Source organism: Alnus glutinosa, chromosome 9 (assembly GCF_958979055.1).
Source record: "Alnus glutinosa chromosome 9, dhAlnGlut1.1, whole genome shotgun sequence".
Lineage (NCBI taxonomy): Eukaryota > Viridiplantae > Streptophyta > Magnoliopsida > Fagales > Betulaceae > Alnus > Alnus glutinosa.
The window spans coordinates 23,007,247-23,148,557 of record NC_084894.1 but is presented as its reverse complement, the minus strand read 5'-3'; the positions used below and the strand labels follow the sequence as shown (position 1 = coordinate 23,148,557).

General features: G+C 35.8%; 14 protein-coding genes across 25 annotated transcripts; 5 read left to right on the top strand and 9 right to left on the bottom strand.

The window, feature by feature from the left end:
• Positions 1-6,941: 6,941 nt before the first annotated feature.
• LOC133877930 (serine/threonine-protein kinase PCRK1) lies at positions 6,942-10,500 on the top strand. 2 transcript variants are annotated; one of them, XM_062316383.1, is made up of 4 exons: positions 6,942-7,518; positions 8,493-8,753; positions 9,157-9,279; positions 9,505-10,500. In XM_062316383.1, exons 1-4 carry the CDS (start codon positions 7,141-7,143, stop codon positions 10,069-10,071), a joined length of 1,329 nt encoding a protein of 442 aa, XP_062172367.1. In that variant the 5' UTR covers positions 6,942-7,140; the 3' UTR covers positions 10,072-10,500. The 2 variants fall into 2 exon arrangements, with proteins under 2 accessions (XP_062172367.1, XP_062172368.1); XM_062316384.1 differs by having other exon boundaries at positions 7,506-7,555; positions 8,486-8,753.
• A 3,245-nt stretch (positions 10,501-13,745) lies between these two features.
• LOC133877064 (probable serine/threonine-protein kinase PBL10) lies at positions 13,746-17,655 on the bottom strand. The gene is made up of 7 exons (XM_062315300.1): positions 17,401-17,655; positions 17,076-17,249; positions 15,932-16,257; positions 15,503-15,638; positions 15,269-15,411; positions 15,029-15,152; positions 13,746-14,817 (listed from the first exon to the last, which is right to left on the bottom strand). The coding sequence occupies exons 2-7, from the start codon at positions 17,125-17,127 to the stop codon at positions 14,381-14,383; spliced, it is 1,218 nt and encodes a 405-aa protein (XP_062171284.1). The 5' UTR covers positions 17,128-17,249; positions 17,401-17,655; the 3' UTR covers positions 13,746-14,380.
• A 22,646-nt stretch (positions 17,656-40,301) lies between these two features.
• LOC133878504 (triosephosphate isomerase, cytosolic) lies at positions 40,302-45,357 on the bottom strand. The gene is made up of 9 exons (XM_062317058.1): positions 45,184-45,357; positions 44,905-44,980; positions 44,689-44,812; positions 43,277-43,361; positions 42,985-43,117; positions 42,569-42,663; positions 41,793-41,871; positions 40,720-40,802; positions 40,302-40,625 (listed from the first exon to the last, which is right to left on the bottom strand). Exons 1-9 carry the CDS (start codon positions 45,220-45,222, stop codon positions 40,578-40,580), a joined length of 762 nt encoding a protein of 253 aa, XP_062173042.1. The 5' UTR covers positions 45,223-45,357; the 3' UTR covers positions 40,302-40,577.
• A 12,349-nt stretch (positions 45,358-57,706) lies between these two features.
• On the bottom strand, positions 57,707-61,847 carry LOC133877057 (methyl-CpG-binding domain-containing protein 5-like). Of its 3 annotated transcripts, none has more exons than XR_009901647.1 (4): positions 61,337-61,847; positions 58,931-59,053; positions 58,523-58,815; positions 57,707-58,256 (listed from the first exon to the last, which is right to left on the bottom strand). XR_009901647.1 is itself a non-coding variant. In XM_062315293.1 (4 exons), exons 1-3 carry the CDS (start codon positions 61,796-61,798, stop codon positions 58,585-58,587), a joined length of 816 nt encoding a protein of 271 aa, XP_062171277.1. In that variant the 5' UTR covers positions 61,799-61,846; the 3' UTR covers positions 57,707-58,269; positions 58,549-58,584. The 3 variants fall into 3 exon arrangements, 1 of the variants encoding a protein (XP_062171277.1); XR_009901646.1 differs by having other exon boundaries at positions 57,707-58,269; positions 61,337-61,845; XM_062315293.1 differs by having other exon boundaries at positions 57,707-58,269; positions 58,549-58,815; positions 61,337-61,846.
• Positions 61,848-67,284: 5,437 nt separating this feature from the next.
• Positions 67,285-69,767, top strand: LOC133877761 (glucan endo-1,3-beta-glucosidase). Of its 3 annotated transcripts, none has more exons than XM_062316162.1 (4): positions 67,285-68,394; positions 69,043-69,053; positions 69,093-69,427; positions 69,529-69,767. In XM_062316162.1, the coding sequence occupies exons 1-4, from the start codon at positions 67,357-67,359 to the stop codon at positions 69,684-69,686; spliced, it is 1,542 nt and encodes a 513-aa protein (XP_062172146.1). In that variant the 5' UTR covers positions 67,285-67,356; the 3' UTR covers positions 69,687-69,767. The 3 variants fall into 3 exon arrangements, with proteins under 3 accessions (XP_062172146.1, XP_062172147.1, XP_062172145.1); XM_062316163.1 differs by having other exon boundaries at positions 69,043-69,122; positions 69,162-69,427; XM_062316161.1 differs by having other exon boundaries at positions 69,043-69,427.
• A 2,875-nt stretch (positions 69,768-72,642) lies between these two features.
• Positions 72,643-76,496, top strand: LOC133877362 (CAX-interacting protein 4-like). 2 transcript variants are annotated; one of them, XR_009901733.1, is made up of 4 exons: positions 72,643-72,802; positions 73,840-74,838; positions 76,050-76,080; positions 76,159-76,496. XR_009901733.1 is itself a non-coding variant. In XM_062315635.1 (3 exons), the coding sequence occupies exon 2, from the start codon at positions 73,862-73,864 to the stop codon at positions 74,810-74,812; it is 951 nt and encodes a 316-aa protein (XP_062171619.1). In that variant the 5' UTR covers positions 72,643-72,802; positions 73,840-73,861; the 3' UTR covers positions 74,813-74,838; positions 76,159-76,496. The 2 variants fall into 2 exon arrangements, 1 of the variants encoding a protein (XP_062171619.1); XM_062315635.1 differs by lacking the exon at positions 76,050-76,080.
• A 303-nt stretch (positions 76,497-76,799) lies between these two features.
• LOC133877363 (mitochondrial import inner membrane translocase subunit Tim9) lies at positions 76,800-81,406 on the bottom strand. The gene is made up of 2 exons (XM_062315636.1): positions 81,228-81,406; positions 76,800-77,261 (listed from the first exon to the last, which is right to left on the bottom strand). Exons 1-2 carry the CDS (start codon positions 81,320-81,322, stop codon positions 77,075-77,077), a joined length of 282 nt encoding a protein of 93 aa, XP_062171620.1. The 5' UTR covers positions 81,323-81,406; the 3' UTR covers positions 76,800-77,074.
• A 1,377-nt stretch (positions 81,407-82,783) lies between these two features.
• LOC133878213 (pentatricopeptide repeat-containing protein At4g11690) lies at positions 82,784-85,296 on the bottom strand. Of its 2 annotated transcripts, XM_062316743.1 has the most exons (3): positions 84,899-85,296; positions 84,462-84,702; positions 82,784-84,389 (listed from the first exon to the last, which is right to left on the bottom strand). In XM_062316743.1, exons 2-3 carry the CDS (start codon positions 84,658-84,660, stop codon positions 82,960-82,962), a joined length of 1,629 nt encoding a protein of 542 aa, XP_062172727.1. In that variant the 5' UTR covers positions 84,661-84,702; positions 84,899-85,296; the 3' UTR covers positions 82,784-82,959. The 2 variants fall into 2 exon arrangements, with proteins under 2 accessions (XP_062172727.1, XP_062172726.1); XM_062316742.1 differs by having other exon boundaries at positions 82,784-84,702; positions 84,899-85,295.
• Positions 85,297-85,306: 10 nt separating this feature from the next.
• Positions 85,307-88,402, top strand: LOC133878214 (outer envelope pore protein 16, chloroplastic-like). The gene is made up of 6 exons (XM_062316744.1): positions 85,307-85,549; positions 85,680-85,731; positions 86,831-86,862; positions 87,178-87,211; positions 87,336-87,403; positions 88,021-88,402. Exons 1-6 carry the CDS (start codon positions 85,436-85,438, stop codon positions 88,171-88,173), a joined length of 453 nt encoding a protein of 150 aa, XP_062172728.1. The 5' UTR covers positions 85,307-85,435; the 3' UTR covers positions 88,174-88,402.
• A 179-nt stretch (positions 88,403-88,581) lies between these two features.
• Positions 88,582-95,391, bottom strand: LOC133876856 (uncharacterized). Its single transcript, XM_062315097.1, has 6 exons — positions 95,237-95,391; positions 94,740-94,823; positions 94,555-94,633; positions 89,406-89,506; positions 89,198-89,278; positions 88,582-89,072 (listed from the first exon to the last, which is right to left on the bottom strand). The coding sequence occupies exons 1-6, from the start codon at positions 95,290-95,292 to the stop codon at positions 88,979-88,981; spliced, it is 495 nt and encodes a 164-aa protein (XP_062171081.1). The 5' UTR covers positions 95,293-95,391; the 3' UTR covers positions 88,582-88,978.
• A 6,240-nt stretch (positions 95,392-101,631) lies between these two features.
• LOC133878619 (probable GTP-binding protein OBGM, mitochondrial) lies at positions 101,632-105,521 on the bottom strand. Of its 5 annotated transcripts, none has more exons than XM_062317187.1 (6): positions 105,359-105,521; positions 104,128-104,290; positions 103,841-103,949; positions 103,451-103,533; positions 103,296-103,358; positions 101,632-103,183 (listed from the first exon to the last, which is right to left on the bottom strand). In XM_062317187.1, exons 2-6 carry the CDS (start codon positions 104,257-104,259, stop codon positions 101,957-101,959), a joined length of 1,614 nt encoding a protein of 537 aa, XP_062173171.1. In that variant the 5' UTR covers positions 104,260-104,290; positions 105,359-105,521; the 3' UTR covers positions 101,632-101,956. The 5 variants fall into 5 exon arrangements, with proteins under 5 accessions (XP_062173171.1, XP_062173170.1, XP_062173168.1 ...); XM_062317186.1 differs by having other exon boundaries at positions 104,128-104,389; positions 105,359-105,520; XM_062317184.1 differs by having other exon boundaries at positions 104,128-104,364; positions 105,359-105,520.
• A 778-nt stretch (positions 105,522-106,299) lies between these two features.
• On the bottom strand, positions 106,300-110,318 carry LOC133878092 (protein TRM32-like). The gene is made up of 5 exons (XM_062316589.1): positions 110,092-110,318; positions 109,016-109,259; positions 108,831-108,913; positions 107,198-108,632; positions 106,300-107,000 (listed from the first exon to the last, which is right to left on the bottom strand). Exons 2-5 carry the CDS (start codon positions 109,173-109,175, stop codon positions 106,411-106,413), a joined length of 2,268 nt encoding a protein of 755 aa, XP_062172573.1. The 5' UTR covers positions 109,176-109,259; positions 110,092-110,318; the 3' UTR covers positions 106,300-106,410.
• Positions 110,319-120,116: 9,798 nt separating this feature from the next.
• On the bottom strand, positions 120,117-121,719 carry LOC133878455 (fasciclin-like arabinogalactan protein 4). Its single transcript, XM_062317013.1, has one exon. It carries the CDS (start codon positions 121,583-121,585, stop codon positions 120,302-120,304), a length of 1,284 nt encoding a protein of 427 aa, XP_062172997.1. The 5' UTR covers positions 121,586-121,719; the 3' UTR covers positions 120,117-120,301.
• A 13,439-nt stretch (positions 121,720-135,158) lies between these two features.
• Positions 135,159-138,922, top strand: LOC133877399 (probable protein phosphatase 2C 4). Its single transcript, XM_062315683.1, has 4 exons — positions 135,159-137,050; positions 137,162-137,275; positions 138,160-138,424; positions 138,533-138,922. The coding sequence occupies exons 1-4, from the start codon at positions 135,356-135,358 to the stop codon at positions 138,646-138,648; spliced, it is 2,190 nt and encodes a 729-aa protein (XP_062171667.1). The 5' UTR covers positions 135,159-135,355; the 3' UTR covers positions 138,649-138,922.
• The last annotated feature ends 2,389 nt before the right edge of the window (positions 138,923-141,311 follow it).

The window sequence follows — 141,311 nt, the reverse complement described above, 5'->3', positions numbered from 1 at the left end:
ACATGGTTTAGGTCATCCATTTGACTGACATGGCATTCTTCTATCGGCACTTAAGACTGACCTTGTATTCCGGTATTACTGAATAATTTCCCATTTAACTCTCCATGTTTGATAATGTTCTCCAAGTAAAATTAAAATGCAATTAATTTATTTTCTTCTTTTCGGTCGGTTGTATTACTATAGATTTCAATTCTACTGTGGGCCGAGAAGCATTGCCCAGAAGGACCGCGTTTGGGCTTCAAAACTTCAAAGGAAGATCAAGTGGAAGGATTTGGGCCAGAGCTAGTGCCAGGCTTCACCTCTCAGCGCTTAAACAAAAAAACCTGGGATCCCAACCAGATAACAGATATGGCCAATCACTTCACAATTCTTAATCCTAGCCTCTCACTTTCTTTTTTTCTTTTTTCATTTTTTTTTAATATATATATATACACACACATAAAAATTAGGCTCAGTAAAAGGATGAGGTGTTGGATGCCTCGTAGATAAAAAAAAGAAAGAAAAAAGAAAGAAAAAAATAACATCACGTATGATGAAGTGCAGGAGAGGTGTAAAAAAACCAAAGGAGAATCATTTCTTTTTCTATTATTTATTTTTGCTATCCTTGTACCTTTACTATGTTTCTTTGGGTTTTGTGGGCCGGTATTCGTCTCTCTATGCTTTTGTGGTTTGATTTTGTTATGAAGACTTGTGCTACAGGAGACAGTACTCTCTCTTTATCGGTTCTTGTTTTGGATTTTGACAGTGCATTCCCTGCTTCTGCTTCCGCTTCCTTCCGACGGTGGTTGTTGTAGCATCCTAGTGAGGGGTGCATATAGGTGTGGACATCTTGGGGTTGGTGTACCTTTAAATATTTTTTGAAGGACATCTTGATGTTCATGACCCTTTTTGGGCTTCTTTTGTTTATGCAACTGCTTTTTTTTTTTTGCCCCTCTAAGAGGACCGGGGCACAAGTTTAGCTTATTTTTTATTATTTGGTTGTACATATGCCCCGTTATTTTTTGTTTTGAATCTCTTGTCGGGTCCGTCCACCAATTTTTCGGTGTTTTATCCTTTTTGAACTTTTTTTTCCAATTTGATTAAAAAAAAAAGTATCTCTGATGAAGATCTGTTAGTTATCTTCTAAATTGTTTGATGTATATTAGTCAAAAAAAGATTTGATATTGAAATTTTGTTTAGTTGTGTTAACGTGTTAAAGACTTTTTTAAACGACGTGGCCAATGCCCACTATCTTGCAAAGTGCTCGAGCAAGAATACCACCACGAGACGACGACGTCTTCATTGTCAATTCCGTCGTGATGTCTAATTGATTGACATATATCAGTCGATTCCATTATTTAGAGAAATGGCATCTTCCCGCGAACATCATCCTCTCCGTTTGCAATGGGAAAAATTCTCTCCATTTAAAAAAGAAAATTATATTCCTACTTTATAACTAATGAAGAGTTCCAAATTCCTGTCCTTTGCCTCACTATCTGATTAAATAGACTTGTCTCGTTTCTTAACGCTTTTTAAAATGTTTTTTTTTTTTTTTCCTGTGTGATGTAAAATAAAATATTTTTAAATATCTTAGATTCTTAAGAGTGACCTTTTTTTTTCTTTTTTTTTTTTTTTTTGGAACAACTATAAAGTGGTAGGTACCTAACAACAAAGTCCAAACGAAAAACGCAATAGAAGAATAGAAACAAACAGCACACAATGATATCATTCGCGATCCCAAAAGAACCATAAACAATATAGGCATTTTCAAGGGTCGCACCAAGCGGTAAGAAATGACAAAAAAAAAAAAAATCAATGAAGAGTCTCGAGCGGTTAGGACAATAATCATCGTTAAGTAATTGTTGCAGGAACTGAGAAAAATATATTGCAGAAAACCAGACAGGAGCCGTTGAAGGACGTATCCTCTACTAGATTAAGTAAACCATATGATTATATGTTGAGTTTGTGTTTGTGTAAAAGGAAAAAGATCATGTGTCGAGAATCAATAGGTATGATGGGTACGTAGAGTAGACGTATACTAAAAATCATGAAATATCTTAGCAACAACTTCCAAAAGGGATATAAAGGAGCTTCCGGCGATCCATGGCCACTAAAACCAAGACTTTTCACGGGATTGTATCATTTGGTAAGCAAGGTATGATCGATCCAAATTAAAAATGTTGGTAATTACCGTAATTATTAGATGAACATGCCATTTCTTTTTTGGGGTGCACAAACCATGTGATATTTGACTCATTCCATCATGGTCGTTGGATGGCGGGCTTCTTAAGAAAGATTTGACGGGGTTAGGACCTTGAGCTTCGACTTCAAGTCTGGCTTTTGAACTAGTAGGAAGTTTTCTTCCTAATTGAATGAAAATATGGCGTGGACATAAATATTGACTATACATAGGCCCATTCAAACCACCTTTATATAATTAAAAAGTAATCATAGGGCTACAAGCCCATCTAGAAGCAAGGAACGGGCATGCCTACCTACAAATTAGGTAACACATTTTTTTCCTATTTGTTTCTCTTAGTTCTGTTTTTCTTTTCAAATATTTCACTGAACTTAAGCATTGGAGGCTTCCCAATGAACCCCTGAGGATCGGCGGTTTTCAGTAACTTTTTTCGTTATTTTGCAAGAGTCATGTCGTTAATCCGATCGTCCAAAATGTTGTATCAACAGAGAAAATTCTCTCAATCCAATTTATTAAACTAACATCTATTCTTAGATAATGTGATTCTCACATATATTTTTTGATAGAATTAATAAAGCATGTTAAAAATGCGTGTAAGAATCATGTGTTTTAATAACACATATTAATTTAATAAACGGATTGAAAAAAAAATTATCGGATTCAATTTGGACAAAAACTTTGTGCCTTAAGTTTGAACTATTAGCCTTCATGTTGAGAATGGATTAAAATGTCCACATCACTTGTTTTACGTATCTCCTGGCAATGTGGCTGCTGTGTTCTTGTTTACTTCATTGGAGTGGTTTGCAAACCTAGAATGATTTTCGTCGTAAAATAATTTTGACGAAATCATTTTTTAAAAAAATGATTTTCTTAAAAATATTTTTCGGTGTTTGGCTTGCACGAAAAAATTACAAAATGCAAAAATCAGAGTTTCGCAAATGCTGCCGGAATCTGGCAACGTTCGGTCACCGTTGTCCGATTCCGGCACCGGCAGGATACCGGCGACCGGATGTTGTCCGGCTCCAGCCCGGTTGGATTCTGATGATCAACAATTGCTAAATTCTGACAATCAGATATCAAACGTGCGTGTAAGAACAAAGAGTTTAATTTCAGAAAACGATTTACGATTTTTTTTTCGAAAATTAAAGAAGCTTTTACGGTCAAACTGAATACGATTTTCGTTGACCATTATTTTCGCCCCTACCAAACACCGTAAAATGCCGAAATCATTTTTTAGAAATCATTTTATGCCGAAACAAACGGAGCATAAGCCAGGGCAGAATCCCCTCTCCCAAGCCATAAGCTAGTTTTTCAAAAATTTAATAAGTTCTTTAAAAAAAAATATTTTTTAAGAGGAAGATCGTTAAAAATTAATTTCCTCCTCCCCCACCCTTTTTTTTTCTTTTTTCTTTTTTAGTTTTGCCCCAAACTAAAATTCTTGGTTCTGCCCCGTCCCAAGCTCCAATTGGTCCCATATCCATATATATATATATATATATATATTTAAAAAAATCTTATAACATGAATCGAACCCCCTTTTGTTGTTGGCGGGCAAAACTTTTTAGTCTTCATTAAGTTTTTTTTTTTTTTTTTTTCCAAAACTTAAAATTCTAATTCCAACCCGAAAGGTAGGGAGGAAAACTAGTGCATAGATCCATGAATTATAGGTTGAAGTTACTTGACGGAGAAGATGATGCTACTGATGTGGACATGTATTTTGAGATTAACCAATATGGAGACTTGCTTGTAGTTGAAGAGTACATGATGCATCTACTTGTAGCAGCCGGCAATTCTTTTTGGTAAGGTTGTTGTTGTCTTCGCCTATAATGATAATGATTTGCATTGAGTTGTGTATTTTTTGAACTCCCTTTCATGCCCACTTCTCCTCTCTCTTCCAATTAGGAAACTTCTAGTTGTATGATTACTTGTAAATGTGAATCACAAGCTCCCAAAACATTTTCATTAGTTTGTGATTTTGAATTACAAGCCTCTCCACCAAGGAAAATAATTAGATTTTTTTACAATTTTTACTATAATTTCCTTACTCATTTAGGTTTCTGTAATTCTGTCCATGTTAGTATCGTGTGAGACAAAATGGATAACAAAATTAACCAATAAAACGTAGTAAGTGTTACGTTAATTTGTAAAAAACTTATAATAAAAAATATAATACCCTTCAACACTCTCCTTGAAATACTCGTTTGTGTGTATATACACACTCCTACAAAGTCAATTTTGGGTTTTTAAACCAAAGCCTACCTCGTGGGCTGCTTCTTTTTTTTTTTTTTTTTTTTTTTTTTTTTTTTTATATATATATATATATATATATATATATATATATAAAGAATCAAGAAATGCAAGAATACGAAACAAATTGTAAAGAGCTACTAATAATAATTTAAAGGGAGAAAGAGAAAATAGAATAAACACAGATATTAGAGGGTTTGGCCTATGGCCTACATCCACACGTCAAAGCCTTTTATTGGCTATATCTTTTATTGATTCATTTGATTGTATACAAGACTCTATTTATACTTTATTTATAGAGAAATAATATGAACGTTACAAGTTTCTCATACTTTTATATTAACAACAATAAATTAATTTTTTCATCTTGTAATTATAGTATCTTGAGCGCTTGTAACTCTTTTCTCTTGAGTTCTTATAACTTTTTTTTTTTTTTTTCCTAATTGAACAAAGAAAAAGGGTTACAAGAAATGATCATTCCAACTTCTAATCCAAAAGGAAGAAGAAGTGGGCAATCCTATTAATAAAAAATGGGTGAGCTCCTTAACATTAGACCCAAACCAAACAGAAATAGTGTTGAAATATATACAAAATGTAGAAAATGAGACAAATAAATGACCCGATCATTTCAAAGGGTTGCACAAGGTGGTTTCAAAAGTGAAAGGAAAACAGATTAGGACAAGCCCAACTGCATCCCCACTTGAGACCTGCAACAACCACCTAAAGATGGCAACAATTGTAAAAACGCTGTTAAAGTTCAAAAAAAGGACTGCAGACAAGAGATAACCCAATACAATTTCAAATACAGAAGTTTTCTGTGAAGGAAAACAAAATCCCAACCAACATAAAAAGAAAAAAGAAAAAGAAAAAAAAGAAACACAATAAATAAAACAACAATTGAAAACCGGCTACGAGAATACAAATGAAGCATCTTTATAGAATTCATATGACAAATTTTCTCTTCATTTAGCTAAAAAATTACATTTATATATATATATATTTTAGTTATATATCTTTTTCTTTCAAGCATCTACATCCTACTCTCTATTTTATCCATACACTTTCACTATTTTAGCTACTCGACTGTAAGTAATTTTTCATCTAAATTTGAATCCTCGTTAGCTAAAATAAACCTTTCGATTAACCAAATATGAATGCTCTTGCATCTTCGGTTAAAATATTGCACTCACATGCGAAGAAAACCTAGCCAATAGGGTCAATTGCTCCATTTGCTTTTCTATACACATGATTGATTTTAGTCCACAGTTTAGAAATATCTTGGACCAGAATCCCCTTAAGACTCTTTCCATTTAAATATTATATACGTTATTAAATATAATAAAATAAAATCTAAACCAATAAATAAATCATTTTCATTTTACTTAAATAAAGATGATCCTATTCCGACTTAAAGGGACGGAGACGAATCACCTCAAAACGTCCATTAAACAGTGACCCAATCCCACAAATGTACATATCAATTTAATCTATATGATAGATATGTGATCTCCTATTATTTTCTTTGGATTACGATTTATCATAAATAATAACAAATTCCAATTCTGGCTTACATCAGTCTGTATTTCCCACCCCATTAAATTAAATAAAAAATTGCAACTACAGCAAGATGCAAACCAAAAGAAAAGAAAAACTAATATTTCATGCTTTAGCCTATTTTCAAATAACTTATTCTGTTTTCCATTTTAATAATTAACTCTATGCATTTTTTATTTTTTTTAAATCCTTGTATAATTCTAATAATTATTCCGAAGAAAAAAAAATATAAGAAAGCAAAAAATAAACACTTTATTTGATAACACTTTTTTCTTCTTCTTTTTATTTTTTTAAAATAAAAACATTAACAAACGGTCCAAAATATAAAATACTTAAAATTGCTTTTATCTCACATCAAAATAATTTTTCAAACAAAAAATAAAAAATATTAACAAATTGAGGAAAAAAAAAAAAACCAACAAGTAAGAAAAAAAGTGGCACCCAAGTGGCTGAGAGTGCTGGTCACTAATTCAAACCCAGTAGATATACTATTATTTTTTTAAAAAAATAAAAATTCTAAATAAGTTTTTTCTTCCTTACTTTCTTTATGTTTTGCTTTTTCGTTGAATTTTTAAGACATAATTAAAATTACGCAAAAGTTCTGTACCAAGAAAAGAAAAGAAAATCCCTTTTCTTTTTCTTTTTTTATTTTTTTATTTTTTTTATAGATAAAGAAAATCCCTCTTATTAAACCCTTCAACTACCCGGGGGCCCGTCAACGGTGTCTTTTCTGCAATCTTTACACGTACTCCCACCCACTCCCTCCAGTCTGCAGAGTCACACTCTGCACTTCCCTCGTGATCCCCTGACCCTGCAACACGACAAATGGGCCTTATTGGGCTTTCCACTCCCAAAACAACCGCAACACGATAAACCGAAAAACCTTTTTTTTTTTTTTTTTTTTTTTCTAAAAAAAAAAAAAAACCAGAAGAAAAACTATATTAAGACCGTTCTCCGTCGATCGGTACACTACAAGTAGCCGCCTAATTTTCAAATATTAATTCCACATTCTTGAATGAATCTATTCGCTGCCTCACCAGTCACCACTCAGCAGCCCCTCTCTCTCTCTCTCTCCCTCCCCCTTTGACTCCTTCTAGTCCAATGCTTTATAAACAAATCTCTCTAATCTCTGCGGTTCGTAAAGTTCGACAGTTCAAGCAATGAAGTGCTTCCACTTCAACAACGGGGAGAGGAGGGACGACGAGGACGGCGGCGTCGTTACGAGGGCCGCGTCGAAGGTCTCGTGGACGCGCTCGCTGAGCGTGGCGTCCACGGCGAGCACGGCGGTCGACATCTCGGACGCGAGGGACTTGTCGGACCCGGGCGGGTTCTTTGAGTTCCTGACTCGGCGACGCGCCAACGATCTGCGCGTGTTCACCTTCGCCGAGCTCAAATCCGCCAGCAGAGGGTTCAGCAGGGCGTTGCTGATCGGGGAGGGAGGGTTCGGGTGCGTCTACAGAGGGGTCGTTAGGGTTTGTGAGGGTCCCGATTCGAAAATGGAGGTTGCTATCAAGCAGTTGAATCGTCATGGTTTCCAGGCATGCCCTTTCCTTTTTTCCACACGGTGTTTGGAATGTATGTGAATGCTTTTGTTAATATGTTAGAAATTTAGTTTTGCTTCATTCTTAAATTTTGGAAATCTTGTGCGTGTTTTGCTTAATTGAGAATATTAGTCAACAATGCTTCATAATTCATTGCTAGGTGGGGTTGGCTACACCCACTCTTATATGCTTGTTACTGTGTTCGCTCATGGGCCATGACTTTTTGGTTGCGTGCGCCCCACAATGCTAAATTCAAGAATTTGGTGCTTATTGGGTAAAGATATGATCCGCCTCGTGTGAGCGTATGGTTATAACACTTTTTCTTTTTTTTGATAAGATTATAGCACTTTTTCATGTTGAAGAAACAGTGTGATTTGTTAGATTTTTAGAGTAGAAGCCATTGTCTCAATACCCATGATCTAGGTTTACTGTATTTGGGCAGGTGCTGCTTGCTAACGGAAATCATTATATAATTAAGAATATATATATATTTTTAAAGGAGAAATACTAAAAACTACATTTTTATCTCGCTTTGTCGATGTGACACTGTCAATTAGTCCTTGGATTAGTCCTTGGATTAGCCCTTGATAAATAAGTAAAATAAAAAATAAAAATCAAAGAACTGATTTACAATGTCACATCAGCTAAATGGGATAAAAGTGAGATGAATAGCGTTACTCTTTTTGTAAGGATGATTATATCTAGAGTAATGCAATATACTGCACTCCCATTTCACTGGGTTGATCTGGTAGTACCCATCAACTCTTGATTTTTTATTTTTTTTATTTAACAAGGATTGGTGGGCATTGCCACATTGGATTGGGATGAGATGTGGGACTCATGGGAATAGTATGTAGCATTTCTCTTATATCTATGTTTCAAGGTTGAGCTTTTGGACACTCGTTTTAAGTTATGCTTTATTCTCTAAGGACATCTTATGGGACTTTTATCTTTTGCATTCTAGTGTTCAGGGGCATAAGGAATGGATTAACGAGGTGAACTTTTTGGGAGTGGTCAAGCACCCAAATCTTGTCAAGTTAGTGGGATATTGTGCAGAAGATGATGAAAGAGGGATGCAGCGACTTCTAGTCTACGAACTCATGCGTAATAAAAGCTTGGAGGACCATTTATTGGCTCGAGTACCTTCGCCTCTCTCATGGATGACCAGACTAAAAATTGGGCAGGATGCAGCCCGTGGTTTGGCTTACCTTCATGAGGAAATGGATTTTCAGGTACACTATTATTGTATACTTCAGAACATTGCAGTCATGGTTTATAAGCGTCAACAAGCAGGGGCTCTTGTTGTTTTCTTGTACCTCATTCACTTGTGCCCACAAATTGCTTTTTATGTCTAGAGTGATTGCATGAAAGCGCCCTTATTCTTCAACAAAAAATGGAGTAAAAATCTTAAATTAACCAGATTATCTGCATGTTTTTGTTGCAATTTATTTCTACCACAATTTCCTGCTATGATACGCATTCTTTTTTCAAAGAAATGAAAAGGTGGAAGATGCCTACAAATATATCTTCTACGGGTTTTTGCATAGGCTGCAGCCTGATTTTGTGGCAACTAGGTTACTTTACTCAAATGCATGAGGGGTCAATATGATTTTGATCTGTATCTAATTGATGCAGCTAATATTTCGAGATTTCAAAACGTCAAATATTCTGCTTGACGAGGACTTCAATGCAAAGCTCTCAGATTTTGGACTGGCTAGACAGGGACCTGCTGAAGGACTCGGCCATGTTTCAACATCAGTAAGTGGTTGGGTGCAATTACAATGGATTATCTTTTTCCTGTCCTCAGAACTTCTATAAATTAAGGTGGTTATGATAAAGTATGGAGCCTGTGCGGATTTGCTGACTGCCACTATTTCACTCAAGATATACTTTTAAATTGAACGTCTCTGACTTGAATGATGAGCTTTAACTCTTGCCTGATATGTGGAACATATATCTTACTTGTTATTTTTCAATAAAAAGGTTGTAGGGACAGTAGGTTACGCTGCTCCAGAGTATGTTCAGACTGGCAGGCTTACTGCTAAGAGCGATGTTTGGAGCTTCGGTGTGGTACTCTATGAACTTATCACGGGGAGACGAGCGGTGGAAAGAAACCTACCCCGAAGTGAGCAGAAACTGTTGGAATGGGTGAGACCCTATGTATCAGATTCGAAGAAATTTCACATTATTGTAGACCCTCGACTTGAAGGAGAGAATTGCATTAAATCGGCTCAGAAACTTGCATCCCTGGCAAACAAATGTCTAATGAAGCAGCCGAAATGCCGGCCTAAAATGAGTGAGGTGGTTGAGATGCTGGGAAACATCATTGCTGAGGCGTCAACTCATCAAGATGAAGATGCCCCTCAGCCTGTCATCGAAACCGAAGTTAAGGAAGAAATCACAGGGGAGACTGAGCCTGAGGCCACCAAGCAGGGGAACAATTATCGAAAGAAGGTTTTTGATATCAGAGAAATGGTCAGCTTGAGAAACAAATCATTTGGCAAGTTAGATTGGAGAAATTGGACGCCTGGACTTGTGAGAACTTGGTGACGGATAAGCCAGCTTCACCCCCACCCTACTTTTCTGGGATGGACGATGGATGTAGATATATACATGTGATTCCTGGAAACATATACCCTTTCTCTCTCTCTCTCTCCGTGCTTTGTATTTTGGAGTGTAGTTGTAAATATTGCATGCCAAGGAAGCTGCATTTATGAGGCATGCTTTCACATATCCCTTGAAATGAAATGACTCATTTCATGTTCAAGATTATATTTCACATATCTAATGGTGAATATGTTACTGTATTATTTACAATGATGTGACATTATGTACACTATTAGATACAACAAAATAAAATCTTGACCATAAAATGATTTCTTTCCGAAGAGGATGGTATTCCGAGCTTTAAGTTCATTAGATCATACCTGTTTAGAGGTAGCATTAATGAATATGATGGCTATCTATAGTCTTCCTATACGCTTTGTGATTGTGTTCTTTGCCAGATTTTCCATTTATTCTGTGTATTTGGATGTGGTGGTGTGTAGAAAATGAGTGAGCTCTAAAGCCCAAGCATGGGCCCAGAGTCGAAGTAAAGCTAGTGTTCTTTTGGGGGAGGTTGCTGAACGATAGAACGGAAACCCAAACCTTATATAGTGGGGTCTAGTTTGGACTTATCAATGGCTTTCGAGTTTCAACCGCATCCTTTCCACCAAATGGCATCTTTATTTTGGGATTGGAACTTTTCAAAAGTCACAGCAAACAAAAATTGGACAATAACTTGGTGAAATATCGGGGGAAAAAAAAAAAAAGGTCTTTTGGTTTTTAATCCGTTTAAAAATTACTTTTTTGGTTAAAAAAAAAAAAAAAAAAATCACTCCCCCCGTTTAATACATTTAAAAATCACTCTCCGTCACTGTGTGTCAAAATTGCCAGGGGCGTTTCTACCCATTAAAAACATAATAAAATGAACAATTTATACCCATTAAAATTCAAAATATATCCAGCAAAAAAGAAAAAAAGGTGGGTGGAGGCCATGGCTTACCAGGGAGTGATTTTCAAACATGTTAAAACTCAGGGAGTGCTTTTTTTTTTGGAAACCTATGGAGTAATTTTAAATAGATAACAAAATCCACATATTTAGGTCAGATATAATAATTAAAGTCTTAATAACTCTATCGATTAAAACCAGGTCATATAGGCCCAACTTGAGGCCCATCTTTAGATTTACTTCCCAAATCGGCAACTCTCGCCCTAGCTTTGGGGTAAGTGGGAAGTAATGGGAAGAGATCCCACTACTACAGGCTAGCCGGGCTAGAGGAGAGATATGTAGATCAGCTTGCCAACAATTTTATGGAAAAGTTTAAGCGGAGGAAGGGTTTCCTTAGAGGGAATACTTATGATTTAACAAATAACAAGTACTTAATGAAAGTTATAATAGAAAAAGTCCAACTCTCTATTTTAACTACTATTTATCCTATATTCTCTCCAACAGATTCACTATTCAACTCTCTACTTGCATTTAAATATTATTTCTCATTCTTTTTTTATTATTTTTTTTGCCGACACTCAATGAAATAAGAAATATTGAATTTTCACATATTCTTTGAGCTACATTACACTCAATACATAAAACAATTTCCATTCACTTTCCAGCAAGCTTGCTGGCCTAACTCTATAGCTAGTGCAGATTTTCCAGTTTGGTTTCGTATCTTACATTCTGAATTTCTAGTAATTTAATGAATTCACAACCACTCAAGTGCAGATTTTAATAAATTCGCAACCACTTCTGTTTACAAGTGCAGATTTTCCAACAAGCAATTTCAGCAGAATTTCCAGCAACTTAATATAGCAATTTATAGCAGAATTCTTCAATATATAGCAGAATTTCCAGAATTCTTCAATGAGATTCAGTACACGAGATCCAAGAACAAAAGAGAACAAAAACAAACCATCATTCTAGATGAATTAAAAGATTGGATGAATTAAAAGCCTTTATAACCCAAACAAAGAGTTGATGCACTCCAGAAAAGACTGGATTCCACATTTTAGACAGGGACAAAACTCCCCTGAAAAGAATACCCAAAAGAGTAGATTATACAATCTGCAAAATACCACAACAGCAAACAGAAAAAACAAACTACAATCGCAATACACAATCTGCTATTAACACGGGTGGATTGCGTACAAAACAACTCGAGAATTAAAGCCCATTTCCTCGTGCTCTGAGACTCCTTAAAACTCCGGTTGAACAAAACTGAGGTTCAATTTGGTACCAGGGGTGGATTGCGTACAAAACAACCAAAAAAATGGCAAACTAAACAAAACAGGGAACAATGCGTTTACCAGCCGCTCAGCTCCGTCGCTCAATCTGTCTCGTCTGCTCCGTTGCTCTCTCTCACTTAGCCCTCCGCTCAGCTCCGTTGCTCTCAAAGCGGCTTCGCTCTCTCTCGCTCAGCCCCGTCGCCCAACTCTCTCGCTCTGCTCTCTCCCTGTGAAGCTCAAGCATTTTCATTCGGGAATGATATTCTAGATTTTATCTCAGAAATTGATTAGTTTATTATGATGATGGGAGAGAAATCGATTATTTTATTATGTAACTGGTGAACAGTGAATAGCCAGTGTTGGCTTTTCACTGTTTCCATGTTAAGAAAAAAAGCTAGAGTGGCTATTCTGTTGGATGAGAGAAAAAGCTTATAATAGTCAAATTTGACCATTTTGGTTAAAATAGCAAGCCTGTTGGAGATGCTCTTAGAGAGTTTGATTGACTTTCGCTCAAAGGTTGCTCAAGCGAGACAGTTGGGTTGATCAAAAGGATGAGATGTTGCTCCATGGAAATTCCCGAAAGCTTTGATAGATATTTCAATCAATCGAAGTGATGAAGTCTGGTCAATAGAATTTTCAAAAAGGTTCAATCGGTAGTTCAATTGATCGATCGAAAAATGCGATCCTTTGTTCGATCGATCGAACTTTTAAGAAAGGCATTTTCGTACTTTTTTCATTGTTACAACCTACTTCTCTATTAAGCTTAGTAAGGATGGAATGGCGACTATAAGTTGTATTTTCTCAGTTTTTTCAAAAAGAGACTCAAAGAGTATTTTCTTTACTTTTCGTGCAATTTCTTTATTTATTTTTTATTTTTTATTTTTGGAATTTATAGAAGAATTGTGAGTTATTGTACTTGTAGATTTATCTTCTCACTATGACACGCTGCATCAAGGAGCTTGCGCCTTAGATTTCTAAAACAAAATTTGGGAGAGAAAAAACTCACGAATATTTCTAAAATTTTCATAATTTTATAAAATCCAAAGATGCGGCTAGGGTAGTATTATTTGTTGTAAATTTTTTCAATATTACATAATATTTAAAATTGAATTAAATTTGGCAATGCCAACATTTGATTACATTTTCTTTTTGTGTAATTTATCAAATCCATAAACTTAAGTATTTGTTATATTTTAAAAGTACATAAAAAAAAAAAAAAAAAAAATTTGAACTATTCATAGAAGCAATAATTCTTAATCTCTAACAATTTTGATGTTTGGTGAACATAAAAATTATATGGTAAATGTATAATCCAATAAATAGAAAAGTTATTAAGCAGTATAATAATACTAACAAAAATCACACCTAGTGTAACCCCCCCCCCCCCCCCCCCCTATCTCTCTCTCTCTCTCTCTCTCTCTCACTTGGGTGGTGCTGGTTTCCAAAAGTAGACAGCCATCTTTTCAGGAAACATATTAATTAATTGAAAATGTGCTTTACAAAAGTCAAAAGCTCAAAAGTTTCATAGACTGAGAACATTGCTTATGAATCCACGTGTGCCTCCCTCAAGTTCAGCTCCTGTCTGCTCAGACTTTTCTGGTGAACTTCATCAATCTACACCAACTTATTTCTCTTCTTAGATTGCCTTTCTTTTTCTTATTTCTAGTTGTTGCTCAGAATAGAATAACAACTTCATAATCACAAAGAAACAATCTTCAATGGCTGGATTTTTTTCTCTTTTCCTTCTTTTGGAAAGAACACATATAGAGACGTTACAGCAAACTAATACATGTAAATGACAGACAGACCAACCTAACAGTAAAACAAAAGGAAGATATTCCACCCCAGGCTGAAAGAAAAAGGACAGCTATCTGTAGTCATCATACAACTGCACTTGCATCCCTATTTTCCAAGCTGTTTCCAAATGTTACAAGCATATCTGCAAGACATACATCATTGTGGCATTCCTCATGTTAGAAGCTCACCAGGAAATTGTCAAGTGATGTTGATCTTTTGAACACAGTAGCCAAAATATGATCTGTACAGTTATTAGCAGAACAAGAAGCAGCTTTTCTCAAGTTCTGCTATTGCATTTTCAAGCATAAAGAGGAGAAGCGGAGGGCCGAGGGTAAGCAGCAGGTTTCCTTTCCTGGTGAGTATCATCTGCGCTTCGTCTTCGAGTCCTGGGTCCGTTACTCAAATTTTTCTCCGTACCACCAGTCTCCCTTGATTCCTGGAGCTGCTCCAATGCTGTTACAACCTCATCCATTGTCGGCCTGAACTTGGCTTCCACGGATAGGCATCGCAATGAAAGGGTCGCTGCCTTAGAGGCAACATCCATTGTATATTGGCCTTCAAGACGGTTGTCTAGGATTCGGAAGATCTTACGTTTGTTTGCAAGGTTGGGTTTAGCCCATTCTACCAGATTGTGCTCTCCAGACGGTCGATTCTTATCAACTGCTCTCCGGCCCGACAACATTTCTAGTAGGACAACCCCAAAACTATAGACATCACTTCTGGTAGTAAGATGACCTACCGTTGGCAAAGTGCAGATATTATCAGAAGAGAATAAATAAACTCAATGAAAATTAGAGGACTCATAATTCAAGAGTACATAACCAAAGCACATGGCAAACACTCTAAATAGAATGGTCGTCTGCTACAAACAATGCTAGTGTCTAAAAGAATAATCAGGGAAACTGGATAGATTGAGAACCTGAAAAGTGATGCATATGAATTATACCTGTGGCTAGATACTCGGGAGCTGCATATCCGTATGTCCCCATAACCCTGGTAGAGACATGACTTTTATCACCTGTCGGCCCATCCTTGGCCAACCCAAAATCAGAGAGCTTTGCATTGTAGCTCTGTGACCACATCAGAAAAGAAGTTTTTAAAAAAGAGCTAGCAAAAAGGTAAAATGATCCATCACAAGAGCCCATATCATAGGACGTAAAGAAGACCTACTTCACGAGCCACATACCGAATCAAGCAGAATATTAGAAGTCTTGAAGTCACGATATATCACTTTTGTTTCAGCACTATGAAGAAAGGCAAGCCCCTTTGCAGCACCAAGGGCAACCTTCAGACGGAGTTTCCAAGAAAGAGGCTGGAAATAAGAACCCCCTGGTGCAGCCACAACTAATTTTGTCAATTACATAACATAATCAGACCTATTTAATTCAATTGCTTGAAGATATGTTATAGAAGAACTCACTCCTGAATAAATGATTTTCCAAGCTGCCTCGGGGCATGAACTCATACACCAGTAGTCGATGTTCATCCTCTAAGCAATAGCCAATCAATTTCACAAGATGAGGATGATAAAGCTGTCCCAGATAATTAACTTCCGCCTGTAGGATCAGAGATATCACAAGTAAATATGTGCACTTCAAATTAGGCATGTTGTGAACCAAAAATATAAAATGAAAAACTGAAAATATTCACTGGTTGGCATGGAAAGTATGGAAGTTGCATCCTACAAGACCACTTGTGGACATCTAAAGGAAGCGGCATATGAATTCTTATGAAGTCCAACTCTATCTGATCTAAAAGTTCGCGGCATTGTTTATTTAAACATCAGTAACGACAATGAGCCAATTCTCTATTTGTGCAGAAGATTACAAGGAAGGTAAAACTCACTCACCAACCACTCCCTGTGACCTTGAAAACTTTCTTGATTAAGCCTTTTCACAGCTATAACCATGCCAGTCCCAGGCTTGGCAGCAGCAAATGTATGCTCATCAATCCACCCCTTAAAAACTGAGCCGAAACCACCTTCTCCTAACACACTATCAGGACGGAAATTCCTGGTGGCCATTTTCAGTTCAGCATAACTAAAGCTCTTCACATTGGAGGACTGCAAGATCTCACCCTCACTTCGAGGAGTCAAAGGCGTTGAAACTGATGAGACCTTGCTACTCGTACTGCTAAAATCATTTCCATCTGTGCTAACATATTTCGAATTTGCCCCTGCACAAGTAAATGCATAATCTCTACATGAATTAATTGCCACGGCATATTACATGATAAATTTTCCATGTTTTACCGAACTCATTTCCCTAATTTCTAGGTTGATATCAGGGACAAAAATTTATAAAGACCGGAATCTTATGACCTGACAAAAACTTCACTATGACTTCACCACATTTGATAACCTCCTTATCGTTGCTCAGTACAAAAACTAAATTAGAGGAGCAAAATAAAACTGCTAGACATGCACAGCAAGCACCTTTTTGTTGCACCTGTTTGATTGCCAAGAAATCTAAGAAAAGGGGTATTAAAAAAACGCAAAACGTAAAATCTCAATTCCCTTTCCTTGCGTGCGAATTATTAGCAACAAAACACAGCAAAGTGAAAAGAGAACAACCACTAACGTGTCGAGGATATCCAGATTCGCAGGATACTTGTCAACATACAATCCAAATGAGGTAATTTTCTCAACTACACCTACCCAGGAAGAGGAATAAGCAAATTGTCAAACATATGAACAATTCCCCAGTGGAAACAGAATTCCCAAATATAGGACAAATCCATCTCGCCTAACCAGAACCTTAATCTTATCCCTCTTCCCTTGTTCTCCAAATTTTTATTTTTTTAAAAAAACATAATAATTTTGAACCATTCATACCATAAAATTAAATTCGAGGGGAAAAATCCATATATCATATAAAAAACAAAACACCGAAATTTTCTGTACGATCAGTTTAAACTCGACGGCCGCATCTACAAAATGAAATAACTACACCATTATATTGGTCATTTAAAAAAGAAACGAAAAATCTGAGTACCTGTGTTACATGGGCTCTCAGCTTTAATTCGGGCACTCAAGCAAACCCCCATCAAAGCAAATTAAGCTTTTGATTTTACTTCCTACAGATCACAAAAATTTGACACTCAGCTGCAAAGAACCAAACTTTGAACGGTAGAACCAAGCAGATCTGGGTTGCGAATGTAAACACAGGCTTTTCTACGAGAATATAAGAAAGTTAGGTCTCATCCAGAGAAAAATAAACGTCTCCAATCGATTGCTTTTAACTGCAAGTTCAATTTGTAATAGAAAAAAGAAAACAAAAACCCATGAATAACAAAAACATAAAGAATTCAAAAACCCACCTCCTTTTCAGCGAAGCCAAGGTCGATTTTTACACGCTGTGCGAGAGAGAGGTGGGTTTTCGATTTGAGTAATATTCTGGTGGCTGAGAAGCTCAGACAGAGCTTTCCCAAAGAAGAACAAGTTGACAAAGCTGAAGGAAGCTATGCTAAGCTTTGACTGCTATTATAATTAGAGAAAAGAGAGAGAGAGAGAGAGAGAGAGAGTTGGAAGGTGCCGGTGAATTGCATTAATGGTGGACTGGTCCCGCTCTCTAGCTTAGCGTTTTTATACTTTCTCTAGCTTTCCCGTCTCTCTATCTCTCTTCCGAGTCAAGTCAGAGCAGATAAGGCAGCACAGAGCTGCTATCATTCTTAGCCGTTCGATTCTATGAAGATGGCTAGCTTGTCTACTGGTGGTGGCTTCGGCAAATGGACCCGCTTGGCTTACCAGCTTTCAGACCAACCCAGTGGCCTCTTCTTCTTTTGGTAAACGCTAAGAAACTTCGCGTCTATGACAAAAAACGACCGTTTGTTAATTTTTTTTTGTTTTTTTTTTTGAGGATGTCAAGCATTCATTCTCACGTGCTCATTACTCTTTTACTGATAATGATAATTGAGCGTAAGAATAAAATATATATATATATATATATATATATATATATATATATATATATATATATATATATATATATATATATATATAAAGGAAGAGCATCTCCAGTAATAATAATTAGCGTAATATTTAAATATTATTTTGTGTGGAAAAAAGTTAAAAAGAAATAAGGAGAAAGAGAAAATAATAAAGAAACACTTTTAGTGTGAATAGTAAAAAGAGTCTATTTATTATTCACACTAAAAGGAAAAAAATATATATTTTTCTTATTTTGCTAGAAATGAAAAATGATTCATAATAATCAAATTTGACTATTATAAACCATTTAATTTACCTATTCTATTGGAAATGCTTTAAAAGAATGAAAACGGAGAGTATGTATAACAATTTTTTTTTTTTTTTTATGTGTTTATGCATATTAATGTGTATTGAAAATTTGTTTATGTTTATGTTTATTTTTTTTTTAAAAAAAATAGATATATTTTAATGTGACATAAAGAAAAATAATTTGAATATTTTATGTGTTGGGTTGTTTGCTAATATTTTTGTTTTGAAAAAGAGAAAACAAGGAAAAGTGTTATCAAGGTCGATCGTTGGACAAACCTTTTAAGATAGTGTTTTTTTACTTTTTCATTTAAAAAAAATGTTATGATATTACATAAAAGTGAAAATAAGTTTAGGTGTTTTGTGTTTAGAGTTGTTTATCAATGTTTTTTTTTTCTTTCTTAAAAGATAAAAGAATTTAGCTTAGATGCTTTAAAAAATAAAAGACTAGCATCTATGCTACAATTTATCATAAATTCAATAATGATCTATCATAAATTCAATGGTGATTTCAAGAGCTACATCAATTTTAGGAGGATAAAAGGAGGACAAAGGGATGATATGTAATATTACTCTTTTTTTAACAGTTAAATTTAATTTCACTCTCAATTCACAAGAAAACCGTTTAGAATATCCACCTTTATTATATATATGTATATATATATTCAAGATGTAGCTCTAACAGTCTTCATCAATCTTTTTCTCTCTATGCTTTTACTTTCTTTTTTTGAATAATTCAATATTTATGAACAACTCAATTACAAAATACTCATAAAAAAAATACTTTTATGATTCAATTAAAATATATTTTAAACAAAAAAAATACCAAAAAAGCAAAGCGAATGAGAGTCCTTGACTCTAGTTGGACCAAGCAAGTGGCATTGATCTCAAGAGACAAGAGATGCTCATTGCAGCAGCATGCAACCTAATTTTTATTCCCAGTTGCGCTTCATTGATTGGTTGATGAGGATAATAGAGTAGTATTGTAAAACAGTGGATCTGACAAGCTGGGATGGGAATCTTATCTTCTAGCTGTAGGCAAAGAAAAGAATCCGATTGTTTTTGTCATTCATTTGTTTCTGCATTATGTAATTGAAAGCTTCGTACGAATATGGTACAAATAACGTACAAATTCAATATATTACTGTTTATGCATTGAATTTGATGGAATTATTTCTCTACTTTTTATATATATCTTCTATATACATACATAAAAATGATTTAAAGTCATTTTTCGATAATTTTTTTTTAATTTTTTTTTTTTTCAATATTTTGTGTCAAAATACCATTGAAAATTTGAAACGAAGCCATTTTGGTGTGCAAACAATATGAATATATGCACACTGAAGAAACAAACAAAGCATCGAAGGGTTTCGTTGCTTTCATTTATGGCCGCCGGTCTGATGCGGGCACAGTTTTCCAGGGACCCATGACAGGCCTCTCTCGTGATGCAAATGATAAAAGTAATTGAAAACTCTCCTCTATATATGTATTTGGGCATGCACCTTAATCTGACCCCCAAAGATCATATAGAAAAACACATGTTTAATTAAGAACATATATAATAATGAGCATATATATAAAGCTAAAAAGTTCTTATGTCATGCAACGTATTAAGGAAATGTTTGAATATTAATATAGTTAGAACTGTGCAAATAAGCAGTTATTAACCATTAATCGTTGCTAATTGTGTGACCACATAAGTAGGCGGCTTGATTTTTCCAACTAACCACCCAGAACGGTGCATTTAATGATGATAAGGCTAGGTAGATGGAAGCGGTTTTTACCGCCCCATTTTGATACAAGATTACGTGCCAAAGCAATGAAACATGCCTAAAATAATTTCAAAAACGTCTTAAACAAGTCCTAAAAAGAAAAAAAATCCAAAACACCATAATAGGCTCATACTTGACAGCGGTTACTGTAGTGCAATTTGGACATAAATAACTGTTAATCAACGGTGAAAACGATTGGCAATCGCCCACTCTAGATAGGTGGTGAGATTAGTAATTAGAGATAATAACTTCTAAATGCCACTTTGTATACAATACTAATTACCATTTTTAGTATAATATTTTTAAAATTTTATTTTATTTTTGTTAATTTATATTTTAGTGGCTGACATAATAAATACAATGTAAAATAATATGTCAGTTTGTATAAAATTTATAATTAAAATTGGAGTATCCCTAAGCAGGATCATCCTGATAATCATCTTAGCAGAATACATCTACGCGCGGTTGGAAGCAATCCCCTCTTGCAAAACTTTGGGACATCCCCTCTTGCAAAACTTTGGGACACCCACTTGCGGTTGGAAGCAATGAACAGTGAGTATTATTTGTCATTTATGACTGATCATGCCCAACATGCCCACTCTGTCTGCTCCTTAGGACAGGTTCATGAACTCATAAATCACATCGTAAAAGAAAAACACGTGTCCTATATCAACCTTTGTAGGGCCTATTGTCAAGTGTGTTTAGTAAACATTTGGGTAGTGTATTTTTTTAAAATTAATTAATATGATATAAAATAGAGAGAAATTTTAAAAAATTTGTATGAAAAAGCGGTTAAAGAGAAATTGATGTAATATATAAAAAAAAAGAGTTAAAAAATTATTATTTGATATAAAAAAAAATAATAATAATATTTTGAAGTTAACTTTTGCATAAAAGAAATTAATTGGTTTGCCAAACATAATAATATATTTTTTTTTCTTTTTAAAGATAAATTTTCATTAACTAAACAGGAGAAAAGTATAGATAGAAGGGTGTAGGATCCTAACAAGCTCTCCAATACAATTTATATAGTGCTAAATAAAAATAATAATAAAAAAATTAAAAATAAGCCAAATAAATAATCCTTAGTAGCTAGTGAGTCAAGAAAATGGTTGCAAAAAATGTAATTTTTTTTTCATAAACCAAAAGATCATAAAGGGTCTTGATTATCACAACAGGGAGATCAAACGAGCTAGAATCGTTGTAGAAAAACTCCACTCCACTTCTGATATATATATAAAGGTAATCTTTTGTTGTATTCGCGATTTTCCTCAATTAAATGGTTTAGAAGATGGTACTTAAATCGAGAATTGACAGATCGATAGGAGACGGTCAACTATTTCTTATCCGTCACTTTTTATTAAAAAAATATATTTTAATAAAATAAAAAAGACTAATAAAAAACGGTTGAAAGTCTCTTATCTATTATTTTTTCACTTAAATCAAAGGGTTAAACACCTTTTTAGTCTATGAATTTTAGAAATTTTATTTTTTAGTTTTTAAGTTTCAATTTACATCACAGATGATATCTCAGTTTTGAGAAATGATCGAATAAATACCTCGGTTAACTTCTCCGTCCCAAAACTAACAGACCGCCATGTGTTAGAGGTTGACACGTGGCACTATATAAAAAAAAAATTAAAAATATTTAAAAATGAATTAAAAAATAATATTATTTTAAAAAAAAAAACAAAAAAAATAAGGGGTGGCTGCCACCCCCCTTGGCAACCGTGGCGGTGGCCAGCCACCCCCATAGCCGGTCTGGGGTAGCTTCACAATTTTATTTTATTTTATTTATTTTTGTCAAGCCACCCCTTGTTTTCTTTTTTTTAATTTTTTAATATTATTATTTTTTAATTCATTTTTAAAGATTTTTAATTTTTTTATATAGTGTCACGTGTCAACCTCAATACGTGGCGGTCTGTTAGTTTTTAGACAAAGAAGTTAACCGATGTACTTATTCAGTCATTTTTTAAAATTGAAATATCATTTGTAATACAAATTAAAACTTAAAGACTAAAAAATAAAATTTCTAAAATGCAGAGGCTAAAGAGTCCTTAACCCTAAATCAAATCAACTTGTTCTAATGGGTACGGTCGCCACCATCTTTGAAAAGCTCAAAAAGCATTCCATAAATAGAATTTAAAATTAGCAAAATTATGGGGTTGAAAAGCCATGCCGTGCCACGTTCTCTTTTTCGGATTTCGCAAATCTGGAAGCCAAACAAAACCCGTGACATATATACATAACCATTAACCAGCACACAATTGGGTTTAATCCAATTTTTTTATGTTTTCTTGAATGACCGTATGACGTACCATCGTCTCTTACGTAACTATACTCCCCACCATGATGTCACCACCACAGGTCAGATCGCAGCCGTCGATCAATCAACGTATTCGTTTAAACTTTAAACAGTGTTTGAGCCGTGAATTATCCTTCGAATTTTGACTCAATAAGTCTGACAGTGGAAGTGGTACCCATCACATCAAAACAATGGGGCCACGTGCATGTTCGCCACGTGTAATTATAATATCAATTTGGCTGGCTCGAGAGCCGGCTTATTTGAAAAGGCTGTGAGCCGGTTATCCATGCCAAGCTTCTTGACAACCGTGTTGTCAAGTCTCTACTATGGACAGCTTCGAAGAAACAGGAAGAATGGTAAAGCTTGGGGGCATAGAAAAGTATTTTGGCCTCATTTATTTATTAGCGATCAACTAAATTTCTTTAATTATTCGACGTGCCTTACGGAGTGGAATTGGGATAAATTATTTTACGATTAAATTGAATTTTATAATATTTAAGGTTGTTTTAATTGTTTATGTTGTCATTTTATTTAATACTTTATACATAATATAACATTATGTATGTCTTCAATACTGTAATTAAATTAAAACATAAAATAACTATTTTTATGTTACTTGAAATTGAGATTATCCTATTTCAGGCATGCGGAGGTGATAATATATATATATATATATATTGGCTTTGAGTATTAAATAATAGAATATTTTTTTAAAAAAAGTATTAAATAATAGTAGTAGTAAATAGTAATAAACTAATGCCACAACATAATCCGGACGGTGAGGGATTGGGTCAATTGGTCAAACATGGTGGCAATTTTGTCTACTTTGTAAACGAGATTGACGGGTTCCCAATTGCAAAGTTCGTTTCCGTACATGTCCACCCATGCATGAATATTAGATGGAATATTTTTAGAGTATTGTTAATTTTCGTAACTATTTATTTAATTGAAAAATATAAAATCAATCTCTATAATTTACTTGATTTGCAATTAATTTTCTTACGGTAACCTCTCAAAAAAAAAAAAATTATGTTATTAAAATAAACTTAGAGGTCATGAAGCATGCCAAAAAAATAATTTACTCCACATAATCAAATTACGTTTGTTAAGACAGTGCTTAATGTATAAAATATTTAGTATGAACTAGTATTATTCCTAATAACGTCCACTGAATTAATAGATTTCGATAGTGTGACACGTAATTAATAGCCAACAAATTTTGACACATGTTCTATTTAAGCCAGTATCACACTAATGGAATCTATTAAATTAGTGGACAAAAATTTGACTGTAGGGAGTTTAATATTTTTTTGGTATACCTCAGCGACCCCCTGAGTTCATTTTGATACAGCATAGAACTAATTGCAAATCAAGTAAATCATTGTGACTAATTTTACATTTTTTCCTTTATTTAAAATAGTCGATTTAGATTTAGTCATTTAATCCTTAAAAAAGTAAAAATAAAAAGTTAAGAAAGAAGTATAGTGTGTTGATCTAGTAAAGAGATCACTCTTTTAAGGTGATCGACCACCTCCTTGAAGAATGGCTTACCATGATTTTATCTTTTGAGAGTGTGATCAGTCACCCCAAATGGGTGGTTAATTGGAGTGGACACCCCCCTCCCCCCTCACCTAAGCCATCAGAGGTGATTAAACACCTCTTTTGAGGGTTATGGAGTACTGGTCGGCTACTTTCTTAAGGGCGACTAACTGCCCATTATCTTTTCTTTTCTTTTTTTTAAATCATTTATGTGGCTAAATCCAAAACGATAGCCTATTTTGAATGAACAATATTTGTTGGTCTGGATATTTGGAATTGCAGGCCTATGCAGAGACCTCAATCCCAATCATCTTGCCCATAATACAATTAGTTCGATCATTTCTTTGCTCTTTTTTTTTCTTTTTTCTTTTTTTTTTTTTTTTTTTTTTTGATGAATGTGTACGTACACTAGGAGGAGGTGGAGATTTAATGCTATTTTAGCTTTGTTGGTATAAAAGTTTGTGCTTTGAGATTGAGCTTATGATATAATGGAGGTAGATTTGATTTATGTTGAATGTTGAATGTTGAGTTAGAATAGTGGATGTATAGTCAACTTCCACTGCAAACAACTTTATTTAAGTCAATGTACGAGTAAAACTAAATATTCGATCGATAGGTGAGTCTGGTTTGGAAGTACATTTAGTCGAATAAGCAAATGCATCGATAACTGTTTGCCTCCAAAACTTCATGTTCTTCTAAACAATTGTCCATCTGTTGAAAAGAATTAATCTTGGGCCGACCGGACGAGATTGAAAAGAGAAACGTTATATACTTTCACTCTCATATTTTGAAGTGCACGTCAGCGAGTAATAAGAGTGTGAAAGCGGAAATATGTGTAGCATTTTTCAATTGTAAATAATTAGTTTTGTTAATTGCAAAATAAAGAATATAAAAAGTTCGATGAATAATAATATATATGCCTTCAAGCTATAAAAATTGTTAGGAATCCATCATTACGGAAATGAAGAAAAGTGGTACGATAGAATACTATGTTCTTGCAAGCAATAATAATCATTAATAGTTGTCGGGAAAGCCCTTTGATCATTTTTCCTTTTGTCAACTTATATGGATTTCAGACTCACTAACATGCACTAGAAAGGCACTACCGGATCGATCGGGCCAATATCGTTAATGCCATAACCCTTCAATAAATGTCACTTGAACCACATGCCATCAATCCACTACAAAAATTTTGTCAAATTGCCACGTGCATTTTGACACGTGTACGACACTGTACACGTGTCAAAATGTTTGCTATGAGTATTTTGACACGCGTCTTACGCGTGTCAGGTGTGCAAGACTCTAATTGCACATTTTGACACGTGTATTGAAATACACGTGTCAAAACGTTTTTTTTTTAAAAAAAAAAAATCCAAATTGAATTTTTAAAACTTAAATTTGGAATTTTTTTTCAATTTAATTTTGTTATTGTTTATTTAAATTTATTTGGGTTAATAAATTTTTGTTTTTTTTTCCAAATTTTATTACTTTCGACGACAAAAATTAAAAAAAAAACAAACGGTACATTATTAGAGAGAGAGACGTAGAGATCCAGAGAGAGAGGGAGGCAGAGAGAGATAGGGAGAGAGAGAGAGAGAGTAGAGAGAGAGAAACAGAGATACTGAGAGAGAGGCAGAGAGAGATAGGGAGAGATACACAGAGAGAGAGAGAGAGAGAGAGAGAGAGAGAGAGAGAGAGAGAAAGAGATAGAGAGGAAGAGATAGAGAGGAAGAGAGAGAGAAAGAGATAGAGAGAGAGAGACCGAGAACCGAGCAGAGAGAGCTGGAGAGAGGGCGGCTCACCGGCGGGAAGGGCGGATGCGCGGTGGCCGAAAGCTGGCCGCTGCGGCTGTGACGGAGAGGGAGAGAGAGAGAGAGAGAGAGGGAGAGAGAGACCGAGAACCGAGAACCGAGCAGAGAAAGGTGGAGAGAGGGCGTCTCACCGGCGGGAAGGGCTGATGCGCGGTGGCCGGAAGCTGGCCGGCACGGCTGTGACGGAGAGGGAGAGAGAGAGAGAGAGAGAGAGAGAGGGAGAGAGAGAGAGAGAGAATTCAGATCGGAAATGGGTAGCGGAAATGGGTTTCTGCTACCCATTTCCGATCTATATATATATATATATATACACACATATATAAGCGGGAAAAAACACATATAACCGGGAGAAAACACAACAATTGGGCACGTGTACTCAGTACACGTGCCCAATTTGGGACGTGTATTTAAATACACGTCCCCAATTGTTAAAATTCTATTTAATAAAAAAAATTATATTTGAAAAAAATAACAGTTTGACACGCGTATTTAATACGCGTGTCTAATTGTTGAAATTCTATTTAATAAAAAAAAATTATATTTGAAAAAAAAATAACAGTTTGACACATGTATTGAATACACGTGTCCAATTGGACACGTGTATTAAATACACGTGTCAAATTGGACGCGTGTATTTAATACGCGTGTCTAATTGTTGAAATTCTATTTAATTAAAAAAAATTATATTTGGAAAAAAATAACAGTTTGACACGTGTATTTAATACACGTGTCCAATTGGACACGTGTATTAAATACACGTGTCAAATTGGACGCGTGTATTTAATACGCGTGTCCAATTGTTGAAATTCTATTTAATTAAAAAAAAATTATATTTGGAAAAAAAACAGTTTGACACGTGTATTTAATACACATGTCTCCAAAGACACGTGTCAAATTGGACGCGTGTCTACAGTAACGGGTACTGTAGACACGCGTCAAAATGCTTGTATTTTTGTAGTGATCAGACAGGTAGCTTATTAATGGTCCGAATAATTTTTACTCATATTCACTTATTCAGTCCCATAATTTTTATTTTAGAAGAAAAAAAAAATTCTTCTAGCATCGGGAGTTGGAGTAAAGGAAGCCTCTCCTTGTTAAAAAGAGTGTTATAGTACATTGTAAATTCTTATCTAAGATTTGTATCATTTGATTATGTTATATAGCGGTTAAAGTCGAGGGATTTGACCCGTTTAATTAAATGAGTCGGGTTAAAGGTTTAATTTAACCTTTGAGATTAGTGAAATAACAACTCACCAAGAGATTTTCTTGAGTCAATGCAGAAGTTGCGTGCCTTATGAAATATTTGAAAGATTCATGGTCCATTGCGTTGAGAGAAACGATTTTTGAGATCCTTCCACATTTCTTCAACTGTATCAATATAAATATGGCTGCGATTTCTTGTGAAACCGAGTTGAGGATTCAAGAGAGCAGCATGTTATTGCAACAAGACCATGCAAAGCTATCAACAGAATAAACTATTGATTTTGGCAATTTGCCATCGATGAAATTGACTTTGTTCTTCGCAATCAGTGCCGTTTTCATTGATCTGCTCCACAAATTATAGTTATCTCCAACGAGTTGTTGAGATATAAGAGTGGAACTTGAACTATCACCATATGTAAGTAAAATGGATTAGAAGCATCTGCAATTGAGTTCATAGATGAAGAATCCCTGAATGATGAAAGGTGAAGGTGTGATTAAAAAGAACTAAGAGAGGAGAAAAAAATTTAACTAATTAGCTTTGATACTATATCGGAAAACATAGTATCTTGATGAATCAAATGGAATAAGCGCGAAAGAAGAGAGAAATATGGGAGAACTAAACTAATTCTCATTAATGAATTAAGGGATAATTGTGTCACTGGTCCTTGGGGTTGGCCTAAATTACGACTCATTCCCTGTGGTTTAAAAAGTTCATGGAGGGTTCTTGTGGTAAACTATAATTACAAATCACTTCCTTTGATTTAAACAGTTCATGGAGGGTCCTTGTGGTAATCTATAATTACAAATTACTCATTGAACCCCTTTTTTGTCCACCAAATTAACAGAATCAGTTAGTTTGCTACATCATATAAATAATGAGACAACCTCTAAATATCATTTGTATTGTAATCCACTAACGAACTCTATTAATTTGATGGACGGAAAACGGATTCAGGGAGTGATTTGTAATTATAGTTTACCACAAAGACTTTCCATGAATTTTTTTAACCACATGAAGTGATTTGTAATTATAGTTTACCACAAGGACCCTCCATGAACTTTTTAAACTACAGGGAGTGATTCGTAATTTAGGCCAATTCCAAGAACTAATGTTACAATTATCCTATGAATTAATACAAGACTTCAGTATTTATACATCTGAATATATGCGTAACTATCCATCAGAGTACATAACAAACTATCTCACTAATCAACACGTGATAAAAAGATTTGCCAACTCATGTAACTGACTAACCATTTCATACAACACGTGGTATTTGACTAACCAACTTATACAACACAAACTGTAAAATCTTGACACAATTCAAATTCGACATATGATATTTTAGACCGACGATTTTTTATACGACATGTGACCTCGACAAGAACGCAACAATAAATTAGTGAGTTAGGATTAAAAAAATTCAATATATTTAATTAAATAAGTCGAGTCTAACTTTGACCTATATAATTTGAAAGTTATATCCCAATTGCCCATGTGATGCTGTAGCATAGTTATTTTGTCCATGCATAATCATTATGGTGTGAGAAATTAAGCTTCGAGTGCTCGTTATCGGGCGACACCTTTAGGTCGTCTCACGTGGAGAAGCATGATGAACAGTACATAGCCTCGGGGCTGTTGACTTTCTTTTTCAAGATAGAACAGACTCTCAGTGTTTAATTAATTCATTCATTTTAATGAACAAGTTCAATTTCTTTTTAGAATCTCCGACAAAGTATGAACAAGACAAAAATCCAAGGTAGAAAACCGAGCAAAAGAGATAATTAATGAGGTATATATAATTTGTAACAATTATTTAATTTAAGAGACTATAATTTTTTTTTTTTGTAATAAATTTATAAAAAAAAATTGATGTTATTTAAATAGACCAACAAAGGCAGTGGAGACGTTTCAGATTATATATTAATTTTGGGTAAAATTCATGTAACCCTCAAAATATCACTAAATTAACAATGTCTTTTTTTAAAATTTTTAATTTGGATAATGTCATTTCCAAACTATTAAAAATTGTTAACCTTTTTTTCAATGATGAAAACACCCGTCATAAAATAAAAAATAATAATAATTAAAAAAAAAACATAAAAATTAAGGGTGACCAAATTTTAATTTATTTTTGTTTTATTGAGAAAATTATGAAGTCATTTTTTTTATTTTTTTTTAGTGTAATTTGAAGGGTCTGTTTATCTTTCTACTTTTCAGTGGGCTCAAGCAGTCAAGTTTTGATTTCCACTGTCAAAAGGTAATGTAAAGGCTAAAGTTAAACCAAGAAGGTGCGTGGAAATCTTCAGGAGAACCAAAAAGCAATTTCCGTGGGATTGTTTCATAAAGGGGTCCAATAATTGATTAATTGTGCCCCTATTTTCAAAAGGGTGGTATTATGGTATCTATCAGGAGTGGAACCATAATTTTTGATGAGGGGGACAATTTTTTTATTTATTGGAGAAATGGACTTGCATAAATACAAAAGTATATAAATATTTAAAATCTTCATAGATTTGTGTTTGTGCATATTGTTATTAAATAAAAGCATTGTAGTCTTATATTTAATGTCATGGCATCACAAACATACGGTGGTATAAACAACTAGCAAAATAGCTTATCTAAAAAATTAAAAAAAAAATCTAGCAAAATAGCTTAGAGAAAAAAAAAAAAAAAAAAAAAAAAACTAGCAAAAAAAACTAAACATAATCTATAAGGTCTAATAAAAACGATACTTATAATCGTTGATTTTTTCTCCTAACAATCCTTTAAAGATCCAAATAACAATGCTATGAGTCGAGCCAAACAATGATGAAATCATAAATAATTAAACCATTTAACTTGGGTTGCCAAAACAAATATTGTGAACCCAAATGACTGCAAAATAACCACTCAAAAAATTGATTATTGGTTAGAAGTCACTTAGAATAACCACTCAAAAAACCAAACCATTTAACTTTTTTTTTTTTTTTTTTCGCATCTTCAGAGTCTTAAACCAAATTGAGTTTCTAGTTAGAAGCCAACTAGAATATGGAAGGAAATTAAATGAATGGGATATTTTAGATTCTGTGTTAAAAGATGGGGCAAAACTAAAAAAAAATAAGTTAAAAGGGGACAAAAGTATAATTTTGGGAGGAAAAAATTATTTTTTTGGTATATTTAAGGTTATTTTTAAAACATTTGGGGGGACGAATCCAACACGTGAGTCCTTATCTATCAATCTCAAAGTAGTAAGTTCCACAAAGTGAGGTCATTTTTCCCTTCGATGCTAGGATCATGCCCATTTGGCAACCACTTTTCCTCATATTTGAGGAGAATTTGCTTTTCAGTAATAGTAAAGAAATTTGATGTGTGTTGGGGATAAAATTAACCTCGAGGACACGTGGATCCTAATCTGGAAACATCTCGGTGTTACATCTCGGACATTTGTTACGACCCAGCAAAGGAAGATCGTCTAGGTATAATGATGTCTCGGTCTTATCAAACCCGGTGACGGTATGAAATATCCCGAGATCTCCTAGTCTGATTGGAGCGAACATATCTCGGATATTTATGCCTCGGAGATTTGATAGAAGCCACGAGACTATTCGGGAAGTTGAATCACAACCCGATATACAAAGATTGCCTCGGTATGATAACACCTCGGATAAGACGGCCTCGGTATGATAACACCTCGGATCTTCCACAACCTTGTTACGGTGTGGCAATATTCCGAGATCTCCTAATCCTTTCGGAGCGAACATGTCTCGGATATTATCACCTCGGGGGTTGGTCGAAGTGTGTTACAATTGTCTTAGAATGAGATAAGACCAGTATCCCGGAAGATCAGGGATAAGCCTCTACCCCATTATTAACGGGATAAGATGGCTAGTAACGTGGAAATTAAGATTAAAAAGGTGATTAAAGAGGTACGAATGCAATTCAATTTAGACTCTGCGGCCTTATTCAAATTCCCTGAAGATAAGGTTAAGGTTCAACTAGACTAGGACTCGAACTCCTAGTTCAACTAGGTTTTAAGAATTCCGGTAGGACTGCGACTACCAGCCTATAAATAAGACCATCACACCAGGTATTACACAGATTATCTCTGAGCTTTTGAGATTACAGATACTTTCCAGGAAATTGATTTGCACTGACTTAGGCATTGGAGTGGGCGTAGTCGGCACCCCCGACTAGTTGTTTGTTGTTTTACAGGAATCAAGGTTGTGCGTTTGCAGGAAGCAGCGAATCAATTGGAGACACGTCACCATACCGGAAACTGTATCAACAATATGATTTAAAGTAGACAGAATTTATATAAAAAAGTAAAAAAAAAAAATAATTGTATTTTAGTAAGTTTTTTTTATTTAAAAAGTAATAAAAAATTGTTGATGGGGTATAAAAAGTGAAAAGAATTAAAATGTTTTGAAGTTATTATTATTTTTTTTTTTTTTAGAAATGAAAATAAGAGAAGGAGAGGGAAAGAAATTGTCAAACGGGTAACTTCGAGTTGCTTACTGAATTTGTTTAAAAAGAAAAAAAAAAAGAGGTGCTTTCTGAATTTTACTGTCTGATGTAGCTAAAAGTTGTTGAGTAATCATCACAATCTAAACAAAGTAAAAGATTGTACAGAGCAAGAGTGGTAGAAAGAAAGAACTTATATATAAAAAATAAAAATAAGTGGTAGAAAGCGGATGCAAAGGTGAGCAAGAAAATTGTACTCTTCTTTCTCATTGTTTGGTTTTGTGAAGGAAAAGGGAATAAAACAAAAGAAATGAGGGAGTTGACTGTTGAGGAAATATGTAATGGTGTGTTTCAGAATTCAATTCTTATTTAGTGTGTGAATTTCGAAATTTGACTTTGTGAGATAAAATTAGAAAAAAAAAATTGAATAAAATATGATTTATTTTTGAATTGGAAATAAGAATTTGAGAGAGTCAAGATCGGTGAAAGGAGCAAAAAAAAAAAAAAAAAGAATAAGAGGGCGAGAGTACGGGACTCACACACCTTGAAAAAAGTGGGGCTCCACATCTCGAATTGCTCAAAACAAGTAAGTTCTGCATAGGGTTGAAATTTTTTTATATGACTCGTGAACCAAACATGACATTAGAGGGTTAACGTTTGGCATAAACGAGTCGACCCACATGATCCGTATATGAAATTTATATATATCGTATATAATAAATACAAGTTGAAACGGTCAAGCGGGTCATGTCAATAATAGAGAGTTTGTCCCGTTTAACTAAAACAAAACAAGTCATATTCGGATTAATCCTTAACAAACTGGTGAGTCAAATGGTTCGGCCCGAACCGTCAGCCTAAATTGCAAGCCCTAATTCCGCACCTCAAACTGCCCAAGACTAGTGAGCCCTCTGCCGAAATTGGCTGCAAGTTTTGCAGTAAATTCGGTTAGCGAATTACAGCCATCCTTATCCCAAGGGGCTCGGCATGCATCAGACCTTAAGCAGTTCAACAACCCAATTGCAACTACATCATGCCAAAGAAGTACGAAACTCAAATATTTTGGAAGCGGCGAAAGCTTTGTAAATAAGTCCAACAACACATAGTTTTAAAGGTCATAATTATAATTTTACTGTCCTCCCCTAGGTTTCTCTTGTTTTAGAAACTTCTAGGAGTGAGAGTGTGTGTCTCCTGGCGATCTCTTCACGCTTGGGAGTTTCAGTCACTGAGTTTCTAGCAGTGTTTCGGGTCTTATTTTGTTGTGTTGGCCTAGTCTCTTTCTTTTCTCTGGGATGGAAGGCTTGATAGAATGTATGAGTGAGAGAATGAAGCTTATAGAAGGGGAAAGGAAAGAGATAACAATCACTGAGTCTGATACTGCAGATCTCCGAGGAAGAAGTGAAAGGTGTTTGTTGGGTAGGCTGATGTCGGATCGTTGTATCTAAAAGGAAGCTTTCAAGACGTTAATGACGAGGCTGTGGAAAACCGTAGAGGCAGTGGCATTCAAGGAACTACACGATAATCTGTGGTTGTTAGAGTTTTCTAATATGGCTGACAAACGGCGAGTTATGGAAGGTCGTCCTTGGCTCTTTGATCGTAGCCTGTTGGTCCTAAAGGAAATTGATGAAGATATTCCACCCTTGCATATGGACTTTTCCAAAGCTCTTTTTTGGGTACAGGTACATGATATGCCTCTCACGTGCATGAATCGGGAGGTAGGGGTCCGGATAGGCCAATCTATTAGTACTGTGGAGGATATAGATGTAACTGGCAATGGTGTGCGATGGGGTAGATTTTTGAGAATAAGAGTCTCTGTTGATTTCACAAAGCCACTGGAAAGGGGTCGGGCAATTGTCCTAAATGGTAAATCTCTTTGGGTCTCGTTCAAGTATGAAAAACTTCCGCAGTTCTGCTACCAATGTGGGAGAATCTATCATGCGGATAAGGCTTGTATAAGCAAGTCCAGCTTCCGTATTAATGAGGATGTATCGGCTAAGTCCTGGGGGGTTTGGCTTCGGGCGGATGACTGGCGCTCCAGAAAGGAAGGTTTATCGATAGCTCGACATTCAGATTATAATACAGGGAAGCAGGCACTTGCTGAATAGGAATCAGGGGCTTCGGAAAGTATTCCTGTTGGACATTCTCCAGCTAAGTTCATGTCGCATTTGAACACAAAAAATGCGGATGTTACGGGTGGGGATAGAACTCCGGAAGGTATCTCCGGGAAACAGTACATGGGAGAGAGAAGCTGGGATGTCCCAGCTGGAAAAGTTCCAGACGGACCAGCTGGAAAGATGATTGAACAGTGTACGTCCGATTTCATGGAAAGTGATGAGAACATGGGCGGGATAACTGGCATTAATGAGCAAGATTTAGTGGGGGATTTGGAAGGGGAAAATGCAGCTGATAGCAAGAAAGGTGAAGAAATTCAGAGAGAGAAGCTTTTGACTAGAAATGATACAGTGGTTAATGACCAGAATTATGTGGAAGACCGTGGAGTGTTAAAAGAGTCTTTTTGCATAGAGCCAAGTGTTGAAGATACTATACTTAATGAGGGAGCTTCGATGGTGAATGAAAAGATGTCAAAAGATAACTACGTGGCAGGTAAAAAGCTATGCAATACTAATGTGGCAGTGGTTAGTCATGGGTCCCAGCAGGAGGTGTCGTCTTTCCAGGCAACCTGTACAGAACAAGGAGTTTGTTCCACGGTATTAGTTTCTCCTAGTCCTAAACATGTGTATAACGTTGACCATGTGAACTTTCAAGCATCAACAGAGGAGAACTCGAAGATCTCGGGCAAGGTTCGAAAGTGGAAAAGAAAGTCTAGAGATAATACAAGTGACAACATTTGCGAAACTAAACGAAAGAGGAATGTTGAAGATGTGGAGTGGATACACTCAGACGTTCAGGAGCCTCAATTTAAGAAGAGCAATTCTAGAGGTGAGACACTTTTCCATACTGAAAAGGCGGTGGCTGATGTTCAGCCCCGCCTGTCACCATGAGCCTTTTATGTTGGAACTGTCGGGGGCTTGGGAACCCTCGCACAGTTCGAGTTCTTCACCAATTGGTGAAAGAGAAGAAACCCAATGTTGTTTTCCTTATAGAAACTTTGAGTAAGGAAAAGACTATGGAGAAAATTAGATGTAAATTGGGCTTTGAAGGTCTCTTTGTTGTCAACCCAGTCGGTAGAAGTGGGGGCTTAGCATTATTATGGAAAGAAAAAAAATTTCTGGAGATTTTCAACTATTCCCGTCAGCATATAAATGCTATAATTCGAAATGAAGACGGAAGCCCAGGATGGAAGTTTACCGGCTTCTACGGATGTCCCAATACTGCTAGACGATGGGAATCTTGGGAGTTATTGAGGTTCCTTAAGACTCTTCAACCCGCAACTTGGTTGTGTGCGGGGGACTTCAACGAGATTTTAGAACAAGAGGAGAAACAGGGAGCAGCCCTAAGAAGTGATTCTCAGATTAACAATTTCAGAATGGCGCTAGAAGATTGTGACTTAAGTGACTTGGGTTTTTCTGGGCCTCGGTATACTTGGTGCAATAGCAAAAGAGATGGAAACTGATAAGTACTGAATGTTACACATTCAAGCCCCTTAATTTACATATGTTAAGCTCTTAGTTTTGTTATAGTTTGATGTTTTGTGTTGTTTTTGTGTTTTCTTGTATTTTACAGGTTTTGTAAGAAACTCTATCAAATTCCAAGATTATAACGAAGTCGGCAAACTCACTTTTGGATATATTCAATTCCAATCAATTTTGAATTTAAGGAAAGAGAAGTCGGCAAAAAATTCGTTATTTTTGAAAAGAATCCAAAATGAGCACATTTCAGTAATTTAATCATAACTTTCGGCTCAAGTATCTGATTGCAACGAAATTGATGGAGTTGGAAAGATAAGACAAAATTCAACAAATATGTTAGAAATAGGTATTTCCTAATTCGGACGTTTACCATGCTAAAATTGCCCCGCAATAAGAGACCACAAATCTGTATGAATTTTGGAATCCTTTTTCTACTTGGATAGAAATTTCAGAAAATGAAAAGACTTGTAATTATTCTATTTAGACTAGAAGTCCTATTTATAATTGTAATAGGATTCCTAGAGCATCTAGAGCTTCTCTAATCCCTATAAATAGGCCTCTAGCCTTTGAAGAAAAAGGACACATAAGCTTTGAGAAAGAATCAAAGGTTCCATCAAGAAGGAGGTTCTTCCTAGTTTTTATTTTCTTTCTTTATTTATTTTCTGTTTGTATATAATTTTATTTTATATTAGTTGTAACTAATACTTTAGTTAGGGCTCGATTGAAGCCCTAATTATGTCTCGTTAAGGTTTTCAATTGGCGCCTTTGCTACAATTCATATATTGATGCTTAACTTGATTATTTCCTATTTTCTTGAATTCCTCTCATGTTTATGCTTGATCATCATATGCATGTGGTATGGATTTGTTATTTATGTCAATTTGGATGACTGAGTCCTGGGCATAATAAAGTAACAAAAGAACCCCATCACAGGTTCTTGGATTAATCAACATAAAGACAACTGGAATAGACACCATGTTCCAATCTGAGTGTGTTTACCGATTTCCATAAATTTATGCTTTCTTGAAGAACAACTTAGTAGATACCATTCTAAATCCTTCAATGAAGAAAAGAGTTAGAGTAGATACCATGCCTAACTCGTTGCTCAGGGAAATCAATAGCTTTAGGAGAAGATACCATTCCCTTGTGGCTGGTAAACATTAAGTATCAAGTTATGATGGTAGCATTGGCATTGTGAATCTTAATTGAGTATGATTAGCGGTGGATATCGAAGCCCTACCTTATTTCATATTATATTTCTTCAATATTTTTATCTCTTCTCTTATTTGATCTGATTAATATTTTTATTGCTTTTCACTCGTCTCAATTATTAAGGAATTCTTTTTAAGCATAATTTACCAATCCTCGTGGGAATGATCTTGTATTTGCCTACTATACTATCGTTTTGATCTTGTGCACTTGAGAGTAAAACGTACAAATATTTATCTATTTATTTATGTAGATATTTGCACAACAGAAACTTTACACAGGAAAGACTTGATAGAGCGGTTGCCAATAGAGAATGGTGTTCTCGTTTTAATCATGTGGAGGTTCAAGTCTTGGAAGCTATTTCCTCGAACCATAATCCGATCCTCATTTTGTATAGCAACGTGCCCTATGAGCTTGGTCATTCTCGTCAGGCCTTCAAGTTTGAAGCCAAATGGCAGCTGGATCCTGAATGTAACGACATCATTAAAGCATCTTGGGAACAAGATGTGTTTGAGGCTAATCAGTTGAAGGATATTCAGGCCCGTTTATCAGCTTGCCAAAGAGATCTTACACGCTGGAGTAAAGTAAAATTTGGGAAAGATGCAGAAGTGCTGAAGCAGAAAAGTAGGGGACTTCTTGAATTGCAAGGAAACAACAGCCCAGACCAAGTTAAGGTAATCAAGCAGATTCAAAAAGACATTGATGACATTTTGGAAAGGGAGGATGTCAAATGGAAACAGAGAGCTAAACAGAATTGGTATTGCAAAAGAGACCGGAACACTAAGTTCTTCCATGCTTGGGCTAATCACAGAAGGAAAGTGAATTCTATTCGCTTTATCATTGATGAAAATGGAAGGACATGGAGGCGACAAAAGGAGATAGGTAGAGTTTTTATTAATTATTATGAAGATATCTTTTCCTCCAATATTGCTTCTGATTTTTCCCAATGCTTGGAAAATGTGGAGCCTCGAGTTTCGGTAGAGATGAATTCAACCTTGTTGAGGCCTTTTACGGAAGAGGAGGTCGGCATGGCTCTTTCCCAGATGCATCCCTTGAAATCGCCGGGCCCGGATGGCTTCTCAGCAGGTTTTTTCCAAAAGGCTTGGTGTAATGTGGGAAAGAAGGTGTCGGAGGCAGTACTATCCTTTCTTAATGGAGGGCTCTTTGATGCGACCATAAATGCTACCAACATATGTCTTATTCCTAAGGTTCCATCTCCGGAGTCAGTCAAAGATTATCGGCCAATTAGTCTTTGTAATGTGGTATATAAGCTGATCTCCAAGGTGCTTGCCAATAGACCGAAACTTGTTCTACCGCATGTCATATCTCCGGAGCAAAGTGCGTTTATTCCTGGCCGATTGATAACTGATAATATAATTGTAGCTTTTGAAGCTCTCCATTCCATGGAAACTCGACTAAAAGGTAGAAAAGGATTTATGGCTATTAAGCTTGACATGAGTAAGGCGTATGATCGGTTGGAGTGGGATTTTTTGGAGGCTATCATGAGGAAGCTTGGGTTTGCTGATAGATGGGTTCGACTGATCATGACCTGTGTCCGAACAGTCTCTTATGCTGTTCTTATTAATGGTCAACCCCATGGACACATTGTCCCTTCCAGAGGTATTCGTCAGGGAGATCCCCTTTCCCCTTATCTCTTCATTATTTGCGCTGAAGCATTAAGTAGGATGTTGAATCATGCTGCAGGCTCGGGGAAGATTTCTAGTGTTCCTATTGGTAGGGGTGGGACAAGAATTAATCACCTCCTTTTTGCTGATGATAGCCTTTTGTTTGGGAGGGCTAACCTAGATGAATGGAGGCAAATTAAAGGTATTTTGGATGCCTATGAGAGGGCTTCTGGGCAGAAAATAAATCTGGAAAAGACCTCTATGTTTTTCAGTAAAAACACAAAGGAAGAGGAGAGGGTTCCTATTCTGCAGGAAAAAGGGCTTCATCCTACCCAGCGTTATGAATCCTATTTGGGTTTACCAGCCCTTGTTGGTCGATCCAGAATTTCTACCTTCAATTACATCAAAAGCCGAATCTGGAACCGAATGAATGGTTGGAAAGAAAAATTCTTATCCCATGCGGGGAAGGAGATCCTTATTAAAGCTGTTCTTCAAGCCATCCCAACCTACACTATGAACGTTTTTAGGCTACCTATCTCTCTATGCTGTGAAATAAACATGCTTATGAGTAGATTCTGGTGGGGGCATATGGATAATTTTGATCGGAAGGCGTGGATGTCTTGGAAAGGCTTAGGCATGAATAAGAATTCAGGGGGTTTGGGATACCGGGATTTGGAGAGTTTCAATACCGCCCTTCTTGCTAAACAAGGGTGGTGCTTAATTCAGAATCCAGGCTCTCTCGCAGCTTGGGTGTTAAAGGAGAAGTATTTTCCTGAGAAATCTTTTCTGGAGGCCTCTCTTGGTTATAGACCTTCCTATATCTGGCGAAGTATTTGGATGTCTAAACCTCTTCTACGGGAAGGTCTAATTTGGAGGGTGGGAGATGGTTCTAACATCAATATATGGGGAGACCAATGGATCTTTTCTCCCCATTCCAACTCTATCCAGGCTCCAGTTCATATTTTAAACAGTGATACTAAAGTAGCTGAAATTATTGACCAGGATAGTAGGTGGTGGAACATACCGCTTATTGAGCAAATTTTCCCAGCCGATATTGTAGAGAAAATATGTAGCTTGGCTATCAATCCTGGTATTGTGCAAGATAGGCAGATCTGGGCGTATTCGGCTAATGGTTTATTCACTGTCCGAAGTGCTTATTACTTGGAGCTGGATAGGAAGGCCCGTCAGAATGGTGGCAGCTCCTGTGGCCCTTTCCAAAGTCCTATTTGAAAAATAATTTGGAAGTTAAGAGTGCCTCAGGTAATCCATCTTTTTCTATGGAGAGCTTGTAATAATATTCTTCCTACGAAAGAAAATTTACTAAGGAGAAAGATTGTCACTGACCCGTTTTGTCCCTTGTGTGGCCGAGAAGTGGAAACTTCTGGACACGTTCTGTGGAGCTGTGATGTTGCTCGAGCTGTTTGGTCTGAAAGCCCCCGTGCCATCCAAAAATGCGCAGTGGATGCAAATGATTTTAACAGTATCTTTAGCCAGCTGTGTGAAAGGCTGGAGGATGAGGATTTCGAGTTAGCTGCCTTTATTGCTCAGAGAATATGGCTTCGAAGGAATCAATGGGTTTTTGAGAAAAAATTTATGCCCCCTAAGTGTTTGCTGATGGGAGCGAAGGATTCTCTTCAGAAATTTAGGGAGGTCAATACCCTCTCTTCAAATTCTACCTCTCGGAACTTAGTGTCCCCTTCCTCCTGGAGCCCTCCCAGTGCTGATACCATCAAGGTGAATTGGAATGCTGCCGTTGACAAGCGGAAGAATCTTATGGGGGTGGGTGACATTGCTCGTAACAATTTTGGGGCAGTCCTTGCGACTCAGTGTGTGGTTCAGAGGTTCATTTTGGATCCGACGGTAGCTGAAGCGATCGGTGCTAATTTGGGCGCAGAACTTGGTCGTACGTTGGGTCTTCATTCCATCTTCCTAGAAGGTGACACTAGCGTGGTGGTCTCGGCTCTAAATCGGGAAGAGGAGGAGTTTAGTAGGTTGGGGAGTATTATTGCAGCAACCATAAAGATCCTTAAGGAATTCCCTGTGTGGAAAGTTGGTTCTGTCCGGAGAAGCTGTAATAATGCGGCTCACCAACTTGCTAGACTTGCTGTCAGTCAGGCTTTAAACCAAACTTGGATGGACTCGTATTCGTCTTGTATTTCTGATATTGTATTGGCTAAGAGGCATTTGTCTCTTTTTTAATGAGATTACATGCACTTTTAAAAAAAAAAAGTCCAACAACACATGGTGTGGGCATTTGCCTATTTTCCTCCACTTGTCACCCACGTGCATCAATTATTAAGTCCTATGGTACAATGGAATTCAGTAGGAATATAACCTGATTAGGGTAATTTACTAATAATTCTGCAACCACCACCCTTGGACGGCAGGGAGCGTCCAAGATAAGAGATCCCCTTTGATACGGATGAATCCAAGGAAAAGATAGATCCAAGGAAATAATATAAATGCATTCCACATAAGGGCTTGTCATTTGTTAAAATCAACCGTAACCGATAAGCTCCATTTCAACTAGAAACAACCGGTATCATGTCCACATATTCAGGTGTTATTAAAAGCTCAAACTGAGATCCATGCCTCAAATCACAGAAAACAAAGAAAATCTGACTCTTTAGTATTCTTGAAATTATTCTGGCCAAAATCTCCAAGGACAGACATCAACTACAAAATTATAACACAAATTTTCCATCAAGCATTCAAGAAGGAACAAGAAGGGCTGCCATATCAACACATGGTAATGATTTTCAATCAATTCTTGTTCACTGTGGCTGACTTGATAATGTCGATGAACTCCGGCTGAAGAAGAAAATGTGGGAAGGAGAGTTGGTTAACCCAGGTTTAGACAAGAAACCAAACAAGTGAAAACAATGACATAAACACAAATAATCACCTTAAGGGAAGCTCCACCAACCAAAAATCCATCCACATCTGGCTGTGTTGCCAATTCTTTGCAATTTGCTCCATTTACAGAACCTACAGTAGATATGGTTCAAGTAAGATTGACATCGAGGGTATATAAGTAAATCATCTTTCTGAAAGAACAGTGGTACCATATTCACTCTAACAAAAGGAACAGCTGTTTCTATGATGCGGCAGACCAAGTAAAACCAAGGAAAAATTCCACATCATAAATGAGTTGAACTTGATTTGGTGTCGAACCTAAATTGAACTAAACCAGCCAGCTAGGATTGGTTCTTGGTCTGATATCCTGATTATATCAAGATATACAAACTGGAATAGTTGCTCAATTTAGCAAACCAACCCCTACATACCTAACAGCAATAGTATACAGAAGGTAAAGGAATTATATGAGAAGATGTAGGATTTAGCTGGCTTGTTATGCTGCCATATTGGATACTTCCGGTCTACCAGGTCCTTAAGGCTGTGTTCTACTTGCTAAAGGCTTACTTGGCCACTCTAGGCATTTAGTTCAGCCCTCAATTGGAGTAGTTTGTATGTGAACCAATTGATTTACCCACAAGAACATCAGAAATAATAGATACTATAATTCTATCAAACATTCATCCAACAAGGTTGAGATGGCACTCCCAACAAACCTTTGAATTAATTCTTGTTAAATAAGAAAAAAAAAAGATTCAATGGTTGATTTGGAGTGCCACGTCAACATTGTTAGATGGATGTTAGATAAAATTATAGTATCTAGCATTACTCCAAGAATATTACTATGCATAAGGAGAAAATAAAATTCACAAGAATTTTGACAAACTAGAAATTTCTGCAGTAGTAGACATAAACTCAACCATACACATGCAGATACATAGATGTATAAGCCTGTTATAGATGATTATGCCTCTTAATCATAGCTTGACAGTCCATAGAGGTCCTCTAGTAACTTGCTTTTGTATGAAGCTAGCTTATTAATTTACATATCCTGATAAAGTGAAAAGGTAAAAGAATTTATAATAGTGGTTGCATATTAAAACTAACGCAGATGAATAATACCTCCATAGATAATTCTGGTTGATGCAGCAACTTCAGCACCAGCATTGTTATGAAGCCATTTCCTCAACTCACAATGAACCTGGCAGAAAAATCCTTAAAATGTGAAAAAAGCATTTTTCATCTAAAACAAATTGAAGCAATATCATCTTTTTGAGTGCATAGAGATAGCCTCTATTTGCGACGATCTCTCCTTACTACAATCTAATACTGAATTAAAGAATGTGCAGAAAATAATGGACAGGGGAACCCTACGTGGCTCAAAACATATAGATCCAGCAGCTCTATACTGGGACCAGAAGGCGGAAACACAAGTTTCCAAATACAGCTAGCTTGAAGATCTAGCTATGGGTAACAAGCCTGTATGCACGCTGTGTCTGCAGATAAATTGCAGACTATCTGTGTGTTGTACTTTTGCAAGCATTCATGTAGCAAATAATAGGCAGTAGTCTTCCAATAGTCAAGTCAAAAAGTATATTTTTTAAGGACATTAGTGTATCATATATAAAGTTATCATACGGTCAGAAAAAAGCATTCCTCGCATTATTAGATTAAAAAGGGAAACTATTGAAGTGATCAACCTAGTGTCATGCATCAATTGACCCCAAGTATTAAGATAAGCTCTCACGAGGATTAGCACATGAACTGGACAATTTATTTGGAACAAGAGCCCTAACTTCCTCAGACGGAAACATTGCCCCATGTTCAAATCATTATAGCCAAACTTCAAATTTAAAGAAGAATAGCTAAACAAAAAACATTCTTAGAGGCATACTTACTTCCTGAGCCTGAGCAGGGGTTGCAACCTTCCCAGTTCCAATGGCCCAAACTGGCTCATAAGCCAAAACAATATTATCCCAATTTGATACCTTATCTACAAGAGAAAAATAAAGGTTAATTCATCTATAAAATCATGATAGAGAGAAACAAAAGGAGCAGAACATGTAATAGCTACAGCTTGTTAATCAATGTGTAAGAGTAAATGAAAAGATGATAGAACCAAAATAGTTACATAGAAACTTCTAACATGCCAGTTGAAAAATAATCAGTTTTAGACCAAATTAGATTCGGTAGGAAGTTCCCTAGCCCCATTTTCAAAAATTGTTCCTTAAACCAAAGAAAATTGAGAGTTTAAAGTATCAAACACACAAGAAAAGAAACATATTTGCCCCTTTCAAGTACAGCAAGGAGGTACCTGCAATTGCTTTTGTTTGTGCAGCAACAACAGCCACTGTAGATCCTGATTCTCGCTGTTCAAGAGTCTCTCCAACACAAGCAATCACTTTTATGCCTTGAGAGAGTGCATATGCAACTTTGTCTCCAACAAACTGCAAAGACAAGCATGGATGGCAAAAAATGCAATTAGCAAGCGGTAGATCAATCTATAACACTAGAAGCACCACCATAGGAGCAAAAATTGTTCAATCAAACTATCATACAGTAGACATATGAGAAGATATCATCTAAGGGAACACAAAGTTGCTTACCTCACTTGACTCGCTCAAAAGAGATCTTCTTTCAGAATGACCAAGTATGACCCAAGGAATGCTCAAATTGACAAGCATCTCAGCACTGTGGAAAGAGACATCAGCTTCACATTAATTACATAAAACCAACCATATTGCACAAAATTCAATAGGAAGTAAAGTAAATAAAAAGTTCAACTACATAATCAATAAAAAAAAATGTTTTCCAACTATAATTTGAGAATGGAAAAGGGAGTTTTAATATATAAAGCACCAAAATGGGAAACGTGGTAGATTAAATTAGGAAAAATACTAGGTCTTGTTTGGTTCGTGGAATAGACCATTGGAATGGAATGACTATTCCATAGTCATTACATAATGAGTATTTTTTTTTGGGAAAATGTAGTCTATTCTTAAAGGAATAACTATTTTTCTCATTTTTTAGAGGAATAGGTATTATTCTTCGTAAGAGAATAGTTATTCCAATGGGAATAACTATTCCAAAGAATAGACCCTTACGAAACAAAGTAATGACTATTCCTAGGAATAGTCACTTTTCCTAATTTAAAAAAACCCACTTTACACAGTGGCCGACCGACCACCCCAAAGGGTCGTTGGCCAGCCACATATGGAGTCGGGGGTGGTGCGATCACCCTCGGAGAATTTGGGGGGTGGCACAGGCCACCCCCGATGAGTATTTTGGGGTGGCCGACCACCCCAATATGTGGTCGGGGGTGATGCGATCACCCTCAGAGCATTTGGGGGTGTTTTGGGGTGGCCGACCACCCATTGGGGTGGTAGGCCACCCACTAGTTTTCAAAATTTATTTATTTATGTTTTTTTTTTTTTTTTATAGTTTGAGTTTTTTTAAAAAAAATAATGTGGGGTTTTTTAAGTACTTTTGATTGAATTTCAATTAAAGTATATGTGTTGTTACCAAACTAAAGAGTAAGAATAGCCATTCTATTTCACTATCTTTTTATTTCCGATAATAACTATCCAATTTCCCAATAAAATACCCATCTGCAAACCAAACGAGACCTGAATGTTCATAAAAGTAGTGAAAAATACCCACGGTGTAGGGTACAAGAAACTAATCAAAAGATTTGCAATTTCACAAAAAATAGTCTCAATTACAACAGACATTTTTATTTTATTGTCATGTTCTTTTGGGATAAGTGCATAAAAAATAAACCTCTTATCTAACATTGAAGAATTGATAATGAAACTTTGAACCTAAAGCTCAATTGGGAAGTATTCATTCAGATAGCCCATTCAATAACGCAAACATCAATACTGATTAATAACTGCATTCTTATCATTTGCCGTCTATGAAACTTACAATTAGCAAAACCAAAACCTACCATTTTGGCAAATCATTCTGCTTTAAACTGCGCTGAAACAGAGATAAGGAAATACGATGTAGAACATACCTAATCTCTCCAGTAAAAGCACCACCTTTGCGAACCCAACAGTTCTGGGCGGCAACATGGAAATCCGACCGCAATAAGCTTTTCACCAGAGGAAGAAACACAAACGGAGGGCTTACAACAACCTCTGCACAACAAAGAAGGAACCACACCGATCTGAACCAACTCCTAAAGTAGAAACTAATACTGAGAGTCAGAGAAAGCTCAAACAAAACTCACCCACAACATCCTCAGAAGGGACTTCGACTTCATTCAATGTGGACACAATCTTCTTCACCTCCTCGCCTGTCCCATTCTGCAACAAAAATCAAACCCAGAAAAGCTCAACCCAATATCTTACTATAATGAAAACATTTAAGATATAAGCACTTACACACACATACATACATATATATACATGTATGTATATGCCTAAGAATTTTAAGATCTCAAAGAAGTGATTAAACCAATTTTGAGATCGGAATGATGGACGACGGATGAACAATCAGAGAGACATACGCATTTCCAGTTGCCGCCGACGAAGAATTTCCTGCCCATGATTTTTGTGTTCTTTGATGTAGCGATCAAAATAGGAAGCGTTTTGGGGGTTTGTGAATCGTGGAAGAGGGGTTTCTTATAGTGCGACTGTGCGAGTGAACGAGTAAAGGCTCTCTCTCTCTAATGACTGTCGTACCCCTACTTGTCCGTTTTTACTTTCCATTCCTACCAAAATTATCAATATTTCATGCTATCTTCTCGATCTGTGTTTTTCGAGGGTTTTTTTTTTTTTTTTTTTAATAAAAAAATTTTAATTTTAATTTTCTTTATTTTTTAAAATAAATTATTTTGATGTGATGTAATATAATTTATTTTTTGTATTTTCACTTTTGCATGTTTTGTGTGTATTTTGAGAAGTGTTTATGTTTTGTGTTCTTTTTATTTAAGAGAAAAGATAGAAAAGAAAGAGTAACAAATTAAAGGAGTCTGAATATTTATAATTTATTTATGTGTTAATATATTATATAATCTTATAAATTATATAAATTTTTCTTTAAAAAAAAAAAAAAAAAAAAAAAAAAAACTTATGAAGCACAAGTCTCAAATTCATTATAAAAGTTTTATAAAACCTATTAATTACATGTTTGTAAAAAAAAAAAAACAAAAAAAAACAAAAAAATCTCTAGTGTCTCTAGATGCTTATAGTAAATCTCTAAAAATCCCCTCCCCCCACCTTAAAAAAAGAAAAAGAAAAAAATAAATATGTCAGAAAAAAAAAAAAAAGGACTAGGCTATTTGATGGTCAAAATTTTATTTTATTGTATTTAATAGTATACATGATGTCACGTCCTTTAAATGTGATATCATTTAAGATTTTTAAAGGACATAACAATATATTTATCATATGACAACGTATACACTATTAAATTTATGCTCCGTTTGTTTCGACGTAAAATGATTTCCGTCGTAAAATATTTTCGACGAAATCATTTTCAAAAAGAATAATTTTCTCGAAAATATTTTTCGGCGTTTGGTTCGTACGAAAAAATTACGAAATGAGAAAATGCAACTGTAGCCGGAATCCGGCAACGTCCGGTCGCCGTTGCCGGATTCCGGCGAGCACGTTTGGCCGGATCCGGCCAGACTCCTCCGGATCTATCCATATCCGGCCGGATCAGTGACTGGATCCATCCAAATCCGCCCGAATCTCGACCATTTTGGCCAGGTCCGGCCGGATCAATGGCAGGATCCGGCTGAATTCCGGCCAGATCTGGCCGGCTTCTGACCATGGCCAGATTCCGACTAGATTCGGCCGGAATCTGGTCCGCCGGCAATATTCCAGTGGCCGGATGTAGTCGGATTCCGGCAATCGGATATCAAACGTGTGTGCAAGGACGAAGAGTTTAATTTCGGAAAACGATTTACGGTTTTTAAAATCGTAAATTGTTTTTCAAAAATTAAAGAAGGTTTTACCGTTAAACCAAAAATGATTTTTGTTGACCATTAAATTTTTACTATTGGAAAAGATTATATAAAATAGTCAAACACAAATATTCATTTACAATTAACAAAAAAAAAAATCCAATTCTTGTCGTGTATTGAATTTTCCTTGTGTTTCCAGGAATTATTAGCACTAAAAATAATGAGTTTTTTTTTTTTTTTTGAAAAATTAAATCCCAATCTTTATTGAATAAACTTCAATCACCTAGGAGCATAGAGCTCCCTACAAATAATACCACAAATACAATTTGGAGTTTTTTCAACTCAAATTATATCTATGACACACAAAATAGCATTTTTAACTATGATATGAGCTTCTAAATTTACATATCGCTTCGCATGCTTAATTCTCCAAGATTTTAACTGACTCAACCCAACTTTAATGTCATCAACAATATATTCAAACTTACTCCAATTGGTCCCGTTGCTTTAACTGCATTTACAATAATGAATTAGTTGGATGGCATCTAATGCAGGGGAGAAAACGACTTCCCCTTCAATATTAACGATTCACAAAATTGTTTAATTATAAACATAGTGAGCATGACTCTTCCCAACAAAAGAGCCATGCCTAAATTGCCTATGCAATTAAATATATATATTTTTTCTAATTATTCAGTGAAGTCAACCATTTTGTGGTCCAAATTACCAACCAACTAATTAAATATGGGAAAAATATTTTAAAATATTCTTGTGTTACGAACTAGCTATTTTTTCTCAATATTATTCTCATTAAAAAATTACGAAAAAAAAAAATTCAAACGGGTGACTACGAGCCTTCCAATTTTTGTCTAAAATCTTTAGTTGAAATGACGTACGTAATGATATTTTCATATCATTTTTGTTATTTATTTGAAGTAAAAAAAATAAAAAAGAAGTGGCTAGAGATCTTAAATTTAAAATCTTTGCAAATTCAAATATTAAATTGACCAAATTAAAACTGGGGTCTAAAATGCAATTTTTTTTTAAATAATTTTTTTTTTTAAAATAATTTTTTTTTTTGAAAGGTTCTGACAGATTTTCCATTATATATATATATGATGCCACTAAACCTAACAAATCAACAATGCATGACAAATGACAGTGATTCGTGGACAAGTTCATTTAATTCTTAATAACAGCAATCTGATTACCTAAAAGTCAACCTGGCTCACGGAGTACAAATAATTCAATAATTCTGCATTAATTTCTTAATTTGTTGTTTTCCTGCTCATCAAATTTCCATGAGCAACCAAATTCTCTCTCTCTCTCTCTCTCTCTCCATATATATATATATATATACATATAATGTATGTACTAATTTATAATGTACACATTTACGTATATATACAGTATGGTGTCATAATCAGTGCTATGTGTTATGGGGAATTAAAACATTAATCTCCTTTAGTTCTGCACACTTTAAGCTATATATATATATATATATTAATTCTTGCAACTTGTGTAGCAAAATATATATAGCATCATTCATTACCAGCTAAGGACAGTCCAGCGGCTTATGTAAAAGTCACTCTAAATCTACAATACATAAGAAAATCACAAAAATGCTCCTCCATCAATTTCTATATCCCAACGCTAGTTTACATTTGTTGAAGATTGGTGAATAGTGCAATGCCACATGTGACGTTGGCGTTACACTGTTCATAAATGGTTTTTTTTTTTTTTTTTTTTTTTTTTTTTTTTTTTTTTTGTAATTATTTCTTCACTACGGGAAAGGTTCTAGATGGGTCTTTCTTCTTCAGAATTTCTTCATCTTTCTCTTTGTGTCGTCGGAGGTTGAAGCGCTCGGATCTACGCGCCTCACCGGTGAACGGAAATTCACGATCGTGTCATCGATGAACAACCTCCTCGTTCTTGCTGGTCCAATGGCTCATCGTCTCTCGCTCCAAGGTCTTGTCAGACAACAACTCCGACTCTAACAATATTGGCGCCAGAAAGAATGGCTACTCCGACTCTGCTAATTTATTGAGTTTTTCGTTGTGTGTTTGTGGGAAATGGAGATAATGGGTTGAAGTTGATGAGAGGAGGGCTTGATTTGGGTATTTGACGAGGGAGAGGCGATCGACGGTGATGTTGTGGAGGAGGACGCTGGAAGGGAGAGGAGGGAGAAGATGGCATGGGCGGAATCATCTAGAAGAAAAAAAAATTTCTTTTTGTGAGTGCAGATGATGCATGCGTGGAGATGGAACCATCTAGAAGAAGAAAAAAAAAATCCTATTTATGAGTGCAACGATGCGTGGAGATGGAACATCCAGGAAAAAAAAATATTAAAAAATTAAAAAATTAAAAAATGCTTATTTTAATAAAATAGAGAGAAATTTAGATAATCGGATGTAATATACCATTTAAAACCCGTTAGCTAAACTAGATAAAATGAGTTTTGGTTAGCTAAAATAGATTTAGAAATATATAAGCTATTGGGAGTGGTCTAAGAGCACTCCTAATGGCTTATGTATTTTCACTTTTAGGCTAGAATAGATAACTAAAGTGCTAAAAATAAACTCTATTGGCTTATCTATTCAAACTCTGTAATAGATTTTACTTAATTCCTTAAATAGTGCAACTCTACATGTAAGGTTGCACTATTCACATATCTTTCTTTTTTTTTTTTTTTCTCTTCTCCACGTTCTTTTGTTTTTTGTTTTTTTCTTTCACTTCACGTTCTACGTGAAGCATAATGCCAATGAGATTCCATAAATATCCCAATTAGTTGTGATATTTTACTTGCACAAGTGAGAATATTCCAAGTTGCTTTAACATTATTCATTTGTTTAATCACTAATAATAATAAAAGGATAATCTTTTTTTAAAAAAAATTGGTATGATCGTTTCAAAATTATTGTGTTAGAAAAATGATAGATTTAACAAAAAGACTTCTAAAAAATATGACTATTAGAAAAATGGTGACAATGATCGTATCTGGGGCTTTGGACAAAGCGGATGCAGCCACAAATGACAAAGCCATAGACGACTTCTTTTTCTAATTTCCTTGCGCTCCACGCATTTGACTTATTCCCAGCCATCTCTCTATATTATTATTTCTTGCTCTCCAACCCAATGGACACCTTACCTTGCCATTTCCCTTTTATCACACTACAAATAGAGCAGCCTATATATACTTCATTTCTAATCTCTCGATCACACTTCATTCATTGCTCATCCCTTTCAACTTAATTTGTTCAACAACTTCTAAGCCGGCCGGCAACGTACAGATAGATCGAAGGGAAACGCCATGGCTCTTTTCTCAGCCATTCCCAGCTGGTTCGCATGCTTCTCGGCATCTCGGGTCTCCGATGATGTGGGAAAATGTTCTTCGGAGAAATCAAAATCCAAAAACAAACCAAAATCATCCGGAGCTCCGGTTGTAATGTCCTACTTCCCAGTGAATTCATACGTCTCCCGTTTGTAGTAATACAAATATATGTACGTAGATCACGAGTCCAAGAAGGTTGATCGATCGATCGATCTGGCAGAAGGTAAATGCTTTTGAAGGCTTCTTCGTGGTGGTCTTAAATAAGTATGTAGTTTAATTTGATGATTTTATGGCTGGGTTGGGGGAGGATTATATATATATATATATATGCTTTTCTCATGGAACTCTGAATGATTTGTAAATAAATGTCAACATTGGGTATAATAGTCTATATATATATATATATATATAGAGAGAGAGAGAGAGAGAGAGAGAGAGAGAGATTATTGCCTTTTAAAGCTTGAACTATGTAGCATTCTAAATTCTAATGAAAGTTTGGCTAAATCAATAAAATCGATATTCGACGGAAAGAAAATAATGCTCATAATTGTTAATGTGTCTGACAACTTTCTTCAGAATTTGACCCAGACATAAATATTCATTTAGAGTTAAAAAGTCCAATTCTTTTTCGTGTATTGAATATTAATCCTTGTGTTTTGACCTTATGGATGAGCGAGATAATTAAGTTCAGCAAAAACAAACGAAAAATAAAAATAAAATTGCGTTGGAATAGTTTTATAGGATGTTATTTTCTTTTCTTTTTTTCAACTCACGAATTATTAGAAATATAAAAAAATATGAATTAGTTGGATCGCATCAAAGAGACAAACCAAAACTACTTTGTATATATATGCGTTTGTTGATAAAGTTTTCGGTGTAGCGTGAGCTGACGATCACCGATATTCTTCATGTTTTAGGAATTCTCATTCCATTGCAAAAAGAACCGACACTGTTAAGAGAACGCACCGTGGTTGCCGGCGGATCTTACTCCGATATTGAAGTAAGTTTCTGAGGGAAAATAATGCCCAAGCATATATGCACAACAATTTAGTCTTAGGTTTATATATGGTGTAAGGGCATATTTATAGACTGAGTGATGAAGGCTCGACTATAATAGGGTTCTGTGCTTCTCTCTGGACCTAAGAGTGCCATTAGAGTTTAGCCTGGACTCAGAATCCTCTACCTCCCCAAACTGGAATTTTTTCTTTACTTATCTCAAAGTAGGATTCTAGATGACAAATTCGGGATTAATTTTAGTACCGGATTTCCGGGAACTATGTGCGGTCCCAGATTTTTCGAGATCGCATATCGCCTTCCCTGGTTATAAGCTATGTCGATTCTCGAGGCAGTACATTCCTGGGGCTCTAGAGTATCCAAATTTATACTTGCAGGCTCATACCTGATGAACTACGAGCCCGCAATCGCCAGTGAGTCAATGTGGACTCAGAGGCTCGTAATCTTCAAAATGGGCCAAGCCAAGTGAAATTATTCCCAACAACTTTATTTTCTGTTATCACATTAAAAATATATTAAAAAATAATTCAACACGTTATTTTATTTAAAGAGGCTTAATTATCTTCGAATTAAAGAATAAATTTCACGAGTAATATCTTTAAATAAGTTAGACAAAGTGATGCTGAGAGTGACAATCGAAAGTAAAAGGTTTAGTACAGAATTTAATAACTTTGTTTTCTGTTATCATATCAAAAATATTAACAAATAATTTAACACGCTATGTTATTTAAAGAGAAAAATGTTCAAAATACTCATGGTGCACAACAAGTGTACTACCACAAGGTACAATAGAGTGGGCTCCACACAAGTGCATGTATCATTTCCCATTTAAAGAAGCTTATCTTCTAATTGAAGGCATTAATTTCATGATTGACATTTTTGAATAATTTAGACAAAGTGATGTTGAGAGTGACAATCGAAAGAAGAAAGTCTGTATAGAATTTAATAACTTTGTTTTCTGTTATCACATCAATGACATTGACAAATAATTCAACATGATTATTTATTCTTCTAATTAAGGCATTAATTTCACGATTAATATCTTTGAATAAGTTTTTATTTTTAACAAAAGATCTGTATATTTCATTGATCAAAGATCACGAGTATAAACTTTTTACATCACAAAACATAAAACTCTGAAAAATCATTAATCGCATGCTATATATAAGCATATATGTAGTCATAGATACAAAAAAAAATTATCTTATAATAAAGTGTTATCTATGACTTTCATCTTTCGCTAATCCATCTACAAAAATAGTTAAAGAGCAGATCTACTCTGAGCAAACTTTTTTTTTTTTTTTTTTGAATAAACTCCGAGCATACTTGATCTAAGACAATGGTAGCCAAATATTCTAAAAATTTATTTAAACCAGCTATGAAAAATAACTCCTCACATCGAATTATCCAGGCCGTGAGAGATAACCCCTCACATCTGACTAACCTTCATCTCATAGATCGCCCATGATGGCAGATCTAGTGAGAAGAAAACTCTTATTCAAAGTAAAAACACAACTGGCAAACAATAGTAGCGGCCAGGAAGGAGATGAACGACATAGCGTAGAGGTAAATGGACAGATATATAGCAAAGAGACCAAAATTATTGATATGGTCAGAAAACACCTATAAACTAAAGAAAAACCCCAAAATATGAGAGGGATGGTAGTAGCAGAAAGTAAAAAGAGAAAGGTTCTTATGGGTGAAATCGATGGCCGGTTTCTCTCAATTTCTTTGAATAAGTTAAACAAAGTGATGCCGAGAGTGACAATCGGAAAGTTGAAAGTCTAGTATAGGATGTATAACTAACATAATTAAGCCGATGTGATAACTTCAACCGTGAAGTTATAAGGCAATATATATAGCTGATACCATTTTATTTATGCGTCACTGTGTGTATGATTTAAATTTTTTTTTTCTCCTTTTTTTTTTTTCATTTTTTGATGAAAGAAAGAGAAATTAATAGAGTGAGAGAAAAAAAATTAAAAAGCACAAAAAACTCATGCATTCGTCTATATATAATAATGCTTTCTTACATTTGGGTACGTAAGCTGTATCTATGAAATGCAAAATTCATTTAGTTTTGAGAACTGGATGGTGATTTTTTTAACGATTTTGTTAGCCATTTTACATATAAACTCAAATTTTTTGCTAACCACCGTAAGAAATTTCTGTCCAATTCAAAAAAAATGCTTAAGCCATTGTAAATGATCTAAGAGAAAATCTATGCTGCAAATGTTTAATAAAAATATTTATCATCCGAAGATATGGTATTAAAAATAGAGTAATGTTATAAATTATATTTTTATTCTAAACTATTATAACTATCTTGCAATATAAATGTAACAGATTCAATCAAACTTTGATTTTACTCATTCTTATCAGAAGAATTAAAGAGCTAATATTTTTTTTAAGTACTATTATTAGTCGATGATTAATTATGAAGAAAAGATTTTCTTGATGACCACGGAACAAACGACTGGTTCAAGCCATGTTGACCATCATTTCTGTGGAGACGGAAGCTACGCAATCACACCAATCAGGTTGTTGTTTGTGACGTGTTTACGCATATCTGGGGCTCTGGTCAAATCGCATGCAGCCACAAAATGACAAAAACCATGAAAGTGGCGAGAAGCATCCATCTAAAACTTTGCTCTTAATTTCCTTGCTCTCAACCACCACGGCTCCACGCGTTTGATTTCTTGCTCTTCTACCCAATGGAGTACTGCTTGCCATCTCCCTTTCATCACACTATAAATACAGCAGCCTATACTTCATTTCTAATTACTCGATCACACCTCATTCAATATTGCTCATCCCTCTCAACTTTGTTCAACAACTGCTAAGTAGCCGGCCGGCCAGCAACGTACAGATCGAAGGGAAACGCCATGGCTCTTTTCTCATCCTTTCCCAGCTGGTTCGCGTGCTTCTCGGCGTCTCGGGTCTCCGATGATGTGGGAAAATGTTCTTCGGAGAAATCGAAATCCAAAAACAAACCAAAATCATCCGGAGCTCCAGTTGTAATGTCCTACTTCCCAGTGAATTCATACGTCTCCCGCTTGTAGCTAGTAATACTAATATATGTACGTAGATCACGAATTCAAGAGGGTTGATCGATCTGGCAGAACGTAAATGCTTACTTGTTTCATGCAATCGTGAAGTAAAGCTAGTTGTATCCACTTGCAGCAGGCCAGGCCGGGTCGGAAACAAATTCATGTAGATGTATCATGTAGATGTATCATGTAGCCACGTACGTCCGTTTGCCATTCCAAATGAATACCAGAAGAAGACCAAAAAGAATTCTAACATTCTTTATATTTGAAGGCTATACAAGGAGTGTTCGCTCTGGCTCGAAGGTTTCTTCGTGGTGGTCTTATATAAGTATGTAGTTTAATTCGATGATTTTATGGTTAGGTTGGGGGAGGATACATGTATATGTATGCTTCTCTCATGGCACTCTGAATGATTTGTAAATAAATGTCAGTATTGGGTATGGTATGCAGAGATTATTTCATTTCAAGGCTTGAATTATGTAGCATTTTATGTTCTAATGAAAGCTTGGCTTTCTTCAGAATTTGACCCGGCCAGGCATGGTTTCTTAGTCATGGGCCTCAGCCAATTCTTTTCGTGTACGTATATCCTTGTGGTTTGTAAACTTTCTATGGGATGAATGAGATAATTAACTTATATGATGTCACGTCACGTTATTTAATTTTTTTAAATAATGTGATAATATATTTATTATACATCATTAGATGTATAAAACTTAATCTTGATCTTAAAATATTGATTCATTTCAATTTTACTTAAAATAAAAAGGATCATTTTCTAAAAAAAATAAAAATTATTAATGTAACTAGAATTAAATTTTAAGAATAACTTCTACGTAGACTTAGCACAAACGAGGTTTTTGTACGTAAAGCACCAAAAATAGCTTAAGATGTTTACAATTGATCTCAGCTTATTTTATCTCCATGAATCGACAAAATATCTCTTTGGTTCCTCCATTGACTGCTTCTTTCTCGGCGGTTCCTCTTCCGGCGGCTGCTTCTTTTCCGATAGCTTCTCCTCCGGTGTTTGCTTTTTTGACCGCACCTTTACTAGCCGCGCGCTTCTCCCGCTAGACCACTTCCAACAGCTCTACCATCATCGGAATATTCTTCTGCGGCGTTGAGCTCGGCTTGGCCGGCCACCAGTTTTAGATCCGACCTCACAGCTGCTCTTGCATTAAAATCAAGGAGAAGCTTACATTGCAAGCTCGGCGCCGCCAACTTCATCAAAATTCAAAGGCATTAAGCTCTCCGAATAGACGCAAGTACGAAACCATCGGAAAGAAAACCATTGTCGGAGCAAATCATTTTCTGGTTGAAGTTGCGGACGTACGGATACTCCATCACTACCAATCTACCATGTGAGTAGCTATACTGAAATGTTCTCCTCCTATTTTTATTTTTTTTAAAAAAAAATAAAATAAAATAAAAATGGTCATATGCATTAAGCCTACTATGCCCTGGCCTATTTAAAAGACGAAATTCTTATATATCTTACTGTTTATGTTTTCTATGACTCGAAGAGAGAAATGAATAAAGGGAGGGAAAAAAAAAACTTACATTTGGATAAGCTCTATAAAATGCAAAATCCATTTAGTTTAGAGAACCTGATGGAGACTTTTTTTTAAGGGTTTTGTTAGCCATTTTATATATAAATTAAAATTCCCTAAAAATTAACTTGTAGAAAATTTCTGTCAAATTCATATAAATGCTTAAACCATTGTAGATGATCTAAAAGAAAATCTATATATGCTGCAAATATTTAATAAAAATATTTATCAATTGGAAATATGTTATTAAAAATAGAGTAATGCTAGGAAATATGTCTAATAAAAGGTGCGTGTGAGAATTATTTTTATTAGTTTTTTTTTTAGGTATTATTATTATTATTATTATTATTATTAGCTGATGATTATGAAGAAAATATTTTCTTGATGGCCACGAAACAAACGACAGCTTCAAGCCACGTTTAGAAATTGGATGAGGATCCAATTGAGAATTGACCGGTCAAGTCAAGCTCTGACCATCATTTCTGTGGAAACCGAAGCTACGCAATCACACCAATCAGGTTGTTGTTTGTGACGTGTTTCCGCATTTCTAGGGCTCTGGTCAAAGCGCATGAAAGTGGCGAGAAGCATCCATCTAAAACTTTGCTCTTTCCTTGCTCTCCACGTCCACCGCTCCACCCGTCTGATTTCTTGCTCTTCAACCCAATGGACTGCTTGCCATCTCCCTTTTAATTGTCACACTATAAATACAGCAGCTTATACTTCATTTCTAATCACTCGATCACACTTCATTCATTGCTCATCCCTTTCAACTTCGTTCAACAGATCGAAGGGAAACGGCGAAACGCCATGGCTCTTTTCTCAGCCTTTCTCAGTTGGTTCGGGTGCTTCTCGGCGTCTCAGGTCTCCGATGATGTGGGAGATCAATGTTCTTCTGACAAACCCACAAACAGACCAAAATCATCCGGAGCTCCGATTGTAGTTTCCTACTTCCCAGTGAATTCATACCTCTCCCGCTTATAGTAATATAGATCACGAATTCAAGAGGTTGATCAGGAAGAAGGTAAATGCTTACTTGTTTCATGCATTCGTGATCTAAAGTTGTATCACTAGATCTACACTCTACAGCAGGGTTGGAAGAAAAATATTAAAAGTCTCTCTTATGTCATTCAAAAAATGAGGTGGCTTTTAAAATTACAATTGGGTTTATGATCGATCATTATTGAATTTTGATTGAATAGTGATTTTAAAAGACGTCTTACTTTTGGAAGAACATAAGAGAGACACATGAAGAACTTTTAGAATTACTCGGGTCAAAAACTAATTCATATAGCTACATTTGTCAAGAAACGTTACATTAGTCGGAATATTTGAAGGCCCAGAGTTTTAAGAAGGAAGTTCCCAGCAATTTATTGTCTAGATTGTTAACAATCTCGATAACAAATGTAAGAGAGTTTCTATGGATGACTAGGTGGGCGGCCCAAAAGTTGTTTAGATAAATGGATTTGATATTAACTCTATCATATTTGTTGGGGACCTCTATCAGAAAAAATAGCTGACAAATAGCCTCACCAAATAATTGGCTCCATATTTTTTCCATTTCTTATGCATGCATAAATGCTTGTATCATTGTAATTTGTATGTGATATCCAAATAAAGTAACCATTTCAAACGAGCCTTCATGAAACTTGTGTAATTACCAAAGAATTAATTTTATTGAGCTTATTTCATATTATTTAGTATATAAGGTATCGAGTAATGCTAAAAGTCTCTTTTACGTCCATAAAAAAATGAGATGACTTTTAAAATCACTATTGGACGTGTGATTGATCAAATAGCGAATTTGAACGAATGATGATTTTGAAAACAACGTTATTATTTGATGGACACTTGATGGGCATTAATATCACATGTAGAATCACTCCCATTAGACTTATGATGAGTAGTTCTAAAAGTCTATCATATGTCACTCTAGTGCCCCTTAAAAAATGAAGTGGCTTTTAAAATCACAATTTGATCAAAATTTAATAATGATCAATTAAACAAAATAGAGTCGCTCCAAATTTCAATCAACACATGTCATCGCGTTGGGTCATACCGAAAAAAGAGGGGTCACTGAAATATTTCAAATTGAAATAATTCATAAATCAAAGGAATATAGCACTCAAAAGCCCTCCAACCTATTTGCAATCCATTATAATGGTAAGCAAGGCAACAATGAGTGATTGAACATGATTTATGCATTTAATATTAAGGAAGAGTAATGTTATACCACATTTTTATCTTACAACTATTTTACAATGCGGATATGACAGTCTCCACTAACCTTTAAATCAATCCTTATTAAATAATAATAAAAAAATAGTTAAAGTTGTCACATCAGTAATACAAGAACACATGCCACATTTTTGCCCCTCAATCCTCCCTCTTTATCATGCTCCATGAAGGAAATGAGATCTGTTGAAGCATCATAGCAGTTTCATCGAAGTTTCTCTTACCCTAATTATCAAAAAGGATGAATACTAGTTGACAAAAGAAGTCAGCCAACCCCCACTCAACAAATTTAATTTAGTTCCTAAGTCAGCAGAACCCAATCAGCCACAGATCAATGAAACATATAACAAGAAAACACATAAACCTCAGATCGAAGGGTGAAGATCAATGATCTTTGCAAAACTTGAATTCAGTGTCTAGTTGCGATCTCGAGTTCTTTGTAAAAGCATGACACATACACTTCAACCGTTAGTAAAATTGCCCAGCACAACTCCATGGCTGAAACACGTATCTGCCACATGCGAGCATGAGACAATTAACATCATGGATTATGATTCATATTCAAACTAATCTAAACAAGAATCCATCCCAAACTAAACGGAGAAATAAAAGAAAACAAAACCCAAATATTTAAAAGCAAGATCATATAACCCAGAACAAGAAATGCCGAATGGCAATTCAATTGAGCTTAGCTGTAAAATGAAAAAGTCATAAAAACCAACTTAAAGGGCTAAGGGAAAGGAAAAGAGAAGGAAAAAGAAGACCTGTATTGGTCAGTATGGGATCATACTCTTAATGATACAATGGAGAGTTTGGAAGATGCCCTTCAAAACATCATCTGAGAATCGTGTCTGGAGGTGAGGGATGTGAACGCAGCAGCCCATTCTTGCACAATAGATTTAGACACCTTTTCGTCACCAATAAAAGGAGCCCAGGACCCCCGGGAGGAATCTGTGAGAACCCAATTGACCTTCTCGGGCACATTAAGAAAATCAAATTTCAAAGCAGAACTCTTTGCCTTCGTAGCAGACTTCTTTTGTTTCTGGCCCCCAGAGCCCTCCATATATGGCAACAAAAATTTGGGTGCATGTTAGTGAGAAGGGGAAATTAGAAGAGTGAAAGGGAATAATTTCCAACACCTTCAATGAAACAACCTTTGGCTTTTGACTCACCATTGTTTCACCATCAGAGTTCTCCATTAGTTTCCCCTTTTTACGTTTAGTTCCCGTTTCTAAAAAGTAAAGAACCTCATTCTTTGACCGGAATCGACGGCTTGAAACTGGATCAAAATAATACTGCACAATACAGAGACAATTTAAGCCTTCTCCGGGAGTCCACTATAAAAAGGAATGTTTCTGTCATCCTCTTTTACCCATTGCATTTGATAGCCATTTTATAAGATGGAACAATTGAAACTTGAAATACATATGTTAATTTATCACAACTAGGAGTAGACCCAAACTTTGTAACAAATGATTCATTCCATATGCAATGCAAAACAAAACAAACTCACTTCGGCTGCCTTGAAGAATGATCCCAAAAACATAACTGAAAGCATTAAAATGGATATCAGAATCTAAAACTTTACTTATGAAAAATAAAGGATATCAGAATCACCAATCTAACAACCAATTATTATCACAAACCACATGAACGCCCTTTGAAGCAAGCTCAAAGGACAGATGTATCTGTATTTAGCTACTATTTTTTCTATACACGCCCCAACAGATTCTCTATTCTAGTATCTATTTTATTTAAATATTATTTAGCATCTCCAGCAAAGGTTGCCAAAATAGCTACTGAAAAAGTACAAATTTTTACTTTAGCTACTATTTTTTCTATACACGCCCCAACAGATTCTCTATTCTAGTATTTATTTTATTTAAATATTATTTTTCAACTCTCTCTCTCTCTCTCTCTCTCTCTCTCCACAGCTACCAGCCACCTTCACAGTAGTCTTCCACCACCATCCACAACTCAAAGACACAACCGTTCAGCTGCACCGTTGGAGAGAGAGAGAGAGAGAGGACGCCAATGGGCTGAGTGATGCTGTGGTGAGGTGAAACACCAGATCCGGCAGCTTCCATGCTTCGGGTCTTCTTTGATGGGTAATTCCTCCCTTAAGTTTGATTTAAGGTCTGATTTGAGATTTTTTTTTTTTTTAATTGTGATTGAATGTTTGGTTTGGTTGTGATGGTAGGTTGGTTTTATGTGTATTGGTTGTGGTGGGAATGGCCGAATAGGGAGGTTTCTCGGTTGAGTTTTTAGTTTGATATTGGTCGAATCACTTTGGCCTCTGTTTCGTGTTTGCTGAAGTTGAAGGATGGTTGGCCGATCATGGAGGTTCTTGGGTTTCCTTTGGATTTTGATTGAAGTTAGAGGTGGTGTTTTACTGGGTGATTCTCGGTTGGTTCCATTGGGGAGTACGATCAATGTGGTGTTTTTTTTTAGTGTTTTGGTTTTAGCCGAATTTGAGGTGTAATGGTAATTTGGGTTGGTTGTGGCCGATTGGTGCAATGGTTGTGCTTTGATGGCCTTGCTGTGTTGATGGCCTGATAGGTAATTCCCCATCCACGAATTTGCTGAGGAAGGAACAACAAGAGAGAGAGAGAGAGAGAAGAATAAAAAAAATAGTTCAATGTGCTACAATGAATTTTCAAATTTTCATTCTGAAGACTCTGTTTAGAGGAGGAAAATGACCCATAATAGCTAAATATAACTATTATGGGCCATTTAGAGTGTCTATTGGAGACGCTCTTAATTCATGGTACCTCCACCGTACCATACTCAGTGGTGTACCAAATTCCTGCTTCGTTACCCATGTCACAAGTAAGAGTATTCAGACCAATTTATCTAGTTTCTTCAACTCCATTCCTTTTATCCCCAATACAGGCGTTCCCAAATTAACCTGACTCGTCCCTAGGAACTACAAGCTTCATTATATTGCACTAAAACTTTAAGGCTCTTCCAGTTCATGGTAAGCTCTTAATTGTTAGTATTTTTCTCAATAGTTGAGGAGAATTCCAACAGCAAGTCCCACTTAAATATGAAGGAAATCTTCTCAATAGTTGTGTCTAATGTATCCTGTCTTATCTTTATCTCTAGCAAATCCAAACCTCACGCTAAATGGTTTAACAGAGGATAATATATACAATAAAATAGGTGGAATTTTAAGCTTTGGCACTTGAGATGAGTTGAGAAATACAGATGATGATTAACTCGTGAAACACTTCCGGTTCAAGAAAAACAACGCTCCGTTTGTTAAAACTTTTTGTTTTCTAACTTATGTTCTCTTCTCAAAATAAAAACATTAACAAACGTAGTAAACACAAAACACCCATAAAAATACAAAAACAGTTTTCTCTTTTCAGGTCAGATTAACATACAACACCAAAAATCACCACCGAAATACAATTAAAAAACAGTAGAGCCAACGTTTCTTTTCAATATTTCATTTTCTTCTTCAGTTTTCTCACCAAGCAAACAAGATTAGCAGACATTGCCCATTAATATGAGAATTACTGAAGCGTATGGTTCTAGAATATCAATGATAATTTGAGAAATGAAATTTAATTTACCTTGTCTACTGCTCCAGCCGTGGCACCGGAGCTCCGAACTCTTTCTTCGAAAAGCCAACCGGGCGGCAACCAATCCGGCGCAGCGGCCTGCTCCGGGCGCGGCTGAGCTCCGGCCGTAGACGCCGCGTTCTCCGGAGTCGGCGTAGTCGTTACCGGATCCGCGGCTAAGCTAGCCGACGCGCCGTCAGAAGAACGGCGCACACGCAGTGGCTTAGGCGTCCTGTAACCTCCGGTGGCGGTGGCGTTGATAAAGTTATCGAATTCGAGAAGCGGATCGGGTGGTTTGTCGGAGGCTAGGGTTTCGTCGGGTCCGTTCGGGGCTCGTTTGGGCGGGTTGGGGTTCGGGCTTGGATCCTGACCCAACGTCTCGGCGGTCGACATGAAAGTGTGAAGTGGTGTTTGGGCGGAAAGTCGAATCAGGAAGGCGTTTGAAACTTGACTTATTTGGCAGTGGCTTTGCATTAAGAAGTCAACGAACCCCAAAAATTCCTGCTGATTTGGCTTCGAAGATCTTGGCCGTGTGATTTTGCTGTTAACTTTATCCGATACAAGTGAACAAATTTTCGGGCAAGGACCAAGCAAATTAGAGAAGTTAAAGATAAGTAAATAAATGATTGAGCGAAAATTTTGAAGACATAAAAAAAAAAAACAAAAAAACAAAATTGAGTTATAAATTTAAGGCTTAAATACATATTTGCCTCATGTGCTTTACGACCTTTATTTTTTGCCCCCTCAGTTTCACTTTTTATCACTTTTTAGGTACCCAATGACGTGGGTGGACGTTAGTTTTGGACGAAAAATCAGACGGATGTATCATTTCCGTCTTTTCATATACCACAAGTACCAAAATTGATAAAAAGTGAAACTGAGGAGGCAAAAAATAAAGGACGTAAAGCACAGGGGGCAAATATGTATTTAACCCTTAATTTAATTAATTAGTAACTCTTGACCATTTCATTATGTATTGTCACATGGTTTATAAAAACTTACCCTAAAAAATTACAGTAAAAATTATAATCCTCAAGCATGTTGCATCTGAATATTTTGATCTTGAAAAATACAAGAAGTTTACACCGCTATGAAAGGACTAAGCCTATGCCTTAGAGATATAATACATTGTCACTCTAATGCTTCGTTTGTTTCGGTGTAAAATGGTTTCCGTCGTAAAATAGTTTCAAGAAAGTCATTTTTCAAAAAAATATTTTCCGTCGAAATCATTTTTCGGTGTTTGACGCGTACGAAAAATTACAAATTTTTTTTATATTTTAATTTAATCATATTAATTTTAAAAAATTAAATTTTATTCACAAAATAAAAAATATTAATATAAAATAATATAAAAATATTTTTTTTTTTATATTTGGCATATACAAAAGTTGCCGGAATCCGGCACAAAACGGCCGGATCCCGGCCAGAACAGCCGGATCCGTCCAGGATTCTGGCCAGTCTGGCCGAAATCTGGAATGGTATCCCCAGAATTCGGCGACATCTGCCAGACGTCGCCGGATTCCGGCTTAATTTGTCGAATTCCGGCACCAACCGGAGTCGGAATCTGACTTGTCGAAATTCGGCAATAATCAACTACTTGAATGTAAAGGTCGACTGCGTTGTTTAAAAGAGAACCGACTGCATTTAGCATCTACGGAAAAAGCGTAAATTATTTTCCGAAATTTATTAAGCATTTTTGGTCAAACGGAAATCATTTTCCGGTTGACCATTATTTTCGCCCCTACCAAACACCGGAAAATACCAAAACTATTTTTCAGAAATCATTTTACGCCGAAACAAACGGAGCATAAGATACAACTCTTAACTACATTTGTCTACATTGCAATTTTTACTTTTCGTTTTTCTTTTAGGAAAAAAAAAATAAAATCTAAAGCTAGCTGGGGACATCTTGCCAAGTGGACAATGTGGTATAAAGTTTTGTGTTTAGAGGTGGCAAAATAGAGATATGCCTTAAGTATTCAAACTGGGAAAATAATTTTTGCACAACAAAAAACGTACAACTTTTACACGACCAATACACATTAGTGAATCTATGCATATGAATCTTACTAACATATCTTAATTATGTAAAAATTATGCACTTTTAATCGTCAAAAAAAGACATTCCATTCAAACCGGACATCTAGAGACAAATGCCTTGTCCAATCACAAATGCCTTGTCTTCTAGCTAGAAGAGCAACACCCAATAGAAATCACATGCCGGTTATTTTGGTCAGCCAAATTATTAAAAAGTATAAAATAATAAAATATTTTTCTTCTCTTTTTTAAAATTTATTTTCACACTCATAACAAATGTTTATTTTTCTCTTCCTTTTTATTTCTTATCCTAAAGTTTATTTATATTAAAAGCATATGTCATTTTTCAAAAATTATGATAGTTAGAAAATGACAAATTTTAAAATATGACCGTTAGAATAAGAAAAATATTTCAAAAATATGACCCTTAGAAAAAAGATAAATGTTTAAAAATATAACCGTTATAATAAGACAAATATCCATAAATATGACCATTAGGAAAAAAATAAACATTCAAAAATATAAATGTTATAAAAATAATAAAGAAATATTTAAAAAAGAATATTTAAATGTAATAATAAAAGTTATAGCTAAAATTGTGAAGCTGCTGAGGGCGCTTTAAAAAAATGAATAGCTAAAATGGTGAACAATGATTTTTAACTATTCTGATTAATAAAATATGGTAATTCTACTATAAGTATTTTTAGTAAAAAGCCAATTTACTGAAATAGTCCAAAATAGGTCCTTGGCATCATTCAATAGATGGTACTGGGTAATTATAGGGTGTGTTTGGGTTTGAGATTGCGATTTCATAGAAAATAAGTGCGATTTTAAATCAAATCGCAGAACATAAATTGTTTGGAAACTGCATTTTTAAAATTGCGATTTATAAACGCAGAAATCTGTTTTTTCAAATCGCAAGTAAGATGGTATTTTTTTGAAAACGTAAAATTTTAAAGGTTAATTTGCGATTTCAAACGCTTAACTGCGTTTTTAAAAATCATTTTTTTCAAATCACACATTTTAAAATTGCAAACCCAAACGGACTCATAGTTTGTTGGGATGTGAAACCAAAAAAAAATTCTATCCGGGTTTATTTTCAAATTCAGGTATGACAACCCGGATTCAACCCGAAAAATAACCCATTTCCCATCTGATTTAAAAAAACAAACCGAACTCCAAGGCAGGGACCCACGTACGTATGACGCATGGAAAAAATGGGTTGTTTATGCTCATCTTGGTATAAGTTATCAATGATATTACAGAAATTAATAATTAAATAATAATTATTTAAATGAAATAATAATTTTTCATATTTATTTATGTTAAATAATTATTATTCCAATCATTATTCCATACTAATTTTCATAACACTAATCATTATACATAACTTTTTATACTTCCAATCATTTCCTACAATGGTTATCCATGAAAAAACAATCTCATACAACTCTCACACAAACACAATTTCAAATAGAATTTAAATTTTACTGATCACCCAAACACATTTCATTTATCTCAAAATTCACAAATCAAATAAAAATTTAATTCAAATTTCAAAAACCGAATACCCAAACCAACCTCAAATTTCATTTCAGAGCCTTTTACTAGTCATTTTAGTTCCATAGAAAACTCGGCTTTTGTAAAAGAAAACTGATTGCTATTCACAAAATTTCTATGTAGTCCTGTTCTCTCTGTCCTATGTTGTCCAGGAGAGAGTTTAATGAAAGGATATGACTCTCTCTCTCTTTTTAAGATAAATTTTCAGAATAAGATCATTAAGAAAAGACAAATTTTAAAAATATGATCATTAAGATAAGATAAATATTAAAAAATATGATAATTAAAAAAAAATATATAAATACGACTGATATGGATGTACATGCGGTTATTTGAAATATTCACATTCGTGCGGTTATTGATGTTATTAAATACAGTAGTTATTATCTGCTATCCGTGTATTAATTAGTATGCATATTTTAGTATTTTAGAACATTTTTTTTGTCTCTATTATGGTATATTTTAAACAATTTTGAAAAAAACCAAAAAAAGAAAAAAAGACCAATTTTTAGTGTTTTTTGCTTGTTTTAATTTTTTTAAGTCCTAATCTTTTGAAAATATATTGATTTCACATACTTTGTCTTTTTGCCCAAATGTTACACGAGAAATCAACACAACCAACCAAACCAATGTAAATATAACTTATACCTAATCTGAAACGAAATCGGTTTTATAAATTTATTAAATATAATACATATAATATATCTTATATATCAGGGATATGTGGATGCGGTTATCCTAAAAACGCTATTCACATCTGCATACAGGGATAATGACTTTTCTAAACCGCATCCACATTCATATGTGTGGATAGAAAATAGTGGATAACAAATGCGGGTAGTTAATATCTGTCCGCATGTACGCCCTTAAGGACCCTTTGGAAAAGACAAACATTCAAAAATATAAATGTTATTAGAGAGAGAATAGAGAATTTTTTAAAACGAACAATTAAATGAAATATTGAAAGTAAAAAGCTAAAATATGGTAAGGCTGTTGTCGATGCTTTAAAACATTTGATAGGTAAAATAGAAAAAAGTGAATTTTAAATATTTTTGCTAATAAAATTCAATGAGTATTCCTAGTGAACCAGATTTTCATATTTGGAGGTGGCTCAATTGCCCCAAACCACTTGAGGAGTATGGCCACCACCCCTAACACTTGGACTTATATATATATATATATATATACGAATGGAAAATGATTAAAACACTTACATTACACAACAATGACACAACACCAAGGCACAAAGGAGTGGGGCCCACACATGGACCCTACTCTATTATGTCTTGGTGTTGTATTATTCTTGTGCATTGTGAGTGTAAGGATCACTCCCCTATACTCATATAGAAATTTTTAAGGTAGTTACATAAATTTAGTTTCAAAACTCAAGGTATATTTGTCATTTTATACTAGAAAACCAATTTTGACTAGTCTATCTGATTTTGGCTTCTGAATGCATATGTAGGCGAAAACTGGTTGTTTAAATTCAGTGTGGAGCTGAGGTGTTACCATACGAGCTCCTTGCACCCCATCTAGAAAACTCCTACCTAGATGCTCAAAAAATACACATTCTCCTCCTCTAGTGATCTCAGTGTCACTCTGGACTTTCTCTCTTCCAACCCGAGGTTCTTCCTCGTATGAGCAATTTATAAAAGAGTGATGGTTCAAACTTTAAGAGAAAAATATAATTGCCCTCCCCCCACTCCTTTTTTTTTTTTTTTTTTTTTTTGTCGAGAAAACAAACGGCATCAAGTATCGAACAAACAATTTAACATTTGTCCTTACATTGAAAATGTCATTTGCTACTCTTGAATCTGGTACGCTCATTTTCTAACGGTACTTATTATTTTGTATTTTTCCATTCATTTTTTAGTCGACCTTTTTAAATATTAATCATTGAATTTTTACTACCTATACCTTCACTCATGTGAATCTTAAACACTAAAGGGTTGATTTCAAAATATAAAGATGAACGAAAAAATACAAAATGGCATTTTTCATTTTTATGAGTTGATTTCTTTCTTTTAAGAGAAAGGTTTGATTGCATTTTCTTCTTTTCTCCATACAAAATATTTGCAAATTATCATTCAATAAGACCTCCACAAAAAATAAACCGGTTCGAAACGTTAAAACTTTTTTTTTTCTTTTTTTAAGATTGAAACGTTAAAACTTGAACACCACATTAATGACCCACGCCCACACGATCTGCCCAAAACCTGAGAACGTCACAGCCTCAGCGCGTCCAATACACAATCTGACAAATCAAGTCGGCCCACAACGTCCGCGATATCAATTAATCAATAGGTCCAGCGGATATGAAGCGCGTGAATCTACGAGTACATATATACCCTTCCGAACCAGCGTTTAACCTTACCAACCCCACTTCAATTCTCTGAGTCAGTCGGTCACCATCTCCCGAAGCCCTTTTGTCAGCCATGGCATTTAAATTCCTCCTTCTCTTCTTCCTCGTCTCAGTTCACCGCCTAATCCAGCGCTCCTCCGCGGCATACTCCATCGGCGTCAACTACGGCACCGTCGCCGACAACCTCCCACCACCTTCCCAAGTCGCCACCTTTCTCAAAACCAAGACCACCATCGACCGCATCAAGATATTCGACGCCAACCCCGACATCCTACGCGCCTTCTCCAACACTGGCATCTCCGTCACTGTCACAGTCGGAAACGGCGACGTTCCCTCCCTGGCCAAACTCCCTGCCGCCCAGTCCTGGGTCGCCAATAACATTCTGCCATTTCACCCCGGGACCAAGTTCAACCGCATCGCCGTAGGTAACGAAATCCTCGCCACTTCGGACAAGAGTCTGATCGCGCACCTTTTGCCGGCCATGAAGGCCTTGAAGTCAGCCTTGGAATTAGCAAATATTACTGATATTCAGGTCTCCACGCCGCACTCCTTGGGTATATTGTCTAGCTCTGAGCCGCCGAGTTCTGGGCGGTTCCGACGCGGGTACGATCGGGCCATATTCGCTCCGATTCTGGACTTCCATAATCAAACCAAGTCACCCTTCTTGATCAACCCCTACCCGTTCTTCGGTTTCACGGCCAAGACCTTGAACTACGCGCTCTTCAGGCCAAACGGCGGCGTTTTCGACAACGTTACGGGGTTGAACTACACGAACATGTATGATGCCCAGCTCGACGCGGTTTACTCGGCGATGAAGAAGCTGGGGTACGAGGACGTGGAGATTGTGGTAGCCGAAACTGGGTGGCCCTCTGCTGGTGACCCGACCCAACCCGAGGTGAACCTGCAGAACGCGTTGTCGTATAACGGGAACCTCGTGAAGCACGTGAACTCCGGGAAAGGAACGCCGTTGATGCCCAACAGGACCTTCGAGACTTACATTTTCTCGTTGTTCAATGAGAATCTTAAACCGTCCACTTCGGAGCGGAACTTCGGGTTGTTCAAGCCGGATCTTACTCCGGTTTATGATGTGGGCATTTTACGCATTGATCAGGTAATATTTTTTTTTTAAAAAAACACTTCAGATATTGCTCATTTTTCTCATTTTTTAAGTTCGTTGTTGCTCTTCGTAATTCTTTAAGCCACCAGCTTTTTCGTAAAGCATCTAGTGTCTGTGACCTACTTCTGAAAATGAACACTTTGGGCACGCTTATCGAATACTAGACTGACGCCTTTTGACATTTTTGGACAAATCCAGCTATTGCCCAATCATCTTTTGACATATATGGCCGACCTTGCTAAACGCAACCTGTCTCGTCGTATTTTCCGTGTTTCATAATTATCGGCTCTGATCTTTGTCAGTCTTTACCCAAATTCGTAGTAGACGGCTTTAATGGAAGACAGAAAGACACACGTCTGTCTTTGTTGTTCTGTGACTTATCTCCACGGTGGCACTGTTCAAGTGGTATTTCGGTCACAGAAAAATAATAATGTCCTGACATCCCCTTGGCTAATTATTAAATGATGCAGTACGGACGGTGCTATGATAATTTAATGGTACTAGTAGATCTCGGAATAGATTAATTGGTTAACCTATACTTTTAAATGTATTAATTTTAAATTTTGAGCGGAAGAAATGTTGTGTAGATCGAGAACTTTAAAGTATGGATTGATCATGACCGTGGATTTGTTTTGTACTCAGGCGTTGGGCCCCGCTCCTGCTGTTGCGGAGGGGCCATCATCGTCATCAGCAGCTCCTGCTGTTGCGGAGGGGCCATCATCGTCATCAGCAGCTCCTGCTGTTGCGAAGGGGCCATCATCATCAGCAGCTCCAGGTGGTTCTTCGAGCGGTAAGTGGTGCGTGCCTAGATCAGATGCTAGCGATGAGGCGCTACAGGGGAACATAGACTACGTGTGCAGCAGAGGAGTGGACTGCAAGCCGATACAGGATGGTGGGGCCTGCTTCAATCCCAACACTGTGAGATCACATGCATCGTACGCTATGAACGCTTACTATCAGGCCTTTGGTCGCCAAGACGTTGACTGTGATTTCAGCCACACTGGAGTCCTCACCACCGTTGATCCCAGTAAGATTTTTTAGGCTATTTCCTTTCCTGAGAACACCTGGGAATATATATTAGAAATTGATTGAAACCTAAATAAAATCATGTGGGTGTGGGTGGCACAGGTTACGAAGCTTGCACGTACCCTTTGAATGGGAAAAAGTTGGAGAAGTCGGTTTCTGTGGCGGGAGGGTCGACGAAATATTGCAGCGTGGCAAAGATATTTGTTGCATTAGTCTTCTACGTAATAGGGATTCAATTAAATTTCGGGTTAAACATTTAATTGTTTTTTTTGTAATGTGATTTAGTGGGTGCGTGGGGTATGTCGCCTTTTTTTTTGATGGGGGGTGGGGGTTTCAAACGGGTTGGGCGCCTTGGTGAATTCAAATTCAAACTTTTGTATGGGGGTTGTTGCACCATTTGGAATTTAGTTTCTAGAGATCATATTATTTTGAGCTCGATTGTTAATATTTTTTTTTTTTTTTTTTTTTTTAAATTGCACCGTTAGTTCATTTGGTATATCATAATTATTTTTCACTTTCTATGGTTTAAAAAGTATATGAGAGATCTCTGTGGTATGCAATAATTACGTTTTATTCCTTTGGTCGATTTTTCGTCCACAATTTTGACAGAATTTGTTAGTCCTACATGTCAGCGACATGTGTCGCCATCTTAATAATAATAATAAAAATTATTAAAAAATAAATAAAAATACTTTAAAAACAAAAAAAAAACAAAAAACAAAAATAGAAAAGGGGTGGCCCAGCCACACCTTTTTTTTTTTTTTTATTAAGATTGGACATGTCAGTGCCACATGTCACTAATAAGATGACGACACGTGGTGTTGATGTGGCATTTGACGGAATCTGTTAAAAATTTTAACAGAATTTGACGCCAGAGATCGATTTGTAATTATTGCATATCACGAGAACCTCCTATGAACTTTTTAAATTATAGGGAGTGAAAAATAATTATGGTATACCACAGGGACCAACTGTGTAAATATCCCTAAAATTTAAAATAGTTTTGAGTATCTGTATTTTTGGATTTTTTTAGTTATTTTTATTTTTTTGTTGGAGCTAGAACTCTCCCGATTCATTATTGGGATTGCATTTGTATATACCCATAGCTGATGATAGAATTAGAATAGATATTTTTTGTTTCCTACTCACTCAAAGTCTATATCCTTGCTTTTCTATCATTCTCTAATCCTAATCTTCTACCCCAATTTGATATTATGGTGCTGACATAAACAAAATTTCCAGGGCGAATGAAAAAAAAAAAGAAAAAAAAGAAAAAAGAAAAAAAAATCCGGGGCTGCTGCTCAATGAATGTCAACCTAGCTTGGTCATACTTTTATTTCACTAGTAGTTGGATTTTAACTACGCTCATTTCATTTTTAGTAATTATTATAGGATTATTTGATAGGGTTTTTACAAGACCTATTATGAAATCAATAGACTTACATTGAATAGTAGTTTTAAAAAGTATGAGGTTTATTGTAGTAATTAATCCAAAAAAGAAAAGAAAAAAAAAATTGATGGATTAAATTAACTTAACTAACTTTAGAATGGATCTATCAAAGTATTGAGATGGAGAGGTTAATTGCTTCAGTCCATTAGCCCCCCTTCTCTTTGTGAGAAGTATTGCCTTCTTGTCAAATGGGTAAAATGCTTTTAACTGCATCAATTATTTTTATTGATTTGCACATTTAGCTCATATGAGATATAGAAGAAGCACATTCGGACAGACTAATCAAGAGAAGTTTTACCAACGAAAAAACTAAGCACTCTCAAGCATATGGGTTAGACCCAACGGAATAAATAAATATCCCGGGCTGCAGCTCAATGAATGCCAACCTAGCTTGGCCATACTTTTATTTCACTAGTAATTTGCCCTTTTTTTTATTTATTTTATAGGTACATGAAAAAAATTACACTAGGAAAGAAAAACAAAACAAGGCCTGGGCAGCCTAAAATTAAACTAGGAATGAAAGTACGCGGATGCAATGCTTCCGAAAATACAGGCAAAAAGATTCGTGACGCAGATGTCAAAAATCGGGTCCACCAGTTAAGGTGGTTTGGTGTTGGTATAGAGCCCAGAGGCTCCAAATATAATAACAGGGATGAACAAGGAGAAATAACAAATAAGTCCAAAAATAAACAAGATATTACAAAAGTAGGAACAAAAACAGCAAAGGTCCAAATGGAGGCAGGGTGGGAGCCTTCCCTGACGGTGCGTGGGGCACACGCGCCACCTAGGGGAGGCCTCTCAGTAGCCGGATTCGCTGGCGAAGTCCAAAAACACCGGTTGTCGTCGAGGTGGAAGGCGGGGAGAGCAACTATGGCATTCATGCGCTGATGGAGCGTGTGTGCCATGCACGGGGGAGTAGATGGCAGTGGAGTGAACGGCGACCGTCGGTGGAATCCGGAGACGCCAACGAACCTGTTGGTGAAGTGTGTGTCTTGTAAAAGTTGATGGAGGAATAAAGATTTAGATCTGAAAAATTGAAACGAAACCACAAAAGATCTGGAGATGCTATTGTGAAGACTCAAACCACGAAAGTACAAGGAAAGTGTGAAAAAGATAGGTAGATAGCTGGAGTTTATGCCTTATCTCCAATGGACACAAAAACTGAGAAGATGTTGGGTGGAAGGAGAGAAAGATGACGGAGGGTTGGTTTTGTGGTGGGGTGGAAGGAGGAGATATGGAACGGGGATGGGTGATGGGAGGGAAGCACAATGCTTTTCCCTCCCATGGAGTATTCAACAGAGAGCACCAGAGAAAAAATTAGAGAGAAGTCAGACTCTCTCTCTATAACCATTTTAGAGATTAGTGCAATCCATTAGTAATTTGCTTTTAACTACGCTCTTTTTTAGTAATTATTATAGGATTATTTGATAGGGTTTGGGTTTGTACAAGACCTATAGGATCAGTAGACTTACATTTAATTGTAGTTTCACAAAGTATTAGGTTCATTGTAGTAATTAAATCCAAAAAAGAAAAGAAAAAAAAATTGAGGATTAAATTAACTTCAACTAACTTTAGAATGAATCTATCAAAATAAAGCATACCTACACGTTACCCACTTGTGTGTGGGATTTGTGAGGCTAGAGGTTAATTGCTTGTTAAAAAAGAGCAAAAGAAACGATAAAAATAGGATTTTTTATTTAAGTAAAAAAGCTGGTTACCATGGAGCGGGCCTGGCCGACAATACTAATTCTAAGGGCAGGCCAGGCCCAGTTTGGCCCATTCAAAGCACCTTTTCATGATCCCATCGGTTTAGTCCGGAAAACGTAAGTCTATCCACCTCCGCTCCTTGCCTCCGCATCGCCTTTGTCACCTCCGCCGCTCTGCTGTCTCTGCTCCATCTACTTCCTCTGTTGCTTCTTACTGAAGGTATGGATCACAATTTTGGGGTTCTATGCGATTGGGTTTTGTTGGGATTTTCGGATTTATGTGGGGGGTTTTATTCTGTTTTTGGGTTTCTTGTTTTTGAATTAATTTGCTCGAGGTTGTTTTCGTCATGGGTGCTTGTTTTATGAATTCTTGATATGATTTGTGTGCTGGGAATTTTTGAACTTGTTGCCTCTGGGTGTTTTGGTTGGCAATTTAGTACCTTTGATTAAGCGTGGTGGATTTATTTTGAAATTTTTATATATTGCAGAGACGGCCAAACTGATATGATTTGTTTTGAAAGTTAGGCGAGGCCCTGACACTCTCCCATTTTATTTTCTGGTCTATTTCTTGATTCGGTTGGTTTTTGATAATATTTCCCATACATCTGCTCTTCACGATTGGGAGGATAATATCTTGGATCTGTTATAGACGCTAGATACCCAGATTCTTGTGGGTGCAGCAGTGGCTCTTGTAGCCATTGGGGCTAGTGCTCCTACAAGAAACCCAAAGGTTTGACCTTTTACTTGGGTTGGGTAATGGCTAATTAGGATTTGGATAATATCATTGAGATGAAATATCCTGGATGTTAAAAATTTACTTATTGTATGTTACAGAGATGGCCAAACAGAATGGCTTGAATGTAGCATGTTTTGACGAGCAAAGAATTTTGTATTTCTGTTACATACCCTCATTCGAATCAGGGTTGTTGATGATCTGTTGCACTGTCATACTTTTTCTTTTCTCCTAATGCTAACGAGGGGTGATATGGATGTAGAAGCGGCTAACAAGATTATATTCTGCTGTATAAAATAGTCTTTTTTAGTCTAATGGTTTTTCCATTTTTACTTACTTATCAAAAAAAAATCTTTTTCTCCTGGCAATGGTATAAATATGTAATATAGTAAGAAGAATATATGATTTAGTGAGTGAGATGTATGGTGTTTTTGAAAAGTGGGGTTTTTAGCTAAATTTTGGAGAAATTAGGGCTAGGCTAGTGCTAATGCTCTATTATAAGTTTTTTTTTTTTTTTCTTGCAGAGTTTGATATTTAAACTTCAAGATGCCGGCTACAGCGGGTAGGGTTCGCATGCCTGCAAACAATCGGGTGCATAGTAGTGCAGCCCTCCAAACCCACGGTATATGGCAGAGTGCGATCGGCTATGATCCCTATGCACCCAATAAGGATGATGCCCAGAACTCTTCAAATCCCAATGCATCTAATGCTGAACCAGATGCTGAGAATGCCTATGCAAGCTTCCAGGGCCTCCTTGCACTTGCCCGTATAACTGGGTCAAATGCCAATGAGACTCGTGGCGTGTGCAAGAAGTGTGGCCGTGTTGGACACCTCACATTTCAGTGTAGGAACTTTTTGAGTGTTAAGGATGATAGTAAGGATAAAGACCCAGAAGCGATTGAGGCTGCTGCAATGGCTGAGTTGGAGAAGTTGAAGGGGAATGTGGGTAGGGTGAAAGGAAAAAGCGCGGCCGAGAGTGATGAAGAGGATGAGAGTGAGGATTCGGATTCAGATGTCGATTCAGAGATTGAGAAGATTATCGCAAAGAGAAATGGGAAAAAAATTAGTAAGGAAAGGTCAATGAAAAAGGAGTTAGATGAAGATGAGCCAGATAGGGCTTCTAGGGAGAGGAAGAGTAGAGGGAGATCTAAGAAGAGGAGTGGGAAGAGAGGAAGCGGTGATTCAGATGATTCGGATGATTCCGATAAAAGTAGGAAGAGGAGAAAGAAGGATAGGCAGAGAAAAAGGAATGAGTCCTCGGATGAGGATAATGAGCGTCGTCGACGGCACAGAAAGAGTAGGAAGGAGAAGAGGAGGAGGAGAAGCCACCGAGATTCTGATTCTGATTCAGATGCATCTGAGGATTCTGCTAGAGAGCGTAAGCACAAGAGCAGGAGGGCAGCTTCACCATCTGATTCTGATGCCTCAGATGATTTGAGGGTCAGTAGGAGCAAGAAGAGATATGAGAAGAAGAACAGGAAACGCCAGCATGATTAGGATGTTTAGAATGCATTTAGTGAAAGGTATTAACTTTGTACTCTGTTTAGTTTCTTTTAAAATTTTTACAGAACGTGATGATATGCTTATATGGGGAATGTGTAACGTTTGCTATAGTTCTGCCAATTTGCTTATTGAAAGTTTCATTTAAATTCAGTCTTCTGCATTAAGATTATTAGTTGTTCGCTAATAGAGAGATTTAGTTGACGTTACTAGTTTTTCTGTTCATTCTTTTTTGTTCTTTTCTTTTCTGCCATAATTTATTGTTGTATGTACTGTCTTAGTACGTCATATTAGTCATGACTTATATACTTCTCATGTGCCGACTGCCTAATGTATAATTTATACATGAAGATTATGCCAGGATTTATGTGATTCAACGTTTTGTATCTAGAAATGTAGAGCTTGGTTAGGAATCAAGTGTTCATTATATTTTGAAAAATAAAACAGAAAATGTAATGGATAAAAAAAGAAGGAATGAAATAAAACCATTTCAACCCAAATACAGGTAAAAGAAAAAGGAAAATTGATGAGTGCAGATATAGTTCTGATAGTTTAGGTGTGTTTCTTGGACTTTTGAATTTAAACTTGTGAGTCTAAGTTGCGACCAACATTGTTATCTCTGCAATGACCTCCAGTATCTGTCCAGAGATACTATGCTTTGTGCACATCAAAGCGAGCACACACTTAAGTGTGGCAAAAATTATTGTGTTTGTTTTGCTTCTTCCTCAGTTGATGGAAACAATTGGTCCATATTTCCATTTAATGCTTTATGTACTGCTATTACGTTTTTGGTGTTTAGTTATCTTGTGTTTTTTGTTCTTTTTGCTCCTACTAGTTTTGTATACTTCCTGTGTGCCTTATGCTTTTAATGATGTCTCAATTACTTATTAAAAAAGAAAAAGAAAAAAGGGCAATGGATACATGCGTGCTCGGCTTTGTCGAAAGCATAGCTATATGTTTAGTTGTAAATGAGTTAAGAGTGGTCCCATGGACCCCAAGGTTAAGTGAGCTTCTTTTGAATTTAGAGTTATCAGTAATGAGCAATCAACATTGAAAAAGCAAATACCTTTTGATAGTGGAAACCTAGAGGCATTTACACATAGTCTGCTGCTTGTTTAATATGATCTTGTGAAGTTTTCTTTTCTGGTTTACTATGTATCACGATGACTGTTGGCTGGTAGCTTTATTGTTGTTTATTTGGTGTTTGATAATTTTTTTTTTGGCTATTTTCTAGATGATGCTGTCAGATGTTTATTATGCGATAGGTGGCTTTCTATTCTGTGAATTCTTTGTATAATGATATGGATGAGTTGCTTATACTAAAAAACTGTTGAATTTTGCAGAAATGCAGGATAATGGATATGACGATCTCTCATAAAGTTACCAAACCAGTGATGGAACCCAAATGGTGTACAAAACAAATTTGTACCTGCTTGTTTGTGTACGTGGATTATTTGGAGGTTTCACTTGTTTAATTTGTGTGATTTTTCTTTTTCTTGGCGTTTAATTTGTATGCTGCATTTGTGTATTGATGTGCCTTGACATGTTCACCTACTGTTTTGGAGGTGTCTTCCAATTGGTATACTCTACTCTACAAAGACTATATGGCAGTTTGACTGTATATTTGCTGTGATTGGATCTTGTTATTTTTATCAAAATTGAGTTGTAAATTATTTTTTAACTTTGTTTTTAGTGTTTACTTTTGATAGACCGCTCCAGCAGCTTCTCTAATCCAAATCTGCTTCCCTAAAATTATTTCTAATAAAAAATTATTTCTCCTTTCTCTGTCTCTTTTTTATTTATTTATTATTATTATTAACAAAATCATTCTTTTGCAATCCCTTGCCTTTTACACAACATCCCCAAGCAGCCAAAATATACTCTGCCAATAAAATGATAATAATATGGTTGTTTAAAAGGTATGATTGTTTAAAAAGTAACCGTTTGAAAAATATAACCGTTTGAAAAATAAAGAATAAAGAAATCATAAAAAAGAGAATATTTAAATATTATAGAGAATAAATATATTCATTCATAAAATTTCTACAGCACAGCACAGCACAGGGGTGTTTAGCAGGGTTGATCTCTTGCTCGAAATTATTAATAACAGGTTCTCCTGCATATGTATCTGCAATGTTCAGATTTTCATTGGATACAAGCAAAGAGGAAATACATATAGAGGAACAAAGCAATGCTCGTATCAATAAGAAATTTCACCACTCTGGCTTCTCCACCCTTGGTTGCTAAAGAGTAGTTCATTCAATCTTGTGTGGCTGCTCCTTGGTTGAGCTCAGCAAACCTCATGCCAACACGCATTGAATGCTTTAGAAACTTCTCAGCACATCGCCGCACGCAGGTTTCCTCTTGCTTCTGCAAGGATTTGTGCTTGAAGGTGTCCACACAATCATTAAAGCATCTCTCCACGAGTGAATTATACATCCTCAAGCTGAAAGAAATTTAATATAATCAGTGAGAAGTGACAACTTGAATCGGAAATCCCAGGAAAATAATCCACAAAACAAGGACCAACTGACAATGCCAAGCTTAAATACTGCAAGTTTATATGTTATGATCATCTTCCAAACAAGTAATAAAATTGTAAAGCCATTGAATTTCCCTTTTTCATTTCACTGTCCATTATGTCAGAAGGGTAAAACAAATAAAAAGTAAAGAATAGCTTGCTCATCTAAATACCACCCGAGATCTTAGTCGTTCCTCAAGTCAAAACTGATCACCATTTTCACCATGTTCACGTATTTAAACATCATATTTAGAATTAACTTCCCTAACCAACTTCCATCTTGCTCAGAGAAAAAGAAAAGAAGGCCTACACTTTCATGTTACTTAAAGGAAGGAGCTGACCACTAGTTGGGATCAAGATATCAAATCACTAGATCATGGAGGAATGAAGCAAAAATAAATAAATTCCGCATCCATTGTAGATGTCGCAGCTATAGTTTGCTTGTTGCTTCCTTAGAATATAATCCATCCAACAAGAAGAAAGATATACCTTAAAGTAGATTTTCTACCATCTACACATCCAGCAAAATATGAATCTGAATATCCAACCACCTCCAAATGGTCAGTGTGTCTATATGCCAAACTTTAGTCCTTGGTTCCTTGTAAATACCGCCTGAATTTCTTTGCAGTTTTCCAATGTTTCAATTTTGGGTTACTTTGATATCGACCTAGCATTCCAACTGCCATTGCATTGTCAGGTTTAATGCAGACTTGTGCATACAATAGACTGCTGACTGCAGATGCATATAGAATATTCTTCATCTTGCTCTTGTGCCAATACATTTAGGAGACATTGATCATTATTGAATTTATCCCCTATAATAATATGTGCTATAGAAGCCATAGAATTCTTCAGTCTGAATCTCTTTATTTTCAATGTTGGCCTTTTGAGACAGTTTCAATATTCTTTGTTTTCTGTCTCTTTGAATCTCTATGCCAATGACATAAGAAGCTTCACCCAAATCCTTCATTTCAAAATTTTGAGAGATAGACTGTTTAGTTTCATGTAGCAAACCTAAATCATTACTTGCAAGCAAAATATCTACATATAGGATTATAAAGATGACTTTATTGATCAACAAAATTCTCAAATAAACCACGATGTAATAACCTTGTGAAATTTGATATACCGTTGAAGGGATGCTTGTTTTAGCCCATAAATAGATTTATTTAGTTTGCAAGCTTTCTGAGCGTTATCATTAAAACCTTTAGGCTATTTCATGTAAATCTCATCTTTAAGATAATCATTTGAAAATGCTGTTTTCACATCCATTTAATGTCTCTAGATCAAAATGAGCTATTAATGCCATGATTATCCTAAATGAATCATTTTTTGATATTAAAATTGATCAATGTATATACCTTAACGTCAGTGAGAGTAAAGTCATCTTTATAATCCCATATGTAGACGATATTTTGCTTGGAAGTAATGATTTAGGTTTGTATATTAGACCTTTTTTCACTTTGTTTGAGCAAAGCAATGGCTGAAGGTATTTATATAAATAATTATTCCGTTGATAATTTACGTTGTTAATTAGCATTTAATTATATATTGCTAACGTATGATATTAGAGCCATCTCTAAGCTATATTTGCTAAGTCTAGCATTTGAATATGTCTGCTGTTATTGTTTTTTGTGATTATTGGAATAAGAGTGAAACCCATACTCCCAGAACCATCGTGCTCCTAACAAGGGGAGATGCCAACCATCTCTCCTCTCTCCATACCAGGGGATCTGTTCTATAGGCTCGTACCTCTGTATCCTTGAGTTCTAAGGAGAGAAGAACCTAAGTTTGGTTGATGAACCATGGCCGTGAAACCCACTGCCCTGGCCACCAACCTGGGGCGTTTCGTCGCATAAAGGAAGTAGCGGCGATCGGCCAAGGTCGCATGTTTTGAACGACAATTTTGGTCGTGTGGGCGACAACGAAAAGATCCCAAAGCACAAGGTTTGGACGACGCCACACCTTCATGCTGGTCGGTGTCATCTAAGGCTGCTGTGCAGTGGCCTTGCACCCCTGTCGTATGAAATAAGTAGCGGCCCATCGCGGCTGCCTGTGGAGGACAGCAGTTGTGGCCCTATACGGGCTGCTTGTGGGCTGGCCGGTACAACTGCGTTCTACTGCCTATCGTGGCTGCTGAGTGGTGGCCCTTTGTGGCCATTGCATAAGGAGGCATTGGGAGGCGACTTTAGGGGTTAGCGTTTCAATAGGTCAAAATTAAGGTTTTCGGGTTTAGCATCTGGGTAGGGTTTAAAACCCACAAAGATTTGGGGTCTAGTGCTTTTGGGCTACTGGGTATGATTTATTTTAACCCAAGCCCAATCCAATATTTTTTTTTTAAAAAAGGTCATTAAAGTGGGTTGACCCAAAAGACCAACCTATTTCAATTGCCTATCCGGATTTTTTTTTTTTCAAAAAAAAATTGGGCTTATGGGATTAGAACTTGGGACCTTCAAGTCTATAAAGTGTCAACCCTTAAACTATGCTTGGTTTTATGCTTTAATATTAAATTTTTATTCCAATTATAATTTCTATTGTTCAGAATTAATTATTTTAATACATGAACTTTGAAATGTTTTTTTTTATAATTTATATTGTTTAATATAAATTGTTGCATGATGCCTGGACCTACAAATAATTAACTGAGCCATATATGTTGGTATCTGTTTACGGTACCATCCAAGAGTACAATAAAGTTCTATATAAGAAAAATCTTGAGATTTAAGAATGTCTTTTGTGACCGCCCTCACACCAACCTAGTTGTATATCAGAGAATATTGTTTACTCATTTTTCATATTGGTTGGTTTTTGTTCTTATGAACTTTATTTAGGCATCTAAACAGTTATTAGAAACCAACCCAATTCACCTCTTCACCTAAAACCCAGAACCCACGCCTCAAATTAATCGCAGAGTTCCATGGCTCAAGGTGCTTTAAGGCCAAGATCATATGAAGAATGTTTGACAATCACAAATGTTTGAATCTTGAAAGGGTTTTGGGAATGGAAGCAGGTTCGGAGACCTGTGAGGATCGGTGAGTTTGAGAGGTCTTTGGAATGAATGGATGAATAGCAATTGGCGATAATTCGAACACAGGTATTAAGAGATTGCGTGAAAAGTTATCCTTGGAGGGTGAAGTGAAAGTCTAAAACATGGTGGCGATGCGAGGTTGGGTCGCTGGGTTCCTCGATGCCAAAAAATAAAAACATTATCTAAAGCCTTCCTGGGTTACAGATGCCATACACACTAAACTACATACTAAGAAAAAAATTAGGGTTCGTAACTAGGGCGACTGTCCATACAAACAAAACAAAAAACTAATTTCGATACTGTGTTGTAAAAAGTACACGATTATGCACCAGTAATGCATAAAATGTCGTTCCCAAAACGTCCAGACGCACCATATACGCTGCACTGGTTTTAAGGAGAACCTTATTCTGGCTTCGCATGTTGAGCTTCACAAAAATTTAAAACGACATTGGAGCTATAACTGTGAAGCCAAAAAGAAAAGAAAAGAAAATAAACAAAACAATTGCTTAAACAACTTCAAACTGAACCTACCATTCTCTCTCAAAGCATTATTTTCCATTGGTTTCCTCTTCATTGAAGATGGGAACAAACAAAGAAACAAACAAATAAACAACAGCCAAGGGGGTTTGAGGCCCTTTTCGTAAGATCAAATATAAACCCACTTTTCACACTTAAAACTTCAAACTAAAGCATTTGAACAGTGCAATAAACAATTCAAAGAAGACCCATCAGTCGTTTTTAAATTTCCAGCAGTCCAATAAGCTAAGAATCACAAGATCTTTAGAGAAAACTAAAGATTAGCTAAGGATTTGAATTTTATACAAGACAGGACTCAAAAGGGAACACATGAGTCTAGATGGTACCTGTCACGGATCTGGAGCTGGTCGATCATGGAGGACATTCTGAGCTTATCTTCCTCTGGAAGATTATCCAGATCTCCTAGCATGCTCTTGTCCATTCTCAAATCACTGTCCCTCTTTCTACGAAACACAAAAACAAAAGGGCTCCTTCAACCCTGTGTAACTATGAGCTTTGCTCGCCACTAGTCGTAGGTTCATTTTTATAACGACAAAACCCTAGACTTCGTGTCAAAGCCACTTGACGACGCCGTTTAGAGGACCACAGTCTCTACAAGAATGTTACAAATGCAGCATTTTGGGCCTAATTTTGTTGCCTGGCCCGGTCTGTTCGTTGAAATATTAGGCCTCGCCACGCCTGAGTAATACGCTTAAATTAGAACGGGCTCTAAAAGCTGAATAAAATTAATCGGGACAATTTATGGGCTTGTCCCACATTGAGAAGAAGATCAACGCATTTGAATGGTCATTTAGTGAGATTAATGGTCGAGCTATAACATAATTCCACTTCCATCGAAAGCATAATGCTAAGAAGTTGATGGATTTGGATGATAGGCACCGAGTCTTGTGGGCTTAAATCATCATCAGTGCTACTTGAATTCATAATTTCTGATCCACCAAACTATATAATAATAAAGTTACGTTGAGTACGCGGAATGACTATTCCATTAAAAAAATTAATAATTTTTTATTGAAGAATCTAGAATAAAATAACATTGAAATAGTCATTCTCATAGGCAATATGAATAACTATTCCAAGTGTTAAATCCTTATCATATACTCTAATATTAATGTTATTCTATTTCACATTCTTCCATTCATAATTAAAGCTAATAGTTATTTCGCGTACTAAACATAACCTAACTTTTATCACTAGACCAACACCTTCGTTGATCCCAATTGTGAAGTTCAAATATTCTTTTGACTGAAAAGTTTATCAGAATCCAATTTTTTTTATAGGATAAGAGCATTCTCAGCCGACACCTAATGTTTTTCCCTATATATACTTAGAAAACAAAATTACTTTTTGCTTTCTTAAATAAATATATTCCACAAATAGCTTCCTTTTATATTTTCCTATAACATTAAAATATATTTTTTTTTTGTTTTTTTCTTCATTTATTTTATTCTCTCTCATCAACAAAACTTGAAAGTTGAAACCATGGCCAACCAAGCTGAATCCTCCTGCTCGTAAGCCCCTGACCCAATTCCCAAATTCCCAAATTTCTTGTTTCTCTCTGATGTGGCATGCAAAATGAATCGATTTTTTTAGTGGGTTTAATCTGATTGGGCTTTGGTTTTTCTCTAATTTATTTGGTGAATATGCTTCATATTTGGCTCATATCGTTTTCTCTAATTTACCCATTTGTTCTTCTCGAAAAATTATCTCGCTTTAGAACCGGATTAGAGATGGGTATTTGCATATTTCGAAATTTGTTTGCTAATAATGAATTTGTCACAAAGACCCATAGATTATTTCGGTTGATCTCTTCTTTCTTTTTGGCATTCTCTGTTTCGATTAAATTATGATTATAATAAAGCATGGAAATGCTACAGTGCAAAAATAGAATCGTTTCATCACATGAATTCAGACCAAAAATAGAATCTCCTACCACTAGTTAAGTCTTTCGAAGTCTGACTATTCTCATAGCAGCAACCGTCATGAGACGACATCTATAAAAAGGGGGAGCTATTTTTGCCTCTCATCGTTTAGAAAAAAAAATAAAAATACAGGCAATCATTTTGAATCATGTATATCATTTTTGGCTTTAGAAATCATATTGTAGATAGAAATGGATGGTTTTAAACCTGAATCTACCATCGCTTTAAGTACAATTTCAGCCTCAATCCACTTTCCATCCTTGCAAAGAACTCCAATGGTTGAACTGTAGGCAGCCACATTTGGAACCATTCCACCCTGATTCATTTCTTGAAGCAACCTCAACACCCTGTAGGAGCTACCCTCTTTGCAGTAGCCAAGAATCATTGTGTTATATATCACATCATTTGGCTCTAAATGCATCTCACTCATTGACTTAAACAGCTTTAAGGCTTCCTTCATATTACCTTTCATGCATAAACCATTTATTAAGATACCATACGTATAAACATCTGGAACCAAACCAACCTTCTCCATGGAAGAATATATCTGAAATGCCTTCTCCATGTCATCTGCTCGAACAAAGGCATCAATTAGAATTGTATATGTAACTTTGGAAGGAGTAATGCCTCTCTCCTTCATCTCCCTTACCAAACCAGCAACTTGCACTGAATCTCCAGCTTTACAAAAACCCGCAATTAGAATATTATAAGTCACTAGATTTGGAGATTGGGCAATTGACTTCAACTGATCAAATAAATCTGAAGCCTTGTCCAACTTTCCAACATTACAAAACCCATCTATCAGTGTGTTATACGTAATTAAATTTGGACTTATACCAACCCTCTTCATTTGATCCACCAACTTCTCAGCCTCCCAAACCCTCATCGCCCGACACAACCCACCAATCAAAGTATTGAATGTAACAACATTACAAACCACGCCTCTTTCACGCATTTCATCAAACAGTTCAAATGCGCTACTTGTTCTCCCCTCATCACAATACTCTTTAATCATACAGGTATAAGTATATATATTGGGAACAACCCCGTTGTGCTTCATTTTTTCATAGAGCTCAAAACCATCCTTCTTTAGGCCTTTCTTGAAAAACCCATTGATCAACACTGTGTAAGTGTATTGATTAGCAACCAAACCAAGCTCTCCCATTTCAATAAACAACTTCTTGGCCCGATCAATATCGTCATTCTTACAACACCCATCAATCAAAGTAGTGTATATAACAACATTTGGAGACCAACCCATCTCCTCCAACTGAACCAAAAGCTCAAACCCTTTATTCAATTCACCAGCCTCACAACAACCCTTAATCATAATTCCAAAACTATAAATATCCATTTCAACCTTACCCTTTGTTTCATTGAAAACAGCCCAAGCTTTCTCAAAAGAATTTGATTTGATAAGAGAACCCAAAAGATTATTGAAAGTGTTTCGTACAGGCACAACGCCCTTTTCAATCATCATATTGAAGTAGAAGAGGGCTTGCTCTGGTAATTGAGATAGGACATGAGCATTGATGATTGCTTCATAGAGATGAACATGGGTTGAATCTGCATTCAAATGGGTTTGCGTCAAATACTGGAGAAGAGATGAAGGAGTGAAGGTAGGGGAAGAGATTCGACCAGAGAGCACTTGTAGAATGAGAGACTCAGCGTGATATAGCATCTTGCAAGAGAGGAGGTGGTGCATGATGAAGGATAAGGATAGGTGGTTGTGTTGAAGGCCTTGGAGAGTTGACGAGTGGAAGAGTGAGAGGGCTTTCAATGGTGGGCTTTTCACCATTTTCTGTACGAGGACGAGAGCCTGGTGCGGTTGTGACATTTTCACATTGGCACGGGTTAAACCGAGGCATGCTTCAAATTTCTATTAAAAAAAAAAAACCATTCAAAGAAGACCCATTAGTCGATTTTAAATTTCTAGCAGTTCATTAAGCTAAGAATCACAAAATCTTTTAGAGAAAACTAAAGATTACAGAACTGATTAAAGGAAAGGATTTGAATTTAATACAAACGAATTCATGAACAAGACTCAAAAGGGAACACATTAATCTAGAAGGTACCTGTCACGGATCTGGGGCTGGTCGATCATGGCGGACATTCTGAGCTTATCTTCCTCCGGAAGATTATCCAAATCTCCTAGCATGCTCTTGTCCATACTCAAATCACTAACGAAACGCAAAATCAAAAGGGCTCCTTCAACTCTGTGTAACAATCATTCTTATAACGGCAATACCTGACGACGCCGTTTACGAGACCATCGTCTCTTCAAGAATTGTACAAATGCAGCATTTTGGGCCTAATTTTGTTTCCTGGGCCGGTCTGTTCGTTAAAATATTAGGCCCACGGACTCAATCCAACAAGAAGGCCCAAACATAGTAGAGCCCACTGAAGTCAATGTTTGTCCTCAACTGTCGGCGCATGCAGAGATATCTTGGGCAACTTTTTAGGCATTCGGTAAGCTTCCATTCAACCATCAAAACAAAAGAAAAACTATTTAAAAAGGACAAATAAAATCAGATATTTGCGAGCAAAGATTAACAGCAGGACACGGAGCAGAGAGAGAGTGACAGAGAGTGTTTTGTGAAAGTGAAGAAATTATGCCTCACAGCAGTTTTTCCGGTTCTCTGTCATCTCCGAAGTTGGACCTGGGGATCGACACGGGCAACGTCTTCTTCAACCACACCATTGATGGGTTCTTGAAGATCGGCACCGTAACGTTCTTCCTCCCCTCTTTTCTCTCTTTTATCTTTATCTGTACTTTGTCTTCTTCTCTTTCTGGGTAGTGTGTTTGAGATCACAGCATTAAGAATCAGACGGCTTTGTTCTTGATTTTTGGCTCAGGTCGCAGCTACCAGAGCAGCTGTAGAGGATGCATATCACGCTGCGAGAAGAGGTATGGATTTGGTCCCTGAGAGCCTGAGAAAAATGGGAAAAGATAAATTTTTTCAATCTTTTGTTTCACGTTGCCATCGTTTTGATTTCGAATTGTTTCGATTTCGCTTAACTGTTTTAGCAAATCTAGAGTGACTATGTCCCATATAATAATATTAAAAAAAAAAAAAAATCTCAGGCTAGGTTTGTTTCGGCCTAAAATGCTTTATGAGAAAAGTATTTCGTATCTTTCTGTGTTTGGTGATACCGAATCGAAAATGATAGTCCAATGACCGAAAAGCCTTCTTTAATACTCAAAAATGGTTTCTTTTTTAAGGGAGGTAATATAAAAACACCCGATGCACACCCTTACACACTCATCTTCTCGAGCAATGCTTAGGAGAAGCATTTTTTCCGGATCTCATCCGGAAAAAATGGTTCTCCATGGCATTATTGTAATTAAAAGTGGCATTACTAATTAAAATATTACAGTAATGCCACTTTTAATTACAATAATGCCATGGAAAAGCATTAGCCCATCTTCTCACCATATTTTGGACGGACATGATTCGCTCACAACTCCTTTGCACAACTCTCTCATGCTCACAATGGTGTGGGACCCACATACATGGCCCCACACCATTATGAGTGGGGTTTTGAGGGAGTTGTGATGGGGTTGTGGTTTTATCATTTTCTTATTTTGGAGGTCTACCTCATGCAAGAGAGGGTGAATTTTTTTTTTTTTTTTCTTCGCTTTTTTAATATCTTAAACCATTTTTTCAAAATTACTCATTTTTCTCGAACACTTTCTCTTTTACTGTTTATTCTTTGCTGCCGCTGGAAGTTGTCGCCTATGGCGATACCCAGCAGGAGGTCGCCGAAGTTTGCTGTAAGTTGCATGTCGGTTTTGGCCGTCACTAGCCATTGTCCGCCGTCACTATTTTCCGTACAAGGCAAAAGTTTTCTGCAAGATTTTTTCTGCTGAAATTATTTTCCTGATTTCGCCAAACGGAAAATATTTTCCATCAAAACAAACAGAACCTAAGATTCAATTTGTTTTTGTTCTTTTAGAACTTTTACTCTGCTACAGTTTCTCAGCCCGCTTAACATGTTGTTTGCAGGGAGAATTTCAGGTCACAATTTTGAGGAGACGGTGAGTATCTATGAAACTATATCAGATTTTACAACCATGATGTCATGGTGGTTTCCTTCAGTAGCTACATTTTTTCTTCAGACATTGACAGGACAGTAGCATACAGATTGGTACAATCTTACTTGTTAGATTAATTATTAATAGGTTCTGTTGGTTTTTTTTTCTTTTTTTTTTTTGGGGGGGGTGGGGGGGGTTAGTTCACTAATCTTTGGAAGCAGACTCCTAGTAATTTGCTAATACTGTCAAAGTTGTTAAGCAACAGATGAATGTGACACGTCAATCTTGCCCTGCTAATGAAAAGTAATGTTATTGCAGCTGAAGAAGATGTGCAAGGAAGGCGCGTATTGGGGTAATTACAAGTCATATTGAATGTTTATTATCAATGAGATGATGCAATTCTGTTTGGCGAATGCTTCAGTTGACTCTATTTTGCAAAATGTGGAGCCATACTAAGAAATTCCTTTTATTTACAGGAACTGTGGCAGGAGTTTATGTGGGAATGGAGTATGGAGTGGAGAGGGTTCGTGGCACTAGAGATTGGGTATGTTTGCTGTAAAGTGCTAATTGAATTTCCTCTTGTTAACAAATGAGAATTTTTTAATTTTTTTTTATTCAATGTTCAGAACATGGCCACCGATTCTGAGAAATTTGACTTCGTCTCTGTGACTCTGTTTATTAGTTTCCTAATGATTTTGCAGTATATTTAATCTGATTGTGAAGCTTCTGAAGTTAGGTCAGAAAAAATACAACCAGATAACCCCCACTTGTAATGTGTTGGCCGCACAATAAGTTGATACTTTTTTACAGACAAGATGTGTTTCTTGTGAAAGGAAAAACCATTTACGGAAACTAAAGAAGCTTTTCGGTTTGACTATTATTTTCTGTCGCACCAAACCGAAAAATACGGAAAATCTTATCAAAAATCATTTTACGCCGAATCAAATGGAGCCTTAGTGTCAACTCATGTCATGGCCTAACTAGTAATCATTGAGATTTGATGTTAGAACCTGTAAAAGCGAGGAGTTCCTATTTTTTTGTTCTTCAATTGTTTGAAACATTTTCCTATCTCTCTACTCAATCAAGAGATCCATTTGCAGTTTTGGTTTCCAGCTGAGAATATTTACGTGACATATTTTATTTTCTTTGGATGTATTGCAGAAGAATGCGATGATTGGTGGTGTGCTGACAGGTGCTCTGACAGGTGCTCTGTTATCTGCAGCCGGCCACAATAACAAAGATAAGATTGTGGTGGATGCCATTACTGGCGGTGCAATTGCAACTGCGGCGGAGTTCCTCAACTATCTCACCTGAACCGGTATTTCTAAAATTCTCCTTTATCTCTCTGCTCATTCTGAGGAGGAAGAACTGTCTGCTCTGTTTCTTATGTCATTTTTCTTTTGAGTTTGTAAGACAAACCACTGAATGCTAGTCAATCGAGTCCAACTATTTGGTGGGAATCTAGTTGTTTTTTACATTCCTTTCCTATCCAAATAAACGAAAGGGTGTTCTTTTTCCCGTATATAATCAGTCTTTTCTACCATACGTCTATGTGTTTTTAGGCCCCATCAGGCTATCTATTCAGGAAACAATATACCATCCTGTTGTAACAGGGAGTATGGAAAAACGTAAGAATGGAAAATGTAAGAAGAATGGAAAAAATAAAAGATGGAAAAGATTTCCCTGCCAAGGGTTGTAGATCGTGATCCTTGCATCTTATACTTGATGAAATCTCCATAGTTTCCTATTTATAGCTCACGTGAGCTAAATAGGAAACTATGGAGATTTAAAGGAGTAGTTAGTAAAGTTTCATTACATACAAATAAACTTTTTTTGAACTTCAAACATATGCATTAATCAAGTTCCAATTACACCCATAACAAAGCGGCATGCAGTGGCGACACATAAAATTCAAACACACTCACAACTCACAAGTAGCCACGAAACATTTCCGCAATCCAAAGAAAACAAACTTCGATTTGCAGAAGCCATGGCTGTCTTATTTTACGATTACATGGATGGACCCAAACAGACATTCCATTCTCTTCTTCTCTTTTACAGACAAACATCAACGACCACTGATGCTGCGCTTTATTGGGACTTCCCTTCACCTTTTTGCTCATTTGCAGTTGCATGGGTCGCAGCTGCAGTTCGATCCGCACTTGCAGCCGCCACTCTCCGCTCCAAAGCTCATCTCAGACCCCTCGTAATACCTGCAATCACATAATCAAACTTTTTTTTTTATTCAAATCAATCCCATCCGAAGACTATCATGATCTAATCATAATTGAAGTCTATCATCTAGCTACCGTTAATATATTCTAACAATTTTACGTACATCTTCACTGGTGCAACCCCAGCAACGATGGTCACAGTGCTGGAGTTCTCTGAGAAGCCGAGGTCAGGGTACTTCTTGCCGCTGCAAAAACAGGACGGAAAAGAAAGAAACTTAGCCCAAGAATTTGACAACGAAAAGCGAAAGAAAAAATTGAAAGAAACCAAGCTATAAATCTTCTTAGAACAAATAGTTAGGATAACAATTATACCATTTGCAGTCATTGCCGCAACTGCAATTGGAGCCACAGTTACATCCGCTAGACATTTTCTTCAGAGTGTTAAGAATAAAGGATTGGAAAAAAATCTCTAGCTATGAAGACTTCTGAGAGATAGAGTCCTCCGTTGCTACTATTTATAACGTAGACGATGGTAGGTAGGGGAAGGGGAAGGCATCGACCGTACACGTGGGTGAATCCTAGGCCAATTGCGTCTATGACTTTCTCAACGTCCTAGTCACAGCCTTATGGGTGGAGCACCACCAATCATTCAGATTTTGATTAACATTAACAGTAGTTATTTATGAGGCTGTACCTTGAACGGTTATTGGTTATTTAAGGTTAAATAATACCCGTCCACTTTCGGCACATCGGTAAATCCTGAAAGTAAACGACAGGCCTTAAGAGTTAAAAAAGACGCATGAAAAATGCCGCTCTCCAGATGGATCCGGATATCTATTAATTTGTTGATAAGATTGTTATAATAAATATAAAAGAGACAAATAGGCAGATCCAAACTTATTTGAGCGGGCAAATTTATGAGAGTTTTCATATATAATGTATGAATTATTCACAATTAGGATAATTTTTCAAAAAATAGATACGAGAGGAAGAGTGAGCAGATACACTCTCTCGTCTTCTTTCTTTCCCATTCTATTTCTTGCTTTTACCGTCTTCCTCTTATTTTGGTTTTTTCTCTTGTTTGTAGGTGTTTTTTAACCAAATCAATAATTTTAGCCTCTCCGCTATGCATTCGTCCATCTACCTCTGTGATGTGTCGTCCATCAATCTTTTCCTTGCAGCTGTTTGCAAGTTGTGTTTTTTCTTTGAATAAGATTTTTATTCTTCTTAAATAACTACCATCCCGCATCAAATAAGTTATTCTGTTAATAATTAACGTCAAAATAAAAAAAAATAAATAAATAAAAAGTAGTCACGTGCGTTATACAGTTGCACATGACTAGACAGACTAGTGATCATATATGAAATAGAAGATTATATATAAATTGAATGTCATTTTTTTTTTTCGGATTTATTATATGAAAGAGATGATTTGGAATTCAGAGTTGTCAATGATATTATTTACCAAAATAGAAAATCAACTCGGAGATAAAATATTTAATTAGTTTGCGGTTAATTATTGATCAATTGGGACCGAGACAAAAATAACATTTTTTTTTAAAAAAAAAAAAAAATAGCCCTCACATTTGTTACATTTTCTGTCGATCGATTTTGTAAAATCTCATATTTTATATCAGAAAAAAGAAAAATAGGTTTAGGATTTGACTATAGTGAAAGGTCATATCTATCAAACTACAGAAATTATATTTTTGCGTTTTTTAGTATATTTAATTTACGTGTCAAGCTCAATTCATCTTTAGATTAATTTTAATTAAAAAAATTATATTGAACACGTCACGTCAAATAAATATATGAATATGTTAAGAAAATGCAAAGTAACATTTCTCATGTCAATATTACCTATCAACCCATTGTATATCCTATTTATGGATTCAATAATTACTTAGACAAAATCCCAGTAATTGAATGAATCAATTTTATTCTATTTGTGACTTCACAACCGCTTGGCCATTTATATGCAGTTGAATATGAATAACGGTCAGTTTAGGTTTGCGATTTAAAAAGTGTAATTTAAAAAAGTGATTTTTAAAATCACAGTTAAGAGTTTGACAAAATTTCAGTTTAGCCTTTAAAATTGTAGATTAGCCTTTAAAATTCTGCGTTTTAAAAAAGCCACCAAATTGCTTGCGAATTGAAAAAGCAATTTTTTGCATTTTCAAATTGCAATTTTTTAAAAACGCAATTTTCAAAATGTTCATTTTCTGCGATTTGGTTTAAAATCGCACTTTTTGTCCATGAAATCGCAATCGATCCCAAATTCACCCTTAGGAATGCTCAATTTATAACATTTACATCCGGTTCAGTACGTAATTATTTTTTCTTTGTTAAAAAAAACTCACATTTTTTTTTTTTTGAGAAATGTTAGGGGTACTTAAACTTTTACAAAGAGAAGTTTACAAAGTGACATGGAAGCTCATGAGAGGCTCCATATCAGTTTAACATTAAAATAAGTTAAAACAAATTTTAGTACATAGACAAAAATACCCTTTTATCTCTTCTTGAACCCAACTCGCCGGAACCATCGTGTCGCCGGAAACTCAGCACGCCGACCGACCACGATTCCGACCTCGACCACTAGAAACCCAGCACCCCAGACAATCTCGGACTCGACCTCGACCCCGATCAAGCTTCTGGTCGGGGAAGAGCCGGATCCCGGCCAGACGGCTGGGATTCAGCCGGTCTAGCCGGGGATGGGCCAAATCCCGGACAGATGGCCGGGATCTGGCCGTTCTGGTTGGGGGAACAGATCCCGGCCGTGATTGGAGAAATCACGAACGACTAGATCTGGTCGTTCGTGGCTAAATGACGCCACTGGCCGCCGGATCCCTGACAGATGGCAGACGTCCGACCACGGAGTTCTGGTGGTCTTGAAACGGCGATGTAGATCCGACCCTTTCACGTCCGGCCAGACGACAAGACGTCCGGCGAGACATCCTTTGACGGAGCAAGGGGGTCTTGAAATAATGGTTTTTGCTAAAAGGGCATTTTTCGTCTTTAAACATATGCCACATCAGTTTGTAAAGTTTTCTTTGTAAAAGTTTAAGTATCCCTAGCATTTTTTTTTTTTTTTATATATATTTTATTTTAACTAAAAAAATAAAGATGACTTCTAATTAACTCTGTGTGTGTGTGTATGAATAGTGTGCAACAAAATATAAAATGCGAAATTTAAAGGAGACAAATATTTTGTTGACGAAGTAGAAACTCAATTAAGAGAAAAACTACTCGAGGGCAGCCAAACCCAGGATATCCACTATTCAGAAGACAAACCTAGTTACAAAGCAGTAGCACTCACATACTCCTGATGCAATTCGTACCTTGAATTCTAACGTGTAACCCAACACGAACGCCTCACAACCAGGTTTTTTACTTGAAGGGATCTTCAATAGAATCATTTACCTTAGGGCTTCTCCCTAAGATAGACTTCACAGCTGATCAAATCACACACTGAAAACAGCTAGAGAGCTAGCAGATCTTCAATATCTCTCTAAACACCTTCTCTAAGCTATAGAGAATTTAATATTGAATTTTGTCAATAATATATGCCTAGAGACCTCTATTTATGGGCTACAGAAGACCTAAATCAACTCTGATTCAGTTTTCTCTAGGCAGCGTCCAGACGTAAGATGAGGCAGTCCGGACGGTGAACTGTGCAACCGACTTTTCATAAAGCGGCGATTTTCTTTCTTGAATAAGGCTGCGTCCGAACGGTGTTGCCTAGCGTCTAGACAGTTGCACTTCTGCTGCACGCAATTTTCATAATAAAGACTGGAGTCCGGACGGTGTTGCCCTGACGTCCGGACTGTTGCAAATCTTCTCCACATCTTACCTTATCAAAGATAGCGTCCGGACGGTGTAGACCTGACGTTCGAATGGTTGCAGCTGTCTTTCCATATCTGTGTCTACGAAGGAAATCATTTTACTTGTCGAACATTGACTGACGTCCAGACAGTATTGCCACGTTGTCCGGACTGATGCATTTGAACGCAAGATTCTTCTGGAACTTTGAAGAGCGTTCGGATATGTTTTCATAACGTCTTGACGTATGCAAACTTGAATTGTTCCAAGCTTTTTGACACTGATGGGAGTTCGGGCGGTTTGGCCACGTCGTCCGGACGGATGTTGCTGACTGAAGAGCGTCCAGGCTCTAGATAGGGCCGTCCAGACGAAATCTTGAGATCCGACATCTTTGAGTTGGAATCTACACAGAATCTTCTTTGACGCTTTAAATAGCCTTCTTTGAAGCTTGTGACACTTTGCAACTTGTCATAATGAGATTATTTCTGTATTAGAGACATAAACTCTAATTACTGTGAAGATTCTGAAATATACAGCATCCCTGTGAAAACAGTAACATTACATAATAGTGATTTTGTCAAACAAAATGCAGCTAACACAAAAATCAACAAACTCCCTCTTTGGCCATTATGGGACAAAAATCACTTGACCGGTTAAAAATACATTCCCGGTCCAAAAACTAACATTAACTATCTAGTTTTTCAAAAGTACATACATCACATTCTCTATTTTTACTATTGCTTGAATGTTATGTCATTGAGCTTCTCAATTTTGGCTTTATAATTTACCTTTTATTTTTAATTAAAATACTTTATGTGTTGCTTGGTATCACATATAAGGTGTATTAAAGTATTAACTAAATAACTAAATTCATTATTTTTTACCAGCTTTTAGAATAAATTGTAATTTAACATAATATCAAAGTTGATGTTTTGAGTTCAAACCTTGACTACATATTTTATCTCCATTTTTAATTAAAATATCCTATACGTGTTATTTGGTCTCATGCGTGAAGAGAATAATGTTAAAGTATTAATTAAACGATGAAGTTTGTTGCAATTCCCCTATAGGAGCTTCTCTCCCAAGGATCTTCCCCCGCTACTTTCTTGTGAATCTGTGATGTTTTTGCGGTTGCTTTTCCAAGGTACATGTAATTGGATTGAGATCCACAACAATTACGTGTAATTTGGACAAACAATGTGAGAGATTTCATATAAGATATACATGTCCAAATAAATTATATATGGACTGATCGGCCACCTATTTAGTCATGTGGGTCTGAGGTCATATGTGGTCTCTAGTATTACCTGCTCAAATTATTCTAGCAATTCAGACAAATAATGGCCGTGAATTCTTTTCTGATGTAGTCGATGGACCAAACTAAACCATAACTAATTGAAGGCCATACTTAAGAGGAGGAGTTAGTAAAGTTTCGCTCCACACATGTCAAACATTTCCTTCCGAAATTTAAGCATATATTGAACTCCAATACCCATAACAAAGCATCAGTAGTGGTACATAAAGTTGAACACAAACACCATGGAAATGGAGTTGCAACAAAGCAGCTGTCTTATTTACATTAATATATATATATATATAGGGATCCATAGATCCAACCATACATTCCATTATCGTGTTCCCTTTTATTTATATGATATTCCAACAGCCACAAATTCTGCTTTCTTTGGGCCTTAGCTTCTCACTTGCAGTTGCATGGGTCGCAGCTGCAGTTTGATCCACACTTGCAGCCATTCTCTGCCCCAGAGCTCATCTCGTAGCTACTGCAATAATTAACATAGTAAAATTGCAAGTTATTTTCTATGAAAATTTGAATTAATATATGTAATATATATTACAATATATTTGTGTATTTAACTATACACGTACATCTTCACTGGTGCAACCCCAGCAATAACGGTCTCAGTGGTGGTCGTCTCTGAGTAGCTCAGGTCAGCGGCGTACTTGCCGCACCTGCAAAAGCATAAGGGAAAAATGGTTGAGCAAAAAACCAGAAATTAACAAAGAAAATTAAACAAATCAAAAGCTTAAGCCGATCATAATAGGATGAGATAAAATTAATTATTTAATCAATACTTTAACATTTCGTCACTTCTCTTCACGTGTGGGCTTAAACTCCGTTTTAATATGTGAAATCCAACAAGTGAAATATTTAACTGAAATGAAAGATAAATGACAGAATCGATGTTCGAACTCAAGATCTTTGACTCTGAGACCATGTTAAATTACTAATTATCCCAAAAGATTAAACTGTAGGAAGAGAGAAATTTAATACTTTAACAACAAATGAATGTATATATAACATATGTTTTTCATGGAAAACAAATTTCACAAGAATTGCAAAACTGGAGGAAGTATCTACGCACTTGCAGCCGTCACCGCACTTGCAGTCAGAGCCACAGTTTCCACCGCAGGAAGACATTTTTCTTGAGAGAAATAAGAACTGGAAAAGATTTTTACTGGGAATTGAATTCGGACACAACTCTAGGATGAGTTTTCAAGTGGAGACCTGAGCTGCTATTTATAACGCAGTTCAGGGTGGAAAGAGTCGTATCCACCATACACGTGGACGAATCGTAGGCCAGTTGCGTCTGGACTCTGTCTTATGTTACATTCCACCTTTCACTCAGGTTTTGCAACTCTATCTTCTTCTTTTTTCTCCCCTTTAATGGGGAAATTAAATATTTGTTCTACAAGTCTAATAAGAAATCAATTCCCAAATACGTATGAAAAAAACTCCTAAATTAATTAAAATTAAGTTTGACTAATAATATCTCATTTGTTGTAATACTAATTTAAATAATTAAGTCCACCACTTTCTATTAATTTAAAATTTTGAAATAAATGGTGATTTAAACTTAATTTCATAATTTATTCTAACGTGTTGGGTTTCAGTACTTGTTAAAGAGAAGCTTACGTACACGCAAGATGAAGAGTGTTAAAATATTAATTTAGAAAACTAAGTCAACCATTTTTTATCAATTTAAAATTTTAAAATATTCATTATAGTGAAGATAAAAGAAGTACAGGCACAAAAAAGAAATAAATAAATAAAGGAAAAACCTAATATTGTACGTATGTAATTTGACTTTCCAGAGTTTTCTAAAATGGTCGTTGGTAGTTTGTTCACCTAATGGGATGGAGTAGCTTTAATAAATTGTTTGTGAATTGGACTTTGGGGGTTTTTTTTTCACCATTTTGCTGGAAGACAAGGCAACTAGTAGACACAAAGGGTCAATTTCTTGTAAAAATCCGGAGAATTAAAAATTAAGGAAGCTAGTGGACACTGAAAAGGTCTTTATCGATGCCAATTTTCTAAAGGGAAAATAGTTGTTTAAAGAAAAAAGTTAATTACTTTCCATATGCTTTGAGCATATCTATGAAGTATATATAAACTTCTTTTTCCACCGTTTGGCTAGAAGACAAAGAACATATGGATTAGCCAAAAATATCATTGTAGAATCGATTCAACTATTTGTAAAAATCAAGTGTTTGAAATAAAGGAAGTGGACAAGGTCTTAATCAATAATAATTATTTTAAGGAAAAATACAAAAAGGTTACTCTCGTGGATCATGTTTATTTTATGGTGAACGTTAAATTTCACAGATTTAATATTGTATATGTTGTTACGTTATCTAATTTTAAATAACGTGACACCATATACATCGTTAGATACAACAAATCAAAATTTCAATAATAAAATGAATCATCTTTTCATTTCACTTAAAATTAAAAGGATCGTATCTGATATGATTTGGGCAGATCAATGAATCCCCTTGCCTCTCTTGTCTCGTGTCAAAATGATGTTTTAGATTTAAGGGTTATTTAATATATATTAAATCAATATTTCATCAAACCCATAATGAAATTAAATGATTTTATATATTCATCATGTTCTTCAAATATTAGAGAAAAATGCAAAATCAGTTTTTGTGGTTCACCTTATTTGCATTTAACTCTATATGATATCAAAATGAATTTAAAAGTCTCTGAGGTATGCTAAAAACACAATTTATTTCTTAAAGAAAAAAAATTCGTTCACTGAATTAACAAGTTTTGATAATGTGATACATCTGAGCTAATAAAATTTCAACACGTATCTTGTTTAAGTCAGTGACACACTAACGAAATATGTAAGTCAGTGAATAAAATTTGACTGTAGGAAGTAAATTATTTTTTTGACATACCTCACGAACCTCTGAGTTGGCATACCTCAATGACTTTTAAATTCATTTTTATATCACAATGAATTAATTGCAAATCTGGTATACCACATGATTGATGTTGCATTTTTTCCCAAATATTAAGATAATAAATAATAATAAAAAATCATCTTATCTTATAATATTTGTAAGTATAACTTTCTTATATTTTAAAAATCTATTAAATATATGAGTTTCGAAATTAAATAAATGAATGACATTCTACCCATGTAAAATTTGATATGTACAATAAACATATAAAAGACATTCCATTTAAAAGTGGATTTAATAAAATATTTATTTTAATATAAAAAAAACGAGTAATGGGGCATTATAAAGAGATATATATAGGATGTACTTTGAATTCAACACTACATTATCTACATATAATATATATAATTTATAAGGATAAATAAATGTGGCACTCGAGAGGCATGAAGCATGCTGCTTTGGCAATACAAAAGCATAACATTGAACATGGTCATGATGATTGAGATTTTACCAACTTTACTATAAAACTATCTTAAATAATCTAGAGGATTTTGAATCTTTGATCCTATTACTCATAAATCCAACAATAATTATCAACATAGGTCAGGTATTGGGACGTAGCGGCATGAAACAATAGTGTGATAAAAATGTAATTTTTAATATTATTCGTACAAATGTCAATACAATCCCTAATTATTAAGTTATGATTTTCATATTAAATTTGAAATATTCTAATATTTCTTTACAAATTTGAGGATCAAGCTACCCCACAATGAACACAATTAATAGATATAGACCAGATTGGACACCGAATAACATGTCTCGTTTGTCAAATCATGTATGAGCAATGAACCCTAGATGGAATAAATTAGGGGCTTTTAGCTAAGAGATTCCAATAACAAAATTCCTTGCTGCTCTTCCATTCACAAAAAGAATGGCTCCCAAGCTTTCAACAAGCACAAAAAGCTCTTTTTGCTTTTAGGTTGTGACTTGGGAAGAAAACTCTCGGCCATGCATGCTACCAAGTATGCGATAACGAAGGCCGGAAATCACACTTTTATTCTATTATATATGTTGATGTGATAACGTTAATTAATTTTTGCACAAATCTTTTTTATATAAAAAACAAAAAGAAATTATATTTAGCATTTTTAGTAGACGTGACATGTTCAATTCATTCTTAATTTTTTTATTTTTTTTAATTAAAATTGATCTAAAGGTGGATTGAATATGTCATGTCAGCTAGGAATGCTAAGAGCATCTCCAATAGAATAGGTAAATGGTTCATAATATTCAAATTTGTCTATTACGAGCCATTTTCGTCTCCAGGGGAATAGGCAAAATAGATTTTTTTTTTTTTCTTCTTCTAGTGTGAATAGTAAATAGGCAGAAGATTCACACTACATAGTATTTTTTATTATTTTCTCTCTCTCTTTCCTTCTTTCTCTTTCTCTCTCCCTATTTCTTTCACACTTTTTTCCACGTAAAATAATATTTAAATGCAAGTAGACAGTAGAATAAAGAATCTATTTGAGAGAATATAGAAAAAGTACTTTTTTAATAGCTACTTTGGTTATTATTGCCGAAAATGCTCTAAGACAATGCTGAAAAAAATATTAAATAGCATATCCAATTTGTTGATGTAGTAATGACAATCAATCTTTGGATAAATTATTGTTAAAGAAAAAAGGAAATTAAAGATTGATTGATATTAAAAGATGATAATGATTAAGTTTAAAATATGATTTATAGGATTCATCGTATGCTTAGGAATGAGTCGTGACTTTTTGTTGCATATGGTGGGTCTCAAATGGCTTCTAACCCCTGATTGTGGAGTTTGCTTTGCTTTGGTTATCTTTACATTTATGGATCTCTTCGTCTGCCTTTTTAATTTTTAATTTTTAATTTTTTTTTAAAAAAAGTTTTGGCTTGTCGATTTCTTTACACAACAGCATCGAATAATTGTTACTTTCTTTTGGTTTAGATGGTCAAACTTGCCTCAAAAACATAATTCGATTTGAAATTAGGAATGTATTCATTTAATTAATACATTAACAACATAAATAATAAGCTAAGTTATATACATGGTCAATTAAGTATTTCATGTGTATCACTTACATTAGGATAGCCAAAAGAGTTAAAAAGGTTATTTTGTAACAAAAAAAATTCTCAGAAAAACTCTGTATCCGTTTACTCAAAGGATCCATTTGAATTTGTAATTTAAAAATAATTATTTTAAAATGTACGATTTTAAAAAAGCAATTAAACACAACATAATAAAATATTTAAATTTGTGGTGATGTTTAAAAACTCTTTATGTTTTATATTGGAATTTTCTTAATCAAATTTTATTTTATTCTCTATGGTAATGTGGTCCACTATGGAGCAAGAGAAATTTGAGTGCATCAACAGAATAAAATATTTAAATTCGTGTTAAACAATGAAGGCAAGGAAGAAATTCCCTATGTATGCATTGAAAAACCTTTTATCTTTCTTGGTGTTATAAGCCAGGTCGATGTGTGGTTTGAAACAATTTAAAATAGATTCTTTACTCTTTTGAATTCGGAATCAAAAAGCAAAACTAAGAGATGGTTTCAAAGAATATAAGTGGTGGTGGTTCAGTCGCTTATTGGCTTTAAGGGAATTTTTAAAATGGTTAGGCATGTATTATGATGAGAGTTTGACTCCCGAAATAAAAATCTCCAATTCTATTAGTATTAGCCGAACTGGGTTTTACTAATGCTCTTATAGGGCAAGGTCAGGCTATGGCTCAGTTATACTTGAGAGAGCGCATGCAGTTTCCATTGTCTAGGCTAGTGGTCACTACTGTGCAGTTTTCAATTGGTCTCTCCCACCTGCCTTTTTTAATTGAAAAATGGACTATTTCAAAGAGCAAATAAAAGAACTCAAAGAAAACTGAGCCAATAAGGGAGGAAGAAAACTAACAACTCTCATGAATAAAAAAACTCAAAGCTCCCCACCTATAGCATGAGCGCGTTCTTGTTGCCAAAAGCACTAAGCAATGAAATTAATTCAATGATGTAGAAGTTTTGATGGGGACATCAAGAAAATGAATCCAAGGTCTATTGGATAAGCTAGGAGAGGATGTGCCTTCTTAAGGCGAGGGGTGGTATGGATTTTAGAGACTTGGTGTGCTTAACAAAGCTCTTCTAGCCAAGCAATGCTGGAGGTTACTTCAAAACCCACACCAACCACTTTCATGGTCCGGTCACACATCCGAATCTTAGCAAGCAATGCTAAAGTTAAGGAATTAATTGAATCAAATACCAAGTGGTGGAATCTAGCATTGTTAAAAGAAATATTTGTAGGGGAAGAGGTGAAGACTATTACTAAGGTGCCAATTAGCTGTTCCTACCAAATAAATGCATTGGTTTGGAGATGTACCACCATATGGGAGTTTTTAGATCGCAATACATATCACCTGGAAAAGGAAATACAATATTTGACAAAAGGTGAAGGCTCAGTAAAAACCTAGTGGTAATGGGTTTGGCGAATCAGCAAATTCTCAATGCTGCGAAGATGTTTCAGTGGAGAGCTTGCCACAACCTGTTGCCAACTAAGGAGAACCGCATGAAGAGAGGTATTGTCATTGAATCTTTTTGCCCTATTTGCAAAATTGATAGCGAAAGCGTTACTCATATCTTATGGGGTTGTCCTTCAACGAGGGATGCGGTAAAAAAAATTCAGAAAAGCAATCAATGTGGATCTAATTTCTTTTTCTTTTTTGCAAATGGTGGAGGAGATGCTTGAAAAATGTGACAGAACATAATTTGAATTATTTGTTGGGATCTCTGGAGCTTTATGGTTCAATAGGAACACAATTGTTCATGAGGGGAGTTCCTCCACCCAAACCTGGTTGTGAAAAGGGCCATGGAGGTAAGGAGTGAATACAAGAAGGCAAATAATAAAGAAAATGATCAGGTGTTGGAGGTCAGGGATGGGGATCATAGTCGATGGCAAGCACCCTAAAAAGGCTTTCACAAGGTAAATTGGGATACGACAGTGGATTCAGTAACTGGGCGCATTAGTATAGGAATTGATCTAATGCTTAGCTAAATTTAGTAGGAACCTAAGGCTTCAGCTGATTGTTATGGAAAGGGAAGCACTTCAAATTGTGAATGCTGTAAGGTCCACAAGATAAAATTTGAATCGATTTGAACATCTAGTGGTGGATATAGGGGGCTAGCTAGCTTCGAGGCACAGAGGACAAATTGAACATATCAATAGAGAAGCTAATAATTTTTTTTACTTTTTCTGTAACAGAAAATATTAAAAAAATTTAAGGGGTTATTCTAGAGCCGAGAAAGTTTTTTTTTTTTTTTTTTTCTTTTTTGGTTGAATACAGCAAATAAAGTTTATTCCCCACCTCTTTTGACCGAACATCCATGTGTGTGTGTGTGTAGAAGATCGCTGAAATTTTGGGGCTGGTCTATGTCAATCCATTCATGAGCTCCATGTAGACGTTCGTCACGTTCGGGCCCACAAATTTCAAAGCTTGAATCACAAATTTCAAAGCATGATAACTATTCATGTATAAGTTAGGCCATGAAATATGAACTCATGTCAGCTAATTATAAATAACCATCAGAGTTCGATGCCAAAACCATTACAAAATGCAATATAATTTAGCAGACTATGAATTAGCACTGCTGCATTGGGTTTCCATTTGAACCATGCAGTTATTCAGCTTAAAATTGACAAAATTTATGAAATATAAACCTGCTATTCCGGGGTATATTTAATATAAGACAGCTTCTGATGATTCCATCATTTCCTCAACGGGGAAAACAGCCTGAAGAGTCGCAGAGAACTCTAGACCCTACACCCCAAGCATTCAAAACAAGTGCAAACTTTCTTGTATTATTAACCACCTAATCGAGCAATATTCCATCTAAACTGAGTCTGGTAGAAATTTCACCATTCACAAGTCCTTTAAGACCAGTTTTCAACTCTGGTATTCCATCCTCCAAAACAGCACAGACAGGAAACATAGGAACACCTGGCACCCTTCTTTTTAGTTCTTCATACACTTCTTCAGTCCCATTCTCATCAATTTTATTTGCCACTATTAAGGATGGCCGATCAGATAAACCCTCTTGATGGTACTCAAGCTCCAAAATAAGATCTTTCAGCTGTTCCCATGGTGGAATGCCCTTTCTACCGTCTAATGCAGCAGCTAAGTCTACCACGTAGGCCAGAACCTTTGTCCGTTCTATGTGGCGCAGGAATGCATGTCCAAGTCCGCGATTTTCATGGGCACCCTTTATCAGTCCCGGAACATCAGCCACCGTGATTGATAAGTCATCATAGTTCAGATTCCCTAAATTCGGCCTAAGAGTTGTGAAGGCATAGTGCCCTACGGCGGGCTTGGCCCTTGATATAGCACCTAGTAGTGTACTTTTACCAGCATTAGGCATCCCCACAAGGCTCAAATCAGCAATACTCTTGAGTTCCAACACAAGAACCGATTCAGACCCAGGGAAACCCTTACTAAGAGAGGACTGATCATCGTCAGATACTTCGACATCAAAGGTATTATCCTTATCGACCCCAGGACTCATAGACTTGGGCTTCTTTGGAACTTTGCCAGCAGAAACATTACCCTTTGGAACTTTGCCAGCGGAAACATTACCCGAACCGCCCTCCCCTCCTCGAGCAACTATAATTTGTTGACCTTGTTCTGTTAGTTCTGCAACATTGTATTTCATTTGTTCTGTTTCCTCTATCTCTTCTTTCTCTGCCGTCTCTTCTTTTTCCGCCGTCTCTTCTTTTGTGCAAATTTTGGATGTATTATATGATAAAGAAAACTGAGAAAGTGCATCAGTTGATGCAACTTGAGTCGTCTGCTTCATGCTTATCGACATCTCCATAGGTCCTTCAGTTTGAGCTGATGAGCAATCAGTACTTAGAACTGATTCAACTTCAGCTGGCACATTTGGGTCATTATAAACAGATCCGTGATTAGATTCAGCTATATCGCTGACGAGTGTACCAGGAATCTCCCATGGATCCAGATCTGTTGAAGAAAGGTTTTCAATAATGGTAGGAATTTCACCCTCTAAAAGATGTATCACAGTGCCAACAGGTACATAGACAACCTAGCAGAGGTAATGCTTTGTTAATGAACCACTGTGTCCAGTTCGTTAAGTGGCCAATAATAGTCCATACGAACAATTTTGCAGGTAAATGTAACAGCATTAGAACAATAACCTTATTTTCCCCTCTGGTTCCTATCATATTCTTTGAGGCTCCATGTCCCCCCTTGTTTGCAGCCTGCAAGAGACCATAACTTTCACTCATTTTTGTCACTGCTGGTGCATCAAGCTATACTTTGTTTGAAAGATCGGAAAGGGAAAGTTACATACAACATGATGTTGCAAACCGCTGAAGTCCCAAACTGTGGGGGAACATTCCAAAATCACATCACCACCTCTTCCACCATTACCACCTACATTGGTTCCCAAGATAGACAACAAAGTAGCAATATTACAAATTAGCATTTACAAATCTCACTACATTAGAAACTTCTTAATAGTAAAACGAACTAGAACCAGAATTGATCACAATTATCGAGTCTCAAGATTTTTTTTACAGAAATCAGTATCTAACAGAAACAGAAAATGAAACGTTGTCTATAGATCCAACATATTCCAGTTAAAGGAAAATATTACAACTCATATAACTTATATTGAAAAGTGGAATATAACATACGATACAATCAAAAAATGATTATAGATATTAATCTACAAACCTACCATCGGGTCTGCCACGGCGATCGTGCCGGCCACGGCGAAAACTGGAACAACCATTGCCCCCATCACCTCCTTTAGCATATAGCTTGAACCTGTCTATCATTTTCCTCTCCTGCCAAAAATTCCCATGACATTATGCTTACCTTTTTAAAACACACACACATAATAAGATTCAAGAGATTTTATGCATAATGTTTAGTAGGGGTTGTGAGGGTATGCGTACTTTTGTGTGTGAGAGAGAGAGAGAGAGGGGGGATTGGAGACTGGGGAGAGAAGGGGTAAGTGGTAACCTGTAAAGGGGCAAGCTTGGATTTCCTGTGAGTATCGGAGTAGAGAGAAAATAACGAGAAGATCCATGGAGATTTAGAGGATTGCCTCAACGCTTCTAAGTGCCAAAGAGGTTTTCCACAGCGCACCCACATCTGTGTCTCTTTTCTTATCCCTCAAGCTCTCCTTAAGTTCAACATATTCATAATGCCTTGAATTAAGACTAGTTATTCCCTCATTTTCTCTTCATGCTAGATACCCTAAAAGAATGGCGATATGATGGAACTGTTGAGAAAAACATATTCATGCTAAGAGAAGCCAGATGATGTAAATGCACTTACAAACAGTTTGAAACAAATAAAAGCAAGCACATCTACTCAAGGAATTTAATCAAACATTCACCATGTGGTGCTATCCAAACTCTCCAATACATAATCTCATTTTGTCCACCACAATCACTCCCAGCCTTCAACATTTTTTGCATTTCAGAACAAACAGCAAACTAGTATCTATGTCATCTGTTCACCTTCATTACAGCATTGCACTTCTCCAAATATGTTATTTATACCGTGCAAAACAAATTCCACACAGTAATTTATTTTAAACAAAAGTAAAACTAAAATTCATTAGATACGAATAGAAGCCTATTCATTTAGCAAGGGAAATTTCTAAAAACCAACTGGCTACGGTATTTCAGGCACCTTTTTTGTTTATAGGCCATAAAGTAAAAAGGAAATGACAAAAAAAAAATAGACTGCTTAGTTTGTGCACTGACAGGCTTTGAAATTATCAGCTAAATACAGAAAGCACTAAGGCTCAGTAATATGGAGCTCATCAGATCAGAGATTAATAGCAAAGTAAATTGAAAACAGAACTTCACAATCCAATAAAATTACCAAAATCTTCATGATGAAGGAAAAGAATAAATACCCCATTACAGAAAATCTAGTATATATTGCAATAACATCAAAACATGAGCACGATAGAATCTGCATCAATAACCTTTAACCCTAAACTAAGTATGCTAAAGTTAGGCAACACAGAAAACAATTAGCTCCTAAACAAATCAAAATAAAGATTGCCACTTCCCACAACACGAAGGCTTAGGGCTTCAGAATTATGAAAACTGATATATATCTAAAACCCTAAACCCACCGTCTGGTTGCTGATAAACCCAACAAAAGGAACCCAAAGAATAAGCAATTGACTCTAATGCCTTCTGCTAGTTCGCTTTCAAAGGTGTGAAAATATTACCTCAATTAATCCAACGAGTTTGCCTTCAAGTTTAGTTTACTTTCTTTTCCCGCATTTTCTCAGCAATTTGAGGAGTCCAGGCCCTTCGGGCGGTTCGACTGGGGTTTACAGTTTACACTGGGGTGAATGTCAAATTGAAATTTTATATATTTTTCAGGAGCAAAAATAAGTGCTTTTCAATAAACTGATTATAGGCTTTTGGTTATGGTCCTTTTGAGAGGCTCTTCTCAAATTATTATTTCATTACCGATATTCTTTCAAACTAAAGATTATGTCAATATTAATTGCCCTTACAAATTATTAAAAATTGTCGAGGTCATCAAAGAGTCTATTTTTTTTTTTTTTTTTTTTAAAAAAAGACCTTTTTTATTAGTATTTTATTTTGCATTTTTCATTTTTTAACTTTGATGGTATTTTAAGTAAATTTACTGTTTAAACTCAAGGTATTTTCGCTAAAAATTGAAACATGTATATCACGTGCTCGTTTTTCCATCGAATTTAATATCCTCTACTAACGAAGGGAGCTTTTTGCATAAAAATGGCAGTCGGAGGGGGTTCAATAAAACAACACTTTATAATTCGGAGGGGTAAGTGAGAAAGATCACTTGTAGTTATGCCAAAGTTTTACCATTCTATAAAAGACACCAATTTTTTTTTTAGAGAATACCTTTAATAAAGATGGCGACCATCATTTTTCTTCAATTTTGTGGGGCAGATCCATTGGGATGGTGGGGTCTTTGCAATTTACAATAAGAAAACTCAAAAAGTGCTATTTTGTCTATTGATTTTGTTTTTTGGTATAAATTCTAGTATTTTTATGTCTAATGTTTAGTGTGTGTTTAGATGATGTGTCAATTTCTCATTAGAGGCCGTAAAATTTGAGTTTTACAACCCATCTTTATACAATGGGCTCTTTCTTTTTTTTTTTTTTTAATAATGAATTAGACCATAACAATTGATAGAATAATTCTAAATTCTAAGTATATACAATACACTGCAAAAAAAAAAAACTTTACATACAAGGCTGCATGTAGGAGGGTTAAAGAATCTGATCAGGAACAGATAAGTTCATCTAAGAGTTGGTCGAAAATCAAATCCTCTAGCTCAAGGGACACACACTCATTATCAAACTGGAGGTTCATCCAACCATCACCCTTTGTCAAATCTCGAGCCACAACATCATCTAATGACTGGTCCAGCTCTGGCCTCAAGCTTAGGTACGAACCAAGTTTTTCCCAGACCTCCTCAAGAAGATGGTGCCCCTTAGGCATTGGACGGATGTGGTGATTGAAGGAGAAGGCCCTTGGGAAGTAGGTGAACGATCTCTCATAAATCTCAAGGAGTGTATCATTGATTAAATCAAAGAGAACCCGGTGATCATCACAACTGCCATCAACTTCCTCTCCATACTCTTCAAGTTCAGGGTGAAACAAAGCCTCCAATTCCTCGAACAATGAAGGAGACAGTGGCTGCTCTAGTGAGTACCATGTCCCAAGGTGCTCTGTTTTGTTGAAGCCTGACAGCTCAAGAACAAGTCTCACATAGTTGAATTCAGCATCATCCAAATGAAAATGCAGGAAGTGATTTTCAACAAAAGTATCTGCCTCCTCCATTTGAGAACCCCTAGGATTTAACCCCAGACCTGGTACAGGAAAAAGTAACTTGAGCTTCAAGCAAATCATCAAGTTCATTACCAAAGATGAATCATGTTTCAACAAGAAAAGACAGCGATTATAACCTGGGTGTTGGGGATTATGTCTTATTTCAAATTCCATTATATTAAGCAAGAAACTTTGTTAGCCTCAGATAACTACATTGGTAAGAGGTGTGTACAGTTACCTTCATAAATTGGAAGCTCTGCAATGCTGGTTATATCGTCTGGAAAGCAAGTTTCAAGATCAGAAACTGGACCTGGTTCTGCCAGCTCTGTACAAGGATGTGCAAGCTCTCTGCTAAGGCCACCTGTCTTAGCAGTTCCCTCATAATTTCCACCCACTGTTGGATCGTCTGAAGATTGGATATTGCAACGGCTGTCAATTACTTTAGTCATATCTTTCTGAAATTCAGTCTCTAGATCAGCATGTGTTTGTTCAATTGTCTGTGCCTCGACTGGGGTGCTGACTGTCTTTGGTTCTTTGTAATGATCATTGTCAGCCATTGTCAGCATCTCTGAGCTTAGAGCATCAGTAGATGCCTCATTTAGAAAGGAACAAAAAGAATCAAGATCAGGCAGAGAGAGTCTTCTTCTGTAGGACTTTGGAGCACGCCCACTTGATGGAATCTTACTTTCGTTTGTCAACTTTAGGCTCTTAGATTGAAGCCACTTGACTTCTCTGCCATAACTACGCTCAAACAACTCAGTATATCTATCCAGAGACCCGTTAAGAGAGGATGTTCTTTGTATGCCGTCTGGTCTTCCCCTGCTGAGATCATAATCAGAAATCTCTGGCCTTTTAGACATCTCTTTTCCAGAAGGATCTCTTTCAAGGACTGCTTCGGTAGACGTGTGGTTACTTTCTTTTCTGTTATCCTTGAGGGCATGCTTTATTCTCTGCTTAATTTCTTTGAAACGATTAATAACCTGTTGATTCCACCCTCGGTGACTTAATCCCTGGGACGAATCCAAAGGCATTGACTTCAAATGATATTCCTTCTGAGAATTGGATGCCTGGGAAGCAGCAAGCAATTTTTCACCTTTTGGGAAGGACCAACTTTCATTTTGCTTGTGTTTGACAGTTCTAGGCCTAATATTTTTTGAGGGTGGTGAATTTGCTACAGGATATGACACAGACTTGGTTAATCTAGCATTGGGATTGGAATTCTGCAGACTGTGGAAGTGCTTTGTTCCAATGTTTGGCTCTCGTAGAATATTTAGAAAATACTCCTTGTTTACCTTAAACTGGTTATTAGAAACATCTCCCTTCAGCTGGTCAGTTTCCACGAGTTTCTGGTTTCCCGAGGCTTCTAATCCTGTGTCACATTTTTCAGAGGTCAATGGAGGAGATGAATATTGCAATCCAGTGGAAGAAGTGTCAGCACTTTTTTGAAGGAGAATGATTGGATTTGTCCCATCAGCGTGTATTTCACCAAGAGATTTGTTAAAATGATGGGCTGGAATAATTCGCCGCAACCACATTCTAGCAGCATGGATTAAATTCCAGTATCTGTGTTTTTCTTCTGTGGACATTTCTTTAGCAATTAATTCTTTTATACGAGCTTTGCCTGGTCTTTTTTTGGTGCTTGCAGTGCTGGTTTCTGTATTATGCTGTTCAACCTGATATATATTTCATATAATATGTTAGAATATAAATTAAATGATTGAATTCATCCATTCATATTAGTTTAAGTTTTTGTAATAAGTGGTGATTTAACACGATATACTGTCAGTTTATGTTTCACTGCATGCAATACATCATATCACTACTTGCATCTGTTAAATTCTGTGGTAAGTTAATGTATTGCATAAACTTACCAGCAAGGTTTCTTCTACAGAATTCATTAGTTCTTGCACTTCAATGTCACGCTTTTTCAAATTTGTTCTTGAACTTACTTTGCCTACAGACAAGGAAAAAAAAACTAGTGAAATGTAAAGCATAGAGAAAAGAGGAAACACCAACGGCAACCAATATATATATATATGATCAAGAGAAAACCTACATCTAGCATGTCTTCCTCCACTGTGCTTGTTGTGTGGAAGCATCTTTTTGACATGGTGCCAATGATGGTAGTCGAGGATATGGATTATGCCCCACATGCAGCCTGGATGACTTTCCTCAAATTGAACGCCAGAGAGTGTGCGCTCCAAGTGCCTTCCCATGTTTAAGACAAAAAAAAAAAGTGGTCTGAAACCCACTAGAGAGACAATTGATTTCAGCCACTAGGGAAACTGTCTTGTAGATACCTGATATAACATAAAAACACCATTAAACAATATAGAAAGCTCGCACTTACCAAATATTTCGTGCTCGTTTGGTAATGCTTTTTAGATAATGTTTTTTGGCTTTTTGGTTGTGACGTGACATAAAGGTAAAAGTAGTTTTAAGTATTTTGTGAGTGTTTTATGTGTTGAGTTGTTTGTTAATGCAATCAAACGAGTAAGAATTTCCAGGCACATAAGTTATGAAACAATAACACAGAATACTGATTACCCAAAACCTATATACCACAAACGATCTTCAATCCATATCCTTCTTTAAGATAACAAGATCAAATACCATGTAAAAGAGATGGAAAACTAGGACCTCGAACAGGATTTAATCTGACTGTTTCAAGTATGAAATTCCTGCTCCACCAACCCAAAGACCAAAATAGTTATGCCCAAAAAGCTTCTAAATTTTCGTTTCTTTCTCTGTTTCCGATATACATCTGTTTCTAACCTTCAACAAACACATGCTAGAGATAATCGAATTTATAGTCATAAAAAGATTGAACAAAAGTAACATAACTATGTATATCGATCTACTAGAAAATAGAAAAGGGTCGAACAAAAACTCTATTGATGGATGTCAATCAAGACAGCAGACTTGAAGTTTTGTCAAAACCCCATCAAACCCAAGTAGCAGTTAAAGAAATTGAGTCTCAACCTGAAGATATCAGATAATTTAATACAGCTAATGAATGTTTAGGAACCATGAAACAACAAAAACAGCTAGCTAGCGAAAAGCAAACGTACTTCAAAATTTATTGTGTAAATTCATTGAACAAAAAGAAGTAACAGAAACAACATTTGTAACCTTTTTTGGCGGCTAGCTCCTCTAGAGCTACGATAGCTAGAGTCCCAGAATCATGGCGGGCTTTGAAGGCGGAGGAGGACACAGCTAGAGAGTAATAAAGATCATAAATTCTGTAACAAATATAACAAATATGCAAGCGGGAGATATATTGGTTTGGTTAACCGTACACCAGAAGAAGAAGAAGTAGAAGAAGGTCGTTGGTAGTTAGTAAAGAAGACCCGGAAAGGAAATAGACGCCAAAGCCAAAGCCAAAGCCAAAGCCTTTTTCGGCGCCCACAAGCAGTAGCAGCCAAGCCTGGTCCACTCCCTCCATGTCTGACTCAGCCTGGTCCAAAGCTTCGAGCCGAGTCTATCAAATACCGGGTCTATGAAAGCAAAGGGTTACATCTAGATGACCAACCGTCTTATTTGATACGCTTTATATATATATATATAAAATAGGTCAAGCACAGGCTTAGTTTGGGTTACCAACCATTAAATATTAAAATGGTGAGTAGAGATTAGGCTAATGCTAATTGGGGTGATGTCATCACTGTACTGGCGTAGTAGTTACGAGAATAACTTGTATAAGAATTTTGGCACATATAGGATTTTTATTTTGTGCCTTCTAATAAGAGAATGACTTGCGCGTTAACGTGAAACACAAAAATTAAATTCTAATTCCTCAATTCTAGTGCCACTAAAAAAATCAAGGCAACCAGAATACGTAAGTGGAACAAAAGACTTTAACAGTCGTCTTCTCTCTCTCTCTCTCTCTCTCACTTCATATCCTTGTGAATATGGAAATTTGGTAACACTAGAATCGGATAGAAATTACCCGTTTTGTAGAAGTCTTCTCTCACTCGCTTCATAAATGTGTAAATATGGTAATTGGTTGGTTATTTGATTCATATTAGTGTGGATCAGATAGAAATTACTAATGTAGCGTAGAGGGGAGAGAGAGAGAGCGAGACGGTAATTTTACGGGCGGTTCAACTAAGGTATTCTGGTTGCCTTGATTTCTCTGGCGTTAGAATTAGAGGAATGGAAATTTTAGAGTTTAGAAGATGATTGTGGAAGAGAATAACAAATAATCTAGTGTTTTCATTTTATTTTATTTTTTTTAGTTTTTGTATTTCACGCTGATATGTCATTTTCTTATTGGAAAGTACAAAAGACCTGGTTTGCGCCAAATCCATATATAAATTATTCTCAATAGTTATGAATTTGGCTTAGGTTTAATTTTAGTTGGAATTAGGCTCGTGAAAATTGGTAAACTTGTTTCAATTCTCAGGTTTAATTCTAATTAGAAATTGACCTAGGTCAAATCCAATGGTTATAATGTAATGCTTTCCTCTTATTTCTTGTTGTCCATCTACAATTACCCATAAGATTAAAATTTTGAAATTATTAGTAACATAGTGAATGGTTGTGGTCTAAGTGCTAGAGAGATGTTAAGTTTAGGAGTGCTATTTTTTTTTAAGAATAAAAAAATACATGTGAGAATCACATGCATTTTTTTACATGTATCAATTTAATAAATTATGTTAAATGAATTTTTTTCAACCTAATTTAGAAAAAAAAAAATGTTTTAAGAACACTAGCAGCAGATACCTAATCATTTTCCCTAAATTTAGGGAACAAAATTACTTTTTGTTTTCCTATAAAAAAAAATATTTCACAATAGATTTCCTTATATTTTCTTATATCAATTAAATATTCTTTCTTTATTCTTATTTTATTTATTTTCTTATTTTCCTACTTTTTGTCATTTTTATTATTATATAATTCATTGGGTAGCTACAGTGCTACTTAATACTGTAGCTACCCAAGGATTTAAGAGAAATATAGGAAAACTGATGTAAGTGATTTGTTGTGACTTTTTTTCAAATTTTTCTTATATTTAGGAAAGTGAACCATTTACAGGGTATTTGCTATTAGCGCTCCAAGAAGACTAAACATATTTTTTCCATTTTTTTTTTTTAAAAAAAAAAAATATGCATAAAGTTAAGGAGCACTGTAAGTCAAGCATGTGGCTCCAAACGAGAATAATGTAGAAGCGGCTGTGTGATATTTGCATGGTGTTCTACAAGTCCTTGTTAAAGGCTAATTAAATCATTATTTATAACCAATCCACTTGAGCTTCAAAGTATTAATGCAAATGTTGACCCGTTTGTCTGAACTTCAATTGAATTGACCAACGTGATCTTGACCGTGTGTGTTGACACATCAATCCCCCCTCTTCTCACGGGATTCATTGGCCATGTTTGGAAAGACATGTACAGGCCACGATAGTGCTTACTATTATTCATATTCCTTTTTCTCATATTTTTTTTATTTTATTTTAATAATTTTTTATTAATATTTAAATAAAAAAATTTATTATAATATAAATAATTTTTTTATTTACTTTATATCACATTATCACTTTTTATTAATTCTAAAATTAATAACCTATTATTCTATTTTGTACAAATATTTGCTAGACATTACTATTAATTTCGATCGCATAACACTTGTTACATTAGTTATTAAATATTTAAATTTATTTGATTAATTTTCTTTTTATATATGTGGTACCACGTGTCTCTTATATGGACAATCACGTAAATTTATATATAAATTATAAATTTATATAAATCATCTCAAATTTGAGGTGATCTCTTTAGTCTAAAGCTTTCAGATTTTCCAATGCGTGGACCACGCTCATTTTGACTGAGTCAACTCATGAGATGGTTTGAAAACCACGAATTTTAGTCGTTGTCTTGTCTTTTTACATTGCACGCGAAACGCAATTGCTTGGAATTGGTACGGCGTTTGTGGGTCAACGTCAAAGGCCGAAGCTAGGGATTATAAGCCCAGAAGTACTAGGCCCAACACACAAGGGGTCCGTGGTTAATAGTAATAGAGATAAAACGATTCGTTTCCAGGCTACTGATATCAACGTTGTTAGCCCATTTTTTCCATATCGATGGAAAATTGGGCTGCAACCAGATTGTTTTCTAGCTGCATTCTCATATTCTCCTTTATTCTCTATTTCCCTAGTTTCTTTTCCCTTGTGAGTATCTAAAAACAAAAAAAAACATATTATTATTTCTCTCTTGTTTTGAATGACTGATTGACACTGTAACATCAACCAGATAAAATTATGACGAAATAAAAGTGTGGCTTCTAGCATTTATCTTCTAACATACTCCTTAAGAGATAGCAGTGTGCCTGATCCACCCTTAAATCGGCCGTTGCTTCAGGAGCTTAGGCTAGCAAATCTTTTAACCGGGTTTTATGAATGCAAATACAACTATATCATATTCTTAAGCTTATTACCAACCGGCCAAAAACAAATTGCACGTTAGAATTACATGTATTCAAAATATATGTATTTCTCACGTGTATTTTGGTTACATATTAGTTTAATAGATTAAATTAGATATTCCCTTTGATCAAAAAAAAAAAAAAACTTTGATCATTTGGTTATACTCTAGTTAATTGGTCATGCACTCGTGTCTCACTTTTTTTAAAAGAGAAGTACTACTCTTACCAAATTTTTATTTTCTTCAAAAAGTTGATTCATAAATGATGTGTCAATCATGGGATGATGACATATCATTTAGGAACTAATTTTTTTATTTAATAAATAAATAAAAAGAAAAGAAAAAGAAAAGAAAGGAGAAGTAAGGGCATGTTTGGGTAACTCATTTTTTTTATTATATTTTATTATTTTTGGAAAATATGTTTGGGTTGATTTTTGAAATTCAAATTCAACTCAAGTTTTATCCAACTTTTTTCAATTTTGTCTTAAATTCTCTAAACTATTCAAACATAATTTTAAAAAATAAATTTTCTCGATATTTGTAATTTTAAATATAATAAAGAATAGTAAAATTCAAACTCAAACAAATCCTAAAACATTTCTCTTTTTAAAAACAAAATAATCAGAAGAAAGTGAAAAGCAGGCTGTGGTGGAGAATTTTGGCTTATTTAGCAAGTTGTACCCATATAAAGTTGTTCTGTTGTTTCTCTAAGAAGAATATTTTATACAGAAAGCAACATAATTCACCAGGTAAGCACAGCATCTTCTTCCTTTTTTTTCTTCCTTTATTCATTTTTCCCAGTCAGCTTCTATTTTTCATCAAAAGAAAAAAATAATAATACAAAAGATTGGAATATCCAACCCTTTATCAACATATTCTTTACCTTTTATCCAGAAGAAGCTCTACTAGCACTAAAGTTAATTTCTATGAACAGAACAACTCCCTACTTAAATTATGTTTGAATATTTTGGTAATTTAGATCATACAAACACAATTAATAATTTAATAGACCAAAATGTCTTTAGGATGAGGTTAACCAATCTTTTTTCTACTTTTTTATACACATCATGGAAAATTTTAGGTTGTTTGGTTACCTATATATGTCCGTCATAATTTTAATGTAATTAACAAATCCAAAAATTACACTAAAATCACGATTAATGTGATGTAAATCATGGCACTGAATTCCTTGCCGGTGTGGTACGGTTTTGATGAAGCGGTGACACCAAAATCCTTGCTTCTTAAGACATTTATTAGGTATTGTGAGATGGCGAAACAATTTTTCCTTACAAATTGTAACGTACATCTATTCTTTTAATAAAATAGTCATTCTTAAAACTAAACGAGGCCTTACTCTTTGATTTGCATGGCCCATGGGAATCTGCAGTTTAGGCCCAGTCATTGAGCCCAGATGGGTCCCTTTAGCCCGGGTCCAATCGGGTGGATGGAAGTATAATAAATTAAAATATATATATATATATATATATAAAATAGAATATCCTAAAAATCTTGAAAGATAAGCGTTTGATTGAGAGGGAGGCCTCTTCGCAACTCGACTCGTGAGTTGTGCACGACAAAAACGGTGACGAGTTATAGCGACATGCATAGGGCAGTTTGACAAGCAGGCACAAAAATCCACGGCAATGGGCGTCATGACCGAGCATTCACGTGCAAGGCTTGTCCATGCATATGATCATCCGTAAGAGTTAACAATCTCCGTACACGTGCAAACTATCTGTTGCTTTTGACGTCGTAGCCACTGCCCAACAACTGCACATGTTCGTACCATATCAATGCCCATGTATGTTTCAATGCAATTCAGAATAGTGACGTCGTACTTTCTCTAGTGGGGATTTCGTAACATACTCATCATCATCATATTGCCTTTTTCTTTTTTTTCTTTTTTTTTTTGGGCTAGAAATTGGACTCTGCGTTACTGAGTTTTTTTTTTTTTTTTTTTTTTTTAATATAATTTTATTTGCAATAAATATTTCTCAAAATAATGTTGTTTTGATTTATAAAAAAATGAAAATATAAGATTTATAAATATTTGATGTAGCATTCATATTTGGCATTTGAGCTCATATGTTGAATAAGGAGAGTGCTCACATAGTTGATATATATATATATATATATATATATATATATATATATATATATATATATTTATTTATTTATTTATTTATTTATTTAAGTCACATAGTTTATATTAGTAGACCAGTCTTGGCAATTGAGCTCAAATCATGGACCTTAATGGGCCGAATGAACCAACTAGTTAGCCACTTAAGTCACAAGGCCGGAAACGCGGCACATGGGATAGTTGTTATGCCATCTCATCTCAATTGTCTCGTTATTCTCATTGTTGGAAACACATATGTTAATCAATCACACGTAATATTGGAAGAATTCTAATGGGTCAAACTTCATGATAAACATACCACCAATTTTTCAAAAACAAAAGCAACATGCATATTCAAAGAAGAAATCACATACATTGATGAAGCGAAACCTTAAAAACAGCTAAGGTTTTTAGGCCACTAGGATTGTCTCTTTAGACATTTTAGATCCTATCCTCAATTCTGATTATGGCGAGTGTGGGCTCTCATGCACAAAACCCATTTAAATGGATATGTGAATTCTAAGCTAGGTTAAACTTAGACACCAAGTTTGCCACCTCACCTATTCACGCGCCACAAGGAGTCATTCTCCTTGAGCAATTTGCCCAACCCAAATAACTTAATATATCTACTAGAGAATGGACCTAAAAGAAAAACAAATATAGCTCTAATGGGCTTAGAATACGTGTCATTATTAATCACTTTTTTTTCGGTTGTTGTCTAGGTGTTAGAAAATCGGGTGGACAACCCCCTTTTGGTCTCAAGGTCTTTAGAGAAGGAGTTAAGCTCGGAACTCACGCTAATTGGGGAAGTTGGAGGCTACGGAACCATTATGGGCCCCCAAAAGACTAAAGCCCAAAATCCCATAAGACAATCCACGTGAATACGATCAACGGTCATTATATTTAGTTGTAGGAGTAGTGATAATCATAACTTCACTAGTAACAATAATTATTATTTCATTAATAATGATAAGTATAGATTCAATAGCAATAATAATGGTCGCCCCAGTTACGATAGTCGGTACATGTTCAACAATAGTAATATAGAGGAGTTCAAGAGTAATAGCAACTATGCATTCAACAATAATAATAGTGCGTGCTACAAGTCTATCAGTGACAGTAGCTACATATCCAGCAACAATTATAGTACATGTGCATTGTGTGTCCATCAGTAACAATAGTTACACATCCAACAATAATAGCAATTGCACATTCATTAGTAATAATAGATGCATGTTACGCGTCCAACAGTAATAGTAATTGGACATTCAACAGTAATATTATATATATGTGCATTGCGTGTCCATCATTGACAATAGCTACACATCTAACAGTAATAACAAATGCGCGTTCAACATTAATAATATATGCATGTTGCGTGTCCATCAATGATGGTATTCCAACAGTAATAATAGTTGCACATTTAGTAGTAATAGCAGTTGCGTGTTCAGTAGCAATAGTAGATGCGCGTTTCACATTTATCAATGACGGTAGCTACGCATCCAGCAATAATAGAAGTTGTGCGTTCAACAGTAATTGAGAATTATAATTTAGACCTAACGCTCACATTAACTAATTAGGTAGTAAAATTTGTAGCAAACTAATATATCAAACTACTCAAGAAAGCATTAAAATCAATCACACATCAACATACTAAGATTTCGTTGACGAAGTAGAAACCTTTGAAACACTTTACATTTCAAAGGTAAAACCAGTTCGGGGTAGTCAAACTTATTAAATGAACACTAAGAAAGATACAATATACAAGCATAGTACACTTACAACCCTTTGTAATAAATAAGACAATTTGTGTTCAGACAAGCTCCTTAGTTGCCTCCTGACTGCAACAACTCTAGCTCGTCACTGGCCAATTGTTATTCTTCATATCTTTACCTACCCACCGGTAGACTTCAAACAGTTTGTTGATGTAGAATACCTTATGGTTTGATCACTCTAAGATAATTAATCTTCTAGGCAAATATCATCAACATATCTTGGCACACAAATCAATGTTAAGCTCGTAGTATATAAAGACACTCTAAATCAGCATGGAAGAACAATGCCTATTCTTTAAAACTCATTCCTTCCAAGTCATTTTATAGATTTGTAAAAATCAAACTTGAAACTGGTTGGAAAATATTCCCAACAAACACGAAGGAGTAGGCTTACCAACATGTACAGGCCCATGAAAACGCAGGCTTGTAAAGATGATAAGGGAAAAAAGCCCATCAAAACGTAGTCACCAACGGTGTTAACCGAGGATATCTCTAGATTGGCAAATCCTGAGAATACAGGAGACAATATGCATGTCATGTTATCCGAGGACAAATACATTGAAGAAGATCGATATGGAGGAAATCCCAGGATAAAACCACTCTTAAGATTTTCAAAACATCTAGGGTGCTCTGAATTCAAATATTGATTATAACTTTGGAGATCTTGGAGAGAAATCTTGGAATCAGCAAATTAAGTCACACACAATATGGAACGACAGTTAAAGTTCTGTCCATAAATAAGTGAAAACTACCAGGTATTAGATGAATGAATTTTTGCATTTTCACACTTGATACAAGTTGTCTCCCAACAACCGACTTCAGCATTAGAGTGAGATTCAATCAGCATTTCCGACAAGCTCATTTGCTTACTTTTATTGTTTTGCAGCTATCGGAACAAGCGCCAGCAAATGTGTACGTCACTATACCGGAAACTGTTATAACAAAACTTAAATTCGCATAAGGTTTTATGCGGCGGTGTCTGAACATGTTAATGGGTTGTCCGGACATCCTTAGTGTTTCAATCATGAAAACAACTTCATGTTCGGAAACTGTTTTTATATCTTCTTTCTTTCTTTTTCATAATTTATTAATTTAGAGAGGAAAACTTTATTCTTAACAGTACACTTTGCTCAATTCAATTTTTATCGGTCCAACAAATACACTCTTGTTTTTTAAATAATGATATTTGTAAAACATATTTCTCGAAAAAAAATTGTTTCATTTAATTTCCTAAATTAGTGCGTTTATGCCAATAGGTGACCCATTAACATGGTACTTTTTAGTGGGCCTGGGAAAGAAGATCCTTAACTAGTTTATATTCGACACAGATCAAGATCGCATAATTAGGCTTTGCTGATAAACTTTCTATAACTTTTGGTACTAAAAAAAGGATTTAAAGGTAAACATTGGGACCCACATCTGTGAAATCTAAAAGGCAGCAATGTGCCAATGACCAACCAGTGCCCACGAATGGATAAGCACAGCAAGAGGCATCTGAGCAGGTCACACTGTAGATTCCCCTGCCCAAACAGTCGCACTTAGATCTGACCGTACACTGTCCAGTGGCAGTCCAATCAAACATCCAGCGGCATAGAAATGTGGAAACAAGTTAAACAACAGCAGGTGAGGCCCTTGAACTTGTTGTAGATCACCACCGTCCATCTGTGGGGCCACCAAAGGGCCTGCCATCTGTCACGCACTTTCTTCAGTAATTACTTGCCCTACCGGCAATTAACATCCCCAAAGGAGATTCTCTGCGTGCAGATGTCCAAGTCTGACGAAAATGCCCATCGCTTTTTGAAAAATTAACGACACCAGTCAGCCTCGCTGTCAGCAACTGAGGCTCTATTAATGTATGCCTCGGGACTGAACTCAGCTGAGCTGCATACAGTGCATAGCAGGAAGACAAGTCTGTGAGCTGGTCGCTTATAAAGCGAAGGGAAAATAAATGAAAAAGAAAAAAGAAAAAGAGACTAAGAGAGAGGCTTTTTTAAGGGTGTTTGGTAAAATTTTCATTTTTTTTTTGCCTTTTTAAATTGCCACCTTTTATATATATATATTTTTAAAATTTTCCGTTTATTTTGTACAAATATTTCTCAATTTTTGGGTTTTTAAAAACACTTCTCAAAATTTAATAAACCAACCAATTTTTTTTTGCAGATAATATTTTTTTCAAATGTATTCTTTAATCGGTTGGAAATCACGTTTCATGAAGCAGTCACTAATTCGAATTCCCCTCCCTCCTCTTGTGTGGCCATATCAAAAATAATTAAATAATGCACATATTTTTCACATACATTTCAATTACAAGGCCTTAAAATATTTGTTTCATATTCTTTCCTAGTAAACAAACTATATAGATATATATATATATATATTAACAAAAGAGCCCTAATCTTATTTATCCCATTCATTAGAATTGAAACATAGCATTAGCATAAAATCCCACGTGTATGTACACATTCCTAGCGTACAAACCGGGCGTAAATTTTTCGCAGAAAAAAGCATTTCTGGTTCTGAAAGGCTATGGAGAATGAAACTTTCTAACTTTTACGACAGGAGAAAGGCTCAGGCTCAGGCTCAGGCTCTCGAATCTGATCGTTTCATTCACACCCACCAATTTCCCTTCCCATTTCCGAGAAAAATCTGCAGAATTTCCTGCATTTGGGGTCAAACGCATTGAAACCCCAATTCTGTTCTCATCGGTTACTGCATGCATGAAACTAGAACACAAAAAAGGAGTAACCAAAAGCATCCAGATATGCAAATTAGCAGATCAAGTCCAAATTTTGAAGGAAATTTGCAATGTGGGAGCAAAAATTTATCAAAGAATTCAAGCCCTTCACAAAGATGAAAACAAAAATGGTGCTATTTGATATAAATTATTCCGACCTTAACACAATTGACATTCAATAACAACAGAAAAATTGCAAAAAGAAAAAAAAGGCTGCCTATGCATCCCAATTGCAATTCTAATTCACCGTGTAAAAAAAAAAATCAATAATTATGAGGCAAATTAATTAATCTCATAATGCTAAATACAATTCTATACAACACAAAGCGAGTACCAAGAGCCGTAGACCCCCACCAATGGCCGCTCCCGATGTGATATCTTGGCGGAAACCAGGCGGAGACGACAGGTGCGAGGGCGGGCCGTCCAGTCCCGGCGAATTCTCCGGTGAAAGAGAGATATCCGGAGGGGTAGCGCCGGGCATCACGGTGGTTCCGGGCTTGGCATTTTCAGTAGGGTTTTTCCCGAAAATCTCCCCCGGCAACAGCACTTCCGAGACCCCGAAGATCGCCACCGGGTTCTGATCGAACACGGTCTGGGTCACAGACGCCTGAACGATCCCAGTGTTGATCGCCACTGAGCCGTTCACCCTCGAGATGTTGAGCGTGAATCTCCCAGCGCCCGTGTCCTCGGTGGCCAATGTGGGCTGGACCGGGTTCACGATCGACTCCAGAGAACCCAACGGATAGTACGAGTGGAGCACGTGGAACTTCAAGACCACCGCCTTCTTGTCCGCCGGCAGAGACTGGAGCCTCACGGTGGCCGGAAGATCGGCGAAGGCGGCATCGGTCGGGACGAAGAGTGTGATCCCGGCGCCGCGCTCGTCGGCCTCGAACTCTTCGACGACGCCAGAGGCCGCCAACATGGAGGCCGCGACGTTGAAGTTATGGCCGTCTATGAGGGCCTTGGTGATGTTGAGGCCCAGAGGGGGGCGCGTCTCGGAGGCCATGAGATCGAAATTGTAGGGAACGAGGAGGGAATCGACTGTGAAGATGGTGACATTGTAGGGAAGGGTCTTGAGGAGGGACAAAACGGTAGCGTTAGAGGGGGCGTAAGGGGCGGGTGAGCGGATCGAGACGACGCCGTTGGAAGGGTTGAAGGTGATGTTGACGGAGCCGTAGTTGCTTGTGGCCCGTCCGGTGGTTTGGTAGAGAGTGGTGACGAGGAGGCCGGAGGGGGGGATCTGGTGGAGCTCGGACCAGGAGAGGTAGCGCAGGAGGACGTGGTAGCGGAAGACGTCGGCGAGGGAACTGGAGGAGAGGCCGCGCGTGAGGATGTCGGAGGAGGAGAGGTTGGGGTTGGGGACGGCGAGGAGCGTGAGGGAGGTGCGGTGGTCAAGATCGGAGGAGATGGTGGAAGAGACGAGGGACGCGAAGGAGGAGAGCTCTGGGAAGGAGGAGAGGAGGGCAGTGATGTTGACGGCCAGGACAGGCGGTGGTGCTGGGGATAGGAGGAGGAGGAGGAGGAAATAGAGGACCTTTGTAGGGGCAATATGGGGAATGTGGATCAGAATGGCCATTACTTTGGGGGGGGGTCGTATCTCTCTCACTCTCGCTCTCTGTGAGTGTGTTAGAGAGAGTGATGGTCAGAGGCAGAGCGAGTGAAGGAGTGGAGGATGATGATGTTTGATAACTTTGATGAATGATGATTCATAGTGAAGGCGATGTTGGTTTCTATTTTATATTTTCTATTTTCTATTTTATTTTATTTCCATTTATGTAATGGACATTCTTGGTCCACTCGCGCCCAAGGTAGGAATTAGGAAGGGATAGCCGGATAGGAATGATAGAAACACCGGTGGGCGTGGGGAAATATAACAAGCAACCAACTTTTAACGGTAGTCTGTACTCTGTAGTAGGGTATTGTACTGTTAAAATGTAATTACTCCATTCTCTCCTTCTCCAAGCAAAGTATATGACTTTGTTCGTATCTTTTGTTTTTATTTAAAAAAGTCTTGTGATATAATATATAAGGGTGAAAACTATTGTTATATTGTTATATTGTTAGGAGTGTTGTTTTGTGTTTGGGTTGTTTATTAATATTTTTATTTTGAGAAGAGAAAATAAAAATAATAAATGTGCCTATTGTACTTGTGAAAAGCAGAAGATTATTAATTAATGAAATTTTCTCTATTATCAAAATAATAATAATAATAATAATAATAAGAAACGTGCCTCGACTCTCATTTTCACTATCGTGGTTCAGCATTAGAGAGAGAGAAAATGAAGAAAAATGTTTTCTGAATAGTTTTCTCAGAGATTCGTTCAGGAGATTTTTCTTGTTATTAGATTTCATAATTTTCGGTCTTTATGTTTTAATTATGTCGTTAACTTGCCCAAAAAGCCCATAGAAGTTTAAATTAATACTTTTAAATGTAGTTTTTATATTTAATTAGTTTTTAAACACTACAATAACGTTGTTGTGCTGCCCAAATTAATTGGGTATTCCATAATAACGTCGTTGTAATGTCCAATTTTATTAAAAGTATTTTAGGCATCGACTAAACTAATGCTATTATAATATCCGAGTAATAGTTTGGTTTTTTTTTTTTTTTTTTTAAGTATAATGCTGAGGGCCCAAAAATGACGAGTCTAGGTTAAATATTAGCCCTTTGAGAATAAGTTTAGACTAATACTGTGTTACGTTGAATTGAGGGTACATCATGGTGAATTTGGTGTTGGGAGTCCCTCATCAGTCTTCAAGGATCGTAAGTATATTACTTATTGAGACGTTTTACTACAAATATTTTATAAATACATGTTGTGATTATGAGTTCTGACGTTTTATGTGCATGACATCATTTTAAAACAAAAGATGGCAATTCACAGTTAGGAGTGCATACCACTTGGGATACAGTTTGCAAGACATGGATAGAGGTCAAGGTTCTTCAGAGGCAAGTGACCAAGGGGTGTGGAAGCTTCTATGGAGCCTCAGAGTTCCAAATCAGGTGAAAGTGTTTACATGGCAGGCATTTCATGATATTTTGCCAACTCGGGTAAACTCGGTGCGCCAAAAAGTGATTGAGGATGACCTGTGCCTAGTGTGTAAAACGAAGAGGGAAACTGTTATCCATTAAATGTGGACATGTCCGACGGCGCAGGATGTTTGGGGAGGATCATTGTCAAATTTTCAGAAGTGTGGGACCAACTATAGCTCCTTCCTAACTTTGTTTGAAGATTTTCAGGTGCGTTTCAAAAAGGAAACTATGGAATTGATGGTGATAACGGCTAGAAGGTCATGGTTGAGAAGAAACTCTTTTATTTTTGAAGGAGTCTTTTCTTCCCCATCTGACATACTTGCAGGAGCAAAAGTGACTCTGGAGGAATTTATGCGGTGCTCAAATCCAGATCAGTCTACATCTGAGTCAAATGCTGAGCCTACAGTGTAGATTCAACATGCTTGGAAGCCCCCTCCAAATGATCATATAAAAGTCAATTGGGATGCAGCCATCAGTCAAAAAAATAGCTCTATTGGGCTTGGTATGGTTGCAAGAAATAGCATGAGGGATTTTATGGGGGCACGTTGCATGGTATTTTTTCAGAGAACAGAAGCACGTATGGCTGAAGCTTTGGCTGCACTCTGGGCAGTCAAGTTTTGCAAGGAGGTTGGTTTCTTTGAGGTGATATTGGAAGGAGATGCAGCACAGGTAGTGAATGACATAATTTCCCCTTTTCCTCATCTAGCTAAATCTGGTCATCTCACAGAAAGTATAATACAAGAGCTTCAAGGTTTTAGATCTGTCACTTTTGTTCACGTTAAAAGGGAGTGTAACAATGTAGCTCATACTTTGGCTAGATTGGCAGTGGATCAAATTTCTCGGATGTTTGATTAGAGGAACCTCCGAACTGTATTGCAGATCTTTTTGTTAGGGAACGTTTGTGTCTCTAGATTTCCTTTTTGGGGATCATTTTATGTTATCAGTTAATAAGAAGTAGATTTTCTCGTCAAAAAAAAAAAAGAAAATGATATGCAAAAAATATTTTAGAAAATAAATGCTTTAAAAAGGCATTAAAGCGAAAAGAATTTATGTTTCACAAAGAAAAGTCTCATGAATTTATGTTCATAAAAATATATTATATAATTTTTTTTACAGTTTGGCATCAACAGCTCTGTTCTGAGGCAAGGTAACTTTGTCTTGCCAATCTATTGAAAATATGGCGTTAATCTCTTGTTCCTCCCATTAAATAGAGGGGGTAAAGAGGGTAAAACTCTTGTTCTAGGATGAGGAAACTCGTTGGTATTGAGTTGTGTGTAGGCATGTGGCTCTTAGGCTTTTCTGCCTTTCTATTGAGTGAGCCTTATGTTAATTGGGCCCTAATTTCCAAGCCTTAGGCTTTTTATATATATCCACATCAATAATGATAACAATGAGAAATAAGTCTTAAATAGTGAGATCAAGTCTTCTTTATTTCTGTTTTTAATTAAAGTCTATGTTTCAACTCTAAAAGTTAATCAAACTTAAATTTTTCGTTTGGAGAGTTTGACAAAAAAGAATGTTATTTACGCATGCATGTTGTTTGATGTAAAATCAAATGGATCTCTTAGTTTTAGAAAGTATTGCACATGATACCAGTAGAGTTGTGAACATCTGATAAATACAATTGGTATAGTAGTTTATAGTCCGTCCAATAATTTAATGGCATATCACGTTAAACCAATCAATGACGGATACTTGTCTTATATACCTCGTTAATAATATTTTTTTTTTTAAAAAAAAAAAAAAAAAAAAAAAAACCTAAGGATGGTTGGCCATTATGAGTGGTTCAGCCAGGAGATTGGTTCAATCACCCCCTAGCCGACCCTAGGGGGTTTTTTAAAGATAATATTAATAAAGTGTATAAGATACTTGTCAAATTGTGATTGGATTTGATGTAGCATGCGTTAAATTATTGGACGGAACATGGAAAGAAATACCAATTGCATTTACTAGATGTCCACAGGTACTATACGTGATACTTTTTGAAACAACAACTTTGTTTGATTTTGCGTTAAACTACATGTACTAAAAAAGTGATTGACCCAAAAAGAAAAGCAATCTCGGAGTAGTTCCCATCAGTTTAATGGATTAATGTAAGAAGAAGAAGAAGAAAAAAACCAAAATAATCATGTTCTAAGAAAACATAATAATAATAATAAAAAACTCTTACAAAATGATTTGGCACAACATGATTGAGAAGGAGATGAATCCCTATGTTGTGCCACATCACTTTGTAAGAGTTTTTTTTTTTTTTTTTGTAAAATATTTTGTAAGCCCTAGCATTTCTCTTTTTGAAAACTTTGAGAGGGCATCTTGAAATAATGATTCACAAGAGACAAGAAAAGAGGGCACTTGCTATGTTCTGGCCCATTTGAACAACCATATGTGTTACTAATTAGGCTTGGGCTTGGCTTGGGCCGGCAGACATAGGCCTTTTAACAATGATTTAGCCCATGAAATCATATGGCTTGTAGGCCTTTGGTCTAGGACTCTAGGGCATGATTCAAATCCTAAATTGTTTTCAAACATGACATTGGGATCACTTCTTCTTCTTCTTCTTCTCATTCTCATGATCTTGTTGGTTGTGGCACTTTTTTTTATCTTTTTTTCTTTTTGTTCATAATTACTTTCATCTATTATTACATTTGACTTTGTGTACCTTTTTATGGTCAGAGTCTACAAGAGACAAGAAGATAAAAAAGCATAGATTCAAGTGAATTTGTTCTGCTTTACCCTCCTAAAGGTTCAAATTCAATGTAACAAATCCGCTGTCTCTCATTGCCTCCATTCACAAAAAAACAAAAAACAGCTTCACAATGGTATTCACATTATTACAGAATATTTATGTAGAAATATCAAACTATATAGAAAAATAAATCAGGATTTGATATGTTAGATGGTTACCAATTTTTTTTTTTTTTTTTTGTGAGAATTTCATTTATAACTCTTGAACTTTCACTATTTTTGAAAAAATGGTACCTAAACTTTAAAACGTCTCATTTAGGGTATCCATTTTTCAGAAAGTTTCAATTTCAGTTCTCTGTTAAATCCTGTCAAAATTTTCAAATACTCTTGGTGTTTTTTTTTTTTAAAAAAATTTATAAAAATTTTCAAAGATTCAGGCGTGGGTATTTTTGTAAATTCCGTTAAATTCTAACCAACACCTAAATCTTAGCAATTTTATTTTTCCTAAAACAAATGAGGGGTATTTTGAGAATTTTGACATGATTTAAAGGAAAATTCTAAAAGGATTGAAATTAACTCTCTGAAAAATAGATACCCTAAATTAAGATGTTTTAAAATTTAAGTACATTCTTTCAAAAGCAGTGAAGGTTTTTTAGGGGTTGTAAGTGAAATTCTTTCCCTTTTTTTTTTTTATTTTTTTTTTTATTATTATTTTTATTATTTTTGAGGGGAAGCATAATCAGAAAACCGATATCAAGTTAATAAGATAAATATCCAATATATTATAACGGTTTAGATGAGAATAAAATGTTATCAATCAAAACACAAAAAGTGATTGAAGAAAAACAAAATATTAAGAAATAATAATAATAATAAATTAGTACTAAATATTACAAAATAATATCAAACAATACAGAAGAATAAATGACATAAATTTTAAAAGTGATATCCGGAAATAATCTATCCATTTTCTCACATGTTTCTAACCGTAATAAGAAAGCATATGACGCATGTCACTTTTAGAACTTGATTTGTAAGGCTCGTTTGAGTATGCAATTTTTATGTATTATATTTTACTATTCTTTATTATATTCAAAATTATGAATACCGAGAAGAAATTGTTTTTTTAAATTATGTTTGAATGGTTTAAAGAACCAGAGACAAAATTAAAAAAAAAAAAAATTAGATAAAATTTGAGTAGAATTTTAATTCAAGAAAACAACACAAACACATTTTTGAAAAATAATAAAATATATTCAAAAAAACCAAGTTTTACCCAAACATGCCCTGGTTCCAACACAATCAGATTGTGATATCATGTTAATAAAATATTCAACATATTCTAATAAAATGTTGTCAATCTAAACGCAAAACGTGATTGAAGAAAAAGAAAACAAGATACATCTGAAACGACGACCAGTTCATGGTATGTTCAAGTGGAAATTACTATTTATGATAATAGCACCCATTTGTTATTTCAGTTTTTACAAAGTCAAAGTCTTAGTTTGAATTCTGATCAGTAGTCAATTTCTTCAATTGAATTTGAAATTAGGCAATCTTCCTGATTCAAAATCATGGTTGCACGTTTGGGTGAGATTATTTTTAAAAAAAATATTAAATTATATTCAGATTTTATTCAACTTTTTTTTTTTAAAAAAAAATTTGTCTTAAGTTTTTTAAACCATCCAAACATAATTTTATAAACTAAATTCTCTCGGTATTAGCAATTTTTTAAAAAATCACACACCCAAACGAGTCTTAAGCTCTTGGAAGAAAGAATTAGCTGTAAAAGTGAGGAATTTAGCCAAAGAAAAGGTATTAAGTTAGAGCGGAACTAGAATTTTAGATGTGAGTGGCAAAAAAATAAAAATAAAAGTTTGAGGGGTAAAAATAAAATATTTGGAAAAAGTGTTGACATTTGGAGGGCCTCAACGTAGTTCCGCCCTGTATTAAGCCTCCGTCGGGTAAATTAAAAAAAATAAATGGTTCTTTAGAGAAAGAAAGAAACAAAACATTTTTGGATTCATTAGAAGTTTACTCGACCTTTAGATTATGTCAAAATTAAAGAGATAACGCTCTCACTTCCTTAAAACCCCTAATATATGACAAAGGCAACATATGATATATAATTTGAGGTCAAAAAACTTGATAATTAGGATGTCCAAAAGTTGAATAATTTTATTCTTTGTATAATTAAAGAAAATGAAATTTAACACACATTGACTATGCAAAATGTTGACTATCACATAATTCAAGCCAAATAACAAAGAATTAAAACATATTATTGACTATGTAGATGTTGGTTAACACATTTGACAAATCTGACAAGTTCAAATTCAGCCCCAACAAAACAAACCCATTTTTCAGCACAATGACCAAAGCATGGCATATAAAAGGGAGACTTGGAATGTAGGTGTACATTGTCCTCTTGAAACAAAAGAATTAACAAATACAGAAATAGTTTTACTTTTACATCACATCAAAAGACTTTTTCAAATAAGAATCAAGTATTCTCCAAAACCCCTTAACAAATAGAAACGGAGACGTAGTTTTTACCTTATCCTCCAAACACAAAAATGGCGATTCAGCAAAATTGTTGAGAGAGAGAGAGAGAGAGAGAGAGAGAGAGAAGGGGATGATTGAAATGTTGCTGAATTCACAACACAGCCTGTTGTGAAAGTAGGCAATATAAGGAAGGTGAAAGATGTGGATGGCATAGAGCTGAGGCAAGCCTATGGGGTATAGTGGTTTGTATTTTGCTTGCTAGTGGGGAAGTGGTGGTGGCATTGCTGACGGGCTTATGACAGTGACCATGGTGCCTGTAAACTCCTTTTTTTCAGTCAAACTATTTGGATTGTGTTTGCTCAATGGCAGGCATTCTCTTCATTAATATCTTTAGTTAGGTTTATTTTCTCCAACACTTACTATTATATTATTATTATCTTTATACTTGCAAATTAGGTTTTCTTCACATCTAGAAGTTTGACATTCTTTTAATTTGTAACTTCAAAGCTCAACCCCTACCCCCCAAAACAGGAGTGTTTGAATTTGGTTTTTGTCTCTACAAATTTGAAGATAACAATTGTAATTGATGTAAGAAAAGAGAGGTGTTTAACCATTTTTGTCCCGGATTCCATTATCTAAAGAACTTATAAATGTGTAAGCAATTAATTTTTCAATTCCCATGTTCTGATTAGTGTAAGATAAGGGTGTAAAAGGCATTATATGAACGAATAATACTCTTATTATTCATCCGTATTTGTACTAAGCAAATGACAGATTTTAGTAACTACTCGTCCGTTCATGGAGCGAAATCCGCCCATAACTACACATATGCGGGCAATTTTTTACTAATCGCATGTGACATCTGCTTTGCAATTTTTGCTTCTTTTGAACTTTTTTTTTTTTGGACTACGAAATTAATTTATATGGGCTTATTGTTTTTCTAAAACCTTGTTATGAGCTTTTTTTGATTTGCTTAATTTTTTTTTTTTAAACTAAATACACTTGTAAAATTTAATATGAAAATACAATTTGAATTGTAAATATTGAGCAACACAAATATAAATTAAAAACACACAACGTTATTTTATATATATGGATAGGCCGTGGCTTATATCTTATATATATTTTTATATTCGCTTCCACTCACTCATATTCCGCTATTTATCCGACCAAGTTTAGGGGCTGAAAATCTGATGTAACCCATCTGGATGAACGGATAATGGATGCGGGGCAATTAAAAATCATTCAACTGAAGATACATAATTTATGATCAAGATTTTGCTTTGTTACATCTAACGATGTGCATGGTGTTATGTAGTTTAAAATTTTAAATGACTTGATAACATATACATCATTAAATTTATAAAAATTAATTTGAACCAAAAAATGGGAAAGATCCTGATAACATCAACTTTTTTCTTTTTATTATTTTTCTCTATATATTATTATTAGCATTATCACTGATTTGCGCTTATTTATATTTTGTTTTCTGAGAACAAAATTTTAAAATTAAAATTAAACAAAAGAGCATAAATTGACGACAAAGTTCATGTGCTACATTAATGGCCCCTCTCCCTGATTATAACAGCTCCGTACTCATCAACTTATGTACTTTACTCATACTCATCCACTATCTTAAAGATGGGGACTTCAACTTCAGCTTGATAGTCATATGCATTTTGGGCATCTTTCATTCTTTCTATTATGGTATAAATAAATAAATATTTAAATTATAATGTAATTTGGGTTATATATATATATATATATATATATATGAATTTTGAATTATTTCTTAATATATTTAACTTAAAATACATAAAAAAAAAAAAACAATAACAAAATCGTTAACAAATATGACTTCAGAAACTTCTTGAAATAGGGTTAAGTTAATTCTAAAAACTATACTTTTGTTTCACTATTTTGATGTGGTAGTGTCAATCTACTTTTGGATTAGCCATCGTTAAAATAATAATAATAATAATAATAATAAAAAAATTAGGGGTAGATTGACATTGCTACATAAGTATAGTGAAATAAAAATGAGATTTTTCGTATGACTGAACAAAATATGTAATAGGTAAGCGGTAAGCCAAAAACCACTAAAATGAAGAGAAAAATGAGAAGTGATGCTATCATAATTATCTCATAATGATAACATGACTGTCTCAATCAATTTTTGAATTTGGGACTACCAGATTATTATTGTGAGATAATTATGTAATAAAAATATAATTTTTTAACATTATTTAAAATAGAAAAAAAAAAAAAGAAAAAGGAAAAAGAAAAAGAAAAATATGAACACCCACAACCACAAGGGATGGAGGAAAAGGTGAAGAGTACTATGATGGAACGTAGCGTGTCTTGGAGAGTTGTAATGAAATTAAATAAAAGTCAATCCTTGAGGATCCAAAGCAATCTTTATTTTGATGAGTCAATGCATAAGGCCACGATCTTTCTTCTAGAGGCACTTGTACTTAGAAAAGATGAAGTTGGAGATGGGCAAATCGTTGTTCAACATCTTTCTTTATTTCTTTGGTTTAATTACTTGATATCTTCTTCTTGTTGTGGCCAAAATAAATCAAAATAATAATTTCATTTGCATATTATCTTTATTTTATTGAATTTCTACATGATTACTTGTAGGGTTGAGCACCAACCCTCTCCGGTGGGTTATTGACCGACGCCGGACTTTAGCGTAGTGAAGAGATGCCTCCCTATGCGCAGGTAGCAAAGGCATAAAATTAAACTGGTACGTGTAGAGAGGAAAAAAATGAACAAAGATAGGTTGGGTTGAGGCTTCATTGTTTATTTATTATTATTATTTTTTTTGGTATTGATGTTTTTCACACTTATTTATTACATCAATTAATATGACGTGCTTTTTTTTTCTCATGTTAATCGTTTAAAACATATAAAAGTCACTTAAAATATGTTATGAGACCTAAAAACGATTAAGAATAAGCTATAAAAATAGTTCGGCCTAATAGATTCTTGGTCTACCGGCTAAAAAAGAGGCCGTTAGAAATAACGGGTTGTCGAGACAATTTAGTGGTGGAACAACACCTAGCAACTACAAACAGTTAAAAACCAGGATAAGAATGAAGCACTATGTTACACTTCCAGGATCTTTCCAAGAAACTTCAAACTTACAACCAGCACTTGAGAATAATAGAATTTTCAGACAAAAAAAAAAAAAAAAGAAAAGAAAAGAAAAAAATTTCACTCCCTTCAATTTCAATCACGTCAGACAAGTGAAAAAAAAAAAATTATGAAAAATAAAATAAAATAAAAAAGAAGAAGAAGAGTTTTTTAAGTATCCAACTAATGGCATTTAATTAATAGGTAAAGTTTTGTTTTTAAGCTAAGGTTGAGCATCTGTTAAAGAAGACAAACACTAATATTTTTTCAAATTTATAAGAGTCAATGCATCCGGCCACAATTCAAAAGATAAAGTAATGGATGTGTTAGGCACCATTCAAAATATAGTATATGGAAGTCTCTTTGCTTGATTATAGTATGCTATATTTTATCTATCTATTGCCTCATTAAAGATTTAGTCCAAGATTTTGAAATCTGCCTCCTTATATGTAATTCAATGTTTAATAACATGAATATTATACAATATTGTTTTTTCAAATAGTACTTTAAATAAGGATTCACATGACAAACTTGCATAATTGGACCAAGTTTGTCGAGTTACACTTACTATTGTAGACCTATTAAACAGTGTTGTTAAGGATACTCCAACTTTTAAATAATCTTAGGGACAATTTTTTTGTCCACAATGCATCCGGCTAAACGTGGGACCATCATAGACCTTAACAATTTTTGGATGCATTTTGTTGCCCCAAATGCTGCCCATCCGGATGCATTGCGGACAAAAAAACTGTCCATAGCATTACTATACAGCTTTTACTACAAATTTTCTCACAAACTAACCTAGCAGTTTATAATTGGTGAAACTATTAAGCTAAAAATCTGACTTGTCAATTTAATTAGTTACTGTTTGATGTGTCAATCAAATACCGATTATGAACTGTCATAGCGGTTTATAAAAGGGATTATAGTAAAAACGGTAGTATTCTAAACACGTATTCTTGTTAATACCTTCAAAATTTAGAACTAAGCATAAAGTTAGGTCATTAAGTGTGCAAGTGTTATTATTTTACATGATTTAATTAATCATGCATGGTTGAGCAGCTGTTAAAGAAGACAAAGGATATAAAAGAGTGGGTGGGTCAAGCAAAAGGATTGTGGGGATGGTGGCTTGGGAGGGTTTCTCCACTTACAACATTGAATGATGATGGGTTTGAATTCTCAAATGGGGATATTATTATGAGAGTGGAAATTCAGCTTTTCTATGGGTTAATTAATTGCAACCGAGGTTCTTTATATCTCCTAGATAATATTAATATATTTATACACGATATGGGATAGTTCCCATTCACACCCTTTATTTTGCTAGTGTTGGAAGCAATTATGTACCCAAAAACCATTTACCTTTGTCTCATGATATGCCACAGTTTCTTAATTTCCACGTGGCAACATCCCATATAAGGGCAAAAGGAGAATATACTTTGGAGAATAAACTCTGGTGTATCCATGCATAAATAAAAGCATTGGTTAATTTTACCCAAACACATATATATATATTCCTATCACGTTTACGATGAAAGTGTCCATTCCAATTTTCAGTATATATATATTTATTCTTTTTCACTTTCTAGCAAAAATGGAATAAGAGAAGGAAAACATGCTTTGGACAAAGTTTTCCTTTAATTAAATTAAATTGGAGAAAATTCTTTCTATCAGATTTATTAAATTAATATTTATTCTTAAAGCACGTGATTAGAAACTATAAGTAATAATTTAATAGATTGAGTCGAATGAATTTTCTTAGATCAATTTTAATCGGTTACATTTATATCGCGTTAAAATATATTTCAAACAAAAGTTGAAAAAAATAAAAAAAAATAATTCCCGAATCGCATTAACAAACATAAGCTTTTATGTTTTCACATATGGGACAAACATATTGGATAGGGCTGAGATAAATATAGATTCGAATTCTGTCAAGAACAAAGAAATATCCATTTCATCACTTCCTACCTGGACACCTCACAAGAAGATTTTGCCTCCATTGGGGACATTGGGAGAGAGATAAATGAAAAGAAGGCCTGTCCATTCAAACAGGATTAGCAATCTAGGAAATCTAGAAACGAGGAATTCTTCACGATTAGCCTACAAAGGAATTTTGGGCATGAGGACTTCTTCTAGCTGACTTTGGGAAAGTAAGAAGGTTCACCTAATGTGGCTTAGAAATTCTGAGTTTAGATGGATAGAGAATCTCATCTAATACTTTGTGCAGCGAATATGAAAAAGTTTTCATAGAACTTATTTGTTTAGACAGATTTAAGAATTATGACAATCTTACTTTATGTTCAAACATATAAGCTTTATAAGAATTTTCTCACGTTTATTGGGCATCCGGATTCAATTTAGATGGCTTGCAGGTAAGCTTGACAATTTTTTATACGACTTCTAAACTCGACACGAACCCAACATGATTAGAGTTTGGGAGTTTGACCCGTTTAATTAAATGAATCAGGTTAGAGTTGACTTATATAGTTTTATACACGATATTGGTACAATTTTCGGTACGGTGACGTGTTGCCTTGTGATTCGTAGTCTTCCTTGATAATCGCTCTCCTGAATAGGACACTATCTCTTCATTTGATGCCATACTATTAGATATTTTATCCTATATTTGATGGAATATGAGTCAATCTTGATATACTTGGGATATGAGTCTTTTTGGAGATAACGACAGACCCTGTACTTAAGTCTGATCTGGACGGACTGACCCGATGGGCTCAGCCCCTAATACTACTTTTGGCCTATGTGTCTTTAGGGCTGATTATTTTCCAAACACACGGCATACTGACAGATAATTTTTTACTTGACCTGCGAATTCGATACAAACTCACTACAAAATTAGAGAATTAAAATTGATAAAATTGACATATTAATTAAATAAATCAAATTAGAATTAAGCTATATAATTTTATACCTAAACATGGATACAATTGAAACTCGATACGAGAACTCAAATTATACCTGTAAGGTCATTGGCTTTGACAATCTTATGCAGCAAAATTCAATATAATAAAGTCAGGCAGAGGAGGGAGGGCCTATAGACTATGGTGGTCAGGTTTACCTAAAACTCTCACACTGAAGTAAATGAAGCATAACTATACATAGTAATTTGCAACCACCCCACCGTACCAAATTTATTAAATAATTAAAGTTCCCAACAAAAATATAAAAGTAGGAGAAGAAAATGAAAGTCAAGCTCAGCTCGCAAGGAGAAAGAGAGAAGAGTACTCGGGAAACCTCGAGTTGACAATGGACGATAGCTGGGAATAATGATGAGCCACGTGTCAGTCAACCCTTGCTTCCATCAATCCCTCCACCCGATCCAACGGCGATTATGGCACGCGTTTCCAGGTCATATTTATTGGGCTTTGCTCTTTGACTTTTTTGATCTCTACCAGAATTTATGAACCCCCCTTCAATTTTCATCCCCCAGCGGGAACCCCACCCCACGCGCTCTCCAAGCGCGCGAATCTCGCGCAACCCAAATGATTCACATCTACCGCTCTCCTTGTCGGCCCAGTCCACGTCCTGCAAATCTCGTTCACGTTCAATGGAGCGTGAACCCTACGCTCATCCACGAGCGTAATTTGGATCAATGATATAGACCTAAACCCATGAGTTTACTTAAACCCTACCCCATAGTCAACGCCCCACCCAAAAAAGCACAAACATTTAAAATACAAATAAAAACAAAAACAAAAAAATAAAAAATAAAAGAAAAAGTGGGTTTTTCTTTCCTCATATCTCATTTCAAAACCAGTACACAAAAGTCAACGCCTCTCTCTATTTCTCTCTCTGTGTCCAACCTCTTCTACTTCGTCTGAGCTTCCTTTACTCGCTTTGCTCTTTCTCTGATTACCAATTGGCCATGAGATACCAGCCATAGCGATTTGTTCCTCAAACAACAAAAGGCCTCAGAATTTTTTCATTTTTTTTTTTTTTTAAAATTTTTAAGAATTTGGGGCGATGGGTAACGGTTTCGGAAAGCTGACAGTGTGCTTCACAGGCGGCGGAGAGGGTCGCCGGAGGCAGGACATGTCCGTTTTACCATCGGACCCTTTGGACCTGGGCCACTCCTTCTGCTACGTGAGACCCGACCCGAGTCGCCTCTCGTCCTCCAAGGTCCACTCCGAAGAGGCCACCACCTTCAAAACTATCTCCGGCGCTTCGGTGAGCGCCAACACGTGGACACCTTTGTCCACAGACATCGTAGACGTCTACTCCTACAGCGGTATCGACCGAGCTGCAGCGTTCGAGAGCTCAACCTCCTTCGCTTCGATTCCTCTGCAACCGATTCCGAGAAATTTGATGAATTCGGGTCCGATTTCCGGTAGCCTGTACGGAATTCCGGGCTCGGGTCCGTTGGAGAGAGGATTTCTATCGGGCCCGATTGAGCGGGGCTTCATGTCCGGCCCGTTGGATCGCGGGCTGTACTCGGGTCCAATGGAGAAGGGTTTCTCTGACCAGTTCCAGAGGAGCTTCTCTCATGGTGCTTTCGCGTTCAGGCCCAGATCGAGAAAAGGGAAGCTGATTCAGGTCCTCCAGAGAGCAATATCGAAGGCTATGTCTCGGGGGCAGCAAAACTCGATCGTGGCTCCGATTAAATCCGGCCTGGTGAAAGAATCCGATTGGATTGTTGGGACAGAGAGGCACCACAACGAGAACTTGACGGTGAGCAGCGTAAATTTCAGCAGCGATGGTAGCTTGGAAGACGATGAGGACTCCTTGGAAAGCCAGAACCTTCAGTGGGCTCAGGGAAAAGCAGGGGAGGACCGAGTGCACGTCGTCGTTTCGGAGGAGCACAGCTGGGTATTCGTCGGGATTTACGATGGGTTCAACGGCCCCGATGCTCCTGATTTCTTACTCTCCAATTTGTACTCGTCCGTGCACAAGGAGCTAAAGGGTCTGTTGTGGGACGACGGGTTTGAATCCCCTACGAACACAATCACTGCCCAACCTGCCTCTTCTTCCCCTGCTTCCCATTCCGACGTCAATTCCAATTCGGAAATGGAAGATTCCGATGGCAATTCGGCAAGGAATCGGTCGGCCGGAGATGCTTGTACTCGGTGCGCAGTTGAGGTGCACGAGAATTTTCCCTGTGCAAGCGGGGACGATGATGGGAAGCGAACTAAGGGTAAGAGTTCCTCGAAGAACAGGTACAAGAACAGAGGGTCGGAGAGCCAGAGGAGGTGGAGGTGGCGGTGTGAATGGGACCGTGAGCGAGTGGAGCTCGACCGGAGGTTAAAGGAACAGTTACTGAATAGTAGCAATAAATCTGGGTCGGAGGGATCCAGAGCAATCAACCACTCGGACGTGTTGAAAGCGCTTTCGCAGGCTCTGAGGAAAACAGAGGAGTCCTATTTGGATATTGCGGACAGGATGGTTGTGGAGAATCCGGAGCTGGCGTTGATGGGTTCGTGTGTGCTCGTCATGCTAATGAAGGGTGAGGATGTATATGTGATGAATGTGGGTGATAGTCGAGCAGTGCTGGCTCAGAAGGCCGAGCCCGATTATTGGTTGGGGAAGATTCGGCTGGACTTGGAGAGAATCAATGAAGAAACTATGCATGATCTGGAAGCATTGGACGGTGATAGGCCCAGCACGTGTCCGAGTCTGACCGCTTTTCAGCTTAGCGTGGATCATAGCACTAGTGTGGAAGAGGTACCGGTTTTGTTCTTAGATTGAGATATTTTTTGCTGGTTATTGACTGTTTTGAATAGATTTTTCTGTCTGTCTTCTTGTTTGATGGATCAAGGTTGGTTTGCATTACAGGAGGTTCAGAGAATAAAGAGTGAACATCCAGATGATGCTTGTTCTGTGATCAATGATCGTGTGAAGGGTTCCTTGAAGGTCACTCGGGCTTTTGGTGCTGGTTTTCTCAAGCAGGTACCTTAAAATTCTTATCTTCCTAGCTTTCAGCTATTTTTCATGATTGCTAGTTGATAATTGATAATTCTTTATTTTAGTTTTTTGCAACCTATAGAGCTTGAGAATTTGTTGAAACATACTTCATGATAAAGATGAGATGGTTTGCAATTCAAATTCTATGACATAGGCCGTTTATTAAAATCTCGTTCTTCTCATATTATTATGATCATATACAAATGACATAGCACAAGGACATTATAATCCTAATGATGTTCATTCCCATTAGCATTGATAACTTCTCCTTCTCCTCCTACTCGTAGGTTTCATTTTCATTAGCTTAGTAGAGTACTTAATTCAGCCAACGAGATCACACCTGATTGTAATAATGCACCTAGATATCTTGGAAATTATTTCATGTAAGGAGGAAAAAAGGCGGTGAGTTGTGCTGCTGGTGGCATCAGCTACACAGGTGCTTCTCTTTGTTACTTGACAGAAACACTGGAAACAAATCCATCTGCTTGCTTATAATAAGCAAATATTTCAATGATAGATTGAAGATTTTATATTTAGTGAAATATTTTAGCTGCCAATCCAATGGAGGCAGATTTTTAGATGCTTGGCCTACTGAAACACTTGGTTTCTGTCATACGTTTTACATAAAACAATATGTATTTCTTTTCTGTTCACTACTCCGATCAGGTTTATAAACATGTGTCTGATAGGAAGCATTGTGTGTTCTTAGCAGAAATCTGTATAGATAGATGGACAGTGAAACTTTTTGCTAAAATGCTGATTTTTTTTAATTGCTTTTGCAACTGGAGAAATCTCTGACTAAATTTCTTGTGTTAATAAGAAATTGTTTCTGCCATATCTTATACCTAGTTTTTCTTTGCTGTCTGCAGCCTAAATGGAACAATGCACTTTTGGAGATGTTCAGAATAGACTACGTGGGGAGTTCCCCTTACATCAACTGTTTCCCATCTCTATACCACCATAGAGTAGGCCCAAAAGACAGGTTTTTGATATTATCCTCTGATGGGCTCTATCAATACTTCACGAATGAAGAAGCTGTTTCTGAAGTTGAAATGTTCATCATGTTACAACCTGAAGGAGACCCGGCTCAACATCTGGTTGAGGAAGTGCTGTTTCGTGCTGCAAAGAAAGCTGGTATATCTCAAATTTCAACAAGAAAATATTAGATTGTTTAGAAAGATAAAGCATTGTCACTAACTTTTGAAATCTAAACTTAGCCAATTTGGGTTTGGTGAATTGCAGGTATGGACTTCCACGAATTACTCGAAATACCACAAGGGGATCGGCGGCGATACCACGATGATGTTTCCATCATTGTTATTTCTTTAGAGGGAAGGATATGGAGGTCATGTGTATAAGTAGAGAAAACCTCAGAGAAGATATATAGAGAAATCTGCTAAAAACTCAGCATTACCCCTTTTTTGCTGTTTTCTTCCTGGTCACCTCTGTAAAATTGAGCAATTAAGCTCCCCGGGAATGCCTAAGGCCTAAGCGTTTTAGTTGGGAATGTACTGGGTAGGGAGGAGTGTAAAGGTGTAAAAGCTGCTTCATGTTGATTATAAAACTGACATAGAAAATTGTAATTTTCTAATAAATGGCATTCCTTTTGAAAAAAGGTTTTGTTCCGAATAATCACGGCTATCACTTTCTGTAATTCTTTCACCACAACCATATGGGGTTGGCAGCACCCTGTCATCTCAGCATCAGCATCTTTTCTTTAAGCCTTTCTGCTTCTAAGTTGTGAACAATTCACTACTTGTTTCCCAACATTTAGCCATATGAGAATACTAGGTTTTGTATTTGTGTTCTTGCCTTTTCCCTTTCCGGTCTGACAAGGATACATTTCTGGCTGCACCAAAGCCGGAAGCACATATTCCACAGTCAACAAGTAGTAATTTAACATAGTATCAAAGCAGAAGTTTCAAATTCAAACCTTAATTTTATTGTTTACTTTCATTTCAATTAACCTCACTTATCGAAGGAAAACGTTATAATACCAAGTAAACCTTCCGTGCAGGACACGCAAAAACTTGCTCGGAATTATTTTGCAATTTAAGGAGAAAATCTGAAGTATTTTCGTAAGTGGTCCATAGTAGGATCCCACATTAATTTAAACACATTAAAAAAAGCTTGTGGCAAAAACCCCCCACCGTAGGATATCTCTTTATCTTACCCTTTGACCCCAATTTATGCACATCTTTCTTATGTGCTACGTGGCCGGAGAAGAGCCGTGAGGTGGAGTCGCCAATTATAAATTGGCATCCGAACTGCTAGCTACTTGAACAGAGAGTTAAATGTCGTGCAGTTGGGAGAGGTTGGTCTCAGACATCGGTAATGAAAACCTGTCATTTGGTCAATAAATTTTCAACCAAGATTTCAGTCGTACTCCCCTAAATTCAACCAATCCCAAGCAGTTCCTTCACTTACAGGTAAGGGCTACGGGATATTTATAGGAAGCCAGTTGATATATATATATATTGTATTGGGTCAGGTCAGTATCAGGTTGCACTAATTAAACATGCATGCGGGAGCCAAATGCTTTAAAAATATATGTCAATTACATAAATTAAATGTGAGAAATTTCTTGAAGCCCAATTGAAGACATATACATGTCTGCATTTTGTTTAAGTTTCCAAGATTTTCAATCCCTTTTCATATATATATATATATATATATATATATATTGAGAAAAATATACATATCTTCATTAAATTACTACCTAATTATCAATGTGCTCCCAAACTATTAATTATGTCAATGTCTCTCCCTAAACTACCAAACAATGTCAATATCTTTCAATGACAAAAATACAATTCATAAAATTATATAAAAACAAAAAATTATTTTTAAAAAAAATTAAAAATAAAAATAAAAACCAAGGTTTTTCATTTTTATTTTTTAGATTTTTTTTCTATATAATTTTCAGTTTGGGCCACCCCTTGGATTTTCATTTTTCATTTTTTTTTTCAATCTTAAAAAAAAAAATGTTTTTTTATTAATTTTTTTTTTAGTTTTTTTTTTTTTTCAAATTTGTAAGGATATATTAGTCTTATTGAAACTTTTTAGAGTTACTTTTGTCTTTTTGTTGACTTTAGGGGAATATTAATATTTTTTTAGTAATTTAGGGATGTACACTGATACAATTCATATTGACAATAGAACAGTAATTTGAGGGGTATAAAAAAGGGATTGAAAATCTTGGAAACCTAAACAAAGATAAAATATGTGTCTTCAAGTTGGCTTCAAGAAATTTCTCCCATTTAATTTATGAAATTACATATATTTTTAGAGCATGTGACTTTTACATGCATATTTAATTAGAGTTGGCAATTTTTAACACAATTCGACAACCCGACACAAAATTAAAGGGTTAGGGTTGAGGAGTTTGACCATTTAATTAAATGAGTTATGTTAAGATTGTCCTATATAATCTTAAAGAAATACTAGAGCTCCTTCTAGTGTTCTACTAGAGTCCTTCTATGCTGACATATCATCATGTTTTTAATAAAGAAAAACTATAGCTTGATTTTTATTTTTATCCTGTTTTTATTGAAAAATATAGGGTGTCATATCAGCATAAAAAGACCCCAGAATGGCATTAGAAAGAGCTCTAGCATTCCTCATAATCTTATACCCATGTCTCGATACAGCCCAAACCCGACACGCGAACACCAAATGTAACCCCTATGTTTAATCATATGTTCTAAAGATAAATGTTTATTCAATAAATTGAGTTGAAAGAATTTGAAAAAAGTATACATACCCCCTTTAAATTAGCAAGCAATTTGCAATGTCCACCAAACTATCAATTGAAATAATGTTTCTTTCTCAAACTATCCAAAAATTGAAATGTACCAACTCCGTAACAAAAATTACCCATTAACAAAAAAATTAAAAAAAAAAAATCAAAATTTCAATTTCAAATTTCAAATTTCTTTTTTTAAAAAAATACTGATGACCCTACGACACTATGATTTTAAGTGATTTTTCCTTGGTTGGATTTCAAGGTGATTGCTGCAAC

Coding starts and splice junctions, on each gene's coding strand:
- LOC133878455 (XM_062317013.1), bottom strand. CDS start 121,585: ATGGCCATTCTGATCCACATTCCCCATATTGCCCCTACAAAGGTCCTC.
- LOC133878092 (XM_062316589.1), bottom strand. CDS start 109,175: ATGGGAAGGCACTTGGAGCGCACACTCTCTGGCGTTCAATTTGAGGAA. Junction 108,914..109,015: donor TGGAGGAAGACATGCTAGAT/GTAGGTTTTCTC, acceptor CCTTGTCTGTAG/GCAAAGTAAGTTCAAGAACA. Junction 108,633..108,830: donor CTGTAGAAGAAACCTTGCTG/GTAAGTTTATGC, acceptor AATATATATCAG/GTTGAACAGCATAATACAGA.
- LOC133878213 (XM_062316742.1), bottom strand. CDS start 84,660: ATGTCACAACCGCACCAGGCTCTCGTCCTCGTACAGAAAATGGTGAAA.
- LOC133878504 (XM_062317058.1), bottom strand. CDS start 45,222: ATGGGCAGGAAATTCTTCGTCGGCGGCAACTGGAAATGC. Junction 43,118..43,276: donor TTTTGAGCGAGTCAAGTGAG/GTAAGCAACTTT, acceptor TTGTCTTTGCAG/TTTGTTGGAGACAAAGTTGC. Junction 40,803..41,792: donor AACCAGAATTATCTATGGAG/GTATTATTCATC, acceptor TATCTACTGTAG/GTTCTGTAAATGGAGCAAAT.
- LOC133878214 (XM_062316744.1), top strand. CDS start 85,436: ATGCCTCACAGCAGTTTTTCCGGTTCTCTGTCATCTCCGAAGTTGGAC. Junction 86,863..87,177: donor GTCACAATTTTGAGGAGACG/GTGAGTATCTAT, acceptor ATGTTATTGCAG/CTGAAGAAGATGTGCAAGGA. Junction 87,404..88,020: donor TTCGTGGCACTAGAGATTGG/GTATGTTTGCTG, acceptor GATGTATTGCAG/AAGAATGCGATGATTGGTGG.
- LOC133877399 (XM_062315683.1), top strand. CDS start 135,356: ATGGGTAACGGTTTCGGAAAGCTGACAGTGTGCTTCACAGGCGGCGGA. Junction 137,276..138,159: donor GTGCTGGTTTTCTCAAGCAG/GTACCTTAAAAT, acceptor TGCTGTCTGCAG/CCTAAATGGAACAATGCACT. Junction 138,425..138,532: donor TCGTGCTGCAAAGAAAGCTG/GTATATCTCAAA, acceptor GGTGAATTGCAG/GTATGGACTTCCACGAATTA.
- LOC133877057 (XM_062315293.1), bottom strand. CDS start 61,798: ATGCAAAGCCACTGCCAAATAAGTCAAGTTTCAAACGCCTTCCTGATT. Junction 59,054..61,336: donor CGGCTGGAGCAGTAGACAAG/GTAAATTAAATT, acceptor TGTATTGTGCAG/TATTATTTTGATCCAGTTTC. Junction 58,816..58,930: donor ACTCTGATGGTGAAACAATG/GTGAGTCAAAAG, acceptor CCATATATGGAG/GGCTCTGGGGGCCAGAAACA.
- LOC133876856 (XM_062315097.1), bottom strand. CDS start 95,292: ATGTCTTCCTGCGGTGGAAACTGTGGCTCTGACTGCAAGTGCGGTGAC. Junction 94,824..95,236: donor AAGTGCGGTGACGGCTGCAA/GTGCGTAGATAC, acceptor ATGCTTTTGCAG/GTGCGGCAAGTACGCCGCTG. Junction 89,507..94,554: donor GCGACCCATGCAACTGCAAG/TGAGAAGCTAAG, acceptor AAGTCTTCATAG/CTAGAGATTTTTTTCCAATC.
- LOC133877761 (XM_062316161.1), top strand. CDS start 67,357: ATGGCATTTAAATTCCTCCTTCTCTTCTTCCTCGTCTCAGTTCACCGC. Junction 68,395..69,042: donor GCATTTTACGCATTGATCAG/GTAATATTTTTT, acceptor TTTTGTACTCAG/GCGTTGGGCCCCGCTCCTGC. Junction 69,428..69,528: donor CCTCACCACCGTTGATCCCA/GTAAGATTTTTT, acceptor TGGGTGGCACAG/GTTACGAAGCTTGCACGTAC.
- LOC133877930 (XM_062316383.1), top strand. CDS start 7,141: ATGAAGTGCTTCCACTTCAACAACGGGGAGAGGAGGGACGACGAGGAC. Junction 7,519..8,492: donor TGAATCGTCATGGTTTCCAG/GCATGCCCTTTC, acceptor TCTAGTGTTCAG/GGGCATAAGGAATGGATTAA. Junction 9,280..9,504: donor TCGGCCATGTTTCAACATCA/GTAAGTGGTTGG, acceptor TTCAATAAAAAG/GTTGTAGGGACAGTAGGTTA.
- LOC133877363 (XM_062315636.1), bottom strand. CDS start 81,322: ATGGACAAGAGCATGCTAGGAGATCTGGATAATCTTCCAGAGGAAGAT. Junction 77,262..81,227: donor CAGCTCCAGATCCGTGACAG/GTACCATCTAGA, acceptor AATTTCTTTCAG/CTTGAGGATGTATAATTCAC.
- LOC133878619 (XM_062317187.1), bottom strand. CDS start 104,259: ATGTGGGTGCGCTGTGGAAAACCTCTTTGGCACTTAGAAGCGTTGAGG. Junction 103,950..104,127: donor CCAAGCTTGCCCCTTTACAG/GTTACCACTTAC, acceptor AATTTTTGGCAG/GAGAGGAAAATGATAGACAG. Junction 103,534..103,840: donor TCGCCGTGGCAGACCCGATG/GTAGGTTTGTAG, acceptor GAACCAATGTAG/GTGGTAATGGTGGAAGAGGT.
- LOC133877064 (XM_062315300.1), bottom strand. CDS start 17,127: ATGGGGGTTTGCTTGAGTGCCCGAATTAAAGCTGAGAGCCCATGTAAC. Junction 15,639..15,931: donor AAGGTCACAGGGAGTGGTTG/GTGAGTGAGTTT, acceptor CTGATCCTACAG/GCGGAAGTTAATTATCTGGG. Junction 14,818..15,028: donor TCCCGAGTATCTAGCCACAG/GTATAATTCATA, acceptor TGCCAACGGTAG/GTCATCTTACTACCAGAAGT.
- LOC133877362 (XM_062315635.1), top strand. CDS start 73,862: ATGCCGGCTACAGCGGGTAGGGTTCGCATGCCTGCAAACAATCGGGTG.